Below are 111154 nucleotides of genomic sequence, written 5' to 3'. Positions count from 1 at the left end.
TTGCTATTCTTAGGAACTCTGCATTCAGATGCTTATATCTTTCCTTTTCTCCTTTGCTTTTTGCCTCTCTTCTTTTCACAGCTATTCGTAAGGCCTCCCCAGACAACCATTTTGGTTTTTTGCATTTCTTTTCCATGGGGATGGTCTTGATCCCTGTCTCCTGTACAATGTCACGAACCTCGTTCCATAGTTCATCAGGCACTCTATCTATCAGATCTAGGCCCTTAAATCTATTTCTCACTTCCACTGTATAATCATAAGGGATTTGATTTAGGTCATACCTGAATGGTCTAGTGGTTTCCCCTACTTTCTTCAATTTAAGTCTGAATTTGGTAATAAGGAGTTCATGATCTGAGCCACAGTCAGCTCCTGGTCTTGTTTTTGTTGACTGTATAGAGCTTCTCCATCTTTGGCTGCAAAGAATATAATCAATCTGATTTCGGTGTTGACTATCTGGTGATGTCCATGTGTAGAGTCTTCTCTTGTGTTGTTGGAAGAGGGTATTTGCTATGACCAGTGCATTTTCTTGGCAAAACTCTATTAGTCTTTGCCCTGCTTCATTCCACATTCCGAGGCCAAATTTGCTGTTACTCCAGGTGTTTCTTGACTTCCTACTTTTGCATTCCAGTCCCCTATAATGAAAAAGACATCTTTTTTGGGTGTTAGTTCTAAAAGGTCTTGTAGGTCTTCATAGAACCGTTCAACTTCAGCTTCTTCAGCGTTACTGGTTGGGGCATAGACTTGGATTACCTTGATATTGAATGGTTTGCCTTGGAAACAAACAGAGATCATTCTCTTGTTTTTGAGATTGCATCCAAGTATTTTGGACTCTTGTTGACGGTGATGGCTACTCCATTTCTTCTGAGGGATTCCTGCCCACAGTAGTAGATATAATGGTCATCATTAGTCATCACCATTTACTGACTGTTAACAAGAAGTTCTGTTTGGAGCAGAGGCCACACTGAAGCCCAGACACCTCCACAGTTGCTTACCACGCCACCGGTTTGTCACGCGAGTGTGTGTTCCTCGGTTCTTTGTCTCATCACAGCAAAGATTTGGAGCGACGGACATTAAAGCCTTCCGCGCATCACAGTTCTGTGTCTTGGACAAACCGCGTTATAGCTCTTAGGCAAATCAGTGTTACAGCTCTATTTTATTTAGAAAATAGCAGGAGAATCCATCCTCGAAGCGTGAGGGCATGCCAACCCAAAGACTTGAAGAGAAGAGAGTGGAAGAGCGTGTGGGGGAGGGAGAGAGAGAAGGAGAGAGAGAGAAAGAGTGCCCGAACGTGGGAGAGAGAGAGAGAGCGCTCTGGCTCCTCCTTTTATATGCTTTTTCCTCCCCCTGGGCCTGCCCTGTGCAAATTGGGCTCAGCCAGGAGTGCTGTCTGTTCTACCTGAAGTCTTCACTCTGGTCCTCAGACCTTCTTTTGTTCTATTTTTGTGGGCTTTTCCCTTCCTTGTCTTTTAGCCACCACCATTTTGGACTCCTTTTCCCTATTCTACCTACCTAACAGGTTCATCCCAGACCCTGAAGCTTGGACCAAGCTTCTGGGGACATGTCTGGGAGCATCAGGCCTGAGTCCAGATCCATGCAATATAGAGAGGGTGGCCTGAGAAGGAATGTGGGAGCAGGGGGACTCACCTTTGCTCCACTGATACCCCCCATCTGCTGGCTCTCTGACCTCACCTCTCCCCCTCCAGACTCTCAGCTTGGTGCCCCCCATCCCCAGCATCCCAGGTTCCAGCTTCTGTCTGCTTGTCCCCAGCGTTTGCACCCTCCAGAGAAGGGGGAGAAGCTGGGTGGGGAAAGGAAGAGAGTGCCACGGGTTCAGCCTTCAAGGGCTGGTCCAGACTGGAGGTGGGGGCCACGGTGTCCAGGTCATCTCCAAGGCTTTGTTCTGCCTGGAGAGTCTAGGCTTCCAGCTCACAGAAGTGAGGGAGGATGGATTAAAACTGACATGGACGTGTCCGTCCACAGCCGGCTGAGGCCACAGCACTCCATCCAGGGAAGCTGCTGCCTCTCAAGGAAGGTCATGGTTGATGAGTGACCATCTGTGGGAGTCAGCACTGTCCTCAAGGTTAGATCAAGGGCAGGCCTGACAGCTGGTCAGCAGGAAATGTATTTCCTAAGGGCAGTATCAGGGGTGCTCAGAGGGGGTCCATCTCTTACCCCCTGGATGTGGGTCAAACATGAAACCTCCTCATCCAGGGAAAATGAGTTCCTGGTCACATGTGGGGGACCAAGAGCCTGGTGGTCATAGCCATTGAGGGACGGGCTTCCCTTTAAGCCCACAGAACCTGCAGCTCAGCTATGACCCCCACTACCTGGGAAGGGGGGTTGATTTTCCATCCTGATCTGAGTCCCAATCAACATTGGCTTTAATCAAGGGCTCGATGATCACAAGCTGAACTTGGTATAAAGCACCTGCCTGGGCCAGTGGTGAGGAAGGGGCCCAGGTGAGGCAGCCCCAAGGCCTGGGTCTCTCAGGGCCTGGGAAGGGGCCTCGTTAGTGGGGTGCAAGGTGCGTGGGAGGGGAGGAAAGTAAACTATGTGTACAAAATCACCGCAGGTAAGTTTCACAAGAGGAGCCGCAGGCGGGTGGCAGGCATGGCCGAGCCCGCGGGCCTGGGGAGGGGCTCTTAGCTCAGCTGTCCTGTGTCACCTCCCTCCCAAAAAACAGTGGAGAGCAGAACAATCACTGTGCAAGCTTGCTCGGGAAAACACCCTGAAGCAGAATCCACCAGACTGAGGTGCAGGCAGACAGGCCAGAACTTTAACCAGGAAAGAAATCTCGGAAGATCGATGGAGTTTTTAGCAAAACAGGGGGAGGTGGGCAGCTCTGGGAAGGGAACAGCAGTAATTCCGCCAGCGGAAGCCCTAAGGAACCTGCAACAAAGCCCTAAAGAGAGAAAGGAGACAGTCCAGCCTCTGTTCCCTGTGACCTTGGGGGATTTGAACACTGAGGACGCCCCACACCTGACACACTGTGATCCAGGCAGGTGGGCAGCTGAGCCTCAAGAAACAGAGTTTTGGCAGAAGGTCAAAGCGAGTGAACGAGTGTGGGGGGCAAGGAAATGGGGGCAGGTACTGCTTTCAAGTGAAAGAAATTTTCTAAAGTAAAAGCTTGTTCGTGGAAGAAAATGCTCAGAGGGAAGAGGGCTTTGTTGGCTGGTGGCTAAGATGGGGCTGTCTCTCATTCATTCATGAGACTGGGCGTCCGGGGCCATTGCAGGGCCAGCAGCACTAAAACAGCCACTTGGTACTGGTTCGTTCTGGGTCCATTCAGCCCAGCCGGTGAGGCTGAGCCTCTGGCAGAAAATGCCAGAAGCACAGGGCATCCTGGGGCTGTAGGTCCGCCTCCATGTTCACTGGAGTGACCGACATGCCAGCCAGCCAGGGGGCCAAGGGTGACCGATCTCTGCAGCCAAGTGACCACAGGAGAGTCTAGGTGTCAGCATCTTGGAAAGGCCTTTCCCCATGAGCTCTGGGCCCTCACGGCAACCAGGGCAACAAGAAGCACAGAGGTGGCTGATCACAGAGCTGTCCACGCCCTGTCAGTGGGCTGTTAGGAGCTGTGCCAGTTAGGAGTATGTCTCAGTGTCATCCACTCCACAAAGGAGAGTCAGGTCTGGGAAGGTTTCAAAAACTGTTGAGGCAGAACATGGATAATAACTTGATGTGTCGACCAAAACAGTCCAAGAGCTTGAGCACCTGGGACCTTGGGACAGTCCTGCTCCTGCCCACAGCGTGCGGGCTGACCGCTCTCCAGGGCCCTCCCTTCTGGCAGGCAGGACTATTTCTTTATTCATTCACTCACTCATTCACTCATCCATTTTCTCAGTCAGTTAACACTTCCTGCTCACCCGCCTGCACCAGGCTCTGTTGGGAACTGTGATGTCCATTAGCACAGTGACGGGTTATTGCACCTCCTAACTTTAACCCTCCTAAGGACAAGACCAGCTTCATTGACGTGAAATCCACTTACAAGAGAAATTTAAGGGATTTTACCTACATACCATCTGGTTAGAGAGGGAGATGGGATTTCTAGGGCAAGCTCTAAAACACAGGGTGAGTGGAGAACGGAGCCTGGTCTCCTGGCTGTGAGGCTGGGGGTCTTCTCCAGGAGCCCCTGAATCTGGGCCAATTGGAAACCTGGTTTACACAGACAGGACACTCTGAGATGGCAAGGGGCAGTTAGGGGGGCTTGTTCTCCTTGGAGAAGGACACCGGGCAGTAAGTCTGAGACCCCAGCCTGGGCTCGAGTGGATGCTGGATGGAGGGAGACTCCCTGAAGATGTGAGGGATGAACCATGGACTGGGCACAGAGTCAGGTCCTTGACCCCAGACGGCTAGTGTCACCTTCATAGGGACAGCCAGCTGGGAGCAAGCCACCAGGCCACCCTTGAGAGTTCTGGGGTCACCCCCAGTTTGTCCTACCTCCCACTAGGTGGTCAGAGCCTCAGTGTAACCATCAGCTCAACCCACTGACACCCAGACACAGGCTATCAGTGATGGTGGCAGACACACTCTCTGGGCTCCTGGGCCATAGCCCCGATGAGGACAGGAGAGACACATGGAGAAAGGGATAGTTAGGAACGTCCACTCCAGGGTCTAAAGCAGGCGGGGGTCTTGGGTGGGGGTCTGCTTCCTGTCCCTGCAGGTCCCCCTCCTCTGCTTCTGGAGCCATAAGTTAAACCCACAGAACAGCGCCATCCTTGTCCACTGGAAGGACCGTGTGCCCTTTTCCCAAGCACTGGAGAGCCCACTTCAACAGCTGGCAGTGAAGAAGGAATTCATAGGGCCTGGACTCCATCTTAGGCCTGTTCATGCTGATCAAGCTCGGCCACCTCTCCAATGGACGCTGAACTCTGTGTTTAGTGCCTATGGAAACGCAACAGAAGGATAAGATCTCCTCTGGACAGGGAAACCTTGAAGATCGTATCCAGGTTACTCATCGCCTAAGAGAAAACATACACTAATCACCCCTGCCTCCGGACAGGCCATAAATTTTTCTGTACCTATTGGAGTGTAATCTCGGGCTTATTTATTATTGGCCAATTGTTTAACAGTTTGAACACACAACACGTGAATGATGGGGTTATTGGGATTGTATTTACCCTTCCTTTGTTTATATAAGTCTCAAGGAATTTGGAGTGGTGGGTTCGGACACGTACACACGGGGTATAAAAGATTTTCACAAATGCTGGTCAGGGTCCTTGGCTAAGAGGAGACTCTGCCTTGGACCTGCCAGTATAATAAATCGCACTTCACTATCTGCATTGTCTTTCTGAGTGAGCTTGTTTCCCGGAATGCGTGGCTACAACAGTAGGATAGGAGCTTCCTTGGCGAAGCTGCTCCAGCCTCGCTCTGACCTGGGCCGTGTTCAGCCCCACATTGCCCTCCAACTGATAGAGTCTCTCCTTTCACCTACCGTCACAGAACAAGAAGGGGCAGAGCTGGACTACGAGGTCGAGCCTGCAGCCCTGTGGGTGTCCCAGGCTGTGGCAGGGGAAGCAGGACCTCGTAGGACTCAGTGCTAGTACTTCAGGCCCTTGGGCCCATAGCACTAACACAACATCATACAACAACCACGTCTCACTAAAAAGGGGTCCAGGTGCCTCTTAGCAGTAATAATAACCACAGAGACTTCCACCTTCCTTGTGGAGTGAGGTGAGGCCTAAATGAGTTTGAAATGCAGTAGTTGGATGCAATCTCAAAAACAACAGAAAGATCTCTGTTCATTTCAAAGGCAAACCATTCAATATCACAGTAATCCAAGTCCATGCTCCAACCAGTAATGCTGAAGAAGTTGAAGCTGAACATTTCTGTGAAGACATACAAGATCTTTTAGAACTAACACCAATAAAAGACGTCCTTTTCATTATAGGGGACTGGAATGCAAAAGTAGGAAGTCAAGAAACACCTGGAGTAACAGGCAAATTTGGCCTTGGAATGTGGAATGAAGCAGGGCAAAGGCTAATGAGTTCTGCCAAGAGAACACACTGGTCATAGCAAACACCCTCTTGCAACAACACAAGAGAAAACTCTATACATGGACATCACCAGATGGTCAATACTGAAATCAGACTGATTATATTCTTTGCAGCCAAAGATGGAGAAGTTCTATATAGTCAGCAAAAACAAGACCAGGAGCTGACTATGACTCAGATTATGAACTCCTTCTTATTGAAAATTCAGACTTAAATTGAAGAAAGTAGGGGAACCACTAGACTATTCAGTTCAGTTCAGTCGCTCAGTCATGTCCAACTCTTTGCGACCCCGTGAATCGCAGTGTGCCAGGCCTCCCTGTCCATCACCAACTCCTGGAGTTCATTCAAACTCATGTCCACTGAGTCAGTGATGCCATCCAGCCATCTCATCCTCTGTTGTCCCCTTCTCCTCCTTCTCCCAATCCCTCCCAGCATCACAGTCTTTTCCAATGAGTCAACTCTTCACATGAGGTGGCCAAAGTACTGGAGTTTCAGCTTTAGCATCATTCCTTCCAATGAACACCCAGGACTGACCTCCTTCAGAATGGACTGGTTGGATCTCCTTGCAGTCCAAGGGACTCTCAAGAGTCTTCTCCAACACCACAGTTCAAAAGCATCAGTTCTTCGGTGCTCAGCTTTCTTCACAGTCCAACTTTCACATCCATACATGACTACTGGAAAACCATAGCCTTGATTAGACGGACCTTTTTTGGCAAAGTAATGTCTCTGCTTTTGAATATGCTATCTAGGTTGGTCACAACTTTTCTTCCAAGGAGTAAGCATCTTTTAATTTCATGACTACAATCACCATCTGCAGTGATTTTGGAGTCCCCAAAAATAAAATCTGACACTGTTTCCCCATCTATTTCCCATGAAGTAATGGGACCAGATGCCATGATCTTTGTTTTCTGAATGTTGAGCTTTAAGCCAACTTTTTCACTCTCCTCTTTCACTTTCATCAAGAGGCTTTTTAGTTCCTCTTCACTTTCTGCCATAAGGGTGGTGTCATCTGCATATCTGAGGTGACTGACATTTTTCCTGGCAATCTTGATTCCAGCTTGTGCTTCTTCCAGCCCAGCGTTTCTCATGATGTACTCTGCATAGAAGTTAAATAAGCAGGGTGACAACATACAGCCTTGACATACTCCTTTTCTTATTTGGAACCAGTCTGTTGTTCCATGTCCCGTTCTAACTGTTGCTTCCTGACCTGCATATAGGTTTCTCAGGAGGCAGATCAGGTGGTCTGGTATTCCCATCTCTTTCAGAATTTTCCACAGTTTCTTGTGATCCACACAGTCAAAGGCTTTGGCATAGTCAATAAAGCAGAAATAGATGTTTTTCTGGAACTCTCTTGCTTTTCCATGATCCAGCGGATATTGGCAATTTGATCTCTGGTTCCTCTGCCTTTTCTAAAACCAGCTTGAACATCTGGAAGTTCACGGTTCACGTATTGCTGAAGCCTGGCTTGGAGAATTTTGAGCATTACTTTACTAGCGTGTGAGATGAGTGCAATTGTGCGGTAGTTTGAGCATTCTTTGGCATTGTCTTTCTTCGACCATTCAGGTATGACCTAAACCAAATCCATTATGATTATACAGTGGAAGTGACAAATAGATTCAAGGGATTAGATCTGATAGGCAGAGTGCCTGAAAAACCATGGATGGAGGTTTAAGACATTGTATGGGAGGCAGTGATCAAGACCATTCCAAGAAAAAGAAACGCGAAATAGCAAAATGGTTGCCTGAGGGGGCCTTACTGCTGCTGCTACTGCTGCTGAGTCACTTCAGTTGTGTCCAACTCTGCGACCCCATAGATGGCAGCCCACCTGGCTCACCCGTCCCTGGGATTCTCCAGGCAAGAACACTGGAGTGGGTTGCCATTTCCTTCTCCAATCCATGAAAGTGAAAGTGAAGTCGCTCAGTCGTGTCCAACTCTTAGCGATCCCATGGACTGCAGCCTACCAGGCTTCTCCGTCCGTGGGATTTTCCAGGCAAGAGTATTGGAGTGGGGTGCCATTGAGGGGGCCTAACTAATAGCTGGGAAAAGAAGAGAAGTGAAAGGCAAAGGAGAAAAGGAAAAATATACCCATTTGAATGCAGAGTTCCAAAGAATAGCAAGGAGAGATAAGAAAGACTTCCTCAGTGATCAACGCAAAGAAATAGAGAAAAATTCTATTTTGGGGGGGGAAAGATTACAGATCTCTTCAAGAAAATTAGAGATACCAAGGGAACATTTCAAGCACAGATGGGCACAATAAAGGACAGAAATGGTATGGACCTAACAGAAGCAGAAGAGATTAGGAAGAGGTGGCAAGAATACACAGAAGAACTATATGGAAAAGATCTTCATGACCCAGAATACCATGATGGTGTGATCACTCACCTAGAGCCAGGTATCCTGGAATGCAAAGTCAAGTGGGCCTTAGGAAGCATCACTATGAACAAAGCTAGTGGAGGTGATGGAATTCCAATTGAGCTATTTCAAATCCTGGAAGATGCTGCTGTTAAAGTGCTGCACTCAATATGCCAACAGATTTGGAAAACTCAGCAGTGGCCACAGGACTGGAAAAGGTCAGTTTTCATTCCAATCCCAAAGAAGAGCAGCGCCAAAGAATGCTCAAACTACTGCACATTGCACTCATCTCAAGCTCTAGTAAAGTCATGCTTAAAATTCTCCAAGCCAGGCTTAAACAGTTCATGAATTGTGAACTTCCAGATGTTCAGCTGGATTTAGAAAAGGCAGAGGAACCAGAGATCAAATTGCCAATAGCTCTTGGATCATCAAATAAACAAGAAAGTTCCCCCCAAAATCTACTTCTGCTTTATTGATGATGCCAAAGCCTTTGACTGTGTGGATCACAGCAAACTGTGAATAATTCTTCAAGAGATGGGAATACCAGACCACCTGACCTGCCTCCTGAGAAATCTATATGCAGGTCAAGAAGCAGCAAGTCAGAACTGGACATGGAATGATGGAGTGGTTCCAAATTGGGAAAGGAGTACACCAAAGATGTATATTGTCACCCTGTTATTTAACTTAAATGCAGACTACATCATGTGAAATGCCAGGCTGGATAAAGCACAAGCTGGAATCAAGATTGCAGGGAGAAATATCAATAACCTCCAATGTAGATGACACCACCCTTATGGCAGAAAGCAAAGGAGAACTAAAGAGTCTCTCGATGAACGTGAAAGAGGAGAGTGAAAAAGTTGGCTTAAAACTCAACATTCAGAAAACAAAGATCATGGCATCTGGTCCCGTCACTTCATGGCAAATAAAAGAAGAAATAATGGAAACAGTGAGAGACTTTATTTTGGGGGGCTCCAAAATCACTGCAGATGATGACTGCATCCATGAAATTAAAAGATGCTTGCTCCTTGGAAGGAAAGCTATGATCAACCTAGAGAGCATATTTAAAAGCAGAGACATTATTTTGCCAACAAAGATCTGTCTAGTCGAAGCTATGGTTTTTCTAGTAGTCATGTATGGATGTTAGAGTTGGACCATAAGGAAAGCTGAGCACCAAAGAATTGATGGTTTTGAACTGTGGTGTTGGAGAAGACTCTTGAGAGTTCCTTGGATTGCAAGGAGATCCAACCAGTCCATCCTAAAGAAAATCAGTCCTGAATATTCATTGGAAGGACTGATACTGAAGCTGAAGCTCCAATACTTTGGCCACCTCATGCGAAGAGTTGACTAGGAAAAGACCCTAATGCTGGGAAAGATTGACGGCGGGAGGAGAAGGGGACAACAGAGGATGAGATGGCTTAATGGCATCATTGGCTCGATGGACATGAGTTTGAGTAAGCTCCGGGAGTTGGTGATGGACAGGAAATCCTAGTATGCTGCGGTCCATGGGGTCATAAAGAGTCGGACATGACTGAGTGACTGAACTGACCTGAGGCCTAAATGAATAAGCCATCACAGCTGAAGTCATGATAACCAAATGATTCTACTTATTTGTTCTATTTGCCCCACAAGTCCCCCACACCACCCCCTGCCCCAGGAGCCACATACATGTCTCAAGGGCCCTGAACCCTCTGGGAGACAAGAGTAAAGGTTGAGTAGGCAACCTCAACGTCTGTCTCAAAGCTCTAGGCTGGGGTCAAAGGTTCTGAACTTGTGTCCAGGAGTTGGGCTACTGAGCTGACCAAGCTTGTTACCTCTTCAGAGCCCCAGAGGTAAGGACGCCCAGATCAGGTTGCCTGGACCCAGCAGAGGAAGTGGAAAGGGCTCAGAAGGGCCCCAGTGTTGACTCAGACCCTCCCTGCCTTCAACAGACCATGCTGGCCATGCTGAGTCTCTGGGGAGGACAAAGCAATATGGGGAGGGACCTGGGAGGCACGTGGATGCCCTCTTTGCAGAGCTCAGAGTGACATCCCCTTGTCCCAGAGCCTGGGCAATAACTCGTCAGTGAAAATTCCATTCTTTCCTGGGAGCCCTTGAGCCCAGACTGCTCTGATCTCCATACCCACTAGGACACAGGTCTGACCACAGAGAATGACCCTGGTTGTTGGGGGGGACAGGCAAGCAGGGAGGGGTGTGGGGGTCTGGGGGACAGACGTGCATGGCAGGGGAGGGCCGTGTGGCCAGAGGGCAGCCTCTCCTGACTGGCCCCTCTGAGTCCAGGCCCCCCTGGACTCTGGGCCTTGCTCCCAGCCCTGATCTCCTCCTGACCCCCCCCCAACTGCACAGTGCACACTACCCACATGCACCCCAAGAATCCTGTGAGGCTCACCACCGGGCACAACAGGGGCCAAGCTCAGGGTGGCCAAGCTCACACACTCAGGGTCTCACCTCGTTCCCAGCAAGACCCTCATGTCTTAACCTAAATTCTAAATCAACGGCCACTTGAGGGTACATGGAAAAGAAGGCTGTGTTCTCACTGATGGGAGACCTTTCCTGTCTGCCGGAGAGACTGTTGATTGCAATGACTTCATAAAAAATAAACGTAGCACTAAAGGGCTTACCAGCCTGTAAACAACGCACATCCAATTCCGTCTCCAAGACCCTGGAATTCTAGCTGGCTTGTCCTATTGTCAAGAAAACTCAGAACTGGAATATTTCCCTGTTGTTTAAAATTGGGGAACAAAGTAACTTGACTTACTTCTGAGCTTCAGACTTGATCCAGTAACAATCCGGGATGGGAGTAGACAGAGCCGTTAAGAATGAGTGGAGAGAGATTACCCTGCACTTTGCAATACAAACAGGCTTGAATAGACAACCGTGTGTGTCACAGGGCTGCCCCAGGGCGCACACTCCCCCGCTTCTCTGGTGATGTGTTTGTACATCGTTAAATCGTCTGTAACCCAAGTGCACTGATGCCTCTCGCAGACTGCTCAAAGTGGGCAGGTGCGCCTCTGAAGGGAACCAGCCATTTACTTGTAAAACAGCGCTTCCTTGAGAGAGGCAAATCATTACGCTGAGAATGACATTACACTACCTTAAGCTATTGCAATTACCCCTTTATCCACTAACGTTTTCTAAAAGGAAGCAAACAAAACGCTAAACCACTTGCTTTTCGAGAGAAATCATTTGTAAAGTTAAAAACTAATCAGGCTACCATAGTGACAGCTGTTGGATGAAAAAAAATTATCCTAAAATAAAAAGTAAATCACATGGGGGAAAAACTGCCTTTTTGTGCTGATGGTAAAAAATGTATTTTTATACAAATCTGCTGTGAATTTGGCCTCAGTTCAACCACGAGCTGTATGACTCAGAAGAGTAATCTGTACAGAGGTCAATCTCCCGCTGGTATCACAAGGACATGGGTCTAGACTGAGTTACTCCCCCAAGGAAGGGACAGAAATGAACGGCCTTAGAGGCAGAGGATCAATTCCTGGGTCGGGAAGATCCCCTGGAGGAGGAAGTGGCAACCCACTCTGATATTCTTGCCTAAAGAATCCCATGGACAGAGGAGCCTGGCGGGCTACAGTCCACGAGGTCGCAAAGAGTCAGACACGACTGAGTGCGCACACGCAGAAGCAGGGGGATTCTGAGAGCGTGTCCTCACAGGGGGCCCTGGCTGGAATCACGCGCAATGGGCCTCTGGGCCTCTCGGGCGGACACAGCGAGCAGCACTTCTCACCCTGGCTGTGTGCAGGGCCTTGGCAGTTCAGAACAGCCCCCAGACACACAATGTTCCTCTCTTTTAAAAGAAGTTTACATTTCTTTAAAGAGAAAGACAGGGTTGCCTCCCTGGATACTAGGGCAGAAAAGCGGGCAGACTCCTGGTTACTCCGGGGTCAGCTCAGAACCGGGGTGACAGTTTTATGGGTCCAGCTGGTGACTCGGCAGGGATGAGAGTCCTTGAATTCCAGGAAAAGTCACGCCTGTTAGAGATTCTGACTTGATACACACCTTTGCTCCCTCCCAAACCTCAGGAAAATGGACAGAAGAGGGTTTTCAACGCAGCATGATCTCTGGAGAGAGAGAGAGTGGGAGCAGGGACAGCACAGCCGAAACCACGGTGGTGCGAGGCAGCCCTGGAGGAGGAGACGCCATGGGCATGGACCCTCCTGCTTAGCCCGGGGAAAGTGGCAGATGCCCGGGGTGACTCTCTCATCCTGAGTGGGGCTCCAGAGTCTCTGAGACTCCCTCACTCCTGCTTTGCACCACCAGGGGTAGACAGGGGGGACAGAAGTCTCCAGGCCCATCTGTGGAGGCTTCTGGGCTAGGGGGCCAGGCCCCGTGAGGAGACCAGGCTGTAGGAATATGATGTACCCAGCAGCCTTGGCATCCCCCTGACCTGGACCCCAGGAATGGAACGTAGGGGGTGAGGGGGACAGCCACAAGGGAAACCTTAAGATACTGATGACTGAGGGCCCTAGGAGGCTGCGCCATCTGGACATAAAACAGAGCCTGAGGCTGATGAATCTTAGAGGGTCGGATGAGATTTTTAATCCCCCCACATGCAAGCAGACGTCAGAGATAACCCGACATCTGGGTAGAGCGTCTGTGGTGAAACAGATAAAACCTGACAAGCCTCAAGCAGAAGGCGGTCACTTGAGGTCACCAGTGTCATCACCTTCTGAGAGATGGCGCAGCATCTGAGATTAAACAGCAGAGTCACTCATACCACTTCTAGGAACAGAAAGATCTTTGGGAAATTAAGAAATGACAGCAGAAGGTAAAAACCTGATGGATGGGTTTGGAAGTAAATTGGAGGAAAGTCCCCCAAAAGGAGAAAGGGGCAAAATCCAAGCAATCAACCAAAAAAGGAAAATTAGAAAACTCAGGTCCAGAGCTCGATAACTGGATGACAGGGGTTCCGTCAGGAGAAAAGGCAGGGACATGGTACAGAAGTGAGGGCCTGCTGAACCCCCCACAATGGGTGAAAGCAGAGCCAGATGGTGGTAAAAAAAAAAAAAAAAATCACGGCATTTCAGAGTCTGGGGAATCCACAGACCCTACAAACTTCCAGAGAGAAAAGCAGAAGAAAGACGAACTGCAGAGACCAGGAGCCAGATGACTGTGAGCCCCTCAACTTCAACACCAGCAGCTCAAAGGACACGATTTCTAACCTAAAATTTTACACCCATTCAAGCCACAAGTTAACAGGGTGAATGGGGACATTTTCAGACAATCAAGACCTAGAACAGTCACTGCCTAAGATTGCCTGCTGTCCCTAGTGGCTCAGAGGTTAAAGCATCTGCCTGGAATACAGGAGACCTGGGTTCTATCCCTGGGTCGGGAAGATCCCCTGAAGAAGGAAATGGCAACCCACTCCAGTACTCTTGGAGAGTCCCATGGAGGGAGGAGCCTGATAGGCTACAGTCCATGGGGTCGCAAAGAGTCAGACACGACTGAGCGACTTCACTTCACTTCATCAGGAGCCTGAGAATGTGCCCAACAGAACAAGAGGATAAAACAACAAAGTGGAAAGCCTGTGATCCAGAAAACAGGGAGTCTAAACATATATACTAATATTTGTGAGAGGAAGTGTCTACTGACGATGTCCAAAGTTAGAAGAACTATTAAATACATTATACCACATCCAGGTGATGGGACATTAACTAGCCTTGAAAACTCTGTTTCTAGTGACATGAAAGTCACTCTGTCGTGTCCAACTCTTTATGACCCCATGGACAATACAGCCCATGGAATTCTCTAGGCCAGAATACTGGAGTGGGTAGCCTTTCCCTTCTCCAGGGGGTCTTCCCAACCCAGGGATTGAACCTATATCTCCCTCATTGCAGGTGGATTTTTTTTTACCAGCTGAGCCACAAGGGAAGCCCAAGAAGACTCGAGTGGGTAGCCTTATCCCTTCCCCAGTGGATCTTCCTGACCCAGGAATTGAACCAGGGTCTCCTGCGTTGCAGGTGGATTCTTTACCAATTGAGCTATTACAGATTTCTAGGGGATTATGTAAAGTGAGATATGCAAAATACAGACAAAGAGGACAGGACACAGAATTGTAGGTATAGCGTGATCACAGTTATGGAACAAAACAACACTGAGAACAAGGTTGACATAATCAGCATCAAGATGTTAACCAGTGACCTTGGGTGGTGAGATTATGAACATTTTAGGTTATTCTGTGTTGCTCAAATCTTTGGCAGACTGTTCTTACAGGAAAAGATCAGCATAATTATTTTTAAGGGCTCATGTAACAAACATTCCCCACTGAAATTTATCAGCCTATCCTTTTACCTAAGTGTATAAGTAGTATCAGATGAGAGGTCATCCACCCTGTGAAACACTCTACCAGGTATGGGGAGTGTTCCTCTCTTCTGATCTCCAGCAGCTGCTCAGCCATGTGTTGGCACCACAGTCAGATGTGGGTTGGGGGAACTGAGCACCCAGGGACCCCTCCCCAGTGCTCAGCACAGGTTATAGCAAGGGGCCAAAATACTTCTGTTAAGAACTGAATTTGTTTTTTCAGATCAGTGTTTGGCAGGTGCAGTCAGCAAGGAGAATAAAGTGTGGTCTCCTTCATCTTCTTCATGTCCACCTCATTCACTCACTCGTCCATTCATTCATTCACTCCAAAGACACAAGCTGGGCTTCTGCCATGAGCTCACACACATGGTTGCCCCGTGTGGGGCTCGGGGGTGCATGCTACCCCGACGAGCTTCCTCTGCAGCAGGAGATGCACAAACAACGGAGCACAGAGACCCAGGGTCCCACATTGGCAGGGCCATGAGGCAGGGTCTCTGTGAGAATGCAGGGAGCGGGAGCATTCATTCTCAACTCCTGGTGCTTCTGCAGGAGGCGGGGGTGTGGGGGGTGTGGAATCTGTGAAATGCTCTCGTTACCCATTCCCTGTGTGATTCACCATTTCAGAAAAATGATCTCTTTATGAAGTTGGTATTTAAAGAAAGAAACAGCAGACTAGTGCAGAGGTCACCTGGAGCAGTAATGTCACCTGAAACAGGAAGTCACCTGGAGCAGGAGGTCACCTGGAACAGGAAGCTGACCTGGAGTAGGAAGGTCATCTGGAACTGGAAGGTCACCAGGAATAGGAAGGTCACCTGGAACAGGAAGGTTACCGGGAGTAGGAAGTCATCTCGATAAGGAAGTCACCTGGAACAGGAGGTCACCTGGAACAGGCAGGTCACCTGGACCTGGAAGGTCACCCGGAACAGACAGGTCACCTTCAACAGACAGGTTACCTGGAACTGGAAGGTCACCTGGAGAAGAAGGTTACCTGGAACTGGAAGGTCACCTGGAACTGAAAGGTCACATGGAGTAGGAAGTCACCTGGTGCAGAAGGTCACCTGGAATTGGAAGGTCATGTGGAGCAGGAGGTCATCAGGAATAGGAAGATCACCTGGAGCAGGAGGTTACCTGGCTCTGTACCCTAAGAGCCAAGTGGGCAAGTTGCTCCATCAGGTGAATCCTCAGTTTTCTCACCTGTACACGGGGTGGTGGGCATGATGGTTGGACAGCTTGCTCTGAGGAGGCTCGCTCCAAACCATGCAAAGTGCAGGTGCTGGGGGCATGGGAAACACCAACATCTGTGTCATCATCTCCCATCAAGGCCCGAGTCCTGTGCTCCTTCTCCAGGACCGCCCCAGTTTCCAAGGTAGTGGCAGGACTGTTCTGCCAGAACTTTCCTAGGAATTCTTTCCTCCTTTGTCCTCCTCACAGGATGCTGTCAGCATCTCATTTGTAGCCTCCCCACCGGGCATGCCATCTCTGCCCTGACTCTGATGATTCTAGAAAGGTCAGACCTCCCACAGGACAGACACACTAGATTCAAGCTCCTGGCCCTGCTGACATGTGGCTGGACTTCTGTGTGGGGTCTTCGTGCTCACAGAAGCCCTTCCTGTTGCCCCTTATAATGAAGGGAATGCACAGGCTGGCCTCAGCTCTGCAGGCTGCCTTGAAGGGCAGGTTGGTCTCTGCTGGGACACAGGTGAGGTGGTGGTGCCAGGAGCCCAGGGTGGGTCTGAATCCAGTGGGCAGGTGAGAAACTGGCTCTGATGAAACCCTCCATTTCTTACAGCCTGAACTCCAGCCCATGACCTCTACCTCAGATGGAAAGTCACAGAGCCAAAGGGGCTGCATTTCTATCCATGCTCCTGCCACATTTCTCTAAGAATAAAGCAGGAAATTGTGTGATTTAAAAACAAAACAATTCAATCTTTGCCTTCTAGAAGACATAAAAGTCTTAATCACATGGACTTCACAAGTCTTTATAAAGTGTAAGAGCTGAGAAATACAGACATCACAGCTAATGCTTTCTGCCATCGGCCTTCCCAGGAACCTTCGTGTGTTAACACCACATGACAAGCTTTTGTGCTAAAAGAGTACAAGTCACACTTGGTGCCTAGTCTCGGAATAACACGGGTGCTTGATGTTTGGCTCACTCTGGGGTCTCCCTGCTCAGTAGGGTTGGGGGCAAAGTCATCCTGGTGATTCTGTAAATTGGTTGGCATTAGGGTTTGAGCTGCCATGTAGCTGCAGAATCCATGAGCCGCCTTAGTTACAGCTGGCTTAGTTACAGTGACTATATGGAATGAACTGGACTGTTTGAAAGAGGTGGTGATCTCTAATTCAGGAAGCGGGTAGCTGGCGTCACTCAGCACTTAGGCCAGGCTCAGGCCAAGCCCCGTGTGTCTCACCCTAGGGGGACGGTAAGCAAACTGAGGGAGGGGTCAACTCACTCAGATGCTGCGCCTGCACTAAGGCCCCGCCACACAACCGCACCCTCATGCTAGTGAAAATTTAAACTCTGTAGTCATGAGGACAGCAAGAACATGGAATGGGTGGGTTTATTTGCAAAAATCATTTCAGAAAAGCAGAATGGCTTGAAACCATTGACCTTCTGTTCCTAGAAGTGGTACGAGCTGACCTAGTGGAGAACTGAGTCTGGTTGTGAGGGTACCAGATGCTGCCTCGGGGCTGTCCCAGATCAGAGAGGTCATTTGTGTTTGTTTGGGCCACACAGTTGTGTTAGTTGTCAATACTGAAAACTGAGACAATTTCCTGTTTTTTTTTTTAATCTAGATTTGTGAGCTGCCCGTGAAGCTCTGTGCTGGGATTCCAGCCACAGTTGTCGGGGCTCCACCTACAGCCACCAAGGACAGTAGAAGCCCCCACTCCTGAGCCAGCTCCTGTGGGAGCGCCCCCCGATGAGGCAGCCCCTCTGGAAGCTGCTCCCCCCAGATGAGGCAGCCCCTCTGGAAGCTGCTCCCCTCAGATGAGGCAGCCCCTCTGGAAGCTGCTCCCCTCAGATGAGGCAGCCCCTCTGGAAGCACCCCCAGAGATGAGGCAGCCTCTCTGGAAGCACCCCCAGAGATGAGGTAGTCCCTCTGGAAGCCCCCCTACAGATGAGGCAGCCTCTCTGGAAGCCTCCCCTCCCCCCCCCACAGATGAGGCAGCCCCTCTGGAAGCCTCCCCTCCCCCCCACAGATGAGGCAGACTCTCTGGAAGCCCCCCACAGATGAGGCAGCCCCTCTGGAAGCCTCCCCCCGCCACAGATGAGGCAGTCTCTCTGGAAGCCCCCCCACAGATGAGGCAGCCTCTCTGGAAGCCTCCCCACAAATGAGGCAGCCCCTCTGGAAGCCCCCCCCCCCCCACCACAGATGAGGCAGTCTCTCTGGAAGCCCCCCCACAGATGAGGCAGCCTCTCTGGAAGCCCCCCACAGATGAGGCAGCCCCTCTGGAAGCCTCCCCCCCTCCACAGATGAGGCAGTCTCTCTGGAAGACCCCCACAGATGAGGCAGCCCCTCTGGAAGCCCCCATCAGATGAAGTAGCCTCTCTGGAAACCCCGCTGCTCCTTGCCCCTGTGCTGGCTCTGGGGACAGTTCTGCAGTGGTAGCCGCAGGGAACCGCAAGGGTACTCCATCCACAGGAGCATTGAGATAGAGACTGGGGGGCAACTCGGCCAGCCAGGGGGGATCCCTGTTAAAATGGACCCATTCGGGCTTACCTCTGTTGCCAAGTTTCTGAGGACAGGTAAGGAGGAAGGGCTGTGGACTTAAACACCACCCAGAACACGTTATCCTCGTAAACTGATGCTTTTACTGCCTTCAGCTATACTCTGAAACTTTCTCATAAATATGCTAAAGATTGCATTAATAAACTGTTATGTATAATGCACTGAATTGACGCCGTGACCTGGTCATACTGCGGGCGCACACTCCCCAAATGTCGAGAGCTCCCACTGATAACACAGTGGCCATTTCTTGGGCCACTGTCCCATTTCCCCAAAGCCATGAATACTGGGAGATATATGAGCTTGCATACTGGAAAATGAATTTGTTGATGTTTAAATGAAGATGTCAATATTTTGTATTTCCAAATTCAGTTTTCCCCCTTCTCTTAGTTTTTCTGCTGCAAATAGGTCTTATAAGACTCATATGTTTCCCTTTATTAGAAAAGCACACTGGTCTGTGCTATGAGACTGAATGACAACATTGCGGGTCACAGAAAAGACTTAGCATTTTGAACCTTTGTGCTGCTCAGGCCCCCAAGGTCATTCATGGGAGGATCAATTTTATTATATTTCTGTTTACTGCTGACATCACTGGGGGGCAGGAGTGGATGTCACAGGGAGGCAAGCAGGGGGAGCTAAGGGCATAGTTGGATGCTCACTTTGCCCCCACCCATCCCTGACTGCAGTTTCCTCTGCACCATGTCTGTGCCCCCTCCCTGGAGAGGGTTCTTTTGTGAGAAGCAGTGTCCAGGGTACAAACCCTGGGCAAACGGAGAAGAGTAGCTAGACTTAGTTCTTTATTAGCCGCACATGTTGGGTTTGACCAAGTTCTGTTAAATAAACACAGAACCTCACATCGGTGGATAAAATCTGGTGATGCCCGCCTCATTCAGGGTATATATGGTTATCTAGAATTATATGGGGTGTCTATGGTTATCTGCAGTCATAGGGGGTGTATGGTTATCTGCAGTTGAAGAGGGTATATGGTTATCTAGAGTTATATGGGGGGTCTATGGTTATCTGTAGTCACAGGGGGTATATGATTCTTTAGAGTTACATGGGTTGTGTGATTATCTGCCAGAAGAAAAATTGACAACCTCAGATGATACCACCCTTATGGCAGAAAGCAAAGAGGAACTAAAGAGCCTCTTGAAGGTGAAAGAGGAGAGTGAAAAAGTTGGCTTAAACCCCAACATTCAAAAAACAAAAATCATGGCATCCGGTCCCATCACTTCATGGCAAATAGATGGGGAAACAATGGAAACAGTTACAGGCTTTATTTTCTTGGGCTCCAAAATCACTACAGATGGTGACTGCAGCCATGAAATTAAAAGATGCTTACTCTTTGGAAGAAAAGCTATGACAAACCTAGGTATTGTATTAAAAAGCAGAGACATTATCTTGCAAACAAAGGTCCATCTAGTCGAAGCTATGGTTTTTCCTGTAGTCATGTATGGATGTGAGAGTTGGACTGTAAAGAAAGCTGAGTGCTGAAGAACTGATGCTTTTAAACTGTGGTGTTGCAGAAGGCTCTTGAGAGTCCCTTGGACTGCAAGGCGATCCAACCAGTCAATTCTAAAGGAGATCAGTCCTGAATCATCATTGGAGGTACTGATGCTGAAGCTGAAGCTCCATTATTTTGGCCACCTGATGCAAAGAACTGACTCACTGGAAAAAACCCTCCTGATGCTGGGAAAGATTGAAGGCAGCAGGAAAAAGGGACGACAGGATTTTGATGCCAATTTAGTTTTTTGCTGTTCTTGTGCTCAAAGGCTTTGCTTGTTTGAAGTGAAGCAAGACCCCCGCCCCCTAAGAAAAGGGAGTCAATGATTTTATAGTTCCAAAGGCATCTTTGGGCAGGAAGTCAGAGCAGGTGCAGTGGGCCGGAGCAGAGTTGTCCCCCCATCCCGCGCCGCCTCCACGCCCCCGCCCAACACTGGTGGCTGCTGCAGGGAGAAGCCTCTAGAGGGCGCAGGTGAGCCCGCACGCGGGAGGCCCCGGGAGGGGACAGGCAGTCAGGGAAGAGCACGGCGTCCTGGGAGCGGAGGGAAGTGGGCTGACGGTGAGCGACCGGAGCCCAGGCAGCTCTGTGGCCGCCTGCCCTGCCAGCACCTGCTCCCTGGACACGGCCTGCAGCCACCTGTGAGCCCAGGGGCCACAACGGAACGGAGCCTGGCTTTCTTCAAGGACCATCTTCTGCTGGGATTGGAAACAGACCCCCCGGTGGGGTCCAGGTAAGGCTTATCCTTCTCTCATGGTTTCCTAAGCGATTGGGCTATGGATGAGATGGAGGTGTCACCGTCCGGGACAGCCCAGGTGCATTTTTGAAATGCGTGTCATTTTTGGGTTGCGTTTCAACAAGCTTTCCCGATTACCATGCGTCTGTGCTACTGGTTCTAAGACCTGAGAGTGTTCCTTTGTTTTCAGGGAAACACCAGACACCCCATTTTGCTACTAGCTGTGTGTCTGGTGAAAGAGCTGCATCTGTGTGCTCAGCAGGTTTGGGGGCTCAGTGCTGAGAGCCTGGAGTCTCCTGGAGCCTGGAGGTGTGCTGTTCCAGGACCGTGAGCTGTGTGCAGCAGCGGGGGTCCCCAAATGTCCCCAGAGCCACCTTCCTGGGTGGTTCTGAATCAAGGCCAAAGTTGTGGCCCCCATGTTTTGGGGTGGGTGTGGGGACAGAGAGTGACTGGGGGGAGATACTTGTCTGGTGGCTCCGGCTGTCACTCCAGATGAGTCTCCGCTCAATACCCTGACAGCTCAGGGGCAACTAGGGTTCCCACCCCAGAGCCACTGATTCCCCATCTTTCCGCCACCGTAACTGTACCTGCTTCTCCCAGGAGGTTGGAGGTGTTGGGGAGCGGGACAGAGGGGGAGGGTCCGAGAGGGACGGTAAAGCCACAGGGGTGAGTGAGGAGGAGTGAAAGTCCCTCCATCCATCAGGGGAGTTTGATGGAGTCGGGGGTGGGGGTAATCGTGATGAGAGAGGAAGCTCAGCCCATCCTGTCTGAGGTTCTGAAGTTGTGCTGAGACACTTTGCAACTAAGGGTGAAACTGCAGCTGATTCAGATATTAAAGAGGGAAAAACCATGATGAACCAAAGGAGAAAAAAGAATCAATTCAGATAACAGAAATATTTCCTGCCCAACTCTGAGATCTCTAAGCCTTAATAGCTTCCAAGTTACATCTTGACAGGGTCTGCCGTAAAGAGGGCTACTCTACAAAGTTGGGGAATGGGTGTTCATCCTGATGACACCCCAGGTCCGTTGTCACCGGGGAGAGGATAGGCCCTGCCTGGGCTTGCTCAGCTGGGGTCTCTCTGCCCCTATCCCCTCCCCCAGGTGAGCCAGGCGATGAAGGACAGTCCCATGACAGCACGTTTGGAGGGCAGTCCTGGAAGCACATGTCTTTGGAGGAAAAAGTAAATAAAATTTCCCTGAAATGTTTGAACTTCACTCTCTGATTACCATCCAGTTTCTGAAAGTAAACAAGGTATTCGCTTTGTGGAAGATTCATATTTGTGAAGTTCAGACTTGAAGGGGGCCTCGCCCTCTTCCCTGGGTGTCAGTGTGTAACCCCAGCCCCTCATGCAGCTCTGCCATGCACAGCCCTAGTCTGACCCCTACATCCCAGGATGTAAACCCCACCAGCTCTTTTAACTGGGGGCATCCTCCTCCCATCAAAATTCCTGAGGTCCCCAAGGACCATAGATGGAAGACAGGTCACCCAAGTTTTCTTCCTAACTTCTGCAGTTTGCAAAAAAATGAAGTTTGTTCTCAAGGAAATGCCCAGGAACCCAGCTTCAAAGACTCAGGTAAACCTGAAATTCAAACACAGAAGCTGTAAACAGGATGGCATGTTGGAAGCTGGCCCAGTGTTGAAGTGCTCAGCCGGCGGTCCCCTCCTGGCCCCCGGGTCCTGCCTGCACGCCTCCCGAGCTTCCCTCTGGGGCTTGCTTTCCTCAGTTGTCCCGGCCGACACCTGCCGGCTCCTGGCTTTGATGCTCTTCGAGACTCTGCTCAGGTAATTCCGCCTGCCAACAGCATCGTTAATTAACTTGCATTAAGCTCACTTAGTGCATTAGATCAGTTAGGAAACAAAGGTGGAGGCCCTCTGTCACAGTGAGGATGCTGTCCGCCGTGCGCTCACACGCGTGGGCTAGAATTTTATTCAGTCTCAAATTTTATTGCCTGAAATAAAGCGAGGGATAATGAACATGTGGGCACTTAGCCTCTGCTCTGCGTTTCTACACTTCACACTTTCACGCTTGTCTTCTCTGCTTTTCAAACAAGGGAATCAAGGCCTAGAGGGGAAGGGATGCCCGGCCACAGGGCAGGTGACGGTGTGACCCCAGAGTGGCTGGGGGTGGAGCACGGGCGCTCAGGCTCCTGCTGCACACCTTGCAGGTGGAAAGTCGGCAGAGATTAGACCTGCTGCCGCTGCCTCTGTGGGGACGAGCCGAGAGGGTGCCAGACACCCCAGGCACACCCCTCGGGTTCAGGGTCGTGTCAGCCCCAACATCCCAGGTAAGAAAGGTCAGCCTCAAGTTCAGGGCTCGTGTCACCCTTGACACTATGCATTATCTCAGGGAGCTGCCCCCACAACGATTTGGTGACACAGGAAAGCAAGATGCAAATGAAGTGCGGCTGTCTCTCTGCAGTGCAGACAGGTGACCACAGGGATTTCAGGCGGTTCAGTCTGATGATTCTAGCAACAAAGAAAGGTATTCACGTGGCCCTGGGGTTCAGGCCTGGCCTCTGTCAGCAGGAACAGTGAGACAGCTCTGCACTGACCTCCTCTCCAGGGTCTGTCCCAGGAGCAGAGTTGTTACCCTGGGTGGGTGATCCCACCGAGGTCGGAGCTCAGGAAAAGCACAGCCAGGATCTCGCGGCAGGGTGGGCCTGGCCTGAGAGTGGGTGAGGGATCCTATCCCCCAAGGCGGCTTCAGTGCCCATCGAGAGTGGAGGGCGCTCAGTGATGGTGTCCACGGTGGGTGGTGGGTGGGATATTTCGAGTCAGAGAAAGGTCGCTGGCAGTTCTAATCCCACTGTGGGGTAGATCCCATTGGCAGAGCTACCCCTCTGGATTCGGAGACTTGGTGCTCCTTCAAGCCTGGTGCCCGGTCATCCAGGGTGGGAAAGGCAGATACCAGGGGCCCCAGAAATGCCTGGAGTCCTGGGTACAGAGTTCTCGGAGAACTCTGTCTCCAGCAGATGGGTCCAGCAGGACGGTGGTGCCGGGGCTTCCATGGGGAAATGAGCTCAGGTGAGAGGGCAGCCGTGACCCACTCCCCTGAGTCCAGTCCCCAGTCACTCACAGGCCATGCCCTGTAGTTGGCGAGGCTGTGCACAGCTGGGAAGCCCCTCTCCCGATGGGCGGAGCTGCCATCACTGTGCTCGGAAACCCTGCTCAGCTGTGCTGTTTCTAGATCTTTCACGGCTGACACATTTCTGAGGCTGGATATAGCGATTGCAAGGTGAGCCCAAACACTGAAATAAGACAGTAGTCACCCGAAAACAATAGGGAGAAAATTCTGCCAACAGTGCCTTAATCCTGCCATAAAGCACTTTCTCAGGACGTGAAGACAGACACACAAATTCAGATTACAGACACAAACCGAGAGGCCGTGGTTTGACAGCTGTTGGGCCAAATCTTTCCCACTAAAATGTCCATGATGCTGTATTTCCAGTTCCATAGTTCTTAAACTTTGCACCCAAGAGAGAGAAGGTAGGATTTCATGGCGGATTTAGTGTGTGTCTCGTTGTTGTGGTTGTTCAGTCTCCGAGTACGTTGAATGTTCGTTTATTCATCTGACAAACCTTTTCTGAGCACTGGCTAGGGTGCAGGCACTGCCCTGGGACTGGAGACATGGTGCTCCACGGGTAGTGGTGGAAATGCCCCCGCTTTGGGGTGCTGGCCTCCTAGCAAGGAGAGCAGAGCCACAGTCCAGACACCAAAATGGCGCTTCAGTAAACCTTGGACCAGGAACAAACACACAGATGGGCAGAGAAGAGCCTGCATCAGAGTGAGGGCCCCTCCTGAGCAGTACAGTCTGAGGGGTGGCCAGGTGGGGGTGCACCTGAGATGCCCCACCCCAGCAGGAAGGTAGTGTGGCTACAGCTGACGGAAGAGGGGGAACAGGAGATAAGGGGAGACTGAGGCTGGAAGAAGCAGGGCTGGAGGCCACGGCTGCCTTCGCTGAGGGCAGTGGGAAGGCTGGCTAAATGGTACAGTGTCATTCTGAGGCCCTCGGTGCCCACAGCAAGGCCAGAGAGTATATGTGAAACCCGCCCCCAGGAGTCAGTCTGCAGGTAGCCTCTTTCTGAGGACCCTGGTGGGGCTGCTGGGGCTGGAGGCAGTTGGGCTTTCAACCCAACATTGGCTCTCTTAGAAATTAACAATGACAAAGGGGCCCTTTTTGAGAAAATGTTTAAAGATTTCAACTTGAAACATGCTTTTATTTTTTAAAGTTTCAAACTGGAAGGAAACACTTAACATTCCTGTAGAGACAGATATATGGCCTTCCACCCTTCACAGCCGGACCAGATGCTCCCAGTCAGCCCAGAGCCCCTCACGGCTCCACTCCCATGCTCTCCTGAAGAGATGGGGACACATTTCCCAGCACTGGGGGAGAGACAGAGCTGGGTGGACAGAGCAGTGCCCTGATGGGTCAGTTTGGAAGCTTCCTCCTCCGTCCAGGGAGCTTTTGGGGAACTGAGTCAGGGGGGTTTAGCGCCCAGCTGGTGAGTCAGAGCTGCTTCTGTCCATTGTACTTGGCCCTTGAGGAGTTAGGAGAACTTGGCTGCTTGGCCCAACCAGCAGGTAGACACTGGCATCTGGCAGGTGTAAATTTTTTCCCAAGCAACAGGACCACGGAAATGGATTGGGCAGGAAGTCATCCTAGAGGAAGGGTCTCTGGGGTGCCCAGGGCAGTGAGAGCTCACAGACAGGTCCTGAGGATGAGCTGGGGGTGGGGGGTGGGGGGCTCGTCCACTTGGCATCCGGTCAGCCCTCTGATGGTACCACAGACCATGGCGAGGGATGGGATGGATGCAAATGTCTATTGGTTGGGGTGGTTTTGTTGACCTTGTAGATGTTGTTTATGGTTTTAATGGTTTGTATGAGGCCTGTGTTCTTACCTAACGAACATCACATCAGTCCCAGAAAAGCCCTAATTTTTAAAAATATTGAAATATACTTTCTCAAAGGCACATCATGACTCTCAAGGTCCATTTTCTTTAAGATTTAGTTCTTAATAATGGCTCAGAGTGGCTGTTCCTAAGACTTCCTGCCCATAAAATGAAGAAAATCTCTCAGAATGCATACTCCAGGGCCGTTTAGACACTCAGTCCTCTGCAGAAAGCTGGCATCTCCATGAAGGGAAGACCCAAGTGGGAAGAGGCCAGGGAGATAAATCGTCCAACCCATGTCTTTTAATTTCAGCAGAACCTCTTTAATTTCAGCTCATTCTTTAGGGGGATTTGGAGAGAGAGATCCGTCCCTAAGATGTGCAAACACACAAAAGATACCTGATTTACCCCAGTGGCTCCGGCAGGCCCAGCCCTGTCCCCATGACCCCAAGGTCTGAGCAAATGACTTCATGCCCTGTTAGCAACCATTTAAGCCATTTTGCTCCTCATTTACAGTCAGAGGAAACCAAGGCAGAATGTCCCTGTGACTGGGGACATTCAGTTTTAAGTGGACTCTTAAAGGGGCTTCCCAGGTGGCGCAATTGGCAAAGAATCTCGTGCCAATGCAGGAGATGTGGGTTCGATCCCTGGGTCAAGAAGAACCCCTAGAATAGGAAATGGTAGCCCACTCCAGTATTCTTGCCTGGGAAATCCCGTAGATAGAGGAACCTGGTGGGCTATAGTCCATGCAGTTGCAAGAGTCAGACACGACTGAGCAAGCACACAGGTGTTAAAAACCCAGAAACCACACTTTCTCTCAAACTGCTGCCTGTCAGTCTCCAGCCTCAAGTTTCCACACAAAAATCATCATCCAAACAGACCACACGCGGGTCTCAGCTCTCACTTCACGACTGGCTGGGACGTGGGGGCGGCGCTTGAGAATATTATTACCCTGATGGCTTTCCCAGTTGTTGCTTTTGAAGGCAAATATTTATTTTGTGACGATTGCAAAAGTCAGAACAGCAGAATGCCGGCCTCTCCTTATGTTTACAGAATCAACAGAATTGAGACACCGACAAACATGCATTCATGTGCCTTAAGGAGCTGGCTGTGTACCTCCTGCGGCATCAGTTAATCAAAGAAGGGCCTCTGGAGGCGCAGGCCTCCTGCAGCGAGCATCCTTCCGCCCATCTCCCGGGTTCTCAGTAGGACCCTGGATGGTGCAAATGGGGCCATCCTTCCTGTTACCTGAAGAACGCTCCTTGGGGCCTCAGTGGATGCTTTCTTATGCTCTGAATCTTGCTGAAGGTTTTGGAAGAGGATCCAAAAGAGAAAGAAGGCCTGACTTCTGTTCTCATGGCTCATAGGATGGAAAGAATGAACCAGCGCAAACAGTCTCACAGGGACTTCCCAGGTGGCTCAGTGGTGAAGCATCTGCCGGCCAGTGCAGGAGATGTGGGTTTGATCCCTGATCCGGGAAGAATCCACGTGCCACTGAGCAGCTAGGCCCGTATGCAACAACCACTGAAGCCTGTGTGCCTAGAGCCTATGCTCTGCAAGAAGAGAGGCCACCACAATGACAATCCTGAGCACCACAAGGAAGAGCAGCCTCTGCTCACCATGCCTAGAGAAAAGCCCAGGCAGCAGTGAGGGCCCGACACAGCCAAAAATAAACATAGCCGCCTCCCCACGTGGCGCAGCGGTGAAGAATCCGCTGCCAGCACAGAAGATGCAAGAGATGCGCACCCTCCCTGCGTCAGGGCCACCCCCGGGAGAAGGACATGGTAGCCCATGCCAGCATTCTTGCCTGGGAAGTCCCACGGACAGAGCAGCCTGGCCAGTTACAAGCCATGGCGTGGCAAAGTCAGATACAACTGAACACACACATACACACCTTAAAACAAAATGAAAACCAGCCTGACAGTCGCACAAACAAGAGGACAGAGTCCTGTGGGACTGGACAGTGGGGTCCACCAGCCACCCTGTGCTGTGGCCGTGCCCTCTCTGAACATGGGGGCTCCCTCTGGTCTGGAGCAGGTGCCTGGCATGCAGTTCAGTTCAGTCGCTCAGTCATGTCCGACTCTTTGCGACCCTGTGGACAACAGCACGCCAGGCTTCCCTGTCCATCACCAACTCCCGGAGTTTACTCAAACTCATGTCCATCGAGTCAGTGATGCCATCCAGCCATCTCATACTCTGTTGTCCCCTTCTCCTGCCTTCAACCTTTCCTAGCATCAGAGTTTTTTCCAATGAGTCATTTCTTCGCATCAGGTGACCAAAGTATTGGAACTTCAGCATCAGCCCCTTCAGTGAATATTCAGGACTGATTTCCTTTAGGATTAATGGGTTTGATCTCCTTGCAGTCCAAGGGACTCTCAAGAGTCTTCTGCAACACCACAGTTCAAAAGCATCAATTCTTCGGCACTCAGCTTTCTTTATAGTCCAACTCTCACATCCATACATGACCACTGGAAAAACCATAGCTTTGACTAGACAGACCTTTGTCAGCAAAGTAATGTCTCTGCTTTTTAATATGCTGTCTAGGTTGGTCATAGCTTTTCTTCCAAGGAGCAGGCAAGCGTCTTTTAATTTCACAGATGCAGTCACCATCTGCAGTGATTTTGGGGCCCCCAAAATAAAGTCTGTCACTCTTTCCATTGTTTCCCCATCTATTTGGCATGCAATAGGTGCCCAAAAAATGTTTATATAAAGCAACCTTTTCTGGAGACTGATTGCCTTCCAGGGTTCCCCTCTCATTCACTCTGTGAAATCGGGTGCCATCACTCCTTCCTGGATGCCCAGCGGGGGCTCAGGGGTGAGGGACGCCCAGGAGCTCATCCTGCTAAGTGGCAGTGTCCCCCCTCCCCCGGCTCCTCCAGACGGCAGATCAGGGAGTGGGGCGGCAGCTGCAGATTAGATGGAAATTTAAGTTTGTATCATAACCGTTTCGGGAGTGGGGCGAATTGGAGAGATTTCTAAAGCCCTGGATGGGCTGAGCACAAGATCCTGGGGCAGCTGCCCCTGCCGGCTGGGCACCAGAGCCCAAGAGCATGTGGCTTGGGGCAAGTACCCCGAGGAGGATGGGGCAGGGTGGGCGAGCCCCACGGAGCGTGGTGCCTGTCTGCCCCCTCCCATGACACTCCAGCCTCCTGCTGCACCCCCCACCTTGACCCACAGGGGCTTCATCGGCTGTTCTCCTGCCAATGAGCTCTTGCCCAGGACGTCTGTGTCTCCTTTACCCCTTGGGTCTCTGCTACCCACCACCTCATCACAGAAGCCCTCCCCGGCCACAGTCCATGTAAACTCCTTTGTAAGCCACACTCACACAGCACTGCATAAACGTCCCCATTGGAGTGTGAGCCCAGCCCTATCATGTGATCAGAGTCTGTCTGGAGAGACACTGAGTTTGCCACTACCGGAGGGAGGCTTCCTCCTGGGCCCTCAGGGAGGAGGTTTTGGATGTGACTGTCCTGAGAACCCCGATCTGTCTGGAATCACTGGAGCACATTGAGGGAGAAGATGGAAGGAGCTCAGGTTAAAGAACAACCAAGAGCCAGCCAGCCTGGGCTTCAGATGGAGAGCACGGGGCAGCTGGGGACAGACGTTGATAGTGGGCCCGCACAAGGACTGCGATATCCCATCCCATGGCCTGCCCGCTGTCAGGAAACATGGTCAGAATAAACTCCAGGACTTCCCTGCTGACTCTGTGGTAAAGAATCCGCCTTCCAGTGCAGGAGACACGGGTCCGATCCCTGGTCGGGGAGGACCCCACGTGCCGAGGAGCAGCTAAGCCTGTGCACCGCGATTGCTGACGCCTGCGCACCCTAGAGCCTATGGTCCGGACCAAGCGACGCCCTTGCAGTGAGAAGCCCGAGCACCACAGCCAAGAGTAGCCCCGCTGGCCAAGCTAGAGAAACGCCCGAGCAGCAACGAGGACCCAGAGCAGTCAAAAGTAAACAAATAAATCTTTAAAAAAAACCGAACTCTGCTCGAGGGACCAGTGGCCCTCAGGGTGAGAGCACCAGCTCCTCCCCAGCCGGCCAGGCGCTGATGACCACTGAGCTGCATCCCCCAGTACTGACGTGTCTCCCCCTGACCCCGACCCACCCAGGGCTCTCTCCACCCTTCCCTCCCCATGCCCTCCTCACTGCTGGTGTTTTGGACAAAGCGCAGCTCTGGCCTCAGAATTCCGGGCAGGGAGGGGGTGTTGCCTTACACGCTCTGTTCCTGGGGTGCCGTGTGTAAGATGCACATGCGGGAAATGCAACAGCCAAGCAGCTTGGGATGAGGCAGGGACCAGGCTGGGAGGTGGTGGAGTAGGGCCTCCTGTGGCCCCAGCGAAGGGGGCAGACAGCAGCCAAAGGCAAGCGGCCAGCCTGGCTCTCAGCCTCCCGGCTGGACAACCCCTTAGCCAACAGCCAGGGAGTTGTGTCTGTCCTAGGAGTTGAGTTTAGTTCTCGGGGAGGAAGATGAACAAATGCACGAGTCGGGGGCAGGGGGAGTCTTCACAGCCTGGATGGCTCAGCGTCCAGGAGCTTCGGGTGAACCTGTTTCCTCATCATGGGGCATCATTTTGGGGCTGGCGCTTCTCGGCTTCAGGAAGCAGCAGACACCTGAGCCCCCTTGGAGATTCAGTGTCTGCTCAGCACGTACCCCACCCCTGCTGAAAACCCCCGAGGGTTAATAGTTTCCTTTTGGAAAACTTTCAAATTGTGTTCATTTGCGTTTACAATATCTGCTTCCTTCAGCTCTGTGTGTGGATTATTCTCCTGTTGGGTTTAATTTAACCCAGTCTGCAGCTGTGCTAACAAATTCGCTGATGCCCCCTGCTTCCAGACGGCTTTTTCTGTCTTTTCTCTGGCTTTACATCAAGAGGCCACACTGAAAGCCTCCAGCATCGGAACTTCTGCTTGGCATTCCTACTGCTTCAAAATCCATTTCCTGTGGCCGCGCTTCACTGCGTCTCAGATTCTAACCAGCTAATTTAATATTTACTAGCCAAAGTTAATGATTTATAAAAATCACTGCTAAAAGCAAACAGTGCTCGTTCTCTAAAGCTCTCCATCCTTCGTGGGAGGATCTGCATGTTTCCCACACATGAAGGTCCCTCGGAGGCCTGCTCAGCACAAAATGTGAAACTGAGTCTTTAAGAAAATATCACAAATGTGCAGACTTACAAAGACCCCAGAACCAGCCAGTTGATCTTTTGGTGATTTTTAAAATGACCTTCTTGTATTTAATGAGACTTAGGAGAGAGCTGGGCCTCTCTGGGGGCTCAGGGGTAAAGAACATGCCTGCCAATGTAGGAGATGTGGGTTCGATTCCTAGGTCAGGAAGATCCCCTGGAGGAGGGCATGGCAACCACTCCAGTATTCTTGCTTGGAGAATCCCATGGACAGAGGAGCCTGGTGGGCCATAGTCTGTGGAGTTACAAAGAGCCGGACATGTCTGGGCGACTAAACGACAACAGAAGAGGCCTGGCCACTTAGTCAGATGGTGACTGTTGGGAACTGTAGAAGTGTAAGGGGTGTCTGGCCCTGGGACGGGTGTGTTTTAGGCCATAAACACACCTCCTAAACCCTGCCTGGATCCATCTGTATCCTGAAAACCAGTAATGTGTATCTAGGAGATACTCAGCTCTTCTCAGAGCAGACAGAGGCCAGCAGGCCTCCCCTGGACATGAGGTCATGACCCCCAGGCAGCCCTGCAGAGACGCCTGTCCCCAGGAGGGGAAGACGGTGCCCTGCAGCCTGGGGTGACAGGACGACAGTGGCTGGAGATCCTGGATGAAACAGGCTCCTTGAGGGTGTGGGTCCACGATGCCCTAAACCCCGTCTAGGTCAGAATTCACTCCTGCAGTGCAGTGTGAGGCCTGCATCCAGTGAGAGCTGAGAGTGTGATTAGCTTGTGTGAGTGAGGCTGAGCAAGAGAAGGTGGTCCTCCCTCTCAGCCCAGGGAGGCCTCCTGGCCTTTCACAAACACCGAAGGCCCTGCCACCCTCAGCTCAGACATCGTGTGTTAGTGAGAGGGTCTTCCCGTGAGAAAGCACGGAGCCCACCGTAACACCTATTTAAAGAATCGTCAGGACTGCCCAGGTGGCCTGGTCATTAAGAACCCGCCTGCCAATGCAGAGGATGTAGGTTCCATCCCTGGTCCAGGAAGATCCCATGTGCTGGGCGCCAGCTAAGCCTGTGCCCCATAGCTACTGAGCCTGTGCTCTAGAGTGCATGCTCTTCAAGAGAAGCCACCGCAATGAGAGGCCCACACGCTGCAACTAGAGAACAGCCTCCACGTGGCACAACCAGAGAAAGCCTGTGCACAGCAGCAAAGACCCAGCACAGCCAAAAAAAATAATTTTTTTAATAAAAAGAATAATCAGAAAGGGCATGTTCTTCAAGGACTCAGATGTGAAAGGCCACCAGATCTCTTGGGGAGGCTCTGGGCAGAGCTCTGGGCCGTGTCCATTCACCTCGGCTCATCCACCTGCAAACGTGAGGACAGTCCCACAAGAGACAACGTCCACTCCCCCCGTCACCACACAGCTGCCCCCCAACCGAGCTCCTTCCCTGGGTCAGCTATGGGCATGTTGGCCCCTTCCAGCCCCTCGCTGACCCAGCCACCGATAAAGGAACTGGAGCTCCCGGGGATGCAGCTCACCCAGGGCTGATGTGATGAGATGAGCTCCCAGGAGGGGTCCTGGAACAGCTAGGGGACCACAGGAAAAAGCAGGGAGAGGTGATCAAGCATGGACATTGGTAATAACCACGAGGCGCCAACACTGGCTCATCTGCTGAGACAAACACATCTGCTAACAGAAGGTCTCAACAGAAGGGACTCGAGCTATGAGACACACTCCAACTCTGCAGTGTTTGCTGCAGAGGTTTCCCAGAGGTCTGAGTCTGTTCTACAGTAAGAAGTTTTAGTGAAAACCACTTCTTTAGACTCAGTTCTTGTCCTCCATCCTGAGCCACCTCCTGGAACTGGTAGAGCACCCCCCTCCCCCACCTCTGGGAGCTGAGCTGCCTCCCTGGCTCCTGGACAACAAGCAGTGATGGGAGGGCCTGGGGCTCAGAAGAGACCCCAGTGTCCCTCTGCTCCCCACATGGATTCTGGGAAGGCTCCTCACCGCCTTGATTTCCTCTGTAAACGGAAGTCACAGCTCCCAGCTCGGGGCCCCATGACTCAGCACACGCGTGTGGAGTGGTGTGTACCCATGTGCGTCACTGTGAGACCCCCACCTCCTTATTACCTGGGGATTACCAGTGGCTGCTTGTCACCCTGCAGCCCAGGAAGAGGGTGGCTGAATGGTCACTTTGCACGCTAGCACCCTGGCTCCCTGCTGGCCTCCATGGGAGCAGGTGGGGTGGACTGAGGGCCCAGGCCCCTCCCTGCAGGACGCTATCAGACCACGAGCATGAAGGGAAGCCAAGTTTGCAGCTCCAAGGAGGACAGCTCCTGGTGTTTGGGGTCTTTGTGTGCCCGGGGATTCTGACAGGCCCTCTGCAAACACACCCTCGCGTCCTGGGTATGTCAAGGAGCGGCTGCCTGCAGGGTGGATGGTGCAGCACCTGCTCACTGCTGGGGCTCAGGTCCTGAGGACCCTGGAGGCCGAGCCCCACTCACCCTCCCCAGCCACCTTTGCCCCTGGTCACCCTTCTCGCCCTCCTGGAGGGCGCTCAGATACTACTCGTTGGCAGATCAGCCATGTGCTATCAATTCACTTGTTTTCAGTTTAATCAAGTTCTCACTCTGGTCCTGCCACAGCCACGAGATGGCAGAGGGGGAAAACCCACCCCTTTGTTCAGACGCTGGTTTGGCAGCTCTTGGCCTGCGGGGCCGGATGCCCTGTTCCTGAACCAAGCCCATGGCCTGTGGTCTGAGGAGACAGATGAGTCAATCTGCTTTACTAAACAGTAGTTATTCCCACAGAGAAAGAAAAGAATTCGCAAACCTGTTACTCCTATTTGTTCAGTCTTGTAGTCTATTCCCAAAACGAAATTTCTATTGTTCAATAAGCCTGCTGTTACTGGAACCATTAACAAATCAAAGTGCGTTTCCTGAACTTATTTTAATGTGTTGAAGACAACACATGATGCTACAAGCTTGCTTTTCAGAGTCTGTGGTGGTGGTGGTTTGGTCGCTAAGTTGTGTCTGACTCTTGCGACTCCGTGGACTGTAGCCTGCCGGGTTCCTCTGTCCATGAAATTCTCCAGGCAAGAATACTGGAGTGGGTTGCCATTTCCTCCAGGGGACCTTCCCGACCCAGGAATTGAACCCAGGTCTCCTGCACTGCAGGCAGATTCTTTACCGACTGAGCTATGAGGGAAGCCACTTTCAGAGTTTGAACAACCAGAGAGCTTTCTGCACAATTAGGGGGTGAATACTGCTTTTCTGTCTTTCACTTCCCGTTTTGCTTTCCTCCTGTGTGTGTGTATAGTGTATGTCACAGTGCAGTAGGTAGAGTCTGGGACACACACATGGTGCTTTCTCAGTCTAACACTGGGGACCTGCCCTGGAAAACAGGTTGGTGCTCGGGGTCAAGTCCATTCCACCTCTGGTGTCCCTGTGCCTCTGAGTCACCTGGGAACTTGATCAAAAGGCAGATTCTGAATCAGGCCAGGGGGTGTTCACCCTGCTAACGGGTGATGCTGGGATGGCTGGTCTACAGACACATGCTGAGCAGAGCACAGGCTCAGGCCCTAACCTGTAGGAAGCTGCAGGCCCAGGGACCCACTTGGAGGTGGTGTGGCCTGAATGCCAGACTGAGCGGGAGCCTCTCAGTCCACTGCTGTGTCCAGAGCTGGAGTCTGGGTTGCTCTGGCACTTCAGGCCCTCCCACGTCATGAGTTCAGTGTTCTTTAAAAAGCTGGTATTTCGATAAACACCCACAATATCAGGCTTTAGGGTCACCCAGCATGGGGTGAAGTCCCCAGCATGGGGGCAAAGCTTCAGTTGGCGTCATGGAAACACGGGTGTCCCAGGTCATAGCAACTAAGTATTGGGTTGCCATTTCCTCCTGCAGTGCAGGAGACCTGGGTTCAATTCCTGGGTCGGGAAGGTCCCCTGGAGGAAATGGCAACCCAATACTTAGTTGCTATGACCTGGGACACCCATGTTTCCATGACGCCAACTGAAGCTTTGCCCCCATGCTGGTTCCTGGGATCCAGAAGGGATGTTCCCTTGGGCACTTGGTATGATGCCCAGGGAGAGAAAGCCGGGCTGGGGCCTCTTCACCCAAACCTGGGATGCTCCGTGTGTGGGGCTCAGGGCTGCCCCCAGCCTCCCGTACATTCGCCCCACGTGGGAGCCACTGTGCACACCCTACTTGCCAGGCGGGCTCCTCTGACGGGACTCCATCTCATTCATCTCTGTCTCCATCCTTTGACTCAGGGAAGTTGCTGCGCTAGCTCACATGCTTCCACGGAGAGAATTTATCCCTTGGGTTCTTAAGTTACCTCCTAGAAAATCCGCACATTAAACTTTCGAAAAAACAGAAATCCACAGTTTTCCCCAGTGTCTGTGTCCTTGGAAGCCTTGAGGAAAAGGGGGGAGGAAGTTGGTTTGAAGTAAAATTGAGGCAATTACAGGATCAAAAGCACGACTTTGTCTGCAGACACTTTTGCTGCACCCTCAGCGCCTAATCCTTTTCAACTTTTATAACCACCTTGTTTGGCGGAAAAATCAGGAAGTCACTTGTCGCTCAGGACTGTAATAAGCCTCTTTGATAGTAAAAAAAATGATGAAAAGACAAGCAAGAAACCCATAAACACTAACTTTGAAGACCAGCAAACAGCAGGCCCCTCCCCACAACCCCCGCTATCCCTACCCTCCCAGCCAGCAGACCCTTGTGTGCTGGCCTCCAGCACGTTCACCACAGCCTCAGGCAGCACTGAGTCCTGAGCAAAAGCAAAGTCTACCTTTGATATTCTTAATCCCCACCCCCTGGTTTTCTCTGTGAAATATGAACCCACAACTGACTATGGCACGGACTGGGTCTCAGACCTATGGGACTGGCTGGTATCTGCTCAGCACTGATGAAATGGTTCTGCCTGGCACCTCTCTGTGTCCTGACCCTGGGGTAGGGGCACAAGGAGCTGTGCTATGTGGGCTCCTGGACTCCTGCTCTGCAGTCCCCCTCCAGCACAGGGATAGGAAGGACCCCCAAGCACCTGCCCACGGACAGAGCCTGCCAAGCTGACGCCTCACCATAAAGTGCCGGGCCAGTGCCTCCTGGAGAAATGAGTCCCTCTGCGGGAATGGACCAGAGATGGCAGTGCTGAGCTCTGCTACAACTGGTGTCCTGAGGTCAAGGCTCTGGCTCCACAGGGACCCGGAGAGACGCTGGACATTGGACTCCCTGGGACCCACAAAGGGTCGTCCAGGGGGCGCAGCCGGGGACGAGCTTGTCCTGAGGTCTGGAAGCTCATTGAAAAGATCATCCAACAAAAAACATTAATAACAGAGATGACAAAGACATTTCGATGTGGATACATCTTTGAGTTCTTGAAATTTAATACATGAGATGGGGACTCTCTTGGTGGCACAGTGGATAAGAATCCACCTGCCAACCAGGGGCGTGTGTGTGCCGGCTCAGTCGTGTCCAACTCTTTGTGACCCCATGGACTGTAGCCCACCAGGCTCCTCTGTCCGTGGGATCTTCCAGGCAAGAATTCTGGAGTGCGTTGCCATTCCCTTCTCCAGCAGATCTTCCTACCCAGGAATTGAACCCACATCTCTTGCACCTCTTGCACTGGCTGGCATGTTCTTTACCAGCTGAACCACCAGAGAAGCCCCTGCAGGGGACACGGGTTCAATCCCTGGTCCAGGAAGATCCTACTCTGCCTCAGAGCAACTAAGCCCATGCACCACAACTACTGAGCCTGTGGTCTAGGGCCCAGGAGCTGTAACTATGAGCCTTCAACGGCTTGCTGCAACTTCTGAAGCCCATGTGCCTAAAGTCTGTGCTCCACACCCGTTTAGCATAACCAGAGAAAGGCTGCATAGCAACGATGACCCAGCACAGCCAAAAACAAATAAATAAATTTAAATATGCATGAGGTGGAAGTGGGGGCAGAACAGAGGAAATGGAGAGGATTCCTGCAAGTCAGCCTGATGGGAACTCTTGGTGTGTTGATAGCCAGAACCCCGTCCATCTGCGGCTCAGGTGACACTTCTGGTGTACATGGTGGGTCCCAGCATTATGCACAGATAAGTGACCTGAGCCTGAGTTTTATAACCCAATGTAATTAGCACTGGTCTGAGGCTGCCAGTAGCAGGCTGTCAGGTTTTCCCAGTTTTTAGGAAACAAACCTTTGCCTGGGGGTGGGGGTGAACGGGTACAGAGGCGCAGGTTGGGAGAGGGGCTGGTGCTGGGCTGAGAGACACAAAAGGCCGATACTGAATTTGACGTGTGATGTGATAAAATCCCGGCCTTGCTCTTGCCACCCCCTCTGACATCAACCTGTTACCATAAACCCTGGGATCTGCAGAGGCCATGCTCTGCCGTGGTGCCCAGTGGAGGATGAAGGGGAACACAGACACCCCAAGGTAAGAGGGAAACCATGTCCCTCTGCGACTGTGAGGCCCAGAACCGGGCTGCAGGGTGAGGCCCCCAGGTCTTCCTTGGTCGCAGTCCCTCTGGGACATTTGTGGTTATTAAAGGACAGAACCATGACCTTGGGGACGCAGGGAAACCAACCCCCCACCACCACCACGAGACACAAATTTTAACTCTCCAGGGGAACATGAAATAAGCAGCAAGCTCTTAGGAAGTTAGTGCGAAACAAGCAGGCCATGTAATTGAGGACAAAAAGCCTCAGACTGTGGGGGAAAAATACATTTTAAATACTAAGCTGAACTTTGTAGGATTTAATTAGAATGAACGAGTTATCGCTTCGTCTAAACATGCTGCTAAATGTGTTTTTGTGATGCTCCCTGGTACATGGAGTTGCCTACAGTTTGGGGCTTTGATGGAGGACTGGGTCTCCCCAGAGAAGCCCCAACCCCGGGCAGGGACATCACCCCCCCGCCCCATGGCAGAGGGTTCACCTGACAAACGGCATCAAGTGCAGAGTTTTCTGAGCTTTCGTCTGGATTTGTCTCGTCGCTTTTTTCTTCCTAGACTTCGTTTGCTATTTGCTGTTCCTTTTGTTCCTAGAAACTTGGTTCTTTAAATAGGAGTCTCTTACTTGTCAAAGTTTCAGGCTCTGGTTACCATGGGATTTTTCCCCCCAAAAGTGTCTGCCTTGCTGTTCAGAATGTGAACTTCCATTTCCCATACTTTGGGTTTCACACTCCGTTTAGGGGAAGGATGAGTGAATCGGTGGTGGGTTGGTCATGTGACCCGGGGGTGCATCCAGCTGGGGCACAGCATCGCCAATGGGCCCACAGAAAAGTCATGGCCCACTTGGAGCCTTGGCTTCCTGGGAACTGAAGCTCCTGGCCCATCTGACAGGGAGGTAGATGGCCTCCTGGACAAGCCCAGATGCTTAATCAAAACATCTGGGAGGCAGAGAGACCGAAGGGCTGTCTTCGTCCGCTTGGTGGGGTTGCCCCTAGCCAAAGCGGACTGTTCATTTCCAGTGACTAAAGCTAATTAACATCCAAGGCTCCAGGAGATGGTGAGGGACAGGGAAGTCCGGCGTGCTGCAGTCCATGGGGTTGCAAATCGTTGGATATGACTTGGCGACTGAACAACAACATCAAAGGCTCAGTTTCCCGATCTCACCAGCCATGCTCAAGTGCTCAGTGGCTGTGTGGAGAGGGGCTGTTGTCCTGGACAAGGCCAGGCTCAGCCACCCCAGCCCACGGCGAGAAAGCAGTGGGGAGGCAAGTGCAGGACCAGCCGGGGCTGGAGTGCAGCTGGACTCTGCTGTGCGCAGCCTGCGGCTAGTCCAGCCGGTGCAGGCCTCCTTCCATCTGCCTTTTGCCCACGTCTTTTCAGGCAGAACTGAATGGAGGGCCCCCTGTTTGCAGGTGGCAGGTTGGCAACAGGCACCCCCGTGATACCCTGGGCCTGGGAATCACCCTGCACCGGTCACAACATCCCAAGAGCCCAGGTTCATTCTCCTGCTGAAATGGCAACTCATTCTCACCATCCACAGAGTGTTATGAAGAATCGCTAGAAAAGTTCTCTCGTAGCTCTTCTGTACCCCGACCCTCGGAGACACTTGATTACAAACTTGCACAATGAGACCCCTGGGGTGAGGGCATGTGGGTCTGTCCGTTATTTCTCACAACTGTGGGTGAATCTACAATTATCTCAAAACAAAACAATGAAGTTTTTTATTTTTTTTTAATTGAAGGATAATTGTTTTACAATGTTGTCTTTCTGCCGTACATCAACATGAGTCAGCCATGGGTATACGTATATCAAAACACTTAGCTTTTTAAATGTCCCTTGTAATTCCTATAATGAAAATCTTTAAAAAGTTAAGCATGTCTGCCCTGGGCAGCCTAGGAGCAGATTGTGAGTGGCCTTTAAAAGCACACTGAATATTTCTCATAGCACCTACAAACATCCCCTTGAATGAACTTGGAGATCCTGAAGGTCTCTCTGCTGATTTGGGCACTTCCCATTTGCCCAAATTAAAACTAAAGACACAACTTAAAGCCACCTGGGGCAGTTTCCCAAACTCAGCAGCATCTCTGTGTGTGAGTCCTGGGGGCCTAAGTTAGAGCTCTGAGGGCCTGGGGATCTTCCGGGCTGGACGTGGGCCTGTGGACTGGCCAGTGTAGCTGCAGCGTTTGGTTTTGCTTGATGGGTTGCTGCTGCAGAAACCGCTGCAGGAGCAAGGACAAGGTGTCCGCTCTGCTCGGCATCCCGGGTGGAACCTTCCTTACCCTGGAACTATGTTGGGGTGTCTTCATCATGACTGTAAAGACAGAGGGTCTTGGAACTGATTTGCAGTCAGTGTCTGCCCCGTCTCTTGGACGAGTTGGTAGTGTGTTAGCCTGGGCATATGTGCGGTGATGTTATGCCAGGTGGGGAGGCGGGGTGGTGGCCGCAGGGAGGGTGTGGGCCTTGGGTGGGAGCTCTGGTTTAAGCTCCTTCATCACTTACTGGTTGTGTGAATGTAGACAGTGACCTGACCTCCTTTACCACTAGCTTATCCATAAGGTGGACACAACAGAACAGCACCTGTTTCATGAGATTTTCACAAGAACTTGGATTAAGAGGTGAAATGTGATGGGAGTACAGCTCCCCCAGGGTGGGCAGAGTGCTGGCAGCCGCACCAAGGCCCCGAGCAGAGGTGGGGGGTGGTCCAGATGTGACCCACGCGGCCCCTGGCAAGTTCACCTTTCCATCTGTCCTCTCTGTGGGTTTCCCTTCTGTGCTCTGTGGGAAGAGTCGGCACGGGGAGGAAAACCTCTCCGGGGTTTTACAAACTGCTGGACTCGAGCAGGGCAGGCGGAGGAAGGCACACCTCGAGGCTGCTCCCCTCCTCCTGCCTTCTCCCCAGCGCCAACCTGAGACACAGCTGTGGTCCTTCTTCCAAACATCAGCTTGGAATGTTAGATCTGACCCAATGCCCTTGACACAGGGCCCCTCCCCTGGTCCATCCCCAGCACAAGGACCTCTCATGGAAGCAGTGGGCCCACACTCAGTTCTGAGGGATTAGGAGACCTGCACCCCCCACACACACACCAGTGAAACCCCCCATCTGCTCCCTGGGACAGAGCGTCCTCGGCTGCCTGCCCCTCCGTGAGTGCTGTGTGGAATCAGTTCACGGGGCAGACTGGCATCCTTCCTGGGAGCGAGACACAGCTTGTGGGCCCACGTGGAGCGGAGGAGCCCTGCTGGCCACGGCTCAGTCTCTGGTCTCACAGAGACGTTGTGAGCAGGTGCTGTGAGGGCCTGCACCCTGGGCTGAGCCCTGCAGCAAAGCCTGACTCTCAGCCGCTGGATGTCCCCTCTCTGCCCGAGTGGTCCCCATCTCCCTTGCCCTCTGTGCCAGGCTTTCATGACCACACAGAACACAGTGGGTACAGCCTCACCCGCACACTCCTGCACTTCCCGGGCCAAGTTCCCAGACGGCCCTCGACCCAGTGACTTCCATGGAACCAGGGTCCCTGGAAATCTCATAGCTTGAGTCATTTTATCCCAGAAAAGCAGAAAACTGAGCAATGCAACACTCTGGTTGTGACAATCTAAAGGCCCCCCCCCATGGCCATGTGGTGACCACTTGTCCAGCTACTCTCACCCGGGCCACCTTCTTGGACTCTCCTCACCTCTGCCCATGGGAAGTCTGGTGTCCCCTTTCCAGACTGGTGTCTAAACTTGGAAAGTCCCGCTTCCCCCTCAGCCCCTCCTCCCTGGGAAAGCATGAGCCAACCCCAAGCCCAGCCCCAGGGCGCCTGCTGCGTCACCCGCTGGCCACGTGGGGGCCGGGACCGCAGACCAGGGCCCGACCAGGGCCTGTCCGCCCAGACACAGCCTCCAGATGCCCTTGCTGGCCTGGCTGCATACCCCCCATACTCCCCAGCCCAACACACACTCCATTAGGCCTGAGTCCAGCATGTTCTCAGCCAGGACTCCATGGCTGGGCGCAGCCTCTGCTGCTTCTCCCACTTTCTGAGCTTGGTGTCCGCTGTCCAGCCAGAGGCGCTCCCTGGGATGGGGTGGGGAGTTTATCAGCGTCGTCTTGCCCTCAGCCCTCCGCCTTCTCTCAGCCATGAGTCTGCACTGCCACCCCCACCCCACTGGTCTTTCTGATTGGCCTGAAGCTCGCAACATCTGGGTCCGCAGCCTTCATCCAGGGCTCTATCCCGGGGCTTCCAGCAGAAGGCAGCTGAGGGCCCCGGGGGGTGGACTACAGGAGCCTCTTGGCTGGAGGGTGATGAGCTGAGAGGGATGTGCCCGGTTCAGCCCTCTGCCTCCCAGCCAGGGTCCTAGAGCCACAGAGCAGCCGAGAGATGTCCTCTGGCTGCCCCCGTGCCCCCTGCCCTAGGTGCACCCTCGCCCCCATGAGCCTCAGCCTCGGCCCACAGAGCGCATTTGCCGGTTTGGGTTTTGTACCTGCTGAAGGAAGGAACATTTCACGGTTATTAATGAAAGTGATAGCGATCCCATGTGTGTTTATCTTGGATTATGTGGTCGTTATAAGATGAAGCACCCAGGCTGTCGGTCTGCGGCTGATGCGAGAGCAGGCGAGTCTGGACGAGGTGCTTGAGGAAAGGTGTCGGGTGTAAACCCCATCTTCAAACAACCAGGCCGCATTCCAGGCTGCAGAGCCGCGGCCGTGTGCAGGGCCTCGTCCGGGGCCTGGAGGAGGATGAAAGTGCGGGCGTGTGCGCTTTAGGCTCATAATGAGGGCGAGGCTTGCGGGCACGCTCACTTGGCAGCTTCGGCACTTCCTGCAACAGTTCTCATCTTTTTTTTTCTCTTTTTTCATCCAAAGGCTGCTCTAAAGACAAATATTTTTTGTTAAACTGCTGGTAGTTCACTTTCTGCAGGAACCGTGCAATTAATCTTGTTTACATTAAAGAGACAGGTTGCCTTTGTCAGCTTTTCTGAGCTATAATTAATGAAGATCAAAAATGTTACAAAGACATAATATTGAGCTCAATGCAGATGCAGCCAAGTCACAGCTGCACCCAAGAGAGGAGAGTGGAAAACCAGCATCCCGCGTCAGAAAACGCAGGTCCCTCCTCCCCAGCCTCCCTGGCAGGTCTGCTGAGGGACACAGCTGGGCGTCAAACGGTTTTTAATGCCCCTACAATTAGGCTTTAAATGCACTTGGAGGCAGGTGCGTGTCTCCTCACTCAGCTCAAGTCGTCCAGGTGTGTGGGGCTATGGCCCCGAGGCTTGGAGGCGGGGAACTTCAGTCGGAAGGCAGTGGCCTCGGGGCCTGGTGGAGTCATGGAGCCCATGGTGGGGGCAGGATGGGGGAGTCTATTTAGAGCCCTGGTTGGATGACTGTTCTTAGGAGACGAGATGACCTCCAGGTATCACCAAGGCCCTGCCGTGACCCCGACATACCAGCCTGGGGGCTCAGACCTCTGGCTCCCAGAAGACAGCTTGAAAGGGACCCCTCTGCCCAAAACAAAGAACATGGCTTCCACCGGGCTCATGGAGCCGCGGTCAGCAGCCGCTGGGAGCCCACCAGCAGCACCCTGCCACAGGCCAGGCTCTCAGCACAGCTGGAGGAACCAGGGCCTGTGGGTTGTGGGGACCAGGGCTGAGTCACACAGTTCAGAAGTGACCCATTTCTTCAGGTCCCAACTGCAGAAGTCCAGACGAGAAGGAAAACCCAAAACAAATCGTAAACAAAGAGCATCAGCCGCTTCAGTCGTGTCTAGCTCTGTGACACCATGGACAGTAGCCTGCCAGGTTCCTTTGTCCATGGGATTCTCCAGGCAAGAATACTGGAGTGGGTTGTCCTGCCCTCCAGGGGATCTTCCCGACCCAGGCATCAAACCCAAGTCTCTTATGCCTCCTGCATTGGCAGGTGGATTCTTCACCACTAGCACCACCTGGGAAACCCCACAAACCAAAGATTTTCAGCAAATTCTGGTGATACAAGACAGGAAGGAGTCAGGCAGGTGCCCTCCTCATGGGTCTACGAGGGAGTATGAACATCCAGCCCTCACCGGCCCCAGGCTGTGTCTCAGCTGCCCAGGAGGGCTGGCAGGTGTTCTAGCCATCACATCTGAATGGCTGCATGCACGGCCGGCAGGCAGTAGGCAGAGGACTGGCTGAGGACAGGGTGATCTCAGTGCAGCGGGAACACCCAGTATTCACAGCCAGGCTTCGTTCTCACCTGAAACTAAATCAAAAGTCACGTCTGGGTGTAAAGGACCAGTGCCAGTGCAGGTGTTCCTCACACACTTTCTCCCGCCCTTCAACGCTCATAACTTCACTTTCTGGACTTTACAAAGACATCATCAAACAGGCATAACAATGATCACTGCACAGTACTTATAATAGTGACAATTGGGAGCCGACCTGAAGGTCAGATACTAGGGCACTGGCTGATTTAATTATGGCATATCCGTACTGTGAAATAGTTCAGATCCATTAAAAAGAATGTGATCTGAGACTAATTAAGGCCACAGGGAAGGAAGAAGATAAACCATGAGCAGCATGTAAACGCTGCTATCCTAACTGCAATTCAAAGATATCTATGTCTGTACAAGTAGAGCACAAAGAGAATGCACCAAAATGGGTGATTTATGATTTTTATTTCCTTTTTGTATGTTTCTTTTATTTTCTAATTTTTTCATAATTGGAAACAATTCCCCAAATTGCAAATAGCCTGCATTCATTAGCATTTACTGGGCGCCAAGCACTGTTGTAAGCACTTTAATCCTTGCATTCTGAGTGCGTCCTATTCATATCGTAGTTTTACTAATGAGCCAGCCATGGTGCAGAAATGATTAAATTATCTGCCCAGAGTCCCACAGCTTGTAAATGATGGAACCGCACCTGGGACCCAGATCCTTCCCGCACAGGGACAGTTTGCTTTGAAGGACCCCCACCTCACCCACAGAGGGAGTAATAGCCACATTAGGGTAGAGAGAGAAGTGTGTGGGCGTCCCTGGTGGTCCTGTGGGTAAGACTCTGAGCTCCACCAGAGGGGCGATGGATTCCATTCCATTTCTGCTCGGGGGAACTAGGATCGCCCATGCCACGTGGTGCAGCCAAACAAGCCAATCAAGGGGCAGTAGAGTGGGCCCTGTAACCGAGATCCTCGTGGTCACAGACTGCTTTAAGTTTCCTCAAAGCAAACACACTCCTTCGGAGCAGAGGCGGGTTTGCTCCCTGTGGCTGGATAGTAACTGCCCGGGTGTCCCCAGTAACCTCAGTCCCTATGGGTTCCAAGTTTAAAACCCTCCCACGTACATCCACCCCATGCAAGGCCCTGAGGAGAGGCAGGTGGGGACCCCTGTGCCCCCGGCTCAGACCTGAGGGGAAGACGTTCGCGCCAGGCCACAGGTCTCGGCCGGGCTGCTCTGAGTACAGCCGCCTGCAGGGGACAGAGTGCCTGCTGGTCCCACTCGGCCTGGATGAGCTGAGACCATGACTGTGGTCTTGGAGGAAGGAGGTGCTGGGTGGCGATGAGACAGCAGCACCAGACAGATGGACAGACTGGACAGACACCCCGGCAGGACTCGGGCTCCTGCAGCATCAGCCAAGGAAGCCAAGGCTGTGCTCAGAATCGGGGTGCACGGCGGCAGTCCCCCCACGCCTGGGGCAGCTCCGCACATCCCCGCGAGCGGCTGCCTGTCTCAGTCGGCGATGCCACCACCTCCAGAGTCTCTAAAAGGACCGTCAAGACTAGGACACTGACCCAGCTCCTCTCTTTGGAGCAAGGACAGGCTGGGACACGCATACACATGGGGAAATTCCAAGCGACTCTGTTTCACATGACGTGTAGCTTAACCCCACAGGGATGAGCCAGACGGGGACAGGGGCTCTGGCTTGGCCCGTGAGGCTGTGACCGCCCTCCGTCCCCGTGGCCTCAGGGGACTCCTGGCTGACCCAGGGGAACCTTCACCGGGTCACCTTCTCCAGCGCCCATCCCTGAACAACGGGAAGAGTATGAAAAATGACTGTTCTCAAACTGGCAGAACAAGCCCCTGAGTCCGACAGGAAGGAAACAAGTTTACAAGCTCCTGGCTTCATGCTGGGACTCGACGCGGGGGCAGCCAGACTGGATGTGGGGGCACCTCCCCTCCAGCACTGCCCCCACCCGTCCTGGCACCATCCACCTCTGCCCCCAGCCCGGCTGCACCCACGTGTTCACAGTGGCTGGACTGAGACAAGGATGCTCACAGCAAACAAGCAAACACCACCCACCTGCTGGGGGTCCTCTCGCCCCTTCATCCTCAGGGGTCTTGGGAGTCCCGGGTGTCAGGCATCAGGGGAGGTGGTGCCTCATCTGAACAAGAGGGACTAGGATACACTGGGACCAAACACTCCCAAATCTTCAAAGGGCTGGGGGTGGGGAGGGTCACGGCAAAGACCCACCAAGGGAGGCCGGGGGAGGCCAACTCCATCACCCCAACTCCTAAGCCTCATCTGGCCCCGGGAACAGCTATCTGGCTCTCATGGGACCCCAGAAGTTAGGTGAAACCAAGTCTACGTTGAACTGACTTGGCCCTCGGACCTACCCTGCCCCAGCCACCCCAGCCCCTCCCTGTGCCCCCAGGACCCCTGGCAGAAAGAGAAACAGACCTGGTTTGGTGGGCTGCGGCTCTGCCACCTCTGTCTGTGTGACCTCAGGCAAGCTGCTCAACCTCTCTGAGCCTCCACTGGCTCAGTGAGTCAAGTGGGGTCCCTTAAGTGCCAAATTCCGACTCTGGGGGGTGAAATGAAGCGAGTGCACGAGTGAGGCTGAGTCCGGGCCACTTGGCCCTCCACTCACCCTGCACAAAGGCTCCAGTCCCCAAACACAGGTGCCTGAGGAAACCCGCAGAGGTTTCTCTTTGCCCTTGTGGTTTCCGCCAGCTGCCGGCTTACAGGGCTGAGGCTTCTCATCACCAGAACCTCCATTCTCCAAGGAGAGAGACATCCCCACAGTGTCCTCGCCTGCTGAGACCAGACTGCCCACCCCGCAGGCTGGGCTTGCTTCCCTGCCGGACACCCATTCATCCCCCTTCTGGGTGAGGGTTCCACATGGCTCAGGACGCAGAGCTCTGTTGAGGAGGGGATTATGCCGGAGCCGGGCTCTCTGCAGTCACCGTCTGTCCAGGGAGCCTGGGAAATGTCCTCAGGCTTCCTTGACATTTCCCTCCTGCCGATAAAGGACAGAAATGGAATGGACCTAACAGAAGCAGAAGATATTCAGAAGAACTGTACACAGAAGAATACACAGAAGAACTGTACAAAAAAGATCTTCACGACCAAGATAATCACGATGGTGTGATCACTCATCTAGAGCCAGACATCCTGGAATGTGAAGTTAAGTGGACCTTAGAAAGCATCACTACAAAGAAAGCTAGTGGAGGTGATGGAATTCCAGTGGAGCTATTTCAAATCCTGAAAGATGATGCTGTGAAAGTGCTGCACTCAATATGCCAGCAAATTTGGAAAACTCAGCAGTGGCCACAGGATTGGAAAAGGTCAGTTTTCATTCCAATCCCAAAGAAAGGCAATGCCAAAGAATGCTCAAACCACCGCACAATTGTACTCATCTCACACACTAGTAAAGTAATGTTCAAAATTCTCCAAGCCAGGCTTCACCAATACGTGAACCGTGAACTTCCAGATGTTCAAGCTGGTTTTAGAAAACGCAGAGGAACCAGAGATCCAATTGCCAACATCCGCTGGATCATGGAAAAAGCAAGAGAGTTCCAAAAAAACATCTATGTCTGCTTTATTGGCTATGCCAAAGCCTTTGACTGTGTGGATCACAAGAAACTGTGGAAAATTCTGAAAGAGATGGGAATACCAGACCACCTGACCCGCCTCTTGAGAAATCTGTATGCAGGTCAGGAAGCAACAGTTAGAACTGGACATGGAACAACAGACTGGTTCCAAATAGGAAAAGGAGTACGTCAAGGCCGTGTGTTGTCACCCTGCTTATTTAACTTCTATGCAGAGTATATCATGAGAAACACTGGACTGGAAGAAACACAAGCTGGAATCAAGATTGCCAGGAGAAATATCAATCACCTCAGATATGCAGATGACACCACCCTTATGGCAGAAAGTGAAGAGGAACTAAAAGCCTCTTGATGAAAGTGAAAGAGGAGAGTGAAAAAGTTGGTTTAAAGCTCGACATTCAGAAAATGAAGATCATGGCATCTGGTCCCATCACTTCATGGGAAATAGATGGGGAAACAGTAGAAACAGTGGCAGACTTTATTTTTTGGGGCTCCAAAATCACTGCAGATGGTGACTGCAGCCATGAAATTAAAAGATGCTTACTCCTTGGAAGAAAAGTTATGACCAACCTAGATAGTATATTCAAAAGCAGAGACATTACTTTGCCAACTAAGGTCCGTCTAGTCAAGGCTATGGTTTTCCCAGTAGTCATGTATGGATGTGAGAGTTGGACTGTGAAGGAGGCTGAGCGCCGAAGAATTGATGCTTTTGAACTGTGGTGTTGGAGAAGGCTCTTGAGAGTCCCTTGGACTGCAAGGAGATCCAACCAGTCCATTCTGAAGGAGATCAATCCTGGGATTTCTTTGGAAGGAATGATGCTAAAGCTGAAACTCCAGTACTTTGGCCACCTGATGCGAAGAAATGACTCATTGGAAAAAACGTTGATGCTGGGAGGGATTGGGGGCAGGAGGAGAAGGGGACGACCGAGGATGAGATGGCTGGATGGCATCACGGACTCAATGGACGTGAGTCTGAGTGAACTCTGGGAGTTGGTGATGGACAGGGAGGCCTGGCGTGCTGCAATTCATGGGGTCGCAGAGAGTCGGACACGACTGAGCAACTGAACTGAACTGAACTGAACTGAGCCTTCCTTTCTCCGGGCTCATGGCTGGTGTGGGGATGGCTGTGGGGTTGCTTGGGGAGCCAGAACCCACAATTGCATATCTGCAGTGACCAACAGGCCATGGACACAGTGAGGAGGGGCTAGATGATGAAGGGGTGCTGTGATGAAGGGGCGCTGTGATGAATGGGCACTGTGATGAGGCACGGTAAGGAAGGGGTGCGGGAAGGCCTCCTGAAGGTGGAGGTTCTGTGTGCTTGGGTAGAGGCTGTGTGGTGCAGACCATCCAACTCGCCACCTGCACACTGGAAACGAGTGGGATTTGTGTGAATTAATTGCACCCTATAAAGCTGCTTGCGTTTTTAAGTGCAGTCTCAACAATAAGAACATAAGAGTCAGTGCTGTGAACCAGAACTATCAGCCACTGTTCTGACCACACACGAGAGTCTGATCATTTCTAACCCCGCCTCCGCTGTTCCTGTGCACGCGGGTCCACACTTGGTGACTGGGGGCCCTGACTCCCTCCCCTCAACTTGGTGAAGCCCGGGGATCTTGAGAGCCCGAGTGCACACCTCTACCTCTCCCTGCCCTAGGAACCCCTCTTCGTTGTCTGGGCTCCAGGCCTCAAAGGGAGGCACCAGGGCAGCAGGCTGGACATACGGATGTCTAGGCCCTGCCTTCGCTGCCCCCTCCCCTTCAGGCCACTGTCAGGAGACCCTGGAGGCTTCTGCCACCCAGGTGGGAGCTGCCTAATTTACCAGGATAACATCCTGGACTGGAAGCCAGCTGAGGCTCCCTCGGGGTGAATAGTAACAGCAGTGCCTCAGCTCCCTCTTGCTGACTCTTGCTGGTGCTGATTTAGAAGCTAATGATTCTGGTGCCAATGGATTCTTTCCTTCAATTTCCTCTACTTAACAGGTCTCTTACATCAAATCAGTGTCTCTCATTTGGCTGGTGTGGTTGGGATTCCAGGGTCTGTGTCCACAAATGGTCTACTGGATCCCTGATTTGGTTGTGCTGTTGAACTGAACTGCTGTGGCCAAGGACCACCTTCCAGGGGTCCAGGCACAGCAGAAGCTGGACTGGCAGGGGCGGGCATGGGGCGGCTTGTTGGGGGTGGGGGAAGGGTGGGCTGGGAGGGTCATCTTCCCAACATTGCTAAGCAAAGGACAGAGGACAGTGAGCTGGGGGGAGACCTGCACAGGGGTCCCTGGGCATAGAGCGAGAGCACTACCACTTCCTGAAACACAGTGCAGGAGATGGCTCACAGTCCACTGCTAAGACACGAGGCTAGAGTACCGACCCAGAGCTGCAGGCCCTCCTCCTTGCTCTCTGCCTTTGCAGGGCGTCCTCCCTTCTCTGGGTCCAGGGCAGCCTTTCTGATCTCCCCACACACGATACCCAACAGCACCCACAGCTTACTCCCGTTGCTGTTGTTCAGTTGCTAAGTCCTGTCTGACTCTCTGCAACCCCATGGACTGCAGCATGCCAGGCTTCCCTGTCCTTCACCATCTCCCAGAGCTTGCTCAAACTCATGTCCATCAAACCATCTCATCTTCTGTCACCCCCTTCTCCTCCTGCCTTCAATCTTTCCCAGCATCAGGGTCTTTTCCAGTGAGTTGGCTCTTCCCATTAGGTGGCTGAAGTATTGGAGCTTCAGCCTCAGTCCTTCCAATGAATATTCAGGGTTGATTTCCTTTAGGATTGACTGGTTTGATTTCCTTGCGGTCTAAGGGACTCTTAAAAGTCTTCTCCAGCACCACAGTTCGAAAACATCAGTTCTTTGCTGTTCAGCCTTCTTTATGATCCAACTCTCACATCTGTACATGACTATTGGAAAAACCACAGCTTTGACTATATGGACCTTTGTCAGCAAAGTGATGTCTCTGCTTTTGAATACGCTGCCTAGGTTTGTCATAGCTTTCCTTCCAAGGAACAAGTGTCTTTTAATTTCATGGCTCCAGTCACTGTCCACAGTGATTTTGGAGCCCAAGAAAATAAAGTCTGCCACTGTTTCCATTTTTTCCCCATTTAGTTGCCATGAAGTGATGGATCCGGATGCTATGATCTTAGTTTTTTCAGTGTTGAGTTCTAAGCCAGTTTTTTCTCTCTCCTTTTTCACCTTCATCAAGAGGCTCTTTAGTTCCTCTTTGCTCTCTACCATAAGGGTGTCATTTGCATATCTGAGGTTGTTGGTATTTCTCTGGGCAATCTTGATTCCAGTTTGTGCTTCATCCAGCCTGGCATTTCCCATGATGTATTCTGCATATAAGTTAAATAAGCAGGGTGACAATATACAAGCTTGACGTACTCGTTTCCCAATTTGGAACCAGTCTGTTGTTCCATATCCGGTTCTAACTATTGCTTCTTGACCTGCATACAGGTTTTCAGGAGGCAGGTCAGGTGGTCTGGAATTCCCATCTCTCGAAGAATTTCCCACAGTTTGTTGTTGTTTGTTTGTTGCTTATCCCCTACCTCAGTGTTTATCTCATGGTCAACCAAATTGTGGAGCATCATCTGGCGGGGAGGGTCTTCCCAGGTAAAGAACCCATCTGCCAGATGCAGGAGACACAAGAGATGTGGGTTCAGTCCTAGCATCAGGAAGGTGCCCTGGAGGAGGACATGGCAAGCCACTCCAATATTCTTGCCTGGAGAATCCGATGGACAGAGGAGCTTGGGGGGCTATAGCCCTCGGGGCTGCAGAGCGTGGGCATGACCGAGCGACTGAGCACACATGTACCCCTGTCTGCATCGCGGCAGTTTGTGGTTCAGCCTAGAGGAGATGCTCAATAAGCCCTGCATGGGTGGATGGATGGATAGGCAGATGAATGTGGATAGACGACCTGCATGTTTAAGTGCTAGAGAGCAGTTGCTATTATGTTTCAACAAAATTTCATGTTTATATGAGCACTCTTGGGGAAGGAAACAGCAACCGACTCCAGTACTCTTGTCTGAAGAATCCCATGGACAGAGAAACTTGGTTGACTATAGTCCATGGGATCACAAAGAATCGGACATGACTGACGCGACTTAGCACACATGTACGCCCAAGCATCCTAGAAAAACTTGCCTTTTGTAGTCTGCTGCTGCTGCTAAGTCACTTCAGTCGTGTCCGACTCTGTGTGACCCCATAGACGGCAGCCCACCAGGCTCCCCCGTCCCGGGGATTCTCCAGGCAAGAACACTGGAGTGGGTTGCCATTTCCTTCTCTTTGTAGTCTAAAGCAATGTATTTTAGTTAAAGCAACCTTCCTGATTTTACCCTGGAAATGCTTTCCCTTGATTGTGGTAAGGCAATAAAGTAGAGACTTTTTTAAAAGCTCCACCAGGCTCATCAGTTGTTATAAGATCCTTTCAGCTGTGAGGTATTAAGTGAAACAAATGAATAGAACTCTGTGAGCACAGGTCTTACAGCAGGAGGCTTGCACAGCATAACTGCCCTCCTGCTGAACTTTCTGGCTGGATAAATTCTGGCCACATTCAACTCATGAGCTTCCTGCTCCAGGTCCAGCCCCACTTCCATCACTGTGCACACACAGGCTCCTTCTAAGAAGCCCAAACTGGGGTTGACAATCAGTGGCAATGCTGGTGTGAACTTAGGGACCTTCTGAGGCTATGGCTGTGCACAGCACCTCGGAGACAATTACCATGGTCGCTCGTCTATACGTAGGAAAATAAAAGCAAACAGGAAAAGCTGAGCAACATAGAAAGAGAGAAACGTGAACAGAACCAGAATTCGGTTTCATTGCTCTTCCTGACTCCCTGAGTGCTGAAGAGCTAAGGCCCAGCAGGAATTGAGACTGTGTGATGTGCTTGTCTGTGTTAGCAAGGGTCCTTTGGTACCAAAGCCACAAGGGGCCAAAAGTTAACGCACACTTCAGGCATTACATTTATTCCATGTGTGCAAGAATATCTATTTTCTGAGTATTATTTCAATTAAAATGGACAAATGAAGCTAGGGTACTTATTTTAATCTTTAATAACTAGCTTCTTTGTCAACTTCCCCTGGGGAGGCGTGATGGGCTGGACCTTCTGTGGTCTCTTGGTCCTCCATGTGTGTTTCTCCAGCCCCTGCCCACTCGGTGGCCCTCCCCTGCTGCCTCCTGTGTTGTCCACTCAACCCTGACCTGCCCCTGAAACTCCTGCTTGCCTGTGAGAGCCCATCAACCTTGACCTCTGTTAGCCTCGGAAGAGACGATGGCAGGTGTTGCACCCACATCCTCTGACGAGCACCCAGTGGCCACCTGATGCATCCATGGCCCACAGGCTGAATGAGAAGCAGAAGCTGGGGCCCTGTGTCTGTCCTGAGAGGCAAGTCTGGAGGTGCAGTCAGGAGGCCCCTGAGGGAACAGCCTCCAGCAGAGAAGGGGAGGCCTTGGACCTCAAGACAATTACACACAGGTGTTTCCACAAATGTGATTCCTACGTCATGAGACAATGTGGACACTGCCTGCCACCTGGCGACTTACTGGAGGCTGCTTACCTGTCAGAGTCCTCAGGTCTCACCAAGATGTGATGTGAATGCCCCCAGTGGTCCCCTCCTGCCTGCATCCCGTTCAGCCCCTCACCCTCATCTCTCTGGGGTCCCTCTCAAGAGTCTCCAGCCTCGGCCTCTCCCTGACCACCAGTTCCTCCCAGTCTTATCGTGGGGGGTCACAGGAAAGTGGCTCCGACGATCTCACTCATGTCCCCAGCTGTCCAACCCCTGAGGCTGGCAGGTGCCTGTGATGCTCACATCTTGGCACTGCCCACCTGGCAGTATCAGTGAGCCAGAAACCTCTTGGAGTTTCCGGAGAGCCCTCCACCAGGTGGGACGGGACCCCTGGGATGCCCCTGGAGGTGGCTCCTGCCAACAGGATTCACAGCCCAAGCAGCAGCCAGCCCTGGTAGCTGAAGAGCCAGGACACTTCCTGAGCGGCTGCCCCCTGCCAGTGCTGCCCCCTGACCCCGACTCAGCCCCTGGACCAGGGTGAGAGGAAGCGCGCTATCTCTGGCCTCCAGGAACACCTCCACCCGGGGCCCTGCTCCTGGTCTGCTGCACCCTCGGAGCCCAGCACTGCTCTGAAGAGGAGAGCTTGCTTGCTTCGCGCCCAGCACCCCCTTGCCCGAGCTGCCCCCAACACCCTTGACCTCCATGTGAGGCCCAGGAGGTTCCCAGGAGGCCCAGCTTCACCCGCAGGGCCCAAGTGTGGCTCGAGCCTTGGTCCTGGTTGGCCTCCACATCCACAACTGGAGTGCGAGCCTCCTGCATCAGCAGATCCTGGACCTGGGAAGATGGTGCTGCTCCCGAGAAAGCCCTTCCGAACCTGGGAGGAGAGGTCAGGGCTCAGGCCGGTCACCAGGGTACCCACAGCCCCTCCAGGGCACCCGGGGATACTCAGGCCACATGGCTGCAATCCTGGCCCCGCGCATGCCCTCCTTCCTGGGGAGTCACTGTGGATAACAGAAATGCAGCAAAACCACAGGCTCGATTTTGTTTCTCATCCACGTGTTGCTCTTCCAGGAGCCTGGACAGCCCTGAGCTACACCGGCCCTCTGGGTTTATAGGGAAGCCCTCCCAGGTGCAGCTATAATTGGAAATCAACTGAGGCAGAAACCCCAGCCTGGGCCTTGGCGGGGTTCCAGGTCTGTTAATTTAGGAAATCCACTCTCCTGACCTGGCCGGCTGCCCCGGGGCTGATCCTAAGTTCCGGCCTTTGTGTACACCTTCCCTGCCCACCTGGCAGGCGCAGGCCCGCCTCCCCACTCCCCGCCTGCCCCAGCTTGCTCCTTGCTAGAAGGAAAACACCCAGGAGTTCACCGCCGGGTGGCTGGCACTTTCATCTGGCCCCGTCCACTTGGGGTTTTCAACCGTAAACACAGTTCTGAATGCAGGACTGTGTGTGCGGGGGAGTGAAGAAGGCAGGATTTGTGTCAAGAGATTCCGGAAAACTAGCCCCTCCCCAAAGCCACCAGATGCTACTGGGGTGAGAAACAGGCCAACAGGGGTGCCATCCGGAAAGATCTTGGGCTGCAGGGCCCTGTCTCCATCCCCCCTCTTTCCCTGGCATTCTAGGCCATGGCGGGGATCCTCCCCAAACCTGCAGCCTTCCCTGCTGGTCAGTGTTCACATGTACACCCCTACTTCCTGGAAGGGATAGCTTCCCACCGCCTCCCTCAATCTGGGGTCACTCCTGCTTCCCCCCGCCGCAACAAAAAGTTATTGTTGAAAAGCCAGTGGCTGTCCCTACAGACCTGCTGTGTGTGTCAGGAATTTTACAGACAAAGCGGGACTTGCTGGGCTGAGGGCCTGGGATCGCGATTGTCAGAATAACGAACAAGCACCAAGTCTCACGGTCCCACCTGCACCTTGTGGAGCCCATTAGAAAGGGGAGGCCCCAGGCTGAGAGGCTGGTGGATTCAGACCCCTCCCCCGGGGACCAGCATCCCACTAGGTCCTTCTCCCAAATGCCTTCCTGAGCATAGTCCTGCAGGTTTAGACAGAAGGTGCGGCTGCCCCACCCTGCCCTGACCCCCAGCTTCCCCTTCAGTGACTTGTGGCCGCTTTTCTCCTGGGGCCGTGGGGACCCTGCACTGTAGACATGAGGTCCCCAGAACGGGAGCAGGCCCAGAGCATCAGGGCTGCGGCTCAAGCCATCTGCCCTGTGCAGGTGGGGATTGTGGGTTTCCGTGACCAACAATGGTTATGGGGGATTCGGGTGGGGGCGACCTTGGGACTTAGCTAGGCCAGCTGACCTTGAGTCTGAGTCATTGGTTGATTCTGGAAGCTTCTCCTCTACCCCAGCATCAGAGCAGGGTGTGCTTTTGTCAGGAATTCAAACCCTGAGTCCAGGTGGGCAGCAGTGGCCCAAGTGTGGCCACCAGGGAGCAAGGGGCCTGGGCTCAACTTAAAACCTCCCGGGAGGCCCCTCAGACTGAACATGAGGCCGGGCAGGGCCTGAGGTCCCGAGCAGCCCCCTGCTGACGAAGTGTGTCTTTCAGGTGACCCCTCGGGACAGGATGGCCCACAGGGGAAGCTGCACAGGGATGGCCTGGCTGCCTGTCCTGCTGGTAAGTGGCCGGGATGCCGGTGCCCCAGGGTATTCCTAGTGGGAGCTGCCATTTGGCCATGTCCTTCACTAGCCATGTCCCTCTCATCCTGTCTGTGCAGCACCGAGTGGTGATCACACGCTGCCGCCCCCACCTTCACCAGGCTCTCCAGGGCAACGCCCTGATCAGCCCCCAGCCAGAGGCGGTCACTGCACTCAGAGCTCCCCTCAGCCGGCTCTGTGGTCTGTGTGGTGGTGCCCAGCCCAGCGCACCTGTGCCAAGCTCCACACCCTAAGTCAAGCCCGAGCTCCCGGTGAGCTGAGGCACCTGTGACAGGGGGCTGCGGAAAGGGGCCTCCCCGGCTTTGAGGGGAGTCGGGGGAGCTGCCGGTGCCAAGTGTTTGGGATGGAGGCTCTGACTGTCAGGCGAGGACCGCCAGGGCATTAGCTGAAGGGGTCCCCCCCAGGGCTCCTCCACCACAACCTCCAGATGCTGACCAGAGTCAGTGGGGGTCTCCAAGGGCGAGTGGAGGCCAAAGGAGCCCCTTCCTCGAGGCAGGCGTCCCTGGTGTGCCGGGCCAGTGCGGAGGAGGCCAGCTGTGGCGAGAACGAGTTCTACAACCAGACCACCGGGCTGTGCCGCGAGTGCCCGCAGTGCGCGCCAGGGGAGGAGCCCTACCTGGTAAGCCCCGCCCCGGAGGCGGCCCCACTCCCCCCACCCCGCCCCCCGCCCCGGGGAGTAGGGAGCCGCGGAGGACGGATGTCCCGCCTGCGTGGCTGGCTGGAATGGACCGTCCTCCTCTGGGATCTCTGCGCAGACCACCTGCTAAGTGCCGGGAACCTGAATGTGGCTGTGGTGTTTGGGGTCCTGGCGCCGAGTGTGCACTCCCAGGGCCGTCAGCCCGGCCGGATGAGTTTATCCTGGAGCCAGCAGGAGGGGCAGCATAGGACGGTGGGGGCAGTGGGGACCCCGGGCTCAGAGCAGACGGGGGAGGGCTGCGGCTAGGACAGTCCACACCCCGAGAGAGGAGATCCTGGGAGCAGCCCGTGCGCCCGGCGCTTAGGAACCTCAGGGTCGCGTGGTGGTCGTTGTGGTGATGCAGCCGCTGACCCACCTGTGTCCCATCCTTCCCTGGCCAGTCCTGCGGTTATGGCACCAGGGACGAGGACTACGGCTGCGTTCCCTGCCCTGCGGAGAAGTTCTCCAAGGGCGGCTACCAGATCTGCCGGCGCCACAAGGACTGCGAGGGCTTCTTCCGCGCCACGGTGCTGACCCCGGGGGACACAGAGCGCGACGCTGAGTGTGGGCCCTGCTTGCCTGGGTGAGCTCTGTGCCGCCCTGCCCACGTCCCCCTCCCGGGCATGGGTCCTGCAGGGAGGAGAGTCACACATCTCCAGCTCTGGGAGAGGAGGGAAGTGGGGCACAGGTCTCCTGGTGGGGGTCCCACCTTCCACCCGCAGGGCAGCCCACCTGGGCTCCATGTCTGTGTCCCTAAGTGGACCTCATCATAATAGCATCTCTGACCACCCAAATCAAGCAGATGTGTTGAATACTTAAAAGGAGACAACACATGTGGAGTGAGGAAAGAAAAAACAAGGTATTTTTTGTATTTTTAGTATTCTGGAAAAAAACTGAGGGTGAAAAGCTACTAATAGAAATATTTGTAATCAAAGCTATGGTGTTTCCAGTAGTCATGTATGGATATGAGAGGTGGACCATAAAGAAGGCTGAGCAGCAAAGAACTGATGCTTTTGAACTGTGGTGTTGGAGAAGTCCTTGAGGGTCCTTTGGTCTTCAAGGAGGATCAAACCAGTCCATCCTAAAGGAAATCAGCCCTGAATATTCACTGGAAGGACTGATGCTGAAGCTCCAATATTTTGGCCACCTAATAGGAAGAACCGACTCATTGGAAAAGACCCTGATGCTGGGAAAGATTGAAGGCAGGAGGAGAAGGGCGTGACAGAGGATGAGATGGTTGGATGGTGTCACTGACTCAGTGGACATGAGTTTGAGCAAACTCAGGGAGATGATGATGGACAGGGAAGCATGGTGTGCTGCAGTCCAGGGCGTCGCGTGAGTTGCAGAGTCAGACATAACTTAGTGACCACTGAACAACAATAGAAATATTTGAGCCATATGGTTCCTATAATTCTGCCACAATTCTGTTATGTGTCAGTCTTCCCATAAAAACCAAAGTAAAAGTAGCCTGAAAGACAGACTCTTCCTTCAAGACAGCAGATTCCCCTTGGGAGGTGGAAAGTATAGCCCTGCAACCTGGTGACTGCCTCCCTCTGGTGGCCACACAACCTATGCTACCAAGGGCTGCCCAGAGCGGTGGTGTAGGCTTCCTGGTGGTGATAATGGTAGAGGTGATGGAAGTGGTGATGATGAAGGTGATGATGACAGTGGTCATGGTGATGGAGGTGGTCATGGTGATGATGGAGGTGGTCATGGTGATGATGGAGGTGGTCATGGTGATGATGGAGGTGATGATGGAGGTGGTCATGGTGATGATGGAGGTGGTCATGGTGATGATGGAGGTGGTGATGGCAGTGGTCATGGTGATGATGGAGGTGGTCATGGTGATGATGGAGGTGGTCATGGTGATGATGGAGGTGGTCATGGCAGTGGTCATGGTGATGATGGAGGTGGTGGTGGAGGTGATGATGGAGGTGGTCATGGTGGTTATGGAGGTGGTGGTGGAGGTGATGATGGAGGTGATGATGGAGGTGGTCATGGTGATGATGGAGGTGGTCATGGTGATGATGGAGGTGATGATGGAGGTGGTCATGGTGATGATGGAGGTGGTGGTGGAAGTGATGATGGAGGTGGTCATGGTGATGATGGAGGTGGTGGTGGAAGTGATGATGGAGGTGGTCATGGTGATGATGGAGGTGGTCATGGTGATGATGAAGGTGGTCATGGTGATGACAGAGCTGGTGGTGGAGGTGATGATGGTGGTGGTCATGGCAGCAGCAGCATTTTGAGCACTGTACCATATCTTGTAGCCGGCTTGTCACCTGTTATTCACCCCCTCCGAACCACTGTATTAAGAGGAGATAGAAAATAAGAATATATCCAAACAAGAGCACTAGGCATTAGTCTATTAGAAAAAGGAAATGCAGAAAGACCCTCCAAGGGAGAAACAAACTTAAAGTGAAAGACCCTTTAACACGAGGAGCTATCTCAGGCTTGCAGAAAATAACCTCAGTTCAGATATGTCGCTAGGGAGCCTCCAATTCCACCACCATCTCTGCTGTTGACTGACCCCACCCCCAGTCTCTCCAGGTTCTGGTCTTTCGTTCAGATCCACTTCTTGAGCTGCTGACTTCTGTGTCCAGGTATCTGTCTGACAAGCTCTGACACAGAGGACCCATATTTGTCAAATGGGTGGAAAAAAGAAAAGGAAAAATTCCCTTCTTAACAGTGAGCTGTCCACGTGCTTTTGTGTGGAGAAAGGCCATAGAGGAGGCCCAGGGACAGAGCTCTAGGAGGCCTCCTCGGGTATCGCCTCCCCCATGACAAGCTCTCACTGACTGCGGCCACTCCCTGCTGGACCCCTAGGATGGGGTGAGGTTCACGGTAGCTTCTATCCGCCTGCTCAAGGGAGGGGAAAGTGAGCCTAGGAGCCCCCCAGGGAAGCAGGTCTTTGGGGAGAAGCTATGTCCCTGTGGATGTGGAGGAAGATTCTAGAGGCCCCATCTGAGCTTTAGTCTTGTCTTGGGCTCCTCATCTTAATCAACCTTTGAGGAACAGGAGAAGAAGGAAGAAAGAACTAGGGAAAGTCACAGTATAGACCAGAGTGTGAGAAATCTGGGCTTTACAGAAAGACATACGGCCCCAGAGCTCTATGTGAGCCCCCCCATTGGATCGAGGGAAACCTGCTGAAGTTGCTGAACAAGCATTCACACCGCTGTCCGCCGAGGACAGGCCAAGTGAGCCTTGAAAAGAAAAACCCAACAATTGGGCGGTTCTGTGCACCACAGGCCCCAGAAACCAGTGAAGGGTCGAATTCAGGCCCGGTTAGAGGACGCCCAGAGTGCTCCCGGAGGAACATGCTGGAACCTTGCAAACCTGGTCTTGGGGTCGTTCAGCTCATCATACCGCTGCAGCTGGGCACTGCCGTACCAGAAAGATAAAAGGGAGCTGCAGGGTGGGGAGCAGCCTCACCCGGGAGCTTCTGTGCAGGAGCCTTGGCCCCGTGGGCCCCTCCCCCACCTCCCTGAGGTGCCCAGCACAGGCTGGGGGGAGGGGTCAGGAGCGACCACCATCGCTTGGAAGCTGTGAGGGGCTGGCCTGGCACCCTGAGCAGGTGTTCCTGCAGGTGGCTCCCAGAGCAGCAGAGCGTGCATGTGAGCGCCTGTGTATAAACCTGCCTGGTGTGGCTCCTCTGGGGGGTGTTCTGAGATCGGCTAATTCCTGTTTACAAGATACACAGGGTCTGAGGATAAAAGGCTCTTGAGGAAGGGCCGGGTTGCTGACGGTCCAGCCCTCGAGGCTAGAGTCCCCCCAGCCTCACCCCCCTGTCACGGGGCCAGGCGCACATGGCTAATAAACAAGAGATTAGAAAACAACCACAGAGAGACCCAGTAGAGGGCCGGGAGTTTTCATCTTGAGTCGTATGAAGGGACAGCACTGCCAGCAGCTCTTTACTCACCAACGTCTCCTGATGTGAACACCTCGGGTGTTTATAGGAGGCGGGCCCAGAGAGGCAGAGCCGTCTGGGGACTGGGGGACCTGAGTGCAAGCAGGCACAGACCTCTGGGAGGGCCCCGGGGGTGGCAGGGTCACGGCTGGCAGGCTGGCATGGTAGGAGGGAGCTTCCTGGGTGTGAAGTCTTGGGGACAGCCGTACCTGAAGGCTTTGACCTTCCGGTAGAGAGAAACAGCCCCATCATGAGCTCACCAGGTGCCCTCACCTGAGGAGGAGGCAGGTGACTCTGGTTGTGACCTGGCTGCATCTCAGGCCCTCTGCCCTGACCACCCTAGACAGGGCCAAGGTCTCTGCTGCAGCCACGCCCTCCAGCCAGCCCCACTCCATCCCAGTCAGCAAGCGTCCAGCTCTTCCAGGAGGTCCCGGGGCTCCTAGACACCCCTGCCCATAACTCCGCCCGGCTGCAGGCTATGCCCTTGTGGGGGGGCACACCTCCTCCTTGGGGCATGCCCCCCGCCCCGTGCCTGGCTATGATGGTTAGAGAATAAGCCGTGGTCATCCCCGCTCACCTGTCTGCTCTGTCTCCCCCCGCCATCCCCCCACCCCACCTGCACAGCTACTACATGCTGGAAAACAGACCGAGGAACATCTACGGCCTGGTATGCTACTCCTGCCTGCTGGCACCCCCCAACACCAAGGAATGTGAGTGTCTGCTCCGTCCAAGGTCCTGACTCAACCCTGACAGCTCTCCTGACTTGGGAGCCGCGAGCCGGCTCCGGATGGTGGGGACACAGAGATGCTCCTGAGGCCAGGCGGGCGGGCAACAGGTCCCTGGGAGCGAGGGAGGGTTGGGTGGTAAAACCACACATCAGACGGGGACTGACACCAGTTGAGGGACCTCTGTGAGCCTGAGTTTTCTGGGGGCACTAAAATTGGACCATCCATCTCTCGCGATCCTGGCAAACACCCACAGCGCCAAGGTGTTTTGCTGAGAACTGCAAAGTGCTCAGCAGTGGTAAGTTCTGCTTGGTAACACGCAATGTTTCAACGCGTGTTGAAGGGAAGCCTGCGGAGTGACCACAGGGCACGTGACGTAAACACAGAGGCCCTCAGTTTGGCCTCACCTCTGGCTGCCTCCTTCCTACCCTAACTCTGGTTTGATGCTCGTGGGTGCCTATTTAGGAGGAAGGGCTGGGGCCCCCTGCTTCAGAGAAGGTGACGGATGGCCTCCTGTGTCTGTGGTCGGGAGACACGGACAAGGTGGGACAGGTGGACAGATGGAAGACAAGACGACTGGGAGGGAAGGGGGAGTCCGGTCCAGCACTGGGGCCCCCCTCCAACTCGCGGGAGTTCCAGGGTCCACACTGGGGCCCTGCCCTCTTGGTTCTCCATGAGACCCTGCCCTCCCCATCGTCTCACGATATCTTGTCAAGGAGACAAGACTCTTAGGAGGGCCTGCTTCCTAGAAGCACCAGGAGGAAGGGAGGAGGGCGAGAGGAGACAGTGGTGCCTTTCCTGCTTTGAGATCCTCTGGGAGAGATGCTCCGGATGGCAGGGCCATGGGCAGCGGGGGCTGTGGGGCAGGACTGACGCCTGCATGGAAGGCATTCTCTTCCTCCCAAAGTCCTTAAGCAGATGAACCTGACAAGAACAGTTTGTGCGTCTTTAAAGCTGAACATTCCCACCCAGCCAGATGCTAATTAATTCATAAATTAGAGGAGGCCCAGGCTTCCCTGGAGAAGGCAATGGCACCCCATTCCAGTATTCTTGCCTGGAAAACCCCATGGATGGAGGAGCCTGGTAGGCTGCAGTCCATGGGGTCGCTAAGAGTCAGACACGACTGAGCGACTTCACTTTCACTTTTCAGTTTCATGCATTGGAGAAGGAAATGGCAACCCACTCCAGTGCTCTTGCCTGGAGAATCCCAGGGACAGGGGAGCCTGATGGGCTGCTGTCTATTGGGTCGCACAGAGTCGTACACGACTGAAGCAACTTAGCAGCAGCAGCAGCAGCAGGCTTCCCTGGTGGCTAGTGGTGTAGAATCCACCTGCCAATGCAGGAGACACAAAAGATGCGGGTTCGATCCCTGGGTCAGGAAGATCCCCTGGAGGAGGGTATGGCAACCCACTACAGTATTCTTGCCTGGGAAATCCCACGGATAGAGGAGCCTGGCGGGCTGCCATCCATGGGGTCACAAAGAGTCAGATAGGCTAAGCAACTGAACACACAGAGGTCCGGGGCTGCCCACAGGACGTGATGCGGCCGGCTTCGATCCTGTCACAGAGAGCTCTGGGATGCAATCCTGTCCTGAAAGACACTGAACACCCCTACCCACTAAGGATGGAATGTGGGGTTCATGCAGCTCCTCCCCACGGGCCTTCATCTAAAAGATCACAGGGCCTGTGTCCTTATTCAGGCCAGACCGTGCTAGACACCCGCAGCCAGAGAGCTCTCAGCCTGGGAGAAGTCCCCTTCTCTCCTCCAACATGAGGCCCATTGTTGGAGTCCCTGGCCCCCAGCCCATAATTTATGGCTTATCTAAAGAACAGCCCCAGCCAGGCCCCTGGGAGTGAGCTCACAGGATCCAGTCCTGAAGGAGGTCAGCAAGGAAGTGAGGCCGATTCCAGGAACCTGGAGTCCCACTGGGCAACCTTGGAAGTCACCTGACCTCTGTTTGTCCATCTGGGAAATGGGGCGATGCATTCAGCAAAGCTTCACAGGCTGATGTGGGGAGTGGAGCCTGCTTGGGTCGTGGTCTCCAGGATGGGCTCTGCCCCTCCCTCTGCACTCACCTTCCATCCTGGGCTCCTGCTCAAGGGTCATCAGACAGGCCTGAAAGGCTGACTGTGACCAACTGACCAGCTGCCGGGAGGCCCACTCCAGGAAAACCAAGGGTCAGTCAGTTCTCTGGGCCCCGGGGCTGCCCTCCTGGGCCCAATGTCAGGGGTCCCGAGCCCTCTGCCTCCCTCCTGGATGCTGCCTCTGGTTGGATGTGATCACCTAGGCTGGCCCCCTGAGAATTCAGCCCCGCAACACCCCAGGTTGCTGACAGTGGACCCTACAGATCACACCAGAGAGCATGGCATGGACCCCACATCTCAGGGCCGGAGCAGACAGGCCCCGAGAAGGCGTCTTGAGGCCGGAGCCCTGGGCTGCTCCCCCTTCCCGGAGAAGTGCAGGGTGGGGCCTCGTGAGATCCTTGACTGGACACAGCTTCCTCATCCACCTGCCCGTCCAGTGCTGTGGGCAAGAAGGTGCCCGAGGAGCCTGATTCAGGGCAAGTTCACCGCCTGACGGCCTGTGGGCAGCATGGACAGGGCAGCAGGCACCTTCCTCTTGGGTCGGGGTCAAGGAGGGGCCGTTCCAGGGAAGGAGGCCTGGAGCCAAGTCCAGGAGCACCAGCCAGCCCGTCCTCACGCCCCCTAGTGGTACCATGAGGAGATGACGCCTGGGTCCCCACGGCCGGCTGAATTCCAGCTGTTTCTGAGCCTGAGTTTCTCTGCCAGTTGTGCACATCTACCACTTGCTCCTGTCACGGGCATAGCAGCAGATCCCGGGGCCTGAGACGCATCCCCTGTGAGCAGCCAGGCCCTGATGGCTCTGCTATTGCCTCAGCCTCTGCACCAGGGCTACCCTGTACGAATCCATAAATTGTCCTTAAAAGTCCAAACTGTTACCTGCATGGAGGATCCCAGGCTGGACTCTAATACAAACCATCGCCCACAGCTCCTGAGGGTTAACAGACCAGGGGCCCTAGTGACTCCTGCATCCAGCCCTGTGCCTGGTGCTCAAAGACCCCAGAGGACAGTGGATGACAACTCACTGCCCCCCACCCCACCCTATCCCCACCCCCACCCCCACCCCCATCCCCCAGCCAGCTCCTGACTCATCGCTGCCTAGTAGAACTTGCTCTGTTTGCAGACAGACCTTGTCTGGGCTCTCTGGCCTCGCCCACCCCTGTTACAATACGCCTCTCTTTGCTCCTTCAGAGCTGGGCTCCAAGAGGAAGCCTTGTGGACGGCGACAGACCTGGTGACCACTCAACACCTAGGGACATTCTCACCTCAGCATCCAGCCCAGGAGACATGTGCTGGATAGACCGAAACCCCCTGACACCGAAGACCCATGCTGGTGCCCAGTGAGCCCTCACAGGGCCGCGCAGGGTCCAGCGGGGCTGTCCTGGGGCTCAGCCCACAGAGGCGACCCCCTGCCCCCCGACCACACAGCACCCTCCACTGTCAGATGTGCTCAGCGCGGGCCTTGTGTCTGATCCCCTGGGTCCATGAGGAGCTCAGGGCTGTGCAGGCAAAGCCAGCTGGAGGCCCCTGGGGAACCACAAATCGGGGCAGAGGCCCAGCTGCCACCTGATGGGGCGCAGGCGCCCGAGGGTGCAGGGATGTGTCACTGTGTGCCAGCCCTGCCCGTCGTGGGCAAAGGCGTTTCGTAAGCCTGGCCGCTGGCAGCTCTGGCTGTCTCTAGACCACAGGCCTGGGCGCGTCTGTGTCCCCAAGCCTGTCACCGCCCCATGGGCAAGCCCAGCCGAGAGGGACAGGAACAGACAGAGATGAGAGACACCCACACACAGAGCCCACGGGCATTTGTCTTCCTGAGATGCGGCTTCAGCTGCCTCAAGTCCCTCGAGCACACAGGTCGGCCTGGTTCCCAGGGAGCAGTCTGCTTTGGAGAGGAAACTGGCTGGTGCTTGAGGCAGTCTGCTTTGGAGAGGAAACTGGCTGGTGCTTGAGGCAGCCGTGCGAGAGAAGGCAGAATCAATTCGATCCCGCTTAAATCTCATTTCAGTTATGAGATGTGTCGTGAACTGGGGAGTGGGGCGGGGGAAAGGCTCTGGACACACGCGGGAGCCCAGGAGAGGAGGAGAGACCTGCCCGGGGTCCCTCCCCACACTGCCCCGCCACCTGCTGTCCCCTCACTGCAGACCCTACACGGGCTCCGGGCTGTCCTGGCAGCTCAGCACCCCAGGCTCCGGGGATGTGAAGGGCCCACCATGGCCCCCACGCCCTCAGCCCCGCCCTCTTGTCAGGAGTGCTAAGACTCACCCAAAGGCCTGCCCTCCGCAGGCAGCGTGATGAATGGGCCTCCCTGCTGTTTGTGGAGAGCTGGGGGCAGCCCCAACAGTGGACAGTGACGGAGGGCAAAGGGCAAAGGGCAAATGCCAGGAGCTCAGAGGGTGAAGGAGGTGGGCTACAGGAGCCAAAATCTCCAGCCAAGACGCCTCTGGTCCGGACATCAGACCAGCTGGCAGCATTCCAAGGATGAGCAAGGCCACCCTGGTTGGGGAGCATGGCTGGGGGGACTGTGTGTCTCCACCCCAGTAAGGCCATCCTGGTGTGGGGGAGCATCTGCTGGCCCGTGCCCTGTCCTGCCCCCTCAATGCTCTCCAGGCACAGTTCATTTTCTAACTAACAGAAGCATGGTCACTTGGGGGCAGTCCCCAGCCTGCCATCCTTCCTGGCCTCCACCCTCTGGTATATGTAGTTTCCTGCTGGCTTTAAAAGGCGAGAAGATCAGTTCCTGCCTGGACATAGACAGACGTGTGGAAGATTCAGCCTGGAGTCTCCCCACCACCACCCCTGGAGCTGTGATGTGGAAATTTGCTCTCCCCAGAGGCCCCACGGGGCACTGCCCAGGTCCAGGTCCCACAAGGCAGGGAGGGCCGGCCTTGGATGTGGGGCTCACTGTCCCCACTCAGGCAAACCTGTGGCACCAATGTCCCCAGACCCAGAGAGAAAAGCAAGACAGGAGGAAACATGAGAACAAGACCTCATGTGCCAGGTTGCTTCGGTCATGCCGGACTCTTCACAACCCCATGGATGGTAAACAAAACGAGATCCTCCCTACTAACCCCAAACCTCAAGTCCTGCCTAAGAAAGGCCCACCATCGGGCAACTTGATAGGACAGCCTGCCTGTGGCTCAGCTGACCACAGAACCAGATTCCGAATCACCCTTGCTGGGAGATGCCTCTTACGTTGGAGCGGAGTTTATGAATCACAGTTAAGGGAAGGTTAAAACCTCATTTCTGTTCTAACACCATTTGGTCACAGCTATTTTGGAAACTTGTCAAAGGAAAATCCTGGAGAAAAATCCATCAAAATGTCAACTCTAGACCTCAAGACTGTGGGTGAACCTTTTGCTTCTCTCATGTTCTGATGTTTTCTCAATGTTTGATCATGTTCAGTTCAGTTCAGTCGCTCAGTCATGAGTGTGTATTAAAAGTATTAACAGTCCATCCCTGTTTAATTAATGGAAGGAACCACTCTGGTGTTCCCCCAAACTCACATGCACACCTGCCCCTCACCTGCTCATGGGGACCAAGTCTGAATCTTGGATGGAGCAGGTGTGACTCCGCGTGTCCAGTGTAAGGAGCAAGGGCCTGGTGAGGTCAGAGGCTCTCGGGGATGAAGGTACCGCCGGCCCAGCCCTTTCCTCATGAGGATCTTCCTCACGAGGACTCTGGACCCCTGGGGCCGGGCTCCCCCTGCAGGCTGTGCTCCATCTCCAAGGCTGGGGCAATGGGGGTCTCTTGAGGGACCCACGATCGGTCACTGCTGTCCCTGCAGGTGTGGGAGCCGCCTCGGGAGTTTCTGCCAACTTCCCCCGCACACCTGGCAGCAGCACCCTGTCCCCACCGCAGCTCGCTCACAAAGGTAAGGGGGGCACAGGTGCCAGCCCCAGCGGGAGATGAGGATAAGGGGAGACAGGCAACTAGCAGGACAGGACCTCCCACCTCCCTCACTTCCCTCACGTGACAACCACACTGGGAGTTAGTGATTTCTCTGTAAGAGGGAACCAGTCCCTCCACGGATGTTGGGGTCATGGGGGGCACATTGGTGATCCGGGCACATGAGGTAGGGGCCGGAGGGAGGTCAGCCCCCTGGGCTTTGGGCCTGACTCAGATGAGCCTTGGTGGCTTTAAGTAAACCTGCTGACCTCACATTTTACTCACCCCTAAGTCCTCAGGGGTGGGGCTGCAGGGCCCTGGCCTCACTTTCTCTTGGAGCAAAACTGGGTGCTGGGCCCTCCCTCACAGTGCTCCCACTCTGCCTGGCTTGAAAGCACCTTCGGGCCGAGATCTCAGGCTCAGGCACCTTCAGAGTCCCAGGGCACAGCCTGCCAGCTGGACCCCTGCCCGCACCCATGGGGAGCATCAGGGCAGGGCCTCCACTGAGGTCCTAGACTCACTTCCTCCAGGACAGAGGTGGCACCCCACAGACGGGCACCAGGCCCACTCAGACCTGCTTCCAGACACACCCCACCTGGGTAGGGGGGATGCGTGCCCACTGCCCACTCGAAGCGGGGAGACTTCCTTGAGGTCCAGACACCTGGACGGGGTCCCTTCCATCCAGGTAGGGGGCTGGATCCTGCTCGGTTCTCTCAGAGAATCAGGACAGGTCTCCCTTCCTGGGGAGATGTGGGCAGGGCGCTGAGCAGGGGAAGCAAGGGGTGGGCCCTGTGCTGCCTCAGCTGGTGGGCCCTGGCCGCACAGAGCCCAAGGCTGCATGAGGTGTTGGGACCAGCCCAAGAGCCTGCCCTTGGAGGCGATGCTTCTACCCAGCCTTTGTGGGGAAAAGTCTTGGGCTAAACTGTCTTCAGGACAGTTTAGCTCATGGGCTCCCTCCCTCCAGTCCACTTGCTGGGTCCCCAAAGAAACAGAACTGATGGCAGACACCCCGGGAGCAACCGCGGGGTCTGCCGCTGCTGACCAGCATGGGGCCGGACTGGTGGTCCCGATGTGATGGCCAGAGCAGGTGTATAGGGCTCAGTGCTCGGGTGAAGCCAGCGTTTGAAATTCCAGTGGTCTGCTGGAGGGCTTGGTGGCAGGGCCGCTGCTCACCGTGCCACAGCCTTGCAGGGCAGGGGCCTGATCCCTGAGTCCTGGCCTTCTCTCCCGACTGCAGCAGAGCTCTCAGGCCAAGGACACCTGGCCACCGCCCTGGTCATTGCCATGTCCACCATCTTCACCTTGGCCGTCGCCATCGTCCTCATCATCATGTTCTACATCCTGAAGGCCAGGCCGTCTGCCCCCGGTACCGCTCCGCCCCCCACACCCCTCACCAGCCCCCTCTCCCTGATGCCGGCTGGCCACTCATGCCCCCTGTCCCCTCAGCCTGCTGCCCCAGCACCCCCGTGAAGAGCCCAGAAGCCCCCGTGAGCGAGGAAGAGGAGAAGAAAGAGGCCCAAGGTAGGCAGCAGCCTCTGAAGCCCACAGTAGGAGGTGGGGGGCTGGAGCACGGCCCCCCCAGCCCCTAAGGAGGCCGGCCCCTGATGCCCCCTCCCACCCCCACCCCCACAGACAACGTGGTGATCTTCTCCGAGAAGGACGAATTCGAGAAGCTGACAGCGGCTCCAGCCAAATCGGCTAAGAGGTGAGTCAGGGAGGCAGCCCGGCTTAACTGGGGGCGGGGGGTCTTTGGGGTGCGAGCAGGAAGAGCAGCTGGGCCTGTGGGGGCCACAGGGTGGGGCGGTGGCCCAGGGTCCTCAGTGCCTGCGCCCCTGCCTGCTCTCCCCTGGGGCCGGGAACCGCTGGCTGTTGGCTCCATGTCTCGATCTCCAGCGGGCACAGGGTGGGGCTTGGTCTCTGTCACCCAGTCACCAGCACATACGGTCCTTTGTTCTTAAATAAGTCTTCAGCCAAACCACAGGATGCAAGCAGAATGCCTATAAGGTTGTTTTCCATCTGTGTGGGATGATTCTGGGGGCATGACTAGGGCCATGGCCCTGGGCGAGGGACAGGGTGTGACTGGAGCCCACCTCCTGTGGGGTATCCCGAGCCCCTCTCCTCCTCAAAGAGGCTCCCCCTCACCCTGGGCGTCTGCCAGACCTGGTGCTGCTGGGAGCCCATCTGCTTGGTGCAGACTTGGGCCCGCAGAGCGGCGTCTCTCCACCTCGCAGTCTGTGCCTGAGCCTCTAGGGAAAGCAGGGACAGGTCTCGGCGCCCACGGTCCCCACCCCGGGACAGTGGGCCAGGCTGGCTGGCACAGCACCCTTAACCATGGTCCTGTCTCCACAGTGAGAACGACGCCTCATCAGAGAAGGAGCAGCTGCTGAACCGGAGCCTGGACAGTGACGAGGAGCCGGCCCCGGATGGGCAGGGCCCCCCGGAGCTATGCCTGCTATCGCTGGTCCACCTGGCCAGGGACAAGTCAGCCACTGCCACCCGGGCGGCCGGGGTAAGGCCTGCTCCTGACTCCCCCACAAACGCCGCCTTCTGCTGAACGTGCTCCGCCAGCTCTGGGGGTTTCTCCCTTGGGCCCCAGCAGAAGACAGGATCAGAATCTGAGACTGAAGACAAGGAAGTCAGTTCTCTTGTCATACAGCTTGAGAGAAGAAATGAAGACATAGTGAGCCAAGAGAAAAAACGTTACATTGCTGGGAACAGCACAGGACAGCAGAGTCCCTTGTAAATGTACTGGAACAGGTCCAACCAGACAAGATGCACATGTGGGCACACACACACACACAAGCCTGCTGCCCAGAGGCTGGGCGTGCCCTGCGTGGGGGTCAAGGTGCACCTGGGGAGGGTCACTGTCCCCACCTGGGCCTGTCCGCTCTGCTCCTGGCATCAATGCTCATGGTGAAGGTGCCCAGTTAGAGTTGCTGTGGTTGGGTCTTGACAGGAATGTGCCCTGGGGCCCAGCTCACTGACCTCTGGGGGTGGGGGCTGTGGAGTTGTCCAAAGAGATTGGCTCCAAGCGGCCTTGTGCACCCTACCCTGCCACCCCCCTGCCAGGCCCGCAGCTGCCCGCCTGCAGGGAGAGGGCTGCATAGCTCTGTGGCTGTGGAATCTCCACCCCTACCCACTAGTGTGCTGGGCTGGAGGGTCCATCCTTCTGGAGAGACTGAAGCCAGTGAAGCCAGATGTGGCCTCTGGTTGTCTGTGAGTCTGAATGTCCAGTGGAGCAGAGAAGCCCCGTGGACACTGAGGGCGCTGAGCCAGGTGACCCCAGGGAGGGCTTCCTTCTGTAAATGTGACAGACGTTCTGGCGAGGCTGTGGCTCAGCATTCCTGACACGGAATCAGGAGGGGGCCCCGCTGGCATGGAGATGGAAGGCGTGGGCCTGTGCTGCTGACATCTCCTTTCTGAAAATTCATCCTCTCTTAACTTTTCTGGATTCCCTAGTAGCTCAGTTAGTAAAGAATCTGCCTGCAACAGGAGACCCCGGTTCAATTCCTGGGCTGGAAAGATCCGCTGGAGAAGGGATAGGCTACCCACTCCAGTATTCTTGGGCTTCCCTGGTGGCTCAGAGGGAGAAGAATCCGCCTGCACAGCAGGAGACCTGGGTTTGATTCCTGGGTGGGGAAGATCCCCTAGAGGAAGGCATGGCAACCCACTCCAGTATTCCAGCTTGGAGAATCCCATGGACAGAAGAGCCTGGCAGGCTACAGTCCATGGGGCTGCAAAGAGTTGAACATGACTGAGTGACTTTCACTAACTTTTTTCACAGATTCAGAGTCGAAGGAAGAAGATACTGGACGTGTATGCCAGTGTGTGTGGTGTTGTGGAAGGTAAGGGGAGGCGTGGGGCCCTGACTCCCCAGGGACCCTCCAGCACTCTGGGTGCCCCAGGAGAGGCTGAGAAGACCCCCCTCCCAAGTTGCTCATCAGCTTGGGCGGTGACGGGGGCGGGGCGAGGGCAGGCCAGTGGAGGTGTGGAGGGACGTGTGTTTCAGTTTCTTTCCTCTCTGCTGTCCAGGTGGGTGATGTCTGTTCTGCCATCCAGCTCAGTAACTCGTCCCTCTTCATTCTGCCATGGAGCTCAACCACTGAGCTTTAATCTTGATTGTTACCTTTTTCAGTGCCAACATTTCCATTTGGTTCTCCTTTACATTTTCTATCTTTTGTTAAGGTTTTCTTTTTTTTTTTTCATTTGTTTCAAGTATGTTTGTAATTACACATTGAAGCACTTTGATCACGACTTCTTTACAGTCCTCGCCAGATAACCTAATATCTCTGTTATCCTTGTCGGCATTTACCAGTGGTCTTTTTTCATGCATTTGAGGTCTTCCTGGTTCTTGGTGTGATGAGCGACTCTCTGTTGAAACCGGAACAGTTTCACATGACACTCTGAGTCTCGGGGTCTCATCCGAACCCTCTGTGAGGCTGGTTTCCTCTGACATACCTGGCCTGAGGAGGGGTGCTCCCGTCACCCCTAGGTGGCTGTGGATCTTTGAGCCCAACCTGTGCAGGGATGTGGGTGGACAGCTGCTGCTCCAGGTGGTCTCTACCAGTGGTGTGGTGGCGGGGAGGCATGTGACCAGCTGCCGGATGAGGAGGAAGCCAGGGTCCCTGCCTGGCCTCCGGGGTGGACGCCTAGGCTCCTGTCCCACTTTGCTGGCATTGGAGGGAGCGGCACCAGGGTTGTCCTATGGCTTTTCGCTGTACGAAGGCAGATACTGTCTGTTTTCTTCTTGTGAAGAGAGCATTCCACCTGTGCTGGTTGGTGGGTTGTCAGCTGTACTTTCCAGGAGGAAGAGGGGAGAGCGTGGAGGAACACTTCCTGGTTGAGTCTAACATATATCGGGGGCCAAGGACCGCTAGGGCACTGAGGTGGCTCAGGAGACCCATGCAGGACTGTCCTCGGAGCACCTTTTAAGAATGACCGTGGTCCCCTAAAGGGACCTGATACTGGGAGGATCACCTGACTAAGCTGGCTGCATCTGATGGAGCTGCTGGGGTCAGGGGAATGGACAGGCTTCGAGTGTGGCTGGCAGTGTCCCAGGAGTTGTTCGCCTGAAGCATGCATCCTGTGTGGTTTTCTGCATTTGTGTTATATTTCACGAAATCCTGTTTGAGGGTGTCACACTTCTGCTGATGTCTGACGTGGCCCATTGTCCCTCAGGCCTCAGCCCCACGGAGCTGCCCTTCGACTGCTTGGAGAAGACCAGCCGGATGCTCAGTGCCACGTACAACTCGGAGAAGGCGGTGGTGAAGACGTGGCGCCACCTGGCTGAGAGCTTTGGGCTTAAGCGGGACGAGATCGGTGGCATGACAGATGGGCTGCAACTGTTCGACCGCATCAGTACAGCCGGCTACAGCATCCCCGAGCTTCTCACCAAACTGGTGCAGATTGAGCGGCTGGACGCCGTAGAGTCCCTATGTGCGGACATCCTGGAGTGGGCGGGGGTCCCGCCGCCCGCTGCCCCGCCACCCCCCGCATCCTGAGCAGGGCCGCAGTCCCCAAGGCCAGGCTGTCTCCTCTGCACACCAGGGGCACCTTGCTGGTCCAAGGAACAGGAGGACACAGGCCTGTCTCCCAGTCTAACCAGATAGAAGATCTGTGTGGACGTGAGGTTGCACTGGCCTCACCAGGCACAGTGGGTCTGTGCGCATCTATCTGGCCCGCCCCTACTTGTTCCTCCACGGATGTGGTTGGCACCACCCAGCAAACACCAGTGGTGCCTGGAGGACACAGTGAAGCCTGTCTGTCCTGTGGGGAGTTCACCGCCCCAGGAGACATACTTTTCTGGAAGACGGCCCACAGCCCAAGGGGGTGTGGGAATCGGGGCACAGCTTGGGGGAGCCGCTTTCCTGGGGGTTGGGTGGGGGCGCCCCATGAAGAACGCAGCTCTGAGGTTGGGAAAAGGCTGCAGAGGCACCACGTCCTCCCACTCCAGGCTCAGTGAGGGTCTGCACCGCCTGCGGGACCCTGGGCTCACTGTCCCTGAGGCCCTTCTCCCTGCAGGATGCCTGCCCCCAACGGATGTCCGATCAAGGGCAGCCTCCTGGCTTCACTCAGTGCTGCACAAGACCAGTCTCAGGACCCAGGGCCCCTGAACTGCCTCTGCTTTCTTTCTCAAGCAGACTGGACCCTCTGGGGCAGTAGTGCTCAGGGACACAAGTTGTTTGCTTCAAGCAGAAATGAGGGGTTGGCTCTGCTTGGAAAGGGAAACAGCCACGGAACCCTCAGGCTCCAGAGGGTCTTGGACAGGGATATACCTTGTGGGCCTTCTGAGCCCCTCAGGGAACGTGGGGTCTATAGCCATGGGGACCTGGTCTGCTCGTGCCAAAAGGGCCCGATTTCTTCCCCTCCCAGGGCTCAGTTTGTTTCTCTTCTGCAAATAGGTTATTCTGTGATTCTAAGTCAGAGAAAGTAAAGTTGGGGCGAGCAGACTCGAAGGGGGTCTGGAGACCATGCCAGGCCTTCTACAGGTGTGAGTGCACTGTGAGCCGTCCGGGGAATGGGAATGAAAACAGAACTGAGTTCTCACAGTAACTTTAAGTGTCCGGCAGACACTGAGAGAGGGGCTTAACAGCCTTGTTCTGGCAAATTCTCTGAGGACATCTGCTGTGGCCAGAGCCAGGAACCAGGAGTGATCAGGCAGGTTGAGGGTGTTTAATTCTCTGCTCAGCCCCCAGGGACAGACCCGACCCTGTTGTTCCTAAACTGAAACCAGTCTCTGGCTTGTACTTTTGTGAAATGACAAGTCCCATGACTGACAAATGCTTCTGGGGAGGAAACCAGGTGTTTGCGGAAGGGCAACGCGCAACCTCCCGGCCCTGAACGCAGAACATGTGGCCATTTAACACCATTGTTGCTTGTGGCATCGGCCTGCTGGGCCCCGCAGGGCACACACACACAGCCTGGTTACCCTCAGTCCCCGTGGCCCCTGGCACAATCCCGGCTCTGTGACACGGCTGCTGCTGAAGCCACCTTCTCTGAGGCTGCTGACGTCAGAGGAGGCGGAGTGGGCGGCCACAGGGCCGGCGGTGCCAGGCCTGTCTTGGGGGCTCAGCCCGCCATGTGCAGGGAGTGTGTCCTGACAGTGACTCAATCCTTCGTCATCTGCTCACCTGGAGACAAACCCAGGCAGGGGTCACTCTGGAGGGCTTGGGCCTGCATGATGGGTTCAGATCACTGAGTCTACAAGGACTCTCAGCGAGCAAAGCTGGGCTCCCCCTGCTGTCCGGTATGGCCACAGCCACTGCTCCTGCTGAAATAAACACACTCAGAAAACACCCCGGCCAGAGCTGTGGGCCCTGGCAAGTGGAATCTTCACTGTCAATGTTTGTGTCTAGATCTGTTGATATAACTTATTATGTTTTACAGTTTCAATAAACTAATAACAAGAAGACCCCTGGCTTCCAGGGATTGGCTCGGGGAGGTGGCGGGGCGGGGGTTGGGGGCGGTGTGGGTAGGCAGGTCTGTGGCTCTGCTCCTGGCTGTCTCCTGTGTGTGATGTGCTATGGGAGTCCCATCTGAGGCCAGCGGGGTCCCAGCTGGCTTTGTCTCCCCCACAAGGGCTGCCTCCCCATCAGTGGGAGCCAAGGGGTTGGAGCAGGAGCCCAGATGGGCACTGCTGCTCCAGGGATCACCATCCAGCCAGGCTACCCAGCGCTTCCCTAACTTAGGGACGTGAAAGTCGCTCAATCATGTCTGACTGTTTGCAACCCCATGGACTGTAGCCTGCCAGGCTTCTCTGTCCATGAATTCTCCAGGCAAGAATACTGGAGTATTCTCTAGTTCCCTTCTCTAGGGGTTCTTCATGACCCAGGGATTGAATTCTTTACTGTCTGAGCCATCAGGGAAGGCCTAACTCAGGGAAGACCAGCTCTAAAGAGACAGTGGGACAGGAGGACGGGGCCTGAGAAGAGGACAGAGGAGGCACCTATGGACACCGCAAGGGCAGGGGACCACACGAGGACTGAAGGGGCTCAGGGAGTTTTGTGATGACACAGCAGAGGGCCCACAGCGGGGCAGCAGTGACAACAGGTAAGGACCAAAGGGACAAACAGAGCTGTGAGAATTCCTACAAGACAGGACCTGTGCCTCGGTGCCACCAGCAAGAAGACAGCCCGCCCTGAAAGGCTCCCTGGTGTCCTGAGATCGCAGGGCCTGAGCATGGCCAGCAGATGCTGGGGGGTGGGGGGGGGCACATGCCTGCTGTCCTTTCTGCTGCCTAGGGTCCTCCCACCTGGAATCCCCTCAAGAGTCCTGTGCAGGGTCACCATGACACTCGCCCCCATATTCAAACACAACCTTTTGTGTGATCACAACACACACACACCCTGTGTCCTGAACCTGAACATGGCAACCCAGAAGCTGTCAGCACAGGCTCATCTTCTAGATGAATAAACTGTGACTCAGAAGGGCTGTGTTCAGGGTCATAGCAATTTCTAGCCCACCTGCTGCTTCCACAGCCAAGAGGCTGGCGGGGCCGTCCAGACACACCAGCTTCACCAGCATCCTGGTGGGCTGCCCACACACAGCAGCCTCACCAGCATCCTGGTGGGCTGCCCACACACAGCAGCCTCACCAGCATCCTGGTGGGTTGCCCACACACAGCAGCCTCACCAGCATCCTGGTGGGGAAGCAGTCACACTTAGAAGGACTAGAGGCACTTCCACACCTTCCAGGGCACCCCAGGGCAGTTAATTCAGACTCAGTGGTCAGGGGGAGGGAAAGGACTCTTTAAAGCCCACCCTGGTGACTGCGATGTGCAGCCCAGACCGAAAGCTCACGGCTTTAGAAGAGGGACTGGGAAGTGGGACACAAAGGGTCACCCACCCTTGGCTCAGTTGTGGAGTCACTGAAGGTGAGACCGTGGTGGGGGTGCACCTGTCTTCCAACACACGCTCCCTGTGCATTTACATACGTGTAAAATTTTAAACGTGAACAAAAATACTTTCAAACAGCAGCAGAACATTCAAAATAGAAACAGGGATTCTGCTTTCTTTCTGTATCACCTTGTGTTCCCCACACTCCGACACCCTTAGACGTGCACCCTCAGCACACTGAATACGACTCTACAGAGTTGAGTCTCACTCGTTTATCATTTTCTTTGTTATTTCATCTTGCCTTTTAGACTTTCTGAAACCGTTCTGCTTCCTCCTGGGGTTCCTCCTTTAGAGGTTTAGGTGGAGCTTGGTGTTGGTAAGTGTTTGGTTTGTCTGAAAGGTCCTGGGAAGGGTGATGATAAGGACGCCTGGGCAGACGGCTGTGGGGAGTCACCCACCTGTGCTGCCCTTTCAGCTGACCTGTCCTCTCTCTTGGCTGCATGTAAGCGTCTGCTGGTCTTTGGTGTCCTTCCGTTTCTTCCAGTTTGATGTTTCTAAGGAGCGATCTCTTTGCACCTGTCTTGCTTCTAGTTCATTTGGCTTCTTGAACGGAGAGTTGTGTTTTCCATCCTTCTCGTTTTATCCCCAGCCACGGCTTTCTCGGATCTCTCTGCTGCGTTTTCTCCTGCTGGAGCACGTTTACACATGTGTTAGGTCCTTTCATGCTTCATCCTCCATGGAAGAGAGTCTTCCAGGTTTTCATTCTGCATAATTATATGACCAATTCTCCTTTCAATCTCATCTATGGTCTGATTTTGACAGTCACATTTTCATTTCTGTAAGCTACTTTTTTGAAAACTTTACAGTCCATTTTATTAGTCTCTTGTCTCTTCATAGCGCCTCTAGCTGTCTTGTTTCTTTGACCCTAGCTAACACGGCTTATATTCCACTTTGGTATCTCAGCTGTTCTCTTCAACAGTGGATCCTGTCCAGTGTCACTGAGGCAGGGTCCCATACGGCCTCTGAAAACTTTTTTAGTCACTAAGTCATGTCCGACTCTTTGCGACCCCACGGACTGTGGCCTGGCAGGCTCCTCTGTCCACGGGAGGATAGAGGAGGCAAGAATACTGGAGTAGGTTGCTTTTCCTCCTCCAGGGGATCTTCCCTAGCCAGGGATCAAACTGTGTTCTCGCATTGGCGGTTGATTCTATACCACGGAGCCACCTGGGAAGCACCCTGCAGACAGGGTCTCACTACCTGTGTTGCCTTCAGAGGTCGCTCTGCAAAGATCATGGTTAACCCACCACCCTGACGGCCCCTCTTCTCTGCCCTCCAGTTCAGGGCCCTGGGCCCCAGGCCTTCGTGACCCACCTGTCAGTTCTGGCTCCAGGGGGTCTTGCACACGGCCACCAGCTGGGGGTGTCCTGACATTCCTAGCTGCATGGCAACCTGCAGGATGGAGTCAGTCCCTCCCACTGGAATCAAGCTCTCTACTTACCCCTTATTCCAGCAAGTGTGAAGAGGCTGGAGGAGCAGATGTGAGCCCCAGCCAGATCCGGGTTGACCTCCAGCATTGCAAGCTCGCCCTCCCCTCTTGGAGGGTCACTGTGTGAGCAGCTGTGGCCGGGTGCTGGGCCGTGTGTCTTTCAGCTGGGCCGTGCCTCTTTCAACAAGGACAAGACCCAGCACGAGGGTCTGATGAGGATCAAACAACAGATAAGAACTCGGCTCAGTGCTGACAAACAGCAGAAGCTTCCTTCTCTGATCCTGCCTGTTTATTAGTCCAGATGAGTTAAGATGACTTCCCCACGTTCTAAAGGGAATTCAGATTGGGATTAGTCTTGGCTGAAGCATGTGAAGTACTTGGGGAGACGAGGCCCCGACACAGGGGAGCCCCACCAGGAACTCAGTGTCTGTTTCATCAGGTCTTCCTCCATGTCTCCCCGGCCCAGCCTGGACGGTTGCTCATCAGGATCTCAACATTCCTTGGTATATGACTCCTGTTCCATAAAAGTTTGCCAGGTAAACCGTTAACTTATTACTAACACTGAAGTGAAACATTAATTTCTAGTTAGTGACTGTGGGATTATGTAGAAGCTCCGAATGTGAATGATTATCTCACAACTGGGCACCCTGCTGAGCTTCTAAAAGCAGCCCCCAGCCCCCAGGCGGGCCCATCACCTGCACCTCCCTCCCCAAAGTCATGCTTCCTGGAACACCAGCCGTGTGTCACAGGATGGGTGGGTGGGCTGTTTCAGTCCCAACTTTAATAGGCATGTATCCAGTGTCTCATAGTACTCACTAATTTCATAGCCCTTTAAGCATATTATAGCTTTATCAGGAATGTAAGTTGAATTATATTTTAGGCATTTATTGAGTGTATGGTTTTCTATCTTTGCTTGGCAAATATAATATGTTTTTTTACCACAAAGCCAATCTGATATTTCTAGAATGCATGTTTCCCCAGCTGGTGATAGGTTAATGTTCCTGTAATATACAGTTGGTGTTGGTTTCTTCCTATTTCTTTGAAATTTTTGAAACATACTCTTTTGAACAATTTTTGGTGCTGGGCTCATGCTGTATGAAATGAATTAGAATGTTTTTTTCTACCTTCTGGCCAGCTTAATTAGTTTTAAATACTTCCTCTTTGAAATGGTTAAACAATTCGCCTGCAAAACACCTGAAATTAATGTTATTAAAAAAAATAATTCTCACACTTACAAAAGACGTAAATGATTTTCTATTGAAGATTTCTTGAGACAATTCTGAGAGTTTGCCTTTTTCTAGAAAATAGTCCATTTCATCCAGATTTTCAAATTTATCAGCATAGAGCAATAGAGAACTTATAATTTTAAAAACCTTTTTTATCCTAAATATTTTTGTTGTTTTCATGTTCCTGGCTTTCTGTTTTATCATGTCTATATATGCATTTTAGTTTTCAGTTAAAAGCAATCTCTTCTGCTTTTAACACTTACTCTGACATTTTCCAAAAGCATTCTTGTAGCCTTCTTCATTCTTGTCAAGGTGAAAGTTGCACTCAGTCATGTCCAACTCTGCGACCCTGTCGACTATACAGTCCATGGAATTCTCCAGGCTAGAATTCTGGAGAGGGTAGCCTTTCCCTCCTCCAGGATATCTTCCCAACCCAAGGACTGAACCTAGGTCTCCGGCATTGCAGGCAGATTCTTTACCAGCTGAGCTACAAGGGAAGCTCAAGAATACTGGATTGGGTAGCCTAACCCTTCTCGAGTGGGTCTTCCCGACCCAGGAATCAAACCAGGGTCTCCTGCATTGCAGGCAGATTCTTTACCAACTGAGCTATCAAGGAAGCCCTCTTTTGTCACAGTTACCACTGAAATTGAATGTTCAACTCCATCTCGGATGAACACTCAGTGAAGGGCCCCTCCCTCACCTCGCCCTCCTCACCTTGACCCCAGGCCCCACAGCTGCTGCTCCCGATGCTGGCTAGTCACATCTCACACACACACTCTCATCCACTGCTCTCCCTATTGTCTACCCTTCCAAGAAATTTAACATTTCACTCCATTTTATACACGAACTACAATGATTTAAACCTATGTTTAAGTGGTTTCAGTGTTCACTGCAGTCTTTTGGTATGATGTTTGTTGACTCAGTAAACTCAACTCTAAATTGGTTCGAATAATCTGTGCAGTTTCTCTTCTCAGGAACAGAGGGTAAGCGGTATAACTTCTGAACACCTACAAATCTGAAAACATTTTTCCACTGTCTTCACTGATAACAGGCATGTCCACCAGGCGTAAATCCTCAGATCAGAGATCCTGCACCCCCGAGCCAGAGGGGTGGCTCCCTATCAACCTCTGGCAATTCTCCTCTCCTGCAGGCAGGGGTTTCTGCCTGCCTTCCTCACTCCATCAACACTGTATGCACATAGCCCCTCCTCATGGTCCCCCTGGTGGGGACAGACGCCTTCCATCTCCACTTAGCCGAGGCCCAGAACTTGGCCCCTTCAGAAGCGTCAGCCCCACACTGTCTGCCTGCCCCCAACACCGACTCTACCTCCTGTAGCATTGACGAAGAATGCTCACTTTTGCTTCTGCATTTTCAAGTTCCTATAAAGCCTCCACATCACCTTAGCCTGCTCTCTATATGGATTTCTGCTTCACAAACAGCACAGCTTATATTCTCTTGAAAAGGCCCCAGTCTCCAGATCCCAGGATGAGATGTATGCTGAGGAGTATAATTTCTGATTTCCTCTGTGCATCCACCCTTTGTCCGGTGGCCTGAGCACCAGCTCACCTGGACCCCGGCCATACCCACCCCGAGGTCCCTGGTGCTGGGCCCATGGCAGCTCAGATGTACGTGCTTCTGTTTATGGAAGGCGAGGCTCTTCATGTGTTAAGAAAACGGAACAATATGATCTGTGTTCCCACACAAACACCAATTTTATTCCAAATAATCACATAATTTTAAGAATTTTCCCAAAACATTTTTACAAAGAGTAGCCCCAGTGTCATTTGCCCTGAAAACTCCACTGTGTACATGAGTACCACCTGAGCCAAATGGAAAAAGTCCAAACTTGCTGCAGCTTCCATGGGTTTCATTTTAAAAGTTTTAAAAAACTTAAAAAAATTTTTTTTAATTTTTTTTTCCTATTTTTCATGATAAATGATGCTACTCATATGTAACTTTACTCAGTAGACTTTTAGTTACTTTGCTGATTTTTACAGTCTGACAAGCAGCAGCACACAGGCAGTATCTGTAAATAGTAACGACCAGCCTAAGGGTTTGTGCTGGCGGCCAGGGAGTTGCATTTCGTTAGACCCAAATTGAACAGAGTAGAGTTGAGGTTGATGCAGAGAAAGGCGTGCTCTGGGTGTGTCGTCCTCTGTATCTCCTGAAGCATCAGGTGGATTGTGAAGAGTTCAAAGAGTTTCTTATTACTCCTGCAAGAGAGGGAGCACCTTAACGTCATCTCACACTCAAGAACAGTGAGACAGCCTTACGTGTGAATGGCATCCTGTTTCATAATAGCAGAGGAAATAGGTAACTAGAGGATTCACATGCCGAGACAGACAAGACACGATCTGTGAAACAGGTCTAACGTGGAAAAGTATTCAAGGAGAAAAGAGGACAATTCATCACCCTGGAGCCTGTACCACAGTCACCACCAGAGCGGGCTTGCCCTCAGCCAGCCAGAGTCAAGTACCCGACCACCATGTCTCAGGTATGTCAGCTTTTTCATGGAGCAGACCATTAGCTGACCTCTTGACCTAGCTCCTGGCCACTGTCCTCTGGAGAGCAACCAGTCAGCAACCTCACTTTCAGTAAGTTAGACTCGTATCTGGTAACGTATTTCTTACTTCCTTGTCCACATCTATTTCCTTCTATGGTAACCTTTATAACCATCCATCTCATCCAGGGTCTCCATCTCTGTGGATTTACAGTTTTATTCTAAGGCTGGCTTGGGCATCAATATTCCCAGCCCCTCATTCAAGCTTTGTTCCAATTCTATATCTACGCCTGAAATGAATACAAACTACAAAGCTCTGGCCCAGGACACAGCCACACAGGAACTACACCTCCACCAATTCCAGGAGCAGGAACTCAGAGGAATGAAACACCCCTGCAGCCTCAGGGCACCACAGAGGGTGAAGGACCACAGGCCCCCTGGAGAATTCACTGATTACAAATCAAGACAGTCACAGCCAGTCAGCCTGAGAGAAAAGGAAGACAATGAACTGACAAGCCTGAATGACACCAGAGCTAAACTAGTAACTTGTTGGACTAAGGCTGAGGTCACAACGTGACAACAAATAATTTACTACAGTGTGGCATCGTGTGTGACACCAGGCAGGACAGGCTGACCTGCAGTCACACAACCACAAGTAACTTCAGGGTGCACTGGGTTTGCTGAACCAAACCAAGAGGTCACGGCATAAAAACACAACACACAGGAGACGTCCAGATTTCCCTCAAAAGAAACACTAGAGGATACAAGATTCAGGGAAGATATAGCTTAAAGTCTATGTCCTTTTTAAAAAAAAAAATAATTTAAATACCAATGCTTGCATCAGGGAAAGAAGAAATACAAAAAGAAAGCCCTCACTTATAGCAATGAAATCAATCCAGTGCAGCAGTGTGTCCATGCCTGCTGTGGCCAGCACCGGTCAGTCTTTTCTGCCTGCTTCCTTCTCATCCCCGACCCAGTGCATCTGCAGTAAGCACCAGCAGGATACACGTTCATCTGCCCCTTGTCTTCACCTGTGATCACAGTGCGCCAGCCTGCAGGAAGCTGGTCCAGGGTTCACTCTGTCACTAAGTGTGTGGCCTGAGACCAGCATTAACACCACACACGCTCGCTGGAAACTCTGATTTAATAATCCTAGCGGAGCCAGTGCAGGAGCAGAAATGTAAATGATCACAGTGAGCTAGTTTCTGACGAGAAAGGTCAGAAATCAGAAATCCTTACTTGATTTTGGAAAGCTTCTGCAGGATGATACTGAGCTTCTCTAGGACATGGAGGTCGAGCTTTGGCGCCCGGAGCAGCACGGAGCAGGTCCGGAAGAAGAGCGAGCAGCTGCAGGCCTCCAGGAAGGGCTGCAGGGCACCTGCAAGACAGCAGGGGGCAGGGGCAGGGGGCGGGGGACCAGTACCTGGGGGGCGCAGGTACCAACCCTGCTGGGTAGGGTTTCCATTCTTTCCACTCTTACACTGTGGGGAAAATACCATCATTGGAAGAATTAAAATATCTACTGGCTCTTGTTGAACAAGCAAACTGAAGGTAATGAGGTCAGAGTTCCATTCTTCAGATTCTTCCATTAAGCAGAATTGAGAATAAAGTCCGTAAGAGTAGGCTGTTTAAATAGTGCTTTAGCAGTATTTAATAATAAGAAGAAATTCTGTTGGGGGGGCAATTTTCTAAAGCATCTTAAATTTATGAATTTCATTTACATTTAATGACAACGTGCATAATGACAACTGAATAAGGAAGAACTTTTTAGCATAAAAGCAAAAGTGGGAAAGATTCATAAAAGATAAGATTGAAGATTTTAATAAAAATTTTTTTGAAAAGACTTATGCTTTCTACAGTATTCCTTGCTTGAATTTTTTTGAGCAATAAAAGTTCATTCATATTTACTTTTCAAACTGTGGTTAAATATGCATAAAGTAACATGTACCACTGTAACCACTTGGAAAAGTGTAGTGTTTGCTAGTGTTATGTGCACACGTGCCATTGTGTAAACACCACCCCATGCACCCCAGAGCTGCTCATCTTCCCCAGCTGGCTCTGTCCCGTGAGTCACTAACCCCCAGCTTCTGTGCCCTGTTCCGGCCTCCTGTCTCTACATGTGGCAACACGAGGGCCCTCACATGTGTGAAGTCACAGAGGGTCTGCCCTTCTGTGTCTGTCTTATTACACTCAGCATAGCGTCCTTGAAGCCTGCCTGTGGTGTAGCAGGTGTCAGCTTCCACCTTTTTAAAGGCTGAATGATATTCCACAGTGCACAGACCACACTTTCTCTTGCTGCTTTCTTTTTGACAGTCTGACACTTTAATATCATGTGTCTCCAAGGTGGGGTCTCTCTGGGTTTATCCTGAACTTCACTGAGCTGTGGAATTTGGTGAAATTCTTAGATTTGCAAAAACATGTCTTTCCTCAAACGTGGTTTAAGTTTTCAGCCATATTTCTTTAAATCATCTTCATGAATTCAGCCACATCTCCGGACAAGCACCTGCAGCTTCATGGAGCACGGTGAATCTAGCGCTGCCCTGGATTAGGTGTTGTCTTCAGGGAGTGCTGAGGCTAGGCTGACCTTCTGTCCAGACGCTCAGACTTCCTTCACGTCAACAGTGAAGCACGGCGCTCTCTCGTCTTCCGTGTGTTCACTAAGCAGCACTTTTAATTTCCTTCAAGAACTTTTCCTTCGCATTCACAGCTTGGCTAACAGCTTAGCGGAAGAACCCCAGCTGTAGGCTTGTCTTCGCTTTTGACCCACCTTTCTCACTGACTTCAATCATGTCTTTCCATTTTAAGTGACAGAGGAGTACTCTTTCTCTCCCATGAACTCTCTGAGGCCACTGGAGGGGTACGCTGCTGCTGCTGCTAAGTCGCTTCAGTCATATCCGACCCTGTGTGACCCCAAAGATGGCAGCTCATCAGGCTCCCCCATCCCTGGGATTCTCCAGGCAAGAACACTGGAGTGGGTTGCCATTTCTTTCTCCAATGCATGAAAGTGAAAAGGGAAAGTGAAGTTGCTCAGTCGTGTCTGACTCTTAGCGACCCCATGGACTGCAGCCCACCTGGCTCCTCCATCCATGGGATTTTCCAGGCAAGAGTGTATTCATTAGCCTAATTTCATATTGTGTGTCAGGGAGCAGCGAGGCTTGAGGAAAGAGATGGGGGAACTGCAGTCAGTGATGCAGGCAGAACACACACAACATTATTAAGTTCACGGCCCGCTCCCCCCACCTCCTGCCCCAAACCACGACAACATCAAGACCACTGGTCACAGATCACTGTAACAAACACAGTAATAATGAAAAGGTTTGAAACACCATGAGAATGACAAAAATGTGACAGAGAGATGTGAAGGGAGCAAATGCTGCTGGAAAAATGGTGCCAGAAGATCTATTCAAGGCAAGGTCTCCACACACCTTCAGTATGTTTAAAAAAAAGAAGTACTTGCAAAAGCACAATTCACAATAGGCTCGTGAATGTACATATTTTTGGATAGTAGGACTTTGGGGTTTTTGGCCAGTTTCCCAACTTCTATTACTTTTATAATAAAAACAAACTTTACTTGAAAAACAAGGTCTGAGAAACATACTCAAATACATTGTTCCATTCAGGTGTTAAACGGTAACACAAGATGGTTTCTAGAGCACAAAAGAGAATGAACTAATAATACAAATACAAACTTAAATAACTTTATTTAAACTATGTCTGACAAGGAAAGGAAAGCTCTTCAGGAAAGTGAAACTCATGTTCTTACACAGCTAAGCCCAGGTAGGTGAGTGACAGCTTTCACCACTGACAGGAAGAGAAAGAAACTACAGAGTAATTTCCTAAAAGCACACTGCTCAGTTATCGTCTGATTTATATTCATGTGCAAAACGTATAATCAGAAGCCCTCAATCCAAAAATAACACTGTGCTCACAACACACACTCAGGTAGAGCAACACACAGACCTCCGTTCAAACTCATGAAGTGTAGCCCAGCAGCTTTCAGAGAACTCTGCCCACACAGTTCCTGCTACTTCTCATGCTTGGGGGAGGTCGGGTGGGGATGGCAAAGGTGACCTGCAGTGGATGGACAGGGGGCCCTGGACAGACACACAGAGCTCCTACCACTTTGCCACGTCTGTGCCAAAGACTGGTCTTCTTAAACTTCCAACACGGCACCGGGAACCCACCAATACATGACAACAGTCATGAAACAAGGTGGCCACCAGATTGGGTGGCTCAGGTCCCCCAGTCACAGTCCACTAGACAAACTAGAACTCCACTTGAATCTGAGACACGAGACTCCAGAATGACGAACCTAACAGCCAGCTAAGGCGAGCACTGCAGTGTAGACAGACAATCACAAAGCTTCTCTACTTCTGAGTCTGGTCCACAAAAACCTCTGCCCGAGGCCCCACCAAGCCCCACTGGGAATGCTGTTTGCGCAAATAAACTTTTCAAGTTACAGTGTGTCTCAGTTTACCAGTTCACAATGCTGCTAAAGCACTAGAAGATGAAGTAAAACAAACATACAGAATACATGTCCCATGTTTTAAATTACTCTGGGATTTAACAGACGTGAAACGACTGTGGAGTCACCTCCCAGTCTCAGGCCGTTTCTACACTGAGCCCAAGGTGGACACCACCAGGCACAGCTTAGCCACTGGCAGCTCCTCTCGGGCCCTTGGGTCCAGAGCCCCACACGGGCACTGAGGAGGCCCCGCTCAACAAAGTGGCAGACCCGAGGCCCAAACCATGGCACTGCATACACGGGCCACCAAGGCCCAGGAGCTGCAGACCAGCGCTATCAGGATTTCTTTTCCAACAATTCTTCCGAAACAGTTACATGGTAAAAGAGGGTGTCCCCAGCGCCTCAGAAGTAAACAATCTGCCTTCAATGCAGGAGATGTGGGTTCAATCTCTGGGTTGAGAAGATCCCCTGGAGAAGGGAATGGCAACCCACTCCAGTATTCTTGCCTGGAGAATCCCATGGACAGAGGAGTCTGGCAGGATACAATCCATAGGGTTACAAAGAGTCAGACATGACTGAGCAACTCAACAACAATATGGTGAAATGAGTTTCCCACCTCAAACCTAAAAAGAACAAAACAAAACCAATAGTAGAAAAGTTTTTGTTGTGTTTTGATCTATGATTCATTTATCCCTTCAACAAACTTTGTTGGCTAATACCAGGCATTGGGTTTATGCTAAAAATGGAAAATGCATCCAACAAACACACATACCTCGGTCAGCAACCCTCAAAGTTACATCACTTCCGGCCTCCTGGGTCCCATCTCTCTGCCAGCACAGCTCCCAAAGAGCAGCCTCAGGAGCAGTTGTTTACCCCACGGGATGGGAAGAGCGAGACAGGGTGAGGGCGGCTGGGACAGAGGCACTGGGCCATGCATAAGGAACCGGATATGGTCTCCCGCATGGGTGCTGTGGGCGCCCCAATGCTTCTGAGGTTGTATCACATTGTCCTCTGGCTACATGGTGGCTTCGTCTGTCAGACACTCAGATGGCTTTGTCTCTGATGAACAAACATTTACACCTGATAGGAGTTTTGTTTTCCTTATTGAAAAAAATTCTGTGAAACTCGTTGGAAATTTACCTACTTCAAAAAGTAACCTTGAGTCTCTGTGTCTCAGTTACTAATTTTGCACTGCTGCTGGAGACCTGACATCAGTCAATCAAGAGCTGCCACGTCACCGTCACCCCTCAGGGAGGAGTGAGACTCCAGCGGGCAGTCTGATCGTTTGACAGTGACAGTCAAGAGATGAACAGGAATAAACTCGGGCAGCGGAGGCTGTCCCCCTGGGGCAGGAGGAAGCAGTTCAGGGTGGGGGAGTGTGTGGCAGAGCCCTTCCCCAACCCACAGCCCTGGGTTCAAGTCCGAGCTCCGCCTCGACCCAGCCGTGGGTCCAGGACAAGCCAGCTGACCCTCCAGGCCCTGGCTCTTCCGACGGCCTCCTCGCAGGACTGTGTGGGGAAACAGGCACACAGACCACATCCAGGGAGGTTGGAGGGACAACTGGCCACCAGGGACCTTCCCTTGCTTGCTGGCTCCCACAGAGCGTGGGCTTCCTGGCTGTGGTTCCACGTGCTCAAGGCATAATGAGAAGTGCCGTGCACGGAAGATGAGAAACTCAAGAGTGGAAAGAATCACTGACGCAAAATGGCAGCTTCCCACAAGTTGAGGGGTTTCCCTGGGGTCTGAAGAACAAGGCAGGCAAAGCCCATCAGAGTCCTGGCTGGGCTGGGGAGGAGCTCCCCGCAGTGAGTAAGAGCCTGTCTCACTCACCAGGGCCATCGCCGAGAGGAAAACCCCACTGACCACACTGCTTCATGCACTCGTGCATCAGAGATGCAGGGAGGCTGCGGGAGTCTCCAGGAGGAGAGGAAGCTGGGTCCCCATGTGCCCTGCAGGTGGGGTCGCTCCCTCCCAGCCACCAGGACATGGCTGCTCTGTTGCACAACAGACATGAGCAACAGAGAAGGGGCTGGAAGATGAGCAAGTCTTCACACTGAGGCCCCTGGGAAAGCTGGTGGACATGTGGACAAAGGGTGAGGCTCTAGGACTCTGAACGGCACTGCTGACCCTGTGACCCAGCTGTGCCGTACACAACACAGTCGCACGTTGAGAATAGACTCAAACCACCGCCCTCACTGGGCATGACATTCTTTGGACTTCCCCTCTCCCTCCCCATCAGACATGACACTCACTGGATTCCACGGTCATCTGCAGCAGGCTGTCCATGACGCTGGGCAGCAGCCCCCTGCTGGAGAGCTTCAGGTGGCTCAGCACCACTGGCACCGCCTGCAGCTGCAGGAACAGGCTCTTCCCCTCGTCCGCCTGCAGGTCCAGACACAGCGAGTCGAATGCCTGTGCCAGGAAGTCAGCTGGAAGACAGGGCACCAGACAATGACCGCATCGTTAGTCCAGCAGGTCACAGAGATGGTAGGAAGGGGACCCCAATGCGGCCGCAAACACGAGAGAAAAGAAGAAACTGAAGGACCAGACAAGATGGGCTGAATCAGACACCGCCCCTCACTCAGCTGTCAGGACTGAAATGGAGAAGACGGTATGACAGGGTGAACTTCACTCAGAAATCCCCTGTTCAACACTGAATTTACAGTGAGCACCACTCCTTCTTCTTTATATCAAGGCAAACAGTCACTATTCAGCAGTCTGATCATGACTGCTGCCTGCCGACACCTGTGAGCAGCGTCACCACCGCCACCTCGACAGCTGCTTCTGAGACAAGCTTTCTTGCTACTGCTGCTCCCATCGACCTACTTCAAAATGGAACTTTATAAAAATGAGGGTTTCTGCCTCCAAATCAAGACCAAATGGGAGCTGCTCCCAGAGCTCAGGAGACCGACCTTCTTGGGTTGCCTGTGACGTCTCTGCCAGGAGGCCAGACCATCCTGACTGCAGGATGGACCTGAGGTCAGATAATGTGCAGGTAGTGCATGAAGAGTTGACACAAAGTGTCAAACCCACAACAGGATCATGTCTATGCAGACGCTCGTGAAGAACAGAAGTCCTTGATTTCTGCCCTGACACTCCAGCAATAACCCTTCCCTGACCTGGGCACTCAACCGTTACTCATGAACTCTGTACTTACGTCCTGTTATTTCACAGTGGATAAGGTTTTACCAACACCGTGTTAGAGCAAGGTCCACATTTCACAGAATGTGCTTTGCTTACGTGAAAAATATTTCTTTCTTCATTCATTATTGTTCCTTATTACTGATGATCAGAATAGTTAACACTCTAATCATGAGCTCTGTGGGGTCTCGTTCATCAGGGCACCACCCCCATGACCCGAGCACCCCCAAAGGCCAGTTTCCTGACACCATCTCCCTGGGAGTAGGGTCCCCATGTGAACTGTGAGAGGGACAAACATTCAGCCCACAGCACATGGCAGCCAGCACCTCTCTGCCAGTGTCCCTGTCTGACCTGCATGGACCATCCCCAAGTCACCAGTTTTCACTATCTGCTTCTGTGTCCATCCCCACGTGTTTAAGGCCAGTGCTGCGGACGGCGTGTCCAATACTGGACTGCTCAGAGTTGGGGAGGGTGCACCGAATCCTTCCTGCTTATCTCTTCTTCCCACTCGTGTTACCAGCAATGAACATCACTGTGTCTCTGATGACGGGACCAAGTATGTTGATACATGGTGGACTCTGGTCTGGGCTTCTCACACACATCTCAGACAGCCACTACCCCTTCTGATACAACTCTGGGGACCATAACCACAAGGAAGAAGAGAACAAAGACAGACGCACTGTCTGGTAGGCAAGCTCTCTCTGTCACTAGCTACTGAGCTCTGCTGTTATGAGGAAAAGCAGTCAGAGGCTACAGGAGGCAGATTAACATACACGTGTTCAACTAAACTTTATTCACAGAAATAAGTGCTGGGCCTCCCGGGCTCCCGGGCTCCGGCCCACCAAGCATTGTCCCAGTGGATCCGTAAAGGTGCACTCTCCGTGGTGTGTGGGCTCTGTGAGGTGGGTAGCGGCAAAGGCTGCCATGGACACAGGATCCAGGCGCATCAGTAAAGGCCCTGGAGGTCAACAAGCCAGCCCACCACTGACCTTCTCAACTTCAGCAACTACAGTCGTTCTAGGAGATATTGGGCCCCCAGCATGAAAGAGCACACTAGTCCATTCTTAAAAAGTAAAATGTGTAACTATGTAAAAACTGCTTCAGTGTGCACAATCTGAAGGCTTACCTTGAGTGACTGTTTTGAGGACGATTAAAGTGGACACGAATCTCAGGGGCAAGCTGGTGCTCTTGAAGAAGGCAGCTGTCCTCGGTCGACTCTCCACTGAGTGCTCTAAGAGCATGTCCTGAACACCCTTCGTCACCACTCCTCTGAATATGTCTTCACCCAACCTCCTCAGTGTGGTTGTCATGGTAGAGTGCTGTTAAAAATACGAACTCTCTCGGTACACTTATCCATGGTCAGGAAATAGATATTTTAAATACTACAATCAAATATATGAACTAAAAATAAGCCAACTAAAAAAAATTCAATGGAGCTGAAAATACACAGGATTGAAAAGCGGAATACAGGAAACCCACTCTGCAGACGCACACAGATGAAAAGGGCATGCACAAAGAACACACGGCACGCTGACAGCGACCGAGAGGCTGGGGCAGCTCTCAACCTCAAACAGGCTTCAGAGCAGGCAGTTACCGGGGAAGGAGGGGCAGCACGCAGTGACGGAGGGCGAGGGCTCCAGGAAGACACGACGACACCTCGGATGTGTGCTCACCTGCAGACACAACACCCACCCCACGGTCTGTCAAGAATAACCGATAAGCTGGACTTCATTAAAAGGAAAACCTCCTGCTCTGTGAAAGCACTGTCAAGAGAGTAAGAGGACAAGCCAGAGACGGGGGAGAAAACATGTGTAAAAGACACACTTCAGAGACTGTTATCCAAATACTGATAGAGTCCTAGAGACTCAGCAGTAAGAGAACACAGCCCGATTAAAAACGCACAGACGACCCGGACACCGCAGCCAAGACGACACACAGACGCCAGGCAGACACAAGCAGCAGCACCGCACACGTCATCAGGGTGAAACCCCTGTGGGTAACACCCCACACTACGGGGAGGGCTGAAGCCCCAAACCCCGATAACACCAGATGCTGGTCAGCCTGTGGGGCAACAGGTACCCTCAGCACTGCTGGGGCACCACAGGGTGCTGCTGCTCGAAAAACAGGCTTCAGCTTCTTAAACAACAAAGCATCCTCTTAGCCAATAACCATGCTCCCTGATATTTCAGCTCCTGAAGGAGCTGAAAACTTCCACACAAAAACCTGCCTGTGGATGTGACAACAACTCTGCTCAGAGTTGCCAAATCTTGGTAGCAACCAACATGTCTGTCAGTAGGTGATGGATAAACAGTGGTCCATCCAGACAGTGGAATAGTAGTCACAGCTGAAAAGAGCTATTAGGCCATGGAAAGGCACGGAGGAGCCTTAATACATATGACTATGTGGAAGAAGCCCGTGTTAAAAGGACATGCACTGTGTCACCCAGCTCCATGATATTCTAGAAAAGGCAGGACCACCTGGGTAGTAAATGGACCAGGTGCGGTGGGGCAGAACAGGCACAGGACAGAGGATTTTTAGGAAAAAATTTTTTTGGTATCAAATTTTAATTTTTTGCATTGATTTTCTATTAAACTATACCGTGTGATAGTGTAACAATGGTTACAGGCTCCAATACATTTGTCAAAACCCACAGAACGCACACCACCAAGATGTTGGGGGATGAAACGCAGGACTGTGAAGAAGATTCCGTCCGGCAGGGATGCTGATGGGTGGGTGGCTGGGTGGGTGGGGGGCGGTGCAGGTGCAGGGCAGGGTACCTGGGAAATCTCCCTGCTCAGTGCTGCTCTAAAACGTGACGTCTACATACGAGAAGAGCAACGTGAGACTCTGGAGGGAGGCGGGACTGTCCCCTGACCGCGGCCCTGGCAGTGCCACCGCGCCGCCTTCGGGAGACGGACATGATGTGTCTATTATTTCTTATGACCACAGAGAATCTCTAATCACCTCAAAATAAAAAGCTTAACTTATGTACCTGCACTTTGACAACCGTTGAAACTAAATTACTAAAAACCCATCAGTACGTGTTTAGCAACGCGCAGGTGAGAACCACACTTCTCAGCAGAAAGCCGTGCAGCTGGCAGCCCTGCCGGAGCACACGGAGCTGCCGAGTCCACACTGGAGGCAGGGCAGCACAAACTGTCTCAGCAAGAATGAGAAGACTATTCCGGAAGGAAGACAAAGTCTCACTCAATGCTGAGTCTAGCCTTTGATGGCTGAAAGCAAGAATTCAGCCAACCTTTCTCAGAACCCATCACACAAACAGCAAAGTCACAGTGACTTTGAACAGACTTGATCATTTTATGTAACTTTCTTTCATGAGACAAACTTACAGCCAATACACTCAGATGATGTTATGTGTGTGGATGCACACGGGCATATGCTCCCCCACACACGTGCTCCTGCACTCACTTGTTTACCATGATGGCAAAATATTTAGGATTTCCTCAGGAAAGGTATTTCCCTAAACCTCAGCCATCTGGCTACATAACCATCAGTCGTGCATGGAGCAGCTTAGCCCCCTCATCCTAAGGGCCATGGGGCCAAGAGGAAACTACCCCAGCAATCCTTTGTTTCTTCCCCATCTTTAACTGAATGAAACCTGTATCAGGATGTATCAATACTAACTGGGGAAATAAAATTTTACAAACCTACTATAATTCACAGCACATGGTACACACGCACCTCACATTTGGATTAAACAACCCTAGGTGAGCTGGTAACACACACCCTTCATTTTCATGACGCTGGAGTAATTCTCCCTCTTTGATTAGCTTATCCTAACAATCATAGTCCCATTTAGCTAGTGTGTGTTTATTGACATAAGCACAAAAAATCAATTTCTATTACCTTCAAGAATATAAGAAACCATAAATTAAATAACGGGGCAGGGGGAAGCAGTTAAGTTTCAACAATAACCTAACACAGTAAAACTCCTTATTACACAATTCTGAAGCTCACAATGACCCACTGCACTGAGAAAGAGAACAGAGAGGGAGAAAGAAGAGCAAGTGGTGAACGAAGCAAGGGAGGCAGGAAAAGTCCTGCGACGTGAAGCGAATGCACAGGGAAGCCTGACACAGAGCAAGATCAGGAGCCACGCAGTACTGAACACAGCTTTCCCTGCAGACCGACTCTGATTCAGTTACCTGAGTCCCGGCATCGAGCTGCCTTAGAGACCAGTAGATAAACTTCACGAAAGGCTCGTGAAGCCGGGCATTCACAAAGGGCAACCACTGCAGCTGCTCTGTCATCAGAGGCAAAAGCTAAACATGAAACGATGGAAAACATAAACACACAGTTTTCAGACACATGGAATTATCAGTTTTCCAAAAATTATTTTTCCAAAAGAAAATAAGGGTTCTCTAACAAAAGAATCTCTACTTTAAAATTAAATGCAATACAATAAGGAAACACACATTTGAGACATTACATATATATTTCCTTGACCCACCGATAGCACACCTAGGATTTTAAGATTAACCTATATAAACACACATCTGAATCTTTTGTTGTTGTTCAGGTGCTAAGTTGTGTCTGACTCTTTGCGATCCCATGGATTACAGCATAAACTTCTGGTACATCTATAACCATTAGCTGATAATGCCATCTTTATTGCCATGGCATAGTCTAAGGTGATAAAAGCAGGTTTCAAAAGTGTAATAAGATCCCCTTTATATAAAATATGTCTATTGAATTTATATTGAGAGAGAGAAGAAAAGATGTTTTTAAAAAGTATTAACAGTGAGATTTCAATAACTGGAAAGATGTTCACTTTCCTCTTTACATGTCTTTCATAAACATTTTAATGTTAGTTTGTAAAAATAATACACATTAAAAAAATTTAAATATGAACACTGACTCAACAGTATGTTATTTTGTTGCAAGTTTAAGACCACAGAGATACAGTCTAAGGCTTTGAGGAAATAATCCCACTTCTGCTATAACAGCCTAAGAAAATTACCTACAATAAAACCTTCTAAAAGCTCGAATACAAAAATAGTGTTACACTGATTCGAAAAAAATGGAAGTGACTTAACGGCCTAATAAAGGGAAATAGCTAGGTCAAGTGAATAGCTCTACTCAGTGGACTAGAGATGATGAACAGAAAATATTAATGATAAAAATTAAGTAAAAGTAATAAAAGCAAGGATGTAAAATCTTATGTAATTGGACCACAGACATGATAATAAAGACACACCAGACCTCTGACAGCAGCTCTGGGACACCCTCTCCACGCACCACCCGCCTCTATTCTGCGACCCCAACCCCTGATACACTCTCTCTGACTTCTGAGACCTAGCTCCCCCCACCTCTCTGCTCACTTTCAGGGCCTCCTACTGGCTGGTTCTCAGTCACCTGGTCACTGGAGCTCCTCAACTAGGATCAGCCAATTAGGACTCACGCCTCGCACATCCACACGCAGTTCAGGCATCTCTGCAGAGCTCCATCCCCGAGGCAACGCCCACCAGACACAAGCATGCTAGTCTCCAGCTCAGTTGCCTAAAACTATCCAGCCAGAGGTACAAACCCAGATCTTGTGGTTTCCTACCTGGAATGAATGCTGCCAACATGTATTCCAGTGCAAAATCAACAGCTAGGAGCCCACCTTGAGGCCCCTCAGAAGTACAGGGTCCAGCACCAAGTCCCACCAAGTCCCAAGTACGCAAAGCAGCATACTTTCGTACTGGCTTCCCCAGTGGCTTACCGAGTAAAGAATCTGCCTGCAATGCAGGAGACACAGGAGACCAGGGTTCAATTCCTGGGTTGGGAAGGTCCTCTGGAGGAGGAAATGGCAACCCACTCCAGGATTCCTGCCTGGAAAATCCCTTGGATGGAGGAGCCTAGTGGGCTACAGTCCAAAGGGTCCCAAAGAGTCTGACACGACTGAATGATTAATGTTTCAGTTCAAAGGTGTACATCCAGAACAAGTTAATAAATAATAATCCTTATTCGAGGATGACGACAAGAACCTGGTGCTCCCGCGGGCTATGGCTGGAGGTGTAGTTCCCTGGTCAGCTGGCTGTTAGCAGAAGGTCACCCCAGCCTGGTTATGACCCTCCTCCCTCCTTCTCTGCCTTCACGGCTGGTGAGGGTGAGTGAGCCTCTGATCGACTCTACAGTAGCCTCTTGTGTCTGGTCTGAAGTGCTCTGTGGTTACTGGACCCACTTGGATCACCCTGCATTAATCACCACTTTAACCAAGGCTCCAACACTTAGGCCACCTGATGCAAAGAGCCGACTCATTAGAAAAGACCATGATGCTGGGAAAGATGGAAGGCAGAAGGAGAAGGGGACAACAGAAAGCGAGATGGTTGGATGACACCATCAACTCAATGGACATGAGTTTAAGCAAGCGCTGGGAGATGGTGATGAACAGGGAAGCCTGGTGTGCTGCAGTCCATGGGGTTGCAAAGAGGTGGACACAACTGAGTGACTGAACAACAATCTCCACTTGGGGGTTCAGTGGATGAGTAACTTTAATTCACTTTGGCAAAGTGATGTAACACCCACGGGCTCTAGGGCTTAGGTTACGAGTATCTCCAGGGCCATTATCCTGCCCAGCACAAAAGGTATTCAGAAGAAACTTTTTAGGTAAGGATGAAAACTGGAAATAATTTCCTAAAATGAAACCATGTCCTGTATGTAATAATTCTTTAAGTCAAACAAACAACCTCAGATATCCACTCTTCGGAGTTTTTAATGTATTTCTTGTAGAATGCAACAGTCAACCTCTAGTCACAATTTAAACTGACTGTAAATCATGAATATCAACATCCAAATTCATGTTTGTAATTTAAGAAAATGGTCATTTGTCTTTGATAATGAGAAGCCTTTTGACAATTTTGAAAATAATGTTTGTTCTTTCATCACAAAAGGCAAAATAAAATTATTTTAGTGAGATGTGAATCCTAAAAAGATGCATTATCAGGAATTGTCCATATCACTGATTACCTGCCTAACTCTAAAATATAATTATTTTGCCATTTTTTGGAGTAGGTTTTTAATTTCTGGTCTTCCTTTAAAAGGAAATTCCCATCATGTTATAAAAATACACACAGGAATTCATGTGGATTAAATCTAAAATGAGTCTTTTTACAGCAGACTATTGGTATGATCAACTTTCTATCAAAAATACTTTCAATACTTTTTCTTCTGCAACATATACCACAAGCTTCTTTTTTTCACTCTTCACGTCTCTACTGAGTTACATTATTTCAAACAAACCTTATATTATTTTAAAAACAAACCTTCACACACTTCTCCTGAATATCACTTCTCTGAGAAGCAAATGTGGGCAGTGGCTTTTCACCATCCATTCCAGATTCCTCATTTTTCAATTTGCTAAGGTGATGATCTGAAATCCAGTCCATGAAGACAGTTAAAAGTTCATAAACTTGTCCATTAAGTGATACCTATAAGCAAAAAATTAAAGCAAGCATTTATTTCAATTCACAGCTTGCTAAAACTTCAAAGGCAAGTTATACATTTGTTATGTGATTATGAAATAATTTATCTAAACTCCTCCTGTAAAACATGCACTGGATTGCAAAGCTTCTCCAAATGGAAGAAATTCCAAATCAAATCTCTCTAGTTAACATCAGACACATGTTAAATGCTGGCTGACAGAAGAGGGGAAACCCACCACAATAAGGACATTGAAAGAACTGTACCTTATTACCAAGAGAGAATTTTCATTAAAATTCTTTATCCAAGTTTGATAATGAAGAAAAGCAAAATTGGCGTTAATTCAAGGGCATGAACCACCATAACTAAGGTTTTAACAAATTTAAAGGTTTTAAAAGCTAAATAATTTCCACCATGGAACTTATCTTCCTCCCCCAAAAGCTGTTTTTCTTTACATTGTACCATTCTATAAAACGGATATGAAATTTTTTCCTGGAAACACTGTTCTTTGAGAGTCTACACAAATGGGAAGAAAACAAGAACCAAATGCCATAAAAAACCAGTATAAATTCAACTCAACTGACTTCCGTGTTCCTTCAAACCACTTTTAATCATTTTAAGTCGATGTTTATCACACATGTGCCTTAGGGAACTATGCCAGATTTAACTTTAGACCGAGAAGTACAAGAGCAAAGTAATAAAAAAGGCATAGTTCAGCAGACAGCAATCCACAAAAACAAAAACGGATGAAGGAAAACAAAGTTACATTATTCTGAACAAGAGTAATCTTTAACTTTTTCAATTTTCTTCAAATAGGAACTTTTGATGAAAACTACCATCATCTTGAGTACCTGAGTATGAATCTCTGCCGGGGGCTAGCGTGAAGAACTCCACCCATGGCAAAGGTCATGAGGAAGGAGGCTTGGCATACGCAAAGCTGTGATCAAGCCGCAGGAAACCCCCTGTTACTGAGCATCTACCCCAAAACCAGATTCTGTTTTATGCTCTCACCTACACCTCTGACTTGACGGGGGGTTCTCCCCCATAACGGTTTTTCTCGGAGGAGTAAACGTGCAGCTCCAAGGCAATAAAAATTCCTGGGCGTGACAAGAGTGTTTCAGCTTACGGACTCCTCTTAAGGTTATCTAGCCCACCTGTATAGGTTCGTCTGGCCACATGTGATTGTTTACAGCCTCCCAATCTGAGAGGCATGAGATGTTTTAGACTTACCAAAGGCAAATTCTTTTGGGGAGTTGGAAATTATTAGTATAGTGCGTTGGTTAGAAATTATATTGGTGAAGGGTTTTTCATTTGTTTTGTCAATAATTGCTGCTAATTCCCTGCTCTGCGTGGGACAAGGATGTCTCAAGTCAGAACCTCTCTGCTGACAGACTAGCTTGTGTGACAAGATTATCCATACTCCTGCCACTACTCACATGATTGTTTTCTACCTCTTAACCAGTATTTTGAGAGTCTTAATTAGCATAGGGCTTTTCTCATTGTTGAGTCAATGATTGCCGCCAGGCCTCCATATCCTTAGGCACCTGGGAATATATTAATCAATGTATTTGGAATACAGAAAAAGGAAATACAGTAGTTTTTAAGGTTAGCAATACTAGACTTTTTGAGTTAATGAATTTTCTCTTTTGTAATAGATCACTGTGCTTTGTTATAAATCACTGTGTCCTTGCTATGTAAAAATGTAACTTTATCACTATCTTAAGACTAAATAGATCTTAAGGGGAACATTGGTGAAAGGATTTTCATTTGTTGGGTTGATGTTTGCTGCTAAATCTCCAAGTTCCCTGCCCTTATAATGAATATAACTAGCATATAGGAGAAATAAGCATTAACCTTTAAGATTAATCATGTTAACCTTGGGTTAAATAAATTCCTTTCTTGATTGTAACTCACTACACCCTCACCCTATAGGAATGTAACTTTATTTGGAGGGTGGTGCCTGGTTTAAGAAAAAACACCCTTGGAAGAAATAAGTTTTTGGTTATCAGAAAGAAAGGATCATAAAATGTCAGCAGGTCTCATGGCCAGAAGATGATGTAATATCCCTAAGACCTTTTTTTATACATTTATGTGAAGCACCTGATTTTGATAAAGGTCAGGACTGCTGACCCCCACGTGACTCTGTATTCATCCCTATGTGTAACAAAAGGTATATAAGCAAACCCCAAAATAAAGATATCGGATCAGTTTCCGGAAAGACTGATACCCTCATGTTGCTTCTTTCTTGCTCCCCGTTTCTCTAGCTGAATTCCAAGTTATTCAGCCTCTTTTTCTCCACTAATTTTCCTACTACACTATCCGTTTCTAATCTCTCTATATATCTGTGATTAAATATGTATTTTTCCAAGGACGCCGACACCGTCCCCACCTTCAAGTCACCCTGGATCCACCGGGGCTGGACCCCGGCAAATCTCCACTTTCTCTACTTTTAATTTTTTTTAATTAAAAATTTTTTCCACAACTAGCATCCTCTTTAATAAAACATGGAAATTATGTAGTAGGGAAAAGGGTGGGAGAGTTAAATAGGACCTCTTCCAATCACTAAGCCCTCTGCACACAGCCTGTGTGTGGCAGACAGAGGGTTTGGGTGCGGGGAGGCAGCAACAGGCTGGAGCAGCCCTTTTGGGAGTGGAATGTGGGGTCCAGGCAAGTCTGCAGTGAGATATTACTACCACCCACTGGAAAGATGAAAACAAGAAGGATTGGAAACATCAAATATGGGCGAAGCTATGGCACAATAGAACAGACTGCCAGCAATGGTACAAATAACATGACCACTCTGGAAAACTGGCTGCCGCCCCAGAAGTTAAACCTACGTGTACCTACGTGAAATTTCAGTCTTGTCTTTATTTCCAAGAGGGATGGAAACATATGTCCACAAAGAACCCTGTACACTGATATTCTTAGCAGCTGAATATTTTGCTCTGTTTTTAAAACAAAAGCATATTTGAAATATTATGATACTTTTCTACAAAGAAATTATTACGGTGAATACTTCCGTAACAAAAAGAATGTATGATAAATTGGAAAAAAAAGGAATGAACAAAGAGAAAAATGTCCTGGCTTTGCAGTAGAGAAAATTTCAACCATACCTTACAAGGTTTTGAAGCTGGTACTTTTTCCTGCTTTAAACTTTTTGCTTCATGAGTGGCCTGGGGATTGCCCTTCAGTCTCTGTATTGTCATGAACTCATACTTCCTCTGCGACAGTACGTATCCACGAATTAAAGAAAAATGGTATCATAAGTGAGACCAAGGCAGCCATTTCAGATTTCACTTGTGTCCCAAGAGCAGAGCTGGTTCCTTACCTGTAGATTGTCTAAGCGGGCTTGAACTCTTTTGGCCTGAACTTCCAACTTCCTGTTTTCTTCACTCACTTCATTCAACTAAAGCAGGAAAACAACAGACATTTCAATAGAAACATCAAGCTGATTTCCTAGTCAAGTTTTCCCAGGATACTATCTTATCTGGTCTATCACCAGGCAATACAACACACAGAGGCAGCACCCACGATTCAAGATCACAGCAAAAACCACCACTGGGCCTAAAACATGTAGAGTGTCTAGAAAGTTTACTTCATTCTACGAAAAACATACAAGTCTCCTAACATCTTAAATGAAAAGACATTTTAACAGGGAGCGTCCTTTTTCTGAATTTTCTACTGAACCATAATATACATACGAGAAAATGCACAAACCATGTAACAATGTAGTCAATTATTGGGACTGGAGTTAATGTCTGCATAACTCAGGAAAAGTGCCTTCTTCACTGTAGGGGGTTTTCCCACCCCACATGCAACACAGCCTTCAACTTCTTTCCATCCTCTTTAATTGCTTTTTAAATAGCGTTTTGCATGCTTTGTGTGTTCTGTGTATGTATAATCTCTTAGGTTTATTCCTGCACAGCCAATGCTTCTTGATGCTGCTACCTAGAGCATCTTTCAATAAACAGTATCTGGTTATTATTGATATGCAGAAATACACTTGCTTTTAAAAAAAATTTATCTTTTTAATTGAAGGATAAATGCTTTTACAGAATTGTGTTGGCTTCTGCCAAACATCAACATGAATCAGCCATACGTATACATACGTCCCGACTTTTACTGAACCCATATCTGGAAAGTCTCCTGAATTTGTTTAATTCTAGTAACTTATCTGTATGCTCATCTGGACACTGACTACATCTGTGCATAATCACATCATCAGAGGATAATTCTTATTTCCTCCTTCCCAATCCTGACCTCTCCTTGCTACATGGACCAGGACGTTAGTACAAAGATCCCCAGAATCAGGAACAGTGAACACCTTCCTTGTTGTGATCTCAGAGGGAAAAGATTTCAGTAACTTATGTTAAGCGTGAGTGTTGTCAGGATTGTTTCTTTTTGTAGATACTCTATGAGAATTAAGTTCTCTTCTACTCCTAGTTATTATCTTGAGTTGGTGCTGAATTTTAAATCAAAGAATTATGATTCTTCTCTTTTTATCAGATGATGTGTTAATTTTCAAATGATAAATGACCCCTGTATTCCTCAGATAAATCTACTGAGTGACATTACACTTTTTAGGTAGCTTTAGATTCAACTTGCTGATATTAAAATTTTTGCATCTATACTCACTGGAGACTGGCTGCATTTTTCTTGTTGCGCTGACAGGTTTAGACTCAAGGTTCTGCCAGGCCTCCTATGACAGGAAAGAGAGCCTTTCTCTTTTATGTTAATCACGTCTGTGATATTTCCTCCAGGAATACTGCTCCTTCTTTGAAGGTAAGGTGCCTTATTTGTCTCTGATTTTATCTTTACCTAAAGTTTTCACATCTTAAAACAGCATACCAGTATGGTGTTCCTCAACATTTATCCTCCTGAGGGTTAATAGAATTTCTTAAATCTGTGGGCTGGTAGGTTTCACCAACTTGCAGATATTATCCTTTCACATTCTGCCTCTCTATCTCACCAAGTACTTTGGGAACTCCCATGTTAACTTCTTCACTATGCTCCCTGCGCCTCTCAGGTGAAGTGTCCAACCTTTCACTATGCCTATCAACAGGCTCCACCCCTTAGCAACGCACACATCCACCCCAGTCACTACACACTCACCAAACGCATGCCAGACGATCAGGATCACAGTCACCTGAGAGCCAGGTGCGGGTGACAATGCACCTATGCTAGCAATCAGAAACTCTTCTCAAGAGAGCGAGATAAGACTGCAGTGGGAGAACACAGTCTCTCCAAGGATAAGAGGGCTCCAGACAAAGTGGGTCAAGGGCACACTCACTGCAGGAGGGCAGACAGTTCGGAAAAGACAAAGAATCAGATCCAGTGAGAACTGGGGACCTGGTTATCACCGCCATGGAGACAGGTTACAACAAGCGGGGACTACAGAAATCAGGGAGACAGAAAAGAACACACAGCTTGCCAAGGAGTTCGAGGTGCAAACGCTCCAGAGTCCACATTCAGCCCCCTGCTGGAATCCATAAAGTTTCCCACCCAGGGACTCAGCTGCTAAAATGTCGAGGTTCACTCGTTTGTGCTCATCCATGCCTCCCTGGCGCTTCCCTGGTGGCTCAGAGGTGAAAGCGTCTGCCTGGAATGAGGACAACCCGGGTTCGATCCCTGGGTTGGGAAGATCCCCTGGAGAAGGAAATGGCAACCCACTCCAGTACTCTTGCCGGGAGAATCCCATGGAGGGAGGAGCCTGGTAGCCTACAGTCCACGGGGTTGCAAAGAGTCGGATGTGACTGAGCAAATTCACTTTCACTTTCTTGCATGCTTCCTGCCCCACAAACACACCATCACTCTCCTCTCCCTCTTCACAAAGCCCTGCACTTCAAAACTGGCAAAAGGGAGCAAAAAAAAAACAAAAAACAATTAGCAAGAACCTAGTGCAACCTGAGTCTGACGGAGCACTGAGCTGACCCACAGCTCTGCATACATAGTACAGTGCAGTGTGACACGGTAGGTGTGAGCTCACCACAGCTCTCTACACAGAGTGCAGTGCAGTGTGGCGCGGTGGGCGGGAGCTTGTGCTCCCGGCACAGGATCCACACACAACAGACCCTCCAAAAGTACATGTGGTGTGTAACAGCCAGGTCAAGAACAGCACACAGCTACAACTCAGCACCTGAAGTCCCCAGGTTAGCAGGTTTCCTTTTGCTTGTTTTTAATCTAGCCACTGCTCTTAACAGTTTGAAAAATTCCAAGTTGTCAAATAGCTCAGCTAGTTGTCAGAACAGATGATGAGAAACCAAGAGCTAGCTTAACTATTTTATAGTCAGAAGTATTTTATAACAAAGCTAACAAATAAAGATGATAATCAAGGTTTTCTCTACACAGAATATGCTCTAAGATTCTGACTTGAACTGGTTAATCTATACAGTTCTGAGAATGTCTCATAATCTAACACAGATAAACTAGGTCTTACCTGTTTCTTTAAGCTATCATTCAATCCTTTCAATGCATCAAAGGAAGACCTCAGCCTTTTGCTTTCCTTATTTCTCTCTTTAAGAACTTCAGTTAAGTGCTCAACTTCCGCATCATGTTGCTAGGAGGGAAAAACAGAGATTCAACATCACTAATGCTACTGAACACAAGTTATATATAAATTATAACTCCCTGCGGCTTCCCTGGTGGCTCAGTAAAGAATCCGTCTGCCAATGCAGGAGACAAGGGTTCAGTCTCAGATCTGGGAAGATCCTACATGCCTCAGAGCAACTGAAGCCCTTTCACCACAACTACTGAGCCTGTGCTCTAAGTCTGTGCTCCACAGTGAGAAGTGATTGCAATGAGAAGCCGCCTGCACACTGCAACTAGACAGTAGCCCCGCTCACCACAACTAGAGAAAAGCTGGTGCAGCAACCAAGACCCAGTACAGCCAAAAACAAATATATAAAATTACAAGAAATAAAGAAAAAATAAAAACTAGGCTTTAAAAAAAAATTACAACTCCTTGAATCGCAAGGATTTTAATCAGTATATTTAAGCATAATGGCTGACACTGCAAGTAATTTATAAAAATTGGATAATCAACCAACTTAATAACAAAGCATTAAAAATATGTTAAATACCTGTTAAAACATATTATACAAATTAAGTAGCATTAAGGCTATTTTCTGGTCCTGCTCAGAAAAATCTCCAACAGAAACTCACTGAAATAATTTCTGACATCATGGAATGACAAAGGAGTTCTGATACTTTTAGGAGACTAGTTAATTATTCATAGCTTTGTGAATTAAAACTGAAGATTTAAATTAGCCCTCTGGAGAAGAAATATTCCACACATAGAACTGTTCTCATAAATTAGCTAAAATTGTTGTACATCTCAGAAAACTTAAATACATAATAAAATTTCCTGAGCCCCAAACAATTTGACTTTCCTTAACCAGTTTCATAAATACTAAAATAAATTTCCCCTATAATTATATTCAAATAAGAGCATGTTTAGATTTGCAAATACTTGCATAGTTTCTTTCACTTTTTACTCTCAGATTTATTCATAATCTATTAAAACAAGTAAATTTCCCAAGAAATCAAGAAACTGATTTCCTTCTTCCAAGTAATCATCCAGGTCCCACTAAAATAAAGCAGTTAGCTTTATACTTCCTATGAGCAGCAAAGAGACAAATCCAGAGAGAAAGAACCAAGGCTGAAATGAAGATGGAATGCACGGAAAATCCAAGCTCGTTAAAAAAAAAATCAGCTGTGTGAAATTTTATGATTACATTAAATGACTCCTTAAATAACTCAGACATGGCCATAAAGACAACACTTATTTTAAAGGTAACATTAACATTCTCAGCTGCATACATTTTCCACCTCCAGAAGATATTAAGACCATTTGACATGGGTTCCTTTTCCAGAAGGATAAGCCCATTGCGCTCCGCTTCTCTTACTGATCACAATTAAAGCCACACAAAAAAACACAGAGAGCAACTACTAAGGAGTCAAAGGAAAACAAGCAGGGAGTTGCAGAAAGGAGGAAAAACCTGGGCAAACAACCCTCGAGGGGCTCTGTTTCCCCATTTCTCCAACGGCCTTGCCCCACGGCAGGCTCTGGCCCTGCTAATTGCAGAGAAATGGCTTCGGTTTCTAGGGCTGGAAACAGAAGAGGGGACCCATGATCCATGGACGTGCTCAAATCCAGCTCAGCCCTGAGCTGGTGAAACCAAGGGGCAGAGACACGAGCTCAGTTGACAACAAGCCCACCCCGACCCCCGCCCAACACCCCACAGGCATGTTAGGGACCCAGAGCATCACAGCAAAGGCTGAGAAGCCCAGCCTCAGGCTCCCAGCGGTGCCTGCACCACACAAGCTCCAGAACAACTAAGGCTCTGGGAAATGAGTGAACATGACAAGACACAGCCTGAGCCCAGCTGGGCACAGTACTATCAGGCTTCACTATCAGGCTTCCAGAGGCTACGCTAGGATCCCAGGTCTACAGAAGATGAGCCACGTCCAGAGGAATGTTGCAACCGGCCTCTGCAGTCAGTGCCATGCTCACCTCCTTCATGATCTGGAACCGCATGAGGACCTCTTCTCTGACGTCTTTCACTTCACTCAAGGCACCTTCATGTCTGAAGAGCAGCTCTTCCCTCTCGACCAGAAAACGTTCTCGCTTCTGAAGCTCCTCAGCGAATTCCTGCTGGGCTGTGGTCTCACACTGTGGGGAAGGATAGAATTAGCGCTCCGGGAAGCTCACTCCACTGAGCATGAGCCAGGGGAGCGCAGAGCAACGACCACACAGCACGCGGGAACCCTGCAGGCCACCAATGCCGAGATCGGCCAGGAGACTCCAGCACGAGGACCTGAGAGAATCCAGGGTGCAGACAAGGGGAGCACCATGGGGAGACTCCCCACTTTCCCTCCCGGCTCCCCATCGCCCCTTGGAAGAGCCCCTCCAACATTCTCCCTCCAATCAGCAGAAAAGGCTCCAGTGTAGCCCAGAAATCCTCTCACGTCCCCTACATTCCCACAGCCATGCAAGCCTCCCCCAGAGCCCATCAGCTCCCACAGCCTCTGAGCAAAACAGAGGGTGAGGCCATGGCCTTACAAAGGGAGGCTGGGCTTCCAATGCCTTGGCCTTCTGACCTCCCATCTGGACAAACTTCTCTAAAACATTTTCCTGGTTGGCTGCACCCTCCTCAGTGCACTTCAGTCTGGCCTCAACTCCCATCCCCCCTGAACCAGCTTCCACATCACTGACCCTCAGGTCCGCTTCAGCCCTGGCTGCACCCGTCCCTCCCTTCGGTCCCCTCCTCCCTGGCTGCCATCCGGGCAGCACTGAGTCCACACCTGCAGCTTCTGGTGAATCTGGAGCAGCTCGTCGTAGATCTGGCTGACCTGACGGGGCAGCAGGCCTGGCTTCCGTGGGGCCCTGGACGCAGGGGAGCTAACATGCTTGGAAGGGGAGTCGCTGCCATCACTACAATAGTCAGCCCAGCTCCTTGAACGTGAGGCCACATTAGCTTGCCAGGCATTGGCTAAGAGAACAAAATTTAAATTAAAAATTTGGTTTACAGTTTTAAATATCCTCACTGTATTGTTAAAATGTTTCAAGTACTATATGATGAAAAAAAGGAGGACTCAGCCAACGGTTTACATTTAGAAAATTTGGGTGAAAGCCATCCAGAAATTCTCTGTGGCCTTTGTGCAACTTCTCTGTAAATCTAAGACTATTTAAAAAATGAGTGGGTTAATTGCCTTGACAAAGAGATGGAGAGTTACCTCAGGAGCCCTGACACGTGCCCTTTGCTCCCTTACACCAAACTAACCACCAATCCAGTGTTCATCACTGCTCCACTTGTTTGACATTTAAAAAATTATTCGTTTTGCTTGTTTTAAAACTTTATGTGATATCTGTAATTAATCATATAATTACATAATCTCTATAACCTCCTCTGTTAAACACCGTACTCCTGTGTTAATGATGGTAGCAGGTTCATGACCCTCCACGGCTTTAGCCTTTGACGATACTTTGTGACCGCCAAGCTGCACTGTTTACACAGAGGCTGGGGAGCCTTGCTCCTGGCAGCCATGGTGAGAGCTCCTGCCGTTACTGTGCATTCAACTGTGTGTCTGACTCTGAGACCCCATGGACTGTAGCCCACCAGGCTCCTCTGTCCATGGGATTCTCAGGCAAGAATAATGGAGTGGGTTGCCATGCCCTCCTCTAGGGCATCTTCCCAACCCAGGCATCAAACCCTTGTCTCTTAAGTCTCCTGCATTGGCAGGTGGGTTCTTTACCTCTAGCACCACCTGTGATGTCAAATCAGTTACCCAAGTACCCCCTGCCCCCGCAACCCTAGCAGTGGAGGTGAGCCCCACCTCCACTGGGCTGTTGCACTCATGCTCTGCTCACAATGAGCAGGGACTTTCACCTGCACTGGCCCGCAGCTGAGGAGGAGCCCCCAGCTTTAAGGAGGGGGTCTCCATGGTACCCCCCATCTTGGACAGACTGGGGGAGCCAAGATAAAAAATAGAAATTTTTTAAAAGGAAAGTGTTTCCTGTTCCCCAGCTCCACAAGCACCCTTCAAGGGAAACACTCCGTGCTCTGACTGTTTCCCCAGGCTCCCAGCCCACCAGCCCCGGGCCGGAATATTCCTTAGTTTTTTAACTTTTAAACACACTTAACATTTTGTATATTTTATCTTGTATTTTCAGTTGTTTCCAGTGGGAAAATCCACCACACACATGCAGTCAGGTACATAGAGAGAAACTGCTGACTCAGGGTGAAGGAGGCCAGGCCTCAAGTGACCTGGCCTGTTTTCCTAAAAGGTATAAGGGTTAGTCACCTACTAGCACAATCTTAGGGCATGCCAGGTGGCTCAGTGGTAAAGAATCCACCTCCCAGTGCAGGAGACATGGGTTCAGTCCCTGGGTTGGGATCCTCTGGGGGAGGAAATAGCAACCCACTTCAGTATTCTTGCCTGGGAAATTTCTTGGACAGAGGAGCCTGCAGTCTGTGGGATCGCAAAAGAGTCAAACATGACTTAGCAACTAAACAACAACCACAATCCTACTTCCTAAGAAATACCGACAAGAAAAAGAACTGAAAAGATTATAATATTCATGGATTATTAAGTGATTTTTGATAAACTTCGATGGTGTGGAAATTCTACTGGAAAATCATTAAGTTTATTTTTCTCTTCTCCTTTAACTTAATGACAAGCACAGCAACCAGTTCATGGCTCACAAAGACTCAGGACAAAGAAATGCACACCTTGAGAACTAGGGTTACCACTGCAGGGTAAGCTTTAGTGCCCTACTTGACAGAGCTGCTGTTTAAATGACTGTTCTGAAATGAGCATTTCTCTTACCTTTGCCTGTCTCTTTAAAGGACTGCCTGTTTATTTTGGAGGTACTAACTCGAGAATCACTGCCAGTGAACTCTTCTTCTGTTTCTGGTTCTTTCAAATCTTGAAAAGAATCCAGTTCATCATCTAGGCTTTAAAGAAAAAATCAATCACAGCATTCTGGAAGATTTCTACAGCCATTTAAAGAAGGAGAGACTGCTTCAAATATTAGCAGCATAACAATTGAAAAAAAGTAACAAGTAAACATTTTTTAAAATGCAAAAGGAAAAACTATAAACTACCAGTCATGATGCTAAAAACTCACATGTGTGAACTTTCGTCACATTCAGACATGCGCAACTGCAAAGTACACCCTTCCTCCTGACCCCGTATTGCTGTGAGGTGGATAGAACAGGCTCTGTGTCTTTAATTCCATTAACAACTACGAGAACGAGTGTTGAAGGTGGGGAAACTGAATCTTAAGTTAAATAACCGACAGGGTAACTGACAGGTGACATAACTAGCAAAAGGTGAAGCAGAACTAGAATCCCAGATGTTCTCTCCAAAAAGATCATCTGAACGTCGGCATTTCCAGAGCCAGCTATTCAAAGGGAATACGCTGTAAGTGACAAAAGATAACTTAAATTTTTCAGGAATTCTTTGGCAGTTCAGTGGTTAGGACTCTGTGCTTTCATGGCCCAGGGCCCAAATTTAATCCCTGGTCTGAGGACTAAGATCTCAGAAGCTTTGCAGCACTGCCATAAAGAAAGAAAAAATAAATTCTCGCAGCTACTTTAAAAACATAAAAAGACATGAAATTTTAACAGTGTATTATATTTAATCGAATATATCTAAAAGATAATCATTTTAGCATACAATCAATATTAAAAATAAGATACTTTACATTCTTTTATCTATCTTGAAAATGCAGTGTTTTTTACTTACAGCACAACTTAGTTCAGACCAGCCCCTTTTCAAGCACTCGATAGACAAAGGTGCTGGGCAGCCCTGTAATTCCACAGGGACTGGTGGGAAAACTGTCCAAAGTTAAAACCTTTCACAGTCCTAAAGCTTCAACTTGACACCATACCCAGACCATTTAAGGAAGATAAAACTATCAGTTCAAAAAAGAAAATAACTTCCATGAACTTATAATTTTCAGCAGTTTTCTTTCTCTATAATCAAACTTGGGACAGCAGGGAGATCAAACCAGTCAATTCTAAAGGAAATTATCCTGAATATTCATTGGAAGCACTGATGCTGAAGCTCCAATACTCTGGCCACCTGATGTGAAAAGCTGATTCATTGGAAAAGACCCTGATGCTAGGAAAAACTGAGGGCAAGAGGAGAACGGGGCAACAGAGGATGAGATGGTTGGATGGTATCACTGACTCAACGCACTAAGTTTGAGCAAACTCAGGGAGATGATGGACGGAGAAGCCTGGTGTGCCGCGGTCCATGGGGTCGCAAAGAGTCGAACATGACTTAGCCACTGAACAACAAGCACAACAATAATCAAACTACCCATGTTTACATCTTTCTTTAAAAAATATTTTATTTGGCTGTGTTGGATCTTAGTTGTGGCATACGAAATCAGTTGCTCAGTTCCCCAACCAGAGATCCAACCCACATTCCCTGCATTGCAAGGTGGATGCTTAATCACTGGACCACCAGGGAAGTCCCCTCACGTTCATGTCCACACCTTGACTCCAGATCAACTAGATGACTCTGTGAGTGCCAAAGGAGACCACAGCGACGGTGATGACAGTGGTGCACCTGAGTGCCCTTCTATGTACTGAACAGCATTCAAGTGCTTCACATGGACTAATGATCAGAAAATGAAACAATGCAAGCTCCAAGGTATCAATCACAGTAACAATAGATATTTCAGGCACAATGTTTTTTTCCCTCTCCACAATTACCTCAATGCTTGTCTTTGTATATGTCCACAACTTTACAGTTTAACATCATCTCAAAATGCTTGTTCGCTTTCGATACCTTAGCACTTCTTTCTGCCACATATTTTTGGCATTAATAATATTCAGCTTAGAACATTATTTCACCTTACCTTCCATTGGTTTTACCCAGAGTAAACTCTACAAAACTGCTGACCCCTCACAGCCTAGCAGCACATGGTGTAATATTCTGTAGGCCCCAATCCCAGGGCTGACCTCTCCCATCTCTCTCTGCTACCTAAGTATAGCACAGTGCTTACCACAGCAGGAGATACACCATACCGACTGCTTCTGAACAAACTTGTAGTCATTTTTATCTTAGTTCCTTATTAAAAAATAAATAAGAGAGCAAGGCCTTCTTTTGGGTCCTGGATGAAGAGCCATCTGTCCTGCAGTGTGAGTAACCCTGCATTATGTCTGCAAACAGGACGCTAGGCGTGTGGTTCCATCAAATGCTCAGGAACTAGCAGCGCCCAGTCTCCTCCACCGCCCAGCGGGCTCCCTACCGCCGATGCCTTCTTCCACAGAAAGGGGCATACCAGGCAGCCTCCGCATCCCACCTTGCTTTCGCGATACCCAGGGACGGAGGGGGGACCCCCAGCAGAACTCGGGGTACCTTGCCAGTTCACCGTCAGAACACCGCGGAGGGACGCGGGGTGCCGCCTCCTCTCGTCAGAGAAACATCTCAAAGACGGACCGACTTTATCTCCGCAGGAGAAGATGTCCAAATCCTCTGTGAACAGGAGGGAAGGCAGCCGAGGCGGCTCAGTAAGGTCCGGCACCGACCACCTAGTTCTCGGCTCCGCAGGTCTCCCGTCTGCGTCTCCGCCACACCGGCTTCCAGCAGACTGGCCTCCAGGCGGATGGTCAAACAGCGCGTAGTTCATCGCCTCCCCCGCCCCCACCCCGCACGCGTTCGCAGCAGGGACCCGGTACCGATGACCCTGTTCCGCGTCGGAACAGAAGGACCCAGGGGCCAGGCCAAGTCCCCGATGGCTCAACACAGTGCTGTTTCCTCTGATGCGCTCTAAGCACTGAACTCACACGGTAAACTACCTACATCTGCGGCCTGCGGGGAACAACCCAGCCGCCGCCCTACCTGGGGTGCGGGGAGGCCGCCGCCGCCGCTCCGCCACGTCCTGTCGCCGGCGCCCAGGCTGGAAGAGAGGATGGAGAGGTGACCGGGGCGGATCCGTCCCCCGGCCCCTGTCTCCTTCGACTCCTGGAACCCTGGCCCCGCGCGGCGCCCCCTCCCGCCGCCCGACACGCACGCCGGGCCCCCGCACACAGGCGGCCCCCGCGGACCCACCGGGCACCTTGGGGCGCACCTTGCGGCGTGAAACCGGCTCGGACTCACCGCCCAACGCCCGGACTGACGCAGCTCCGACCCTCACCCAAGTCTTCGCGGGGTATGCCTGCGCGCGTTCCCGCGGTGACGCGCATCGATCCTCCGAAGCGCGTGCCCGCCGGGAGCCCGCTCCCCGCACGCCGCCGCCAGAGGTTCCGCCTCGCGCCCTCTCCAACCTGCAGATCCGGCTACCCGCGAACCTGGCAGGGCCGGGCCTCACCTCGCTAAGGCAGCCGCCCACCAGGCCGTAGCGGCTTTTGAGGCGCTCCACTACCAGATCTTGCCCCGGCGGCTTCACGACTCTCGGCTCCATGGCCGCGACCGACGTCGTCTCCCTGGCAACAGCGCGCGGGGGGCGGGGCTGCGAGGAGAATATACGCCGTGACGCACGACACGCCCCGCCCCCGGCAGGGACGCTGACTCCTGTTTCTTAGGGAACAGCCCTCGGACTCGTGGAGGGGCGGGCCTTGCGGATGCGTGTTACGACGCGCGTACACCCCGGCTCCCGCTTGCCATCGGCGCGAACGCCTTTGGGCCTGTATGTGTTCGCGGCCCGTGGGGGCGAGATGTGAGCCGGCGCGCGGGGTCATCGTTTCCTTTCCTTCCCGAGGGTCGCGCGCGTTCCGCTGGAGTCGAGTCGAAGCGCCATCCGGGTGCATCTTTCTCGTACGTAGCTCAGACTTGTCCTGGCTGGAGAAGTTGGTTTCGGCTGGAGCGTTCGTTTCCAAACCTGGATCCACAGCTGTAATGGTTCAGGGCGCCTCGGAGTTCCCCGCAGCCCACAAGCCCCCAGGCGCCTTCTTACACCCGGGACGCGCCCCGAAACCACGGAGAAGCGGAGCCCTCGGGACCGGCGGGTATGCACACCCCCTCTCCCCCCAACACACAGTCGGGGGTCAGGGAGTCCACTGCACCCCGCACTCGTACCCCACCTCGGGCGGTAAGCAGGTGCTGCCCCAGGACAGCCTGTTTCCAGACCCCGAACAGCGCGACAGCCCCGCAGTCTGAGCACACCGCCTACGGGGGCTGAGACGTGACGTGCACAACGTGCTCGGGGGACTCCGAGGTCCTACACTGAGCAGGCTGACGAAAATGTGCCCCCCGTTGTCCAGCTTTTTCCATCAGCCATTTCCAAGTAGGTGTTCAGTATATACCCGACTTGAAAACAGTCCTTTCCTTGGGAGCTCTGGAAATTAGGTGGCAGTCTGAGTT

The 111154-nt window shown here is 51.5% G+C and overlaps 2 protein-coding genes and 1 long non-coding RNA gene across 11 annotated transcripts; 1 reads left to right on the top strand and 2 right to left on the bottom strand.

The window, feature by feature from the left end:
* The first annotated feature begins 20387 nt into the window (after window positions 1-20387).
* EDAR (ectodysplasin A receptor) lies at window positions 20388-73669 on the top strand. 4 transcript variants are annotated; one of them, XM_060412131.1, is made up of 12 exons: window positions 20388-20613; window positions 54878-54946; window positions 55484-55606; window positions 56065-56246; window positions 60195-60280; window positions 66158-66244; window positions 67499-67624; window positions 67705-67779; window positions 67891-67963; window positions 68608-68767; window positions 70043-70103; window positions 71437-73669. In XM_060412131.1, the coding sequence occupies exons 2-12, from the start codon at window positions 54896-54898 to the stop codon at window positions 71757-71759; spliced, it is 1347 nt and encodes a 448-aa protein (XP_060268114.1). In that variant the 5' UTR covers window positions 20388-20613; window positions 54878-54895; the 3' UTR covers window positions 71760-73669. The 4 variants fall into 4 exon arrangements, with proteins under 4 accessions (XP_060268114.1, XP_027822594.1, XP_060268113.1 ...); XM_027966793.3 differs by having other exon boundaries at window positions 67496-67624; XM_060412130.1 differs by lacking the exon at window positions 71437-73669 and having other exon boundaries at window positions 70043-70729.
* Window positions 73670-75177: 1508 nt separating this feature from the next.
* Window positions 75178-77076, bottom strand: LOC114113599 (uncharacterized). The gene is made up of 2 exons (XR_003588504.3): window positions 76591-77076; window positions 75178-75780 (listed from the first exon to the last, which is right to left on the bottom strand). It is a non-coding gene; the product is annotated as an uncharacterized LOC114113599 (long non-coding RNA).
* A 2415-nt stretch (window positions 77077-79491) lies between these two features.
* Window positions 79492-110290, bottom strand: CCDC138 (coiled-coil domain containing 138). 6 transcript variants are annotated; one of them, XM_012170551.4, is made up of 15 exons: window positions 110163-110290; window positions 109694-109751; window positions 109211-109327; window positions 106664-106786; window positions 104639-104826; window positions 103848-104006; window positions 101772-101891; window positions 98664-98741; window positions 98449-98556; window positions 95179-95343; window positions 92077-92193; window positions 89037-89229; window positions 87022-87198; window positions 81544-81682; window positions 79492-80017 (listed from the first exon to the last, which is right to left on the bottom strand). In XM_012170551.4, the coding sequence occupies exons 1-15, from the start codon at window positions 110253-110255 to the stop codon at window positions 79852-79854; spliced, it is 2001 nt and encodes a 666-aa protein (XP_012025941.1). In that variant the 5' UTR covers window positions 110256-110290; the 3' UTR covers window positions 79492-79851. The 6 variants fall into 6 exon arrangements, with proteins under 6 accessions (XP_012025941.1, XP_042102034.1, XP_042102035.1 ...); XM_042246100.1 differs by lacking the exon at window positions 109211-109327; XM_042246101.2 differs by lacking the exons at window positions 109211-109327; window positions 110163-110290 and adding an exon at window positions 109989-110046 and having other exon boundaries at window positions 106664-106791.
* Window positions 110291-111154: the final 864 nt, after the last annotated feature.

Source organism: Ovis aries, chromosome 3 (genome assembly GCF_016772045.2).
Source record: "Ovis aries strain OAR_USU_Benz2616 breed Rambouillet chromosome 3, ARS-UI_Ramb_v3.0, whole genome shotgun sequence".
NCBI lineage: Eukaryota > Metazoa > Chordata > Mammalia > Artiodactyla > Bovidae > Ovis > Ovis aries.
This window is presented reverse-complemented; position numbering and strand designations above follow the sequence as displayed.

What these genes read in the sequence shown, in the direction of transcription:
- EDAR (XM_042246103.2), top strand. Translation starts at nt 54,896, where the DNA reads ATGGCCCACAGGGGAAGCTGCACAGGGATGGCCTGGCTGCCTGTCCTG. An exon ending in ACCGCAGCTCGCTCACAAAG is followed by an intron (nt 66,245 to 67,495) that starts GTAAGGGGGGCA and finishes TCCCGACTGCAG; the next exon opens with CAGAGCTCTCAGGCCAAGGA. An exon ending in CCAGCCAAATCGGCTAAGAG is followed by an intron (nt 67,964 to 68,607) that starts GTGAGTCAGGGA and finishes CTGTCTCCACAG; the next exon opens with TGAGAACGACGCCTCATCAG.
- CCDC138 (XM_027966790.3), bottom strand. Translation starts at nt 109,481, where the DNA reads ATGAACTACGCGCTGTTTGACCATCCGCCTGGAGGCCAGTCTGCTGGA. An exon ending in TTCAGGAGAAGTGTGTGAAG is followed by an intron (nt 92,194 to 95,178) that starts GTTTGTTTTTAA and finishes TTTCATGTTTAG; the next exon opens with CTTTTGCCTCTGATGACAGA. An exon ending in GCAGATGACCGTGGAATCCA is followed by an intron (nt 81,683 to 87,021) that starts GTGAGTGTCATG and finishes GCTGTCTTGCAG; the next exon opens with GTGCCCTGCAGCCCTTCCTG.